This window comes from Ornithodoros turicata, chromosome 5 (assembly GCF_037126465.1).
Source record: "Ornithodoros turicata isolate Travis chromosome 5, ASM3712646v1, whole genome shotgun sequence".
Classification (NCBI taxonomy): domain Eukaryota; kingdom Metazoa; phylum Arthropoda; class Arachnida; order Ixodida; family Argasidae; genus Ornithodoros; species Ornithodoros turicata.
Window position 1 is genome coordinate 49183916 of NC_088205.1, and position 144179 is coordinate 49328094.

Here is a 144179-nt window from a genome sequence, read left to right on the forward strand (position 1 = left end):
AACTCACTCACTGAAAGCCCAGTGCAAAGCCAGTGAAGTATAAAATGAAAAAAAATAGCCGGAGCTCTTTGGCTGCACGTATAGCATATGTCTGTAACTCAAACATCGCCATGCCAGTACTGGACAGCTGTTTCGGCCTTCTTGGACCTCATCAGCAGTACGCAGGCAGGCAACGTTTGAGTGGATGGCGTCAGAAGGTCACGTAACACGTGATTCCTCCCGTCAGGGTGAGATAACTCACTCACTGAAAGCCCAGTGCAAAGCCAGTGAAGTATAAAATAAAAAAAATAGCCGAAGCTCTTTGGCTGCACGTATAGCATATGTCTGTAACTCAAACATCGCCATGCCAGTACTGGACAGCTGTTTCGGCCTTCTTGGACCTCATCAGCAGTACGCAGGCAGGCAACGTTTGAGTGGATGGCGTCAGAAGGTCACGTAACACGTGATTCCTCCCGTCAGGGTGAGATAACTCACTCACTGAAAGCCCAGTGCAAAGCCAGTGAAGTATAAAATGAAAAAAAATAGCCGGAGCTCTTTGGCTGCACGTATAGCATATGTCTGTAACTCAAACATCGCCATGCCAGTACTGGACAGCTGTTTCGGCCTTCTTGGACCTCATCAGCAGTACGCAGGCAGGCAACGTTTGAGTGGATGGCGTCAGAAGGTCACGTAACACGTGATTCCTCCCGTCAGGGTGAGATAACTCACTCACTGAAAGCCCAGTGCAAAGCCAGTGAAGTATAAAATGAAAAAAAATAGCCGGAGCTCTTTGGCTGCACGTATAGCATATGTCTGTAACTCAAACATCGCCATGCCAGTACTGGACAGCTGTTTCGGCCTTCTTGGACCTCATCAGCAGTACGCAGGCAGGCAACGTTTGAGTGGATGGCGTCAGAAGGTCGCGTAACACGTGATTCCTCCCGTCAGGGTGAGATAACTCACTCACTGAAAGCCCAGTGCAAAGCCAGTGAAGTATAAAATGAAAAAAATAGCCGGAGCTCTTTGGCTGCACGTATAGCATATGTCTGTAACTCAAACATCGCCATGCCAGTACTGGACAGCTGTTTCGGCCTTCTTGGACCTCATCAGCAGTACGCAGGCAGGCAACGTTTGAGTGGATGGCGTCAGAAGGTCACGTAACACGTGATTCCTCCCGTCAGGGTGAGATAACTCACTCACTGAAAGCCCAGTGCAAAGCCAGTGAAGTATAAAATGAAAAAAAATAGCCGGAGCTCTTTGGCTGCACGTATAGCATATGTCTGTAACTCAAACATCGCCATGCCAGTACTGGACAGCTGTTTCGGCCTTCTTGGACCTCATCAGCAGTACGCAGGCAGGCAACGTTTGAGTGGATGGCGTCAGAAGGTCACGTAACACGTGATTCCTCCCGTCAGGGTGAGATAACTCACTCACTGAAAGCCCAGTGCAAAGCCAGTGAAGTATAAAATGAAAAAAAATAGCCGGAGCTCTTTGGCTGCACGTATAGCATATGTCTGTAACTCAAACATCGCCATGCCAGTACTGGACAGCTGTTTCGGCCTTCTTGGACCTCATCAGCAGTACGCAGGCAGGCAACGTTTGAGTGGATGGCGTCAGAAGGTCACGTCGGCTATTTTTTTTCATTTTATACTTCACTGGCTTTGCACTGGGCTTTCAGTGAGTGAGTTATCTCACCCTGACGGGAGGAATCACGTGTTACGTGACCTTCTGACGCCATCCACTCAAACGTTGCCTGCCTGCGTACTGCTGATGAGGTCCAAGAAGGCCGAAACAGCTGTCCAGTACTGGCATGGCGATGTTTGAGTTACAGACATATGCTATACGTGCAGCCAAAGAGCTCCGGCTATTTTTTTTCATTTTATACTTCACTGGCTTTGCACTGGGCTTTCAGTGAGTGAGTTATCTCACCCTGACGGGAGGAATCACGTGTTACGTGACCTTCTGACGCCATCCACTCAAACGTTGCCTGCCTGCGTACTGCTGATGAGGTCCAAGAAGGCCGAAACAGCTGTCCAGTACTGGCATGGCGATGTTTGAGTTACAAACAGACATGGTGTATTTTAGGCTGTATGAGTATTTCCTTTGGCCGTGCCCATTTCTTCAACTCGTGAGTCCCGCGAGGCCGTCGTGACGTGTGAGAGGCATCGTACGTCATTGACTCCAGCGGCCTACACCGAGAGGAGACTCGCTGCGAGTGCACTCTCAGCATCTCTAGTGTTGTATCCTTGAATTTTAGAAAGAGAGTCACTGCCACGGGGATGACCTCACGAGAGCCGCGCAGCTGTGTTTTTGCCCAGCAAAAGTCGACTCCAATGACCAGTAAGGCCATGAAGCATGAGTCGGCCACTGAAATCTCAAGGAGCAGCGTCTGCGTGTATACGCCAAAGCCGTTGCGCCATATTTGAATTTTTTTGCGCCGTTGCGCGAAAAGGAGCGCATGGTTTTGTCGCGGAAATGTGCGCAGGGGTGGAGGGGGCGGATCCTCTCATGGTCTAGAGAGGCTCGCATGTTATTGTTATCTACGATGATCCAGCTCCGCTCCAATGTGTCTTTGCAGCAATGGTGATGGAACATAAGAGAGATGCTCTCATGTGGATCGTGGATACAAGGTTCTGCTTCAACCGCGGCCTCGTGGGGAACGTTGAGCACGTCCTCACAGAATATAAGCTCTCCGAAGCGGAGAGGCGGATACTTCTTGCTCAGTTGAACGGTGTCAGAAGGAAACCATTCAGTTGAAGCTGTTATAGACAACCAACCAGGCAAGCAACCTCTCAGCTTACTTTGCATTTAGATAACCCCCCTCCCTCTCTCTGTCCTGCGCAAAAGGTAGCGAGCCTGTTCCAGTATTGGTATCAGAATCATGAATCAATCAGAAAGAGGAGTTCATATCCTGCCACCAGCACTCACTTCCTTTGTTCTAAACTACCCTTCTTTCATGACCTTCATGATGTTTGACAACATCCATATAAAATAAATACAGAAAGAAGTATCGCACGTGGCTCCGACTGTACTCTACCACAATATGTACTTGTCGTGCAATGCAGAAGCTTCACTTCACATAGAGCTTATCCTTAATGTTTTCAAGGTGAGCGCGAGATCGTTCGCGTTCCCACATTCTTGCGTCGCTAAATTCCATTCTTCCTAGTTGTCTGCGAAGGAGTTGCTGTATCACAACGTAATAATCAGAAGGCGAAGTGTGCGGCAGCGATCCACCTTGGCGTCACATTAGAGAGAGGCATGATGTGGTCACGGCACGTAAAAACAATAACCCCCAAGACCAGCGGTTTTGTAAATGCTCTACGTTGCATTGCTGGATCGTCGTGGGGCCCTTCATGCGCTGGCCTCCGTCACGTACACACGGCGTTGGTTCTGGGCACACTGCGGTACGGCCTGCCTCTCCTACACGGCCTCAGCATATCCGGAGAGCGTGAGCTTCTCAATATTCAGGCACGAAGCCTCCGCGTCTGTTTGGGAGTTCCTCGAACGACAGAGACCTACTCTGTCCTGGCAGAGGCACGCGAAACCCCGCCAATGTGGACTCTTCGCAGGCCTCCTATATGTGACCACGTTCCTGGTCTTCTGAAGAAAAACTCTGTACCTCGAGTTGTGGCTCACCAACTTACGCTGGAGCATCTCAACTCAGCGTACTCTCAACGACTCCCTGTGTACACTGATGGATCAGTGTCTCAAGGCGGATCAACAGCAGCCTTTTATATCCCACATGAAAACCTTGAAGTGGCGCACAGGCTCCCCTATGAAACGTCATCTACCGAGTCCGAGCTCTTCGCCACACAGACCGTGTTGAACCACATAGCGGGATCAGCGCCTGGCTCTTGGACTGTGTTCACGGACAGTAAGGCGGCGCTAGAAGTTCTAGTAAACTATTGTTCCAGAACAATCGGCGGCCTAGACACCATGATTGTCGCAACATACAACCGACTTCTATCTTCGGGTCATAGCCTGTGTTTCCAATGGGTACCCAGTCACATCGGCCTGCACGGAAACACCCGCGCAGACGCCTTAGCACGTCGGGCACATGGGGAAGTCACCTTCAATAACTGTCTCCTACCACTTTCCGCCACAGCATGTCGGTTACAGACACAGCGACTCCGTCTTAGCGGCACTCGGCAGTTTCAAGAGGACGCTGTCCGACTCAACGACCACCTCCGGTCTATCGACCGTCGATGGATTTCGTTGCCACACACCACTGCTCACGTCAAGAAGCGTCCACTACACACCGACTAGGACTTAATGCCGCCAGGACACCTCTGCTTCTCTGTAAAACGGGTCTTCTCCAGTCGCCCAAATGCCCCACTTGCGCTGTTGAAGCTGATATTCAACATCTTCTCCTCGACTGTCACAGATTCGACACCCCTCGAGCCACGCTGAGACGGCGCCTACTCGAGCTGCGGTGCACAGACTTTTCTCTGGCCACTCTGCTCGGCCCAGTACGACACCACATACAGCGGTCTGTGACCGAAGCTGTTTTGACTTTCTTGAGCGATTCAGGTCTTATGAACAGCCTGTGAACTCCAGTCGTGCAATCTCACTCTTCAGTGCCTCACTCTCACCCTCAACGCATTAACCTCATGCTTTTCTTTTAAACTCATATTCTGTAATCCATCTCATCATTCTTTCACTGTTTGTTAGTTATCTTTTCTTTTGTCATCTTTGTCTTAAATCTGTTTTATCCTTCTTTCACCGTTTGTTGGTCTATCCTTTATTTCCCAGTTCCTTTCTTTTCTTTTTTTATTTATTTTAATCTTCTTTCTTCATCTCCATTCTTCTTCTTTTCTTCCTTCTTCATTCCTTTATTTTATTTATTGTATTCTTCTTTCTTCATCTTCATCCTTCTTCTTTTCTTTTTTGTTTATTTCATTCTTCTTTCTTCAGCTTCATTAATTTTCTTTTTGTTGCGGAATAGCAAGCCGACGTACCGTTTGGCTGACCTTTCCCCCGTTTTTTCCCCTTTCGTCTAATAAATATATCCCCCCCCACACACACACACATATAGCGAAAGCTCTCGATGCTAATACATCAACTATTTGCGCAAATGCGCAGAAAGAAATCAAACACGCAAAAAGAAGCTTCAAAATTAGACGAAAGTAATGGAAAAGACTGAAAGTACCGATTGAGCTCCACATGAATATGCAGGATATTCACTTTCAGTTACAGGTTTCCCCAAAATTCATTAATTAAATCTTTAAAGGGGCCGTAAACATGTATACACGGTGCGTATTTCTCTGCGATATATTATTGCGACTTAGGCAGTCAAAGCTCCTTGCATTTACTAGCGCTCAAAACGAAAGGACGCTTGCATACGGATGATATTCACTGCACTCTTTCTCTTTTTATCTCCGCCCTGCGCTCTAACTTTACGTCATTTTGACGTTGCGATTTCCTCACCAATTACGATCACGGGTTCCACGTATGATTTTATTTCACTTGCAGAAATGCACTAGGTGAATGTGAGCCATATTCTATTCAAAATCTGAACACTTACAACCCCAAACTGGAAAAGAAATGCGTTCAATTTAGATATCACACGCGCACTACGTTTTCCGCGCAGTCGCACGTAGCACACCGCAAGCGCGAGTGAATATCTGGCGCTACAGTTTCGGAATCTTAGGTAGGTGGGCGGTGGGTTATCTTCGTCATCTTCGAATAGTTGGGACAACTGTATGGTTTGAGCCACGCGTCCTCGCGTCACCAGCTCGCGCGACACTGTGATTAGCGTGTTGGCCATATCAAGTCGTGAATGCGAGGTACCCGAGTTCGAATCGCGTCATATGATAGCAACTCAACTATTGACGATTTCACGTTTTCGCCTGCGGAAGATGTTGGAAATGTCATGACGCTGAATTTAGGAAACACGGAGCGCAAGATGTAGTTCCACACAAACAAACGGAGCACTCCGCCTCACTGCTGATGATGAAGCATGCTTATTCGCTGGTATTTTGAAACGTCATGTTCGGAGCTCGGCCCCCGATTGGACAGCAAAAGGCTACGTAGCCATGTGACGTATGCGTGGTGGAGAGAGAGGCGCTGGTTACTCATCTGTGAAAGCATTTATATGGGTCACTGAGCTGGCACGCGCCAAACGAAATGTATATTTGGGTATTATGACCTGCGTTCTTTCATGGGGTACCATTATTTGTGAAACGTTTAGCGGCCTGTTTACGGCCCCTTTAATTAGGTGATTTCGGGCAAAAGCGAGAAAACAGAATGGGACGCAATCCCGGTTGGAAGCCATTCCATGTTTAAAAAGATCCTGAAAAGCGCGCTTGCTTCGAAATATCCATCGCCAAATTTCGCCATGCAAATGATCCGAACTGAAACTGCGCCTATCAGGAGCGCAGGGGAGAAAAGCGCTCAATTCCCGTCAGAAAGCCACGTGCTTTGGAGCGATGGAGATGATTGAAGTAGCTGCCCATCTGCTGGCCATATCAACCACTTGGCGCTCCTGAGGCGCCCAGGTTTGTTTTCGGCTCAATTGCATAGCGAAATTCGGCGATGGATATTTCGCGACACGTGCTCGTTTCAGGATTTTTAACAGGTAGAATGACTTTAAACGAAGATTGTCTCCACTTTGCCATGTCGCTTTTGCCCGAAATTCCCCAATTAAAAATTAATTAACGAATTTTGGGTAATTAGAGATCTTGTAGTTACATACTCTTTTCGAGAGGATGTCCGCGTAGCCGTAGAACACACTTGGAAAAACGACATTTATGCTGCCCTCGGTTTTTTATTTGAAAAAAAAAAAAAAATGTGCAACTGATAAAAATATGAACACCCTGTATAATAATGGTACACGGAGAATGGATAGGACAGCATCAGGAACCAATGAAAGAAACAAATTGAAAAGTGGTCGTGAACGGGGGCGATCGCGTCGTACAGAGGGAGACACCTTCGTGGAGCAGACGACGTTTACGCACCACGGCGTGTTTTGATGGAGCCGAGAGGAGAGCCTTCGAGCTGAGAGGAGAAACAATTAACCCTCAAATCGGTTCAAGCTAATTTGAATGTGTGCGCTCAGAGCACCTAAATTTTAGCCTGCTGAACGTTGACTGAGCGTAGATTGAAAGTTTCGTAGTTTTGTTTTTCTGACCCAAAAAATTGAATTCAGTGAGATTGCAACATGATTTAAGCCAGGTTAAATACATAAGATAGAACTTCCTCTTACTAAAGTGTGGCATGCGAGAAATTGGTCGTAAAGATTCGGATGTCAAGCTCAGCGTCGAAACTATCATTGGGTTGTAGATAGCCTCGGCATACGAGTTAGATCAGTTCCAGGACATTCCACTGAAAGAACTATCTAAAGAGTCATTCCACCTCAAACGTCCCAGTGGTGTTGCACGACCAACATCGATTTCCGAGAAAAAAAATATATCATGTTGGGACATGCACATGTTTATGGTCCCAAGCATAAGCGGCTTAGATGTTTTTCGTGATGCTTGCGAGGGGTCAGCTGTGTCCTTCTGGCAATTGCACTCTAATGAATAACGTAATAATAATGGTTGGTGCCGTGATGTCGCTGGACAAGCTTGCCACAATCACCACGTACAAAAGGTATCAAGGTGTGAGGAGTTCGTGTGAGGTAGTCGCACATGTGTGGTCTCCCAAACACATCAGTGAGGGATCTCCGCATCTCCTGTCTTATCTTGGGCTCCAAACAAAACAAATCGGCAACATTGTAACGGTTGTAACGGCTTGCGCGGCATTGTGATGGCTTGCTGAGCTCAAGGTCGCGGGATCGATTCCGGCCGAGGACGGTAGCAATGTGGGGGAAGCAAACATTGCTTCCAGCACCGTGTGTCGGAGATTTCTGACGCACGTCAAAAGAACCCCAGGTGGTCGAACTTATCCGCAGTCGTACCCTGCGGCACATGCAGCATGTGGCCACAAAAGTCACACCTTACGTACAACATCACTGCACCATTACCATTATTATTACGTTGTTCATTAGGGTGCAATTACCAGAAGGACATAGCTGACCCCTCGCAAGCATCACGAAAAAGATATAAGCCGCTTATGCTTGGGACCATAAACGGATTCCCTTGGCACAAACCATTGCCTTGCACCATGCAATGCTACAGGACTAGTAATCTGCAAATGTTGCCTGCTACAAGTGAAAGCTTGTGTTTTGTGCTTTCATTCTTTCGACATGAAAAAAAAAAAAAAAAAGGAAAACGCAGTCTGAAAGACCACTTGTGACGCCGCTGCATGTCGCGAAAGCATTGCTACGCGCCATTCATGTTTCTCGTGCTATGGCAACTTTAAAAATTCGTCACGCGCGATAAACAAAAAACGCCCTGGAGATACTTTCAGTATTGGTAGCCAGGATAATGATGAGTACCTCGGTGGTAAATTAGGATCAGTAACTCGCCCACGAATCCCGTTTTTGCACGCCGAATTTGGCGATATTTGCTCAAAAGGCCAATTTCGCAATTTTTTAGAAAATAAACCATATGTCACATGACCTAAAATATTCTTCTGTGCAATTTATTGGTACTTGACTATCGGAGAAAAATATAATCAGCTGATTTTAGCCACCCGTTGCTAAGGGAAAAAATTCCGAACTTGGCACAATGTGCGCTGACTTTGCTTGTCCAGTATGTGTTAATGCGTAGATCGGTCGAGGTACGGAAGCTGTCAGAGATGACACTATCCTTCCTTGAAACGACGTAATTCGAATTTTTTATTTATTTAGAGCCGTATTCCCTCCACAAGCGCCAAAGCGCGCCCTGGTTTTTCGCCCACAGCCGACATTCGTTCTCGCCCTACGGCCGTTCTACACTGCGTTGGGAAAAAAATATTTTTTCTGGTGCACGTTTACGTATGTGCCCACATCATATATTATTTTCTCGGAAATCGGCGTTGGTCGAACAACACTGTTGAGACGTTTGAGCTGAAATGACTTCAAAATGATGGAATGGCATGTAGAGGTTTCTTTTGAAACGGCCACTCTCCTAATAGCTCAGAAGGAAATTTTGGGATTGCCCAAAAACTACATTGCGAGAACAACGTGGTGGCATCTGGTGACAAGTGAATAAGAGCTGTAAAGAGATAAGCATAAGAAAAGGCAGACAATTTCTTGAGTTATTCTAATCCTTCGCTTGAAATTCCGAATGAAAACAAGGAAGTGATGTTTTTTTAGGAACCATACACGGCCATGAATGAGCTCTGGGTTCTGTATTGTGTACTAAATTCCAATTTTCGTTCATGAACTATTGAGTGCAGAAACTTCTTGATGCCTTGCAGAAGAAGGTGTTGAAAAAGAAAAATGAAACAGACAGATACCAGGATAAACTGCCATCTCTAGCCTGCCGTGTAAGGTAGAGCTGGAAGAAGGCTAATTAAGAGCTGGTTCGTGTATGTTTCGCCTCGACGTGAACGCGTACGGCTCATACGAACGCGCTGTATTTGGCTTTTGATTGCCTTGATTTTGCCTGTTTTAAGTCGTTACTTTTTAATTTGTACTTATTAATTTACTTAATTTAGGCAGTTCAATTAGTCATGTTTTCAAAATGCAGTGAGAAAATTGACACTACGCAGCACAGCATTGGTTGTTTTATGCAATCATTCCACCTGAACTGTTCGCGAAGCGGTAGCTGTAGCTTCAGACTATTTTGGCTGAGCAACAAAAACAGCAAGAAATAATGGGTATGACTGGTCTTCGTTTACAAAGCCGATTTGATTTGGTATTACATCTTTTCCCGCAAGTTCTGCTCCTAGACATGTTATTTTACTGTCATCGTGTTGAAAGGTCTATCCTTTGAGAATTTTACGGATCTCGGTGTCTGAGTATACGTTACGCATGTCACTTACTGATCAACTCGAAGGAGCTCAGCAAATCACGCTCGTAGCAGTATATCTCCAATAAGGGCTGCTAGCGAACGTTTTGTGTTTATTCCCGTAGATAAAGTCCCGTAACGTAAATCACTGCTTTGAAGACAAAGGAAAAATACATTCATTCACTTCTCGTCAAGTTAAGGCTTCCCGTGCATGAAGAAAATAGTCAATACGAAATGGTTCCCGCTTGAATCAGGCGAAGTCTCCTTGATGGGGGAAGATCATCCTTATATACAGACAGAGCGCAAAGATTGCAATAATCTTCAAGAATATTTCAAAAAGAACCTCTGTTTACGAATAAAAAGCACAAAAACACAAGTTCAAGTAAAAACACCCGATGAAACACTATTCAAGCCATACGCGCAGGCACCAGCAGACAACAAAGTCTCTCCCCAATCGACCGATGCACCACCACGCGTCATCAGGGCGCCCTACGCGAACTTTTCGCCGGAGTTTCCTGACGAGAAAGAGTATTGAGGGACCGTAGTATAACACACTGGTTCTAAGTGAACGGATGTTTGGAATTTCCCTCACTTCCCCATACTGCATGCAATAAATTAAGGTATAAGCGTCCTGCATTGTGAGTGGTTGATGGGGCGGAACGTCCAGACGACGTGCGGCTATTGTTGGCAAGGCATTTGGGCCGAAGCGTCAGTACGAAAGAGCGCAGTGAACATTTTGGCTGTTTGCAAAGGAATCCACCGTCGGTAACACAGCACGTCGCAGGAAAGGTACCTCGTATCGTTAACTGTGCAACGTGGATTTCGATGGGTTTGTCTGAAGGCATTCGATTCGATTCTGACATTACGATTCTTCTTAGTCGTGACTAGAGCGGGGATTTTCATGCAAATGCGTGTTTTTTTTTTTTTTTTCTGAGCATGGTTTCGTATCTGGACGGTGATGAAAAAAATGTTTTGGGCTTGGTATGGGACCGATCAGAAGGGTTCTATGCAGGGCCTGTGCTAGGGGTGTGCGGGGCCTGAGGCGAAGGCGCATCGCGGGACCTGTTTCACACGATTACGTGCATACTTGATATTTTGAAAAACGTAATCCCTAGTTGAGGGCTTCGTGCGCGGGGCTTAAGGCCGTCGCCTTAGTCCCCCCCCCCCCCCCCCCCCTATCGCCGGCCCTGGTCAGAAATATATGTCATGTTTCGGTGGGGTGAGGAGCGGTGTTCAGCTTGGCTGCTCCATCCCACACTGCGTGTACTCCCCGTGGGCCGCACTTCACCTTCGCCACATTACCGTTTCGAAGACGGGCGGCGTTCGTATTGTGATCTGCATGATACAGTGCAGAACGCAAAGCCATCACGAAACCAGCCTGAGCGTGGGCAACAAGAAAAACACGTACAGCATATGTACCTGTAGACGTACGTGTACGTACATGCACACGTACATACACATACAAGTAAATGTGTGTATGAACATACGTGTATGTTCGTGTTTTTAGGGTTGCCCACAGTCTTGCTTGTTTCGTCATGGGTTTCGCCCACCAGCCAGCCTGCGTTTACGCTATTTTATCAATCACGAACGCAAAGTTTCAGCTGCATGATTTATATCTGTGGCACAAGTATTCTTTGTTGTGTGCTTCAGAACGAAGGCGGCTTTATTTTACCGTGTTATCCTTTTTTTAAATATGCATTTTGTGCATTGCTTTCGTACCAAGAACAATGAAAAACATTCCATATATTGATGATTTTTACTGCATATTTCGAAGATTTTCAGTGTACAGTTGCGTGCATATTTCAGGTACTTTTAGTGCGTATTTATTCGAGCTCTAGTCATGACAGTCTGCGGAAAACTACTCAATAAATTCCAATACAAATACATACGGTTTCTCAAGCTTTCGGTCTTGCAACTAAATCAGAGTGATCTGCACTGATCAGATGTGTGAATAGTAAGAACCACCTCATCAAACATCTAATGGTACAACCATAATAGTGACACAGAATACAGAGCTGTTTGGTACTGCGGGATGGTATGTCAGTTAGAAATGTGGAAGGGAGAACATTTGTTTCTTTACTTTCTTTCCTCCTTCGGTTAAGAGAACAGGAGTAGCCGACCCTCTTCAAGAGCGCCGCACTTGCTATGAGCACGTAAGAACACCAGGCGTACGTAAACGTGGTCAGTGTGTTCAGTCGAGAAAATCAGGCACAAAAAAGAAAACCCGCGTGGCGTCCGTTGCTAAGCAACTGCCGTGGTAACAACGCGTTCCACGGGATAGCGCTGGCTCAGTTGGATCAATTGGAATCTCTTTAAACAAGGCATCTATTTTCGGTCTTCTTTTTCTTCTTCTTTGTTTGTTTAAGAATTACATGTTACACAGACAACGTTCGCTTTTTTATATATATATGTATATATGCCTGACACGAACGCAATTCCCGAGCAAAATGTCAGTACAGCCAAAGACACGTAACGGGAAATACTGTTGTGCAATTCGATTAACAACGACTTACCTTGTCAGTAAACACAATATCTGCATTATTCTGGTTCCTGTAGGCAGCTAGGACATGCGATGTCAAACTGTCGAGGAACACATCCAACGCGCCGCATTTCTCATTTCCGAAGCTTGCGGCTGCGAAGTCGAAATACGTACTGGTGCAGTTCAGTATAAACCGTTTACGAACATCTTCCATTTCCATTGCGCCGAGCTTGAATGCATGTGGAAAGAACAGCAGCAGTGAAACGAGTACGACTGGACATGAGCAAGCGATTCTTCGCTTTGTGGCCACAGCTCGATACTGTCAGGACTGAACGGTCGATATTCGGTGTAATCCGCCCACTTAGGTTCGCCGCCCCGGTACCGACAGATGTTCTGTTTTACTTTATTTCGTTTTTGTACGTAGCCATCCGGAAATATCACTTACACTTCAACGATATTAGTAGCATGTCAGTAAAGTAGTAAATAGTGGGTTTATCATCTGTGTTGCGAATATAGATGTTAATTTTAGTCAGTTTAGTTAATCCTCGAAAACTATGACAAAAAGTATGCATAAGTCACTGCTCTAGCGTCCTTTCCCTATCCAAACATTCCGTCCAAGCATCTCGCTCGCGCCTTAATGTACCTATACAGCTACCACATAAAAGTGACGCAAATATTTTTCCGCTATTATTTCTTTACTTACCCTCGTCGTTCAGGCATCTCGTTTCCCACATATCTCCTATCGTGACTTGCCTCACTTAGCAAACATGCAGCATAAAACTACGCCGGAAAGTCCGCACGAAAACCCAGGGGAAAACTCAGACAGCACAGCCCGTGGTAGGATTCTAACCCACCACATCCCAGTCTTCAGCAAACAAAGTGGGCGATTCTTCATGAGAACATCCGTATATGTGTGCACATGCTGCACATCCATCTGCGACAGGTTGGATCGGTCTTCGCACTAGAAATGAGTTGCAGAATTGCTGTCAATAACAGAAACGCTTAATGCTGCAGAAGACGCGAACCTAACCAACATATCACGAACTCATGGGGGGAATTTCCCGTATCAAACACCACTACGAAAGATGCCGTTTCGCGGGAAAGGCCCGGCTGCAAATAGCACGACTTGAATCCCAGGGCACTGCGGTATCGCTACAGTTGGCGCCTTCCCATAAGGGCATAGCAGGCGACGACCAGGTTAACACTCCGGCTAAAATAGCTGCGAAAACCAGGCCAAAAGTCAAAGCTCCCCCAAGCCATTTCCTGTCATGGTGCTTCGGTATCTTTCTTCAAGCAAGGTTCGAAAACGAGAATTCGCAACAAAATTAGTTTTAATGTGTGTAACGAGAATGGGCGTCGAAAAGGAACCTAGATTAGCAGACTTTAACTCTAGGGCTGGAGAAGGCAACAAGTTGGATTAAAAATGAATGCTCACATACTTTTGTTTGTGCTACTGCTAACGTATCACTGAATCTATCCTCACGAGGTAGTTCGGTGGCAAACACAAAGTGTGGAGTTGCACCATGATACAATATGGAGTGAGAAAAAATATCGTGTGTACCAGTTGTTACGCCGAATTTGAGGTTAGCACACTTCATGCGTGCCTCATTTTGCTGTACGTGTCATCTTTACTTGGCTTCATCGCTTCCCTATTCGGAAATGGGTGTGCTGTCTTACATTAAAGATATTAACAAAACAAAACTAGAAAATCAGATATTTGATCATCTCAATGAAATTATGCAATTCAAGTCTGAATGTTTTAATTCCTGTATTTCATGGCACGGGCAACGAGGTATAGGCCTCCTAACAATTTAGATAGGATAATTAAAAAAAAAAAACAACAACATCATGAGCTTATCCTGATTCGAGCGGGACCTCTAGTTTCAGCACTCGAAGTAGAGACAGAGTCCGACCGAATACAAAGTGTTTGGCGTGTATGAACGAGCCATTGCTTTCGCATGGAGTCGCGAGGGAGCCAATGCAAAACAGGCGACCAACAAACTGTAGCAATCTGTTACACGCACCGATGTATATGTTGCGACGTACTTGCCTGGAATCGACAGCTTGCGGTTTATCCGGCCTGGAATCTCCAGGCGTTGCAAGATTGTTTGTTTGGACTAATAAACACGTACTGGGTAGCATGCCGCACGTGCCCATTAATCGAAACTCGGAAGAAACATTCTTGCAAAACCTGTAGATTTCAGGCAGGATAAACTGCAAGCTGTCGATTCCAGACAAGTATGTCGCGAGCTGTACCTCTCTGTCTGACATTACGGCAATATTCCAATGCCTTATATCACAAGGCATGTCAAAGCGAGTCACACCGATGCCAATCGCCTTGAAGCTGTTCAGAAAAGATCACCTCACATAATCCATTAGTTCTTTATACGTCATATCCCGGCCTTTAAGTTGTATGTCATGCATGTCATGGTCTATTAAGGCATTGTAACTTACTCCCACTGAAAGCAAGACGCAAGACGCAATATTGCTGATGCTTCGTTCATGTAAAAATGCGTACATTCAAATCTTGACTCTTCTTTTCTATTAAGTCGTCTGAGCTTTTGTCCTCCGCCAGCTGCTTTCCGCAGCCCGCCTTCAATTTATGTAAATACATTCTGTCCATATGACCCTATCACACGTTGTCAAATCCTGCTAAACTCTATTTCACACAATGAAAGATGAAAGTCACTGAAAAGGTTAGCCAGCTGTAGGATTCGAACCCACATCTTCTGGATTACCGGTCCAGGGCTTCTCAGCGACTTCCAGCGTGCGTCATCTGAAGGGACAAACCAGTCACTCTCTCTCACTCATCCTCCTTTCACTCTTACATTTTTGCACACTGATACACACATTCATACGACAGGGATCGACGCAAGCGGCAAATGCTGAACATGAGAGAACTGATGTTCTGAGGCTGGAACAACATAGAAGGGACAATCACATACAAGGCCTCAAGTTGCCTAAGAAATACTCATCCTCCTTTCATAGGAGGATGAGTGAGAGATAGTGACTGGTTTGCCCCTTCAGATGACGCACCCTGGAAGTCGCTGACAAGGCGTGTTAGCTTAGCTTAATTGGTAGAGCCCTGGACCGGTAATCCAGAAGATGTGGGTTCAAGTCCTACAGCTGGCTAACCTTTTCAGTGACTTTCATCCTTCATCGTTAATTTCTTAGGCAACTTGAGGCCTTGTATGTGATTGTCCCTTCTATGTTGTTCCAGCCTCAGAACATCAGTTCTCTCTATTTCACACTCCTGTGAGATTTCTTCTTCTTCTTATGTGTCCTTCAAAAATGAAGTAACCATGTGCCTGTCGTAGCAATACTATCTGTCTGGTCCCTTTGTTTTAACATAGTTTGTGTCACGCTTTTTCTTCCTCTGTTACCTTCACATTATATTGCTTTGTTGTGTGCTGTGCAAGGCCCTTGTGACCCTTCTTGGGCACCAATAAAAATTATTATTATTATTACTGTACCTCCTGTATACGGAGTACGTGTGTTTAGCGTTGGTATCCAGGATATCCCGAAATACCGGCTGTTTTAAATGCGATATCATTTCTTTAACGCTCTTTTGAGGTATCGGTGCAGCCGCGTAACGTGACGCTGGTTGGAGACGGTGAGGGGGCCCCCGTCATTTCCGCGATGCGCTCTCTCCCCCTGGTTTGTTAGGGTTCCTGAATACAAGCTCCCTCTGTGCAAAGGAAGCTAGTATTGAGGCACCCTACTGGCTCGTTTCTTTGTCGCCCCACCTCGGCTGAGAAGAAACGTTTCGTCGGACGCCCTGGCTCCGTCGTGCCGACGTTATCTGTGAATGCACGTTGATGATGTGGAAGGGCGAAAACAGCCTGTTGTCCCTCAGGGCGCAAAGCCACCGCCCTCACGACTTCACAGACCGTTGTACCACTGTTTTACTGCCACGATTGAACGCCGAAGAGGGAATTACAAATGATATTGTAGAGGAGGTGGTATTCCTCTACATGAATCCTGACCGACGATGATGGAATGTCCCAGCGGGCAGATGGACGTGGCCTCACGCTAGGACGGTGCCGATAGAAGTGGCTGGCAGGCGCAGTAGCGCGCCGCAGCAGAGGCGCGTCGTCGTCTTCTTCCACGGGCCGCCACATCATCAACACAGACCATTTCCATTGTCAAAATGAAAGGTCCAGAACTACTATGGTACAGCTGTCACCCTGCCGGCAGGCATCTTCTGCAAAGCACGGCCACGCGAGTCGCCCGTCAGTATACCCGCACGGTCCGCATGTACCATGTCCTTCATAAAAAAAATATTTTCTCGTGCATATGGAAAAGTAACCTTTTAGTTTTTTTTATATGTCTTGCTTTGCATTTCATCATCTGCATACCTTTTTACTGTTGCCCGCCGACCGCTTCATTTTCAAAATTGGCATCGAAGTCACCGAACTTTGAGGAAAGTTCGAATTTTGAGATGAAATGTAGCAAACACTAGTGCGAATTTAATCTTCAAAATAAACGAACTTATTGTATTGGAAGTGGATAATATGTTCAATTTTTCTTCGATTTCTCACTCATCTGGAAAGTATCCTTAGCTAGGCCCAAAATAGGACGAAATAGCCCGGCGAATGGGGTCCGTTTGACTGGTCAAATGTGGAACAAGCGAGAATATTTTAACCTTGGCACATGATTTGAACCCTGCTCTCTCGTTCTGCACCACAAATACCTGTCCAGCTGCAATATTCTGCCCACTAGTCTACTTACATCCCGGTACGGTTTACGTAATTCTTACAAACTTTTACCCAGCATAAATTCTGAGCGGGCAAATACTTTCGAGTAAATCTCGGACACATGCCTTTTCCTCTCGTAAGGGATGGGTGGTAATTTTTTGAACCAAAATTATGGAGGGGGGGGGGGGTCGAGCGCACCCATTGGATCATTTCGCCTGGAATGACCCAGCAAGCACCTGTGCGCTGAAAAAAAAAAGAAAAAAAAAGCATGTACACATTACGTTACTGGTTGGTGGGGAGTGAAGCACTTGCAAATTGATATAGGCACAGTACGGGGATGTTCTCCTTCCTTCCTTCCTTCCTTGTTTGCTTACTGTTATCATTCATATGTTCATTCATAAACACACTGACCAATAAAGCAATATTTACAATCTTTGATGTCTGTAGACTGTATTTCACTGTGTAGTGGCTGTCTGGTTACTCCAGAAGGGTATATGGCAGACCTCTATTGTGCATGAAAGGGATGCTGTTGTGATATTGCAGTGTACCTCTGTCAAGATGGCAGGCATTCAATGCTGCCCGCACGCACCTGAACGTAAAATGAGAGCTTCATCTCAGTGAAAGCCAATAGACATACACATGGAGAAACAGCACCTACACTGTTATTCGAAAAGGTGTCCTAAGGGAGTGAAAAAGATAGATTTCCCATTACTACTCTTTTCACGTCAGATTCATACCTCACAAAAGGAGAATAGATGGTCATCTACCCCTTCGTTTGAGAGGAAGGCGTATAAGAGGTGTACAAACCTCGCGGAAAAGAGGTAACGCGTGCATCTTACTCCTTCTTACACCTTCTCTCCTCGACGGCCCCGCCACCGTGCACTTTCATCCGCGCATGTACGAGACAATATTATTATTAAACGTTTAAACACATTAAATCTCAAATATACATTTCCGTGATGATATAAGATAGGTGAACTCTGTCTGTCGTTAGTCGTCAGTCGTCACCAACGCAAGCAAATTATTTGTAGACATGTTTCATTCTGCCGCACTCTTGTAGCATTACGCGAACTTTCACCGCTTCACGTCGATCTGGACAGTCTGGAGTGTTGCGAACGCAGGTTTGTGTTCGGTCGTTCGAAAAGTTTTTGCTGTGGCTCAGATGTTGAAGATCGTATGTGTGAAGCTCCGAGTCATTAAGGAATTGATGAGGGTTGTTAAGTAACTTAGTAAAAGTATCTGAGTGCGTGTACTTAGATACTTTTTGTGTATCTTGAGGAAATATTAGATACATTTTCAAACACGCCCTTCTAACTGTAACTTGATTACTTTTTTCAGTAACTTGTATCTGTCTTTTTGTGTATTTTTTGAGTAAAAATGATGAAACACCGTCGCCGGGCACGAGGTGCCGCGAACGGCGCGCCGACACTACGGATCCTCCATGCGCATGAGAAGCTGCAGCAACCCGTCGAGGCTCCCACCGTAGCCGACACGAGGCACGAGATCCACTCCTCCTCGCCCTTGCTGCACATGCTCACGCCCACGCACTCGCACGTGACATTCCTTGTTCATCGCCACTCTTGGCGGCCTTGGCGGTAGTGTAGAGAATTGCCAAGTTTGAAGGCGTCGACGCCACCTCGGGCGCGGACGCCGTCTGTGAGGCTGTAGCTACGAGCAGCCCGAGCAAAGTTGCCTCCGTTCTGTCAGAGGCCACAATATCGAGAGCACTTTAAATTCATCGGAACGAAGGAGAACGGGAATCTTGAGCTGAAATGTTTCCTCTGTCAGCCGAAGACGAAGTTTCTAGCGTCTCACCTGTCCTTGTCTCGGTTGCCCCCAGTTTAGGGGTTCCTTTCAATGTTTTGCCTGCAATTACGTACGATTACCCAAGAAGGGATGTCTCTGTGGCCCTAGAGTGACACCTATTATGAGCCAAAGGCGAAAGATATGATCTGCGTACAGAATTGCAAAAAGTAACTCCATCCGTACTCGGATACCTTTCCAAGGTATTTGTAACTGTATCACAGTATTTTTTCCTGTCAGTAACTCTAACTGTAACCTAATTACTTTTGAAGCTGAGTATCTGCAACTGTGACTAAGTTACTTTTGAAAACTTTACAACTTTAACAACCCTGGAATTGATACATTTCGGAAGGATTCTTCGAACTGAATGGATTCGGTAGTAGGTCCACCCACGGCCGTGAGAAATGATCTTGAGTACAGTAAGGCTTAACAAAACCGTTTCATACTCATAACATTTGTTCGATATGGAGTCAATTCAGCGAATCCTTTATCATTTTCAGGTTGCATACCGGCTTCAGTGTTAATGAGGCGTGTCACTGTGATTGCAACACAGGTGAGGTCATGTTGCTTTACAGGTCCTTACACTGTGTTTGTGGTGAGTTGCTTACGACGTACGTCTATTTCTTTTGCAGTTTTATCGTGCAAATTAGCCGCTGAACGTTCGATCGCTTAAAAACACCCGCTTTCAACGAAATTGTGCACAGGTGCGTCATGTTATTAATGTGTCAGAACTTGCAGTGCTTCTGTAGGTACTGTGACTTTCCCAATTTGCATTTCTTTTCGTTGTGTGTGGCGGTCGATACAGGACATTTCAATACTAATGGCCAAGCCGGTTTGGATTCGAATTTGGACGTATGTACTATTTCACTCTTTTTACCTGTTTCGTGTCTCTATGGCTAATAAATCTGTGTAACGGTTCACATTCATTCTTCTGTGGTGCCAAACTGACGTGTTGCACGTCTCTCGTTCGGTGTTTCGTATTTCACTCCTCGTTTGGTATATCATGTGGGCTACAGAACTCCATCGAAGGACTGCTACAGCCCGAATGAGTACCGATGCTTACTCCTTCTAGAAGTGGTAGAAAGAGCTCCTCTGGAAGGGTTCGCTATGGGACAAGCTGTTTACTCCTCTTATGGAGTTAATGTCTACCTTTTGGGATAACAGTGTACTGCATCAGATGTCAAAAAGGCAAAACTTTTGCACGCTTCAGAAGAAAAGTTTTCCCTTATGGCATGCACAGCACATGCTTTGAGGACTTTCCTGCAGTGCTTTCCTAATGGTCCCCAGAGCCACCTTGTAAACTGTTTGTAGGCAACGTACTGAAACTTGCTGCATGTACCAAGGGCACCATAAAATTATGATATGCAGCTTTACTGATAATAAACTGAAGGCATACGTGAATCAACTCATTTGTTCACTTCGCTGTTCCTGATAAGGGCGTAGTCGTCGCTTTCTCACACGTAGCAGTAGGACATCTGAGCACCTCGGTGTCCAGCCACAGTATTTCAAAGTACTGATTTCTTGAAACGTAACCGCTGTGCTGCTTCAGTAACGTCTCATTTCGCGGCAACAGAGGCATTCCTCTGCCGTCGGCATCGGCACGCGTTAGCCGCAAGGACACCTGGACTGCAGGAGCAATGCCAAATTTCCGATGTGAAGCTCACAACAATTTTCATTACACGCGAAGACTGTTTTCAACGCGGCCAGGTGACGACGATGACAGCAATTCATCCTCCGTCGACAATTCTGCGGATGGCATCGTGTCATGCTGTGTCTCCGGCGTGCCTCGTAAGAACACAAGTTTTGCTGGCGCGACTGCTGGACTATACGAAGCTCGAGGGCACTCAGGTTTGGTAAATTCGACATCACACGGCGTGTACCTTCAAAACATTTCGGCCATTACGGTTTCGCTACAGACCGAGACGCGGATGAGAAAGGCGAGAGTAGCCGTAGCCGACACGAGCCAACCCAGTGTTGTTGCATTGGGAGTACTTAGCCTCGCGCTCGAATACAATCTTTGAAATTCGATTGTTCAAACAAAAATGGGATTCCACAAGAAATATTTCGTAACTGAGATGTACTCTTCCTAGGCTTTCATAAAATCATAAGGTTACCCTGGGTTGAAATTCACTTTACAGTTCCTTTAATACAAACAGACATACGTCAATAGTTTTGACTCTCGCTTACTCAAGTTCACTCGTTACCCGCTGAGTTCTCGGCTGACTCACTCAGTTTCACTCATCGCCCGCAAGTTCTTAGCTCGCTCACTCATCGCCCGCTCAGCTTGTTCAGCTCTCGGCTCATTTACTCACGCTCACTCATCGCCCGCTCAGCTCTCGGCTCGCTCATCACTGCCCACTAAACTCTCTGCTCGCTCACTCATGCTCAGTTCACTGGCCAAATTGAGCGTGGGTGAGCGTGCTCATGAGTGAATTTTGCCGAGGTCTGATCGCACGACAGTACAGATGAAAAATGGGTGTCGGGACGCTCAGAGCGAACGTTCTGGGGGCACGGCCCCCGGAGCGAAAACTCGGGGGTGGGGGTGACCGCCGCCTGCCGCCACCTTCCGACGCCACTGCGTAGATGTGCCGCGATTGCTACGGGAGATGCAGAAACGATGGCGGGAAATGAGAATGCAAGCTGCGTGTGACCAACAATGCCAGGAAGCGGCGTGCGACGGAAGGTGCCGCCACTACACTCGGCCAGACGAACAGAAATGCGCACCAAAGAGTAATGTGAAGAACAGGAAGTTCTCAAGGCAATACCCGTGTTTCTGCACGAGGCCAGGTCGGGTTTGACGTTGCGCCGCACGCAATTGATCTACAGTCACAGCGCAGGCACCGCCCTTCGTCAGCCGCAATGCTATCGCATTGCGTACGCGTTTGGCAATACGCCGAAGAGCACAGGGATTTTCTTTTTCTTTCGATATCGATCATTGCGCAGTACAATACTGCGCCCTCACGGGCCGTTGAGCTGTACCGAAATAAATAAATATTTCGTTGTGATTCCCGAACAACTCACCAAGTAGATGTCTGATTTCATCCGGGCCCGGGTTGCCGAACCCTCCGGTGTTGGCAGCTCCTACAAAGCTCTGCTGAGCTTTCTGAATGCTGTGTACCATCAAGGGCGGCATGCTGCAGGCAAGCTACAAGAGCATGCAGCGAACAAGAAAATATGTTAACGGGCCTGCGCAGCCCGTTATTTACTGGTTACTTACGGACTCTTACTTCTATCACGCCCTGAACGTGCGAAACTCTCTCTTTGGGTAGTAAAATCTGCGCTTCACGCGTTCTCTTACCTTATCATTACTGGCCTTTCTCCGCTTTATTTTATCGCTCAGGTTGCGAGGATTCAGCTGCTATTTCGTGATTTGTAATGGTGTTATAGCACCAAGCCTCACTAAACCATACAGCCGCGAGTCACAAGGACGTTATTCCTTAATTATGGTTTATAGTTCACGCGGTCACTGGTTGTTTGCAAGCAAAATGTTTGGACTTCTCTCATATCATAGTCCAAGTTGCGTATTGACGCGAAACTGCATGGGGGCACACAGCGCACTGATCATACCAGATGGACATTGTCACGGAAACCTGGTGCATTCCCGGGATGCTACCGCTGGGACCTACTCGCGATCACACCAAGCGAAATACCCTCCGCCCTTAAGTTTCTGCATAAAAGGGGGACGGTTCACCTGCGGAAGTTTTCCGGCCCATACCCAGCGGATACTCAGCAAGACCGCTCGGGACAAATAAATAAGAAAGAGTGGTCGTGCTGCCCTATGTCAATCGGCCCACGTCCCCACGCGCCACACAATGATAATACTCTAACTGTACACAACCCTCCTCCGAGCAAACGGAACCACGTGTCGGCAACCATTTTAACCACTTTGGCTCTGGCCACGTAGGTTCGGCTCCCAAGGTGTCATTAAAGCTTGAAAGAAATGCCGCCGAAAAAGGACAAAAGTGTCCGACTCCGTTACACCACGTCCTCCTTAAGAATATTGGCAATCTCCAATATTCAAGACCCCAAGACGAAGGGGATGTTTTCTCCGGTGCACGGCTCTGATAGCTCAGCTACCACACTACAATATGCAGAAATATGCAGAAAATGATCAGAAGAATGCCCAAAGTGATACACATGTGGTTAAGATACAGGACTATTCAAAGGTGCGCTTCACACCACACAGCTAACCCCAATGGCGTATTTTTTGTTAATTCAGTGTTAGCGCCGCGAAGCAACTGTGGCTATGAGCGACGGACAGACGTGGACAGAGGGATTAGTATGCGTCCTGGGCCGACTTCAGGGGGTACTGTGCCGACATACGTCTTGAAAATCTTCGGAAAACCCAGGGAAAACCTCAGACAGCACAGCCAGTGACAGGATTCGAACCCGGGTCACCCCCCAGTCTCGGCGTGGAAAGCGATCATCCTAACCACTAGACCACGGGAGCTGGTCCCAATGGCGTATGTTACAACGTATTGTACCCACACAGTGACATATCTACATGCAATCGCTACATTGGTTATATAGCAGTGATGGATGTAGTACAACCATCTAACATGTCTGCGACCATTTAGTCGAGTCGGCTCATGTAGTCCGCTCCTACATTTCCCTGGCCCCTGATATGCTCGACCCTGAAGTTATAGTCTTGCAGCGTCAGGGCCCAATGAACATCTCTCATGTTGATGAACTTTGCCTCATTGATGCATTTCAGAGTTTGATGGTCGGTTTGGAGTACAAAGTGAGTTGAGTATAGGAACACATGAAACCTTTTTATCGCCCACACATTGCAAGACATTCCTTTTCAATAGCGGATTTTGCTTCTTCTCGTGGACATAATTTTTGTCTGGCGTACCCTGTCACAGGGAGACAAGCTTATTTTGTGGATTTTTGTTGTTTAACAGTTTTTGGGTAAGTTAATTTAGAAGCACACACTCTGGTTCGGCGGGCCATGGCATCTTCGGGATGCTCAGATTTATGGCATCCAGATGCTTGGTCAGACGCGTAGAGGAACAGACCCCGTTGAGAAACCCGACACTTCGACGCGACTGTTTTTGCGCCCTCTGAGTTGTTCTTGGTACCCCGCGGTGCGATCACTGCTGCTGCTTTCGCGTTGTTCGGACTGTGTACATTAACCAGACGCCACGTGTTGTAGTCTTTAATTTTGTTTGGTTGTTTTGTTTTGTTGAAGCGAGGGACTTGGGAGTCGTCTTCACACTGATGCATCGACAAAATGATTGTTTTTGCGTAAAATGGCAGCTGTGTTTCGTGACATAGGCATGGTGACCTTTCCTAGAAAAAGGGGGGATGCTCCGTGCAGTGACATTTGGAAACCTCGTTTCCCGAGGTAATATAAGGGGTAACTGAGGGAAAGTGGGGCAGTCGTCGCAAGGTGGTCAGTTAAGAGTCCCAGCGAGAGAGTGGTGGGGAAGTTAGAGGAGTGGCGGCAATGTACTGCAGGTGGACGATGATACAAGTTAGACATGTGTGTGAAAGCTGACTGAGTTCGGCAAGTGTTGTGACGCGTGTGAGTGAAGCGACCAGTCAAGGGACCCACCGAGAGCCACCGTCGGAAGTAGGCAGCGATTGACCCCCTCCAAGACATCGCAGAACTGAGCTAAGTGTGACTGTTTGGTTTGAAGTGGTACTGGCTCTGTGTAATCTCAGTTTTTGCAACATTATTGTAGCATGTGTAAATATGTTGTTGATTGTAGCTCTGTGTACGTGTGCAATCGTTCAGCCACTGACTGCAGCCGCTTGAACCGCTGAGTCCGAATCATAATTAGTCACGGAGTTCCAGACATTACTTGGTATCGTCCCCCGAACCCGTGACATACCCAATGGGGTGCAGTCCACTTTCCTCTCCTTGCAAAAGCACAGCACCTTGCCCAACATCGGAGGCGTCTGTTCTAAGTACAAAGGGCTTAGATAAGTCGAAAGCCCTCAGGATAGGGTGTTCGGACAAAGCGCACTTAAATCTCAGCTACACCGATTTTCGAGTGTCACAGAATGGAATGGTACTCACACGATGTGTTCATAGGGAACACTGATTATGTGTGCAAAATAGTTATTCCAAACTCCTCGCGGTTTTTCGAAAAAGTGAATTTTTAGTTTTACTGACATTCCGTCCTGTGGCAGGCAAACCCTGTATCGACGACAGATTCGTGGTCTGGGCGTGATCCGGCTTGGCATGACATTTGGCTTGCTTTCTTCTGCCGAACCGTCTGCTGGGCAGGTTGAGATTGGGGTAGTGATATAACAGTTGGCTATTACGGAGCCAAACTATTTCTGTGACTTCACTGAACCCACGAGGAACGTAAGTTTTGCTTCCTTCGACTGCAAAGCATTTGCTAGGCCAGTATACAGGGTGTTGGCTCCAACGTGTGCAGAAATTTTATTTAAAGCGAGCGATAAAAGAAAAACGAGTGTTAGGGATTGGGCGGAAGCGACGACGAAGAGAGCATGGGGGCACGGGATGGGGGACAACGGGTTACGCTCGGGGCAGTTACTTGGAGATAAGGGCTAGTAAAGACGGTCGCAACCCTGAAGTCCGCTTCTTTTCGTAACACTTTGGTGCCGAATCCCGGGACTGTCGCTCTACCCCCTGCACGACCCACCCGAAGACAGTCTCCACTGCTGTCAGGGTGTCTGAAAGACGCTCCACTCGACCGGTGAGAGCTTTCCAATAGTGGTCGGAACCTATAAGAACTCCTATCTCATTCGTGCAACTCGTGTCCGCTAAGTCCAGCCCATGCTGCCACATAGCTTGAGCGGTTGTCTCATCCAGGGGTGGCGTAAACACCTTGCACACGTCTTCCATGCAGAGAGGCTCGACATCGACGAAGGATAAAACATTTGACAACGCGTGCAGGCGGACCCGGACACGCTCACAGTGGAATGACTTCGGATGATGGCTTGACGCGAAAGAGCAGATGGATATCTCCTCTTCCCCGTCAATCTCGCAACGAAGGTCTCTTAAAAGGTCACGGCGGATGAACGTCCGCTGTCTCCCCGTGTCAAGCAGAGCCCATATCTGCTTTTTCCCTGCAGGTCCCGATGCCCATACAGTTGCCGTCTGCAGGTGGGCGACTCCGGATCTCCGCGGACAGACGTGGTTAAGGTTGACACAACGGTTTTAGGGGAGATGTTGCTGTCAGGCTGCATAGAGGCGTCATCAACGTACTGGGTGGATACTAATGCGCTCCCTGTACTGGAATAGGTTGACGTCTGCGGTTGATTCGTTGCATTCTGACCGTCACACAAGATCGTGAGATGACGACCACGGCATAGGGAGCAACACAGCTGCGCTGCTGAGCCGCATCGTCTGGATATATGGCCGGGCTTGCCACATCTGAAACATCAGCCGGTACGAAAGACGCGGTTCCTCTTCTCCGCCGGTGGGACGCTGGCCGAACAGGACTCCAGGTGATGCTCGGTCGAAAAGCATAACCAGCATGAAACCTGCGATGCTCCGGAGTGGTTTTCTGCGTCTAGTCGTGTGGCGGACAAAGCAGACGCGGTTGCTGGTCGCAGAGGAACGGATCTGCACAGACTGGTAAGTCTGCGAGGAACGTGGGGCGCCTTGTCGTGACTTAGGGCCTCCTCCTCTCGCGTTTCAAATTGCACCTTCAGAAAAGAAAGCAGGTCGTCGATCTCTTCGGTGGTTCCGTCGCCGTCATCACGACGTTGAAGACTGGTTTCTGTCCTCCGTTTTTAGCGAAAAGAGACGCAGAGGTTCTCGGGGAGGCATCGCACCAGCACCCGACACAAGATGACCGCGTACTTCTCCCGACCGATGCCCAATGCGTCAAGAGCAGCAACGCGCATCGTTACTTCATCGTAGAGGTGCCTCAGCTGCTCGACATGCTGCGCGGTCGGAATGGGGCGCAGCTCCAAGAGCCGATCGATGTGTTCAGCATTAAGCAAGTCAGATCTCCCGAATCGTTCCTTGAGTATCTTGATGGCACACGGATAGGTATCGCCGCTGATGCGCAGCCCCTCAATCGCCCGTTTCGCAGCGTCGGTAAGGTAGGTGGCTAGGTACTTAAACTTCTCCACGGGCGACAAGGCCTCGTTCGAATGGATAGTGACATCAAAGTGCTCCCAAAACTGGTGCCATTCTGAGAGCTTCCCGGAAAACGACGGGATGTGAAGCTTCGGAAGCTGGACAGTGCGGAGGTGTCCTGCAGAAGACTGCGAGCGATCGGGCATCACATTCCTGCATGGCGTCACCAACAGCCGTGCACGAGAGATAGCTTCTTCAATGCCCTCTTCATATTCCATGGCGGCGGAGACCTCTGCCTCCATAGCGTCTTCGGGAGTTTCGTCCAAGATGCTCCGGTCCAAGTCGGAGAGCGCTTCACGTTTGCAAATGAGGTAGTCCATTGCGACTTCAACATCAGCGGCGGAGGGCTGAGGTCGAGCCAGAAGCTCGGTCAGGCGAGACTTAGTTCGAGTGAGACCGCTGTGAACTCCGGCACGAGCGCGACGTAGGCGGTCCATACTGACGTGTAGAGACGACGTACGGGTGTAGACGGGCTTCAACGGGGTCCGGCTCCAACTTTGGAAGTTCCTGATGAGGCGGGGTGCTTCCCGGGTTTCGGCACCAAAGTGTTACGAAAAGAAGCGGACTTCAGGGTTGCGACCGTCTTTACTAGCCCGTAACTGCCTCCAAGTAACTGCCCCGAGCGTAACCCGTTCTCCCTCGTCCCGTGCCCCCACGCTCTCTTCGTCGTCGCTTCCGCTCAATCCCTAACACCATCCCCGGCTGGGGTCGGCTGGACTTCCAGCCGGGAAAGACGCTGGACGGGGCGTGCCACGGATGGTCCATTCGGTTGGCGCACGAAGCATGCGCGTACGACACCGTCTAGGCCGACCTTCGACACTCGGCCGACCTTCCAAAAAGGCGGACGGACCCTATCCTCTTGAACTAAAACCACGTCTCCTTCGCTGAAGAGGGTTTCTTCCGCCGTAGCTCCGTGGTGTGCGCAGCGTAGAAATGGCAAGTACTCTCACTTCCACTGTGCCTAGAACTTCCGCTTGGCCTTTCGGACTCTTTCGAGGCTCCCCTTACGAAAAAGTCAGATCTGATTTTTATCTGACCTGATCACAACTTCCAGATCTGTTTTTGATCAGGAATTGGGACATTTCCAGATCTGGCTTTCTCGTCAGGCCAGATCTGGAAATGTCCCCATTCCTGATCTGTCTGGTATCTGGCCTGATTAATATGACAGATCAGTTATGTGTCAGGCCAGATCTGGAAATGTCCCAATTCCTGATCTGTATGGTATCTGGCCTGATTAATATGCCAGATCTGGAAATGTCCCAATTCCTCATCTGTCTGGTATCTAGCCTGACTAGATCTGATTGTATATCAGGCCAGATCTTACTGCAAACAGTGTCCCACAGAAAATATTCACAAAGATGTAAGATACAACAAGATACAAGACAACACAAGATACAGCACCTTACAATGTACCCTTCAACGCACATGAACTTCAGAGAGCCCTACAGGCAAGAAAGAACACTGCACCTGGCCCTGACGGCATACACTATGACATGTTGCGGCATTTAACACCCCAGTCGCAACAAATCTTACTCCACTTTTTTAACCGTGTGTGGAGAGAAGGAACTCTTCCGTTGTCCTGGAAGCTAGCCGAAGTGGTTCCGGTTCTCAAGCCAGGGAAAGACCCGTCTGCTGCTATTAGTTATCGCCCCATCGCATTAACCAGCTGCCTTGGGAAGACTTTCGAGCGCATGGTAAATGCAAGGCTCGTATATGTTTTGGAAGAGGCAGGCATCTTTGACAAACACCAAAGCGGTTTTCGTTCCGGCCGGAGCACCCAGGACAACCTACTCCACCTAGAATCACAAATCAGAGAGGCTTTTGTTCGAGGGCAGTTCTGCGTATCCGTGTTTTTTGATCTCGAAAAGGCGTACGATACCACATGGCGCTTCGGGATTCTGCAAGATCTACACGCATGTGGTATCACAGGGTGCATGTACAGGTGCATCGATAATTTCCTCAGAGATAGAAAGTTTCGTGTCAGTCTGGGCTCAACTTTATCTAACGTCTTTGTACAAGAGAACGGGGTTCCACAGGGGTCTGTGCTGAGCGTTACGCTATTCGTTGTGAAAATGAACTCGATAGCCAGAGCCATCCCACCTGGCGTCCAGTACTCCCTGTACGTAGACGATGTCCAGGTTTCCTACTCGGCATCAAATCTTTCAACAGCTGAGAGGCAGGTGCAGCTCACGATCAACCGTCTATCTAAGTGGGCTGATGAAAACGGCTTCAGGTTTTCCGCGCAAAAGACAGCGTGTGTTGTCTTTACTAGGAAGCGAGGCACATTTGCTGAGCCCTCGCTGCTCCTCGGTGGCAACACACTACCAGTTTCTGATGAGCAAAAATTTCTGGGGGTGGTGTTTGACAAGAAGCTGTCTTTTGTGCCACACATAAACTATATAAAACAGAAGTGCCTGAAATCCTCCAACATACTCAAAGTTTTATCCCATCGATCGTGGGGAGCCGACAAAGTCACACTGTTGCGGGTCTATGACTCGGTTGTGCGATCAGTAATTGAGTACGGGAGTGTCGTGTATGGCTCGGCGCGGCCTTCGGCATTGAAGGTGCTGGACCCCATCCACCACGAAGGCATCCGACTCGCCACCGGTGCCTTCCGGACGTCCCCTGTGAAGAGTTTGTATGTTGAGGGCAATGAATGGTCGCTCGAGAGACGGAGACAATTTGAACATGTGAAGGCTGCGCTAAGGTACAGATGCCAGGGCGATGACCCAGTTGTACAATCTAGTGTGAACCCCGCTCTGGAGCGACTCTTCCTTGCAAAGCCCTCTGTTGTACCCTCGTTCCCGCTTCGTGTGGAGGCGGCGAGTTCCCGTGTGGGATTCAGCCCCTCTGGCGTTCCCTTGCAGCAGGCAGTCCTCGATGCTGCGCCTTGGCAGAGACATCTAATACAATCCAATTTAAAACTGACACAGTTTGACAAACAATCCACTGCACACACTGTCATTCTCCAGGAATTCCTGGAGATTCACCATAACTTCGGGAACCACCATGCAATCTACACTGATGGGACTAAAGTAAGCAATGGTGTGGCGGCCGTTGCCCTTGAAGGTGATTCTATTATGACGGCACGCCTGAACACGAACGCCACAGTTTTCACCGCAGAGCTTTACGCGATTCTCCTGGCTCTGCGGCACATTCAACAAAACGACCTTCAAAATTCAGTGATTTATTCCGATTCGCTAAGCTCTGTGCGTGCGCTGCTTTCATGCTATGACAGCAAGAATCACCTCGTCAAGCGAGTACGAGCGCTTGCGACCCAACTTTGTTCCCGAGGCCTTTCAATCTGTCTCTGCTGGGTCCCCAGCCACACTGGGATCCCGGGGAATGAACGAGCCGACCGTGAGGCTCGGCGAGCGTTGGCACAAGAGGAGTCAGCTCTAGGACTACCCTACCAAGACATCCTGCCAGTGTTAAAGAGAGCTGTCTGCACACAGTGGCAGCAGGAGTGGGACATGGAAGAAAATAACAAGCTACACCTCACACAGCCACACGTTTCTCCCCCGCATCGGACTGAACACATCAACAGATCATCCGAAGTTCTTTACGCGAGATTGAGGATTGGACACACATGGCTCACGCATCACCACCTACTCAGAGGTCAGGATCCGCCAGCTTGTGCGCACTGCGGTGACAGCTTGACTGTCTTGCACGTACTGGCATCCTGCCCTCACTTCGAACACCAACGCCAACAGTATTTCACCGCATTCTACAGATACCATGTCCCACTCCACCCAGCCCTTCTACTGGGTGACACCCCTCTTGTGCCGTTTGATAACGTAATCAAATTTTTGACCACGTGTGGGTTTCTTAGTCAGATGTAGATGATAAGCATTGCTCCGCTTTTATCCATTATCACCGAACTCCTCATGTAAATATCTCATTGTCACAGCTTTTAACTGCCATGCTCGCTTGCTATCGTCATCCCCCTCTCTCTTATCCTGGTCAATCAATCATCGCTCATCGCTCATACAACCACACACCACACACACTCCACACTACCACACTCTCTCTCACATCATCTTTCCCATAATCGTCTCCGACACACTCAGCATAGTTTTGGCGCTCTATGGCCTTTGTTGCCTCTGTGCCACTAAACACACAATCAATCAATCAATCAACAAAGATGTAAAGAAGGTGGATATCACACCACAAAGGTAGAAAACAGCATATATATGTTGTTTTCTACTTTTGCAGTGTGGTACCACTTTTTTAAACCATTGTGCATTTCAGTAGGATACACTGTGTGCGGCCAGATCTGGCCTTATATAGTTATTGCAGGTGTGTGGTATATGTCGCAGTACTTTTCTCTTATACCTCATTATTTAATTTGGAAAGACATACCAGCTAACACATGAACTTGTGCATTAAGGGCCAGAGTTGCAGAGAAATTACTCATGGGGATGTTTGCGATATACACTTGGTGTGGATGTATTTCCCTGTCGAAAAGGAAGGCTTGCAAACTTAGCGGCATATATGTAAAGCACTTTTGTTTGTCAGTGCACCGTAAAAGCTGAGCCCTGAAGCTCAATATGAACGAACAAAGTCAGTAGTTGGACTCCTCACCTTAAGATGCAGGAATGGTGTACACGTATACTGAAGAGTTTTGCAAATGCAGGACAAATGTTACATAATGCTAGACCGAGATAGGGGAAACAATATATCAGGCATTATACCTTGTTACAAACACCTGTGTTACGTCTTTCTTGTTTATGCTCCACAAACCTCCATTTCCACCATGAAAACAATATTCATATAAGCTGCTAACACTGCTAGTAACTTAGGCACAATAAAAAAAGCGCTGTGAACTGGCTAACAGCAAGGTTGTCAACAGCTGTTTTCACCCATGCAGGTTACTTCGCCATAGTGCATTTTTGCTGACATAAACCATAAAGCAAATTTGTAGGTGTACCGAGTATCCATTTCTTGAAAGTCATATCGGGAGATCTTCATTAGTCCACTGTATTCTCGAGAGCTTGCAGGGTGCACACCGTGCAAAGGGTGTAACCAAGTCATCAGGAGTCGTGCTGCACGGTAAACCGTGTAAGTTGAGTGAGCTACGTATCGTGTCGCACGTACTAGCAATCTCAAGAAATATGGAAGTCTATACAATGGCTACCATTAACTCTGTAGTTGTTACTTCTGAAATGTACGGAAGACAAGAACGGCGAAACAACTACACGGTTACCTACACTGTGAATGGTGCGGCACACTACAGTTCCGTGCAGTTCCTTGTTAGTCGCTCAAACTCTGTCTATATTGCTGTTAAACGACTAATGCCAGTAGCGGAAGCGGTATTTACACATGGAGACACAGGTTTTAAGGTTATCCATGTTATTCCAGTTAGTGTAGAAGGGTCCACATTGGAAATAATTGCTTTAGCGCAGGATCTAAAGAAATGTGTGAGGGTCCTTGACTGTGTCTGCTTATCGCCCAACTTTACAGAACTGAATTTGTAGTGAACTCCACTTTTACTGGTTAGCATGTAAAATAAACGTGAACAGTCGTACACTGATATTTGTCGTTGCTGTTTGACGATCGGGACTGAGAGACCTTAACTAGTTCCTTTCCTGTCTCTCTTCTCCATTATTCTTTCTAGATGCCTCACTAGTCGTTCGCACCGGACATTAATTGCGACGGTTAATTATCACGAAAGATTCGTCCAACGTGAATTGCATCTAGCACACAGGACATACTCGTAAACGGCACGATCATTCCGATGATTTCCGGATCCGGCCTGTCCGGACCTTATATGGTCGTCAATCCGGATCGGACCTTGTCTGGTCGGATCTGGTTCCAGCTGATCTGGACAGGTGTCCGGATAATACTGATGAATCCGGACTAACACGGACTGGTTTCCGGATCTGCGTCCGGCACCTTCCGGTGAAAACCAGATAAAACCGGATATACCATGCTCGCTTTCAGATCTGACCCGATCTGGCCTGAATCAGGGCTCGTGTCCGGCCGATCTGGAATTTTCGTACGGGTCTGGTACAGCTCGTCACGGCCGCACGAGGATGGGACAGCTTCCCAGGCTTGATCGTTGGGAAGGGAAGTGTACGTTTACCCAGCAAAAAGTGTGAGGGCGTGAGAGGCTCCGGGTCCCCGTCGTCGGTGCCCACGTGTGTAAGTGGGGGGAATTAACGACGGCTTCCACTCCGCACAAGGTTGTGGTCAGCTCTCCAAAGGTTAAACTGCCTCGCCCCAGACATCGCCTCAGAGCCTCCTTCACCGTTCTTATCAGGCGCTCCCACCATCCGCCCCACCAAGGAGCACGCTCGATGATGAAGCGCCACTCTATCCGACGTTGGGCGGCGAAGTCCTGAAAGTCGCCGGCAGCGACCAACGAGAGAACGGCGGAGCATTTGTGGAAGGTCCGTGCGTTGTCGGAGTAGACGGACGAGGACATGCCTCGTCGAGCAATGAACCGCCGAAAGGCGAGTAGAAAGTCGGGCACGTTCATGAACGAGGAGAGCTCTAAATGAACAGCTCTGGTCACGCCACACGAAAAAAGTACGATGTAGGCCTTAGAGCTTGAAGACGAGCCTCTCAGGTACAGGGGTCCCGCGTAGCCCACGCCAACAACAGCGAACGACTCCGACTCCGTTGCTCTCTCGCGTGGTAGCGGAGCGGTGGGGGCGGTCCCAAGTTGTGGATGATGTTCGCAGCAGGTGAGGCAGGTGTGAAGCACACGTCGTGTTGTTTGACGGCCGCGCAGCATCCAAAACTTGCTCCTGACTTGGCTTAGCGTGTCCTGTACGCCAGCGTGAAGAACGCGATGGTGGGCGTCCACTACGACGAGGTCCGTAAAACGATGCTTCGCTGGTAGCAGGACAGGGTGCTTCACTTGTTCGCAGTCGGGGAATTGATGGAAACGTCCGCCGACGCGTATGGTGCCGAAATTATCGAGGAAGCGCCTGAGATCTCGTACGCATGAGGTAGGGGATAGCGTCTTGTCACTGCTAAGGCAAGGAATTTCGCTCGGGAAGGCTTCCTGCTGTGTGCGATGCAACCAGACCCGCTCGACACGAGTAATTTCTGCACCCGTTAGTGGCCCCGACGTGGACGCCAGGGAGCGCATTAGCCTCAACCCAGTACGTTGATGACGCCTCTATGCAGCCCGACAGCCACATCTCCCTTAAAACCGTTGTGTGAACCTTAACCACGAACGTCTGTCCGGAGCCGCCCACCTGCAGACGGCAACTGTATGGGCATCGGGACCTGCAGGGAAAAAGCAGATACGGGCTCTGCTTGACACGAGGAGCCAGCGGACGTTCATCCGCCGTGACCTTTTAAGAGACCTTCGTTGCGAGATCGACGGGGAAGAGGAGATGTCCATCTGCTCTTTCGCGTCAAGCCATCATCCGAAGTCATTCCGCTGTGAGCGTGTCCGGGTTCGCCTGCACGCGTTGTCAAATGTTTTATCCTTCGTCGACGTCGAGGCTCTCGGCATGGAAGACATGTGCAAGGTTACGCCACCCCTGGATGAGACAACCACTCAAGCTATGTGGCAGCATGGGCTGGACTTAGCGGACACGAGTTGCACGAATGAGATTGGAGTTCTTATAGGTTCCGACCACTATTGGAAAGCTGTCACCGGTCGAGTGGAGCGTCTTTCAGACACCCTGACAGCAGTGGAGACTGTCTTCGGGTGAGTCGTGCAGGGGGTAGAGCGGCAGTCCCAAGACGCAACCGCCTGCACGATGTCCGTGGGCTCCGTATCCTGTGACTGCGACCACTTCGATCTTCTGGATCCATGGGAGATGTGGAGGTTAGACTCTTTAGGAATTGCGGACCCCGATACGGACCCAAAGGCCGACATTGCCCTGGCCCTTTTTTCCGCCCTTCTTGACAAGTCTGGTGGACGCTGCGTTGTTCCTTTGATGGTGAACGGCGAAGCACTGCCCCCAGAGGCCAACAATCGCGAGACTGCGAAGCAGCGGCTCCTTTCTCAACTTCGGCGTTTTCGTTCTGCCCCGCATCTATTACGAGAATACGATACCGTCATCCGAGAGTACTTTTCCGAACATCATGCAGAGAGGGTGGAGCAAGGGAGCGACCAGGAGAAGAATTTCTATTATATGCCTCGCCATGCGGTCATCCGTCAAGACGCCGTCACCACCAAGCTGCGTGTCGTTTTTGATGCGTCGTCGCACTGTGCCGGTCAACCATCCCTCAATAGCATCTTAATGAAAGGACCCAAGATTAACGCCGATTTGCATCACCTTCTTCTCACTTTTCGATGCAGCCCCGTCGTGTTAACCGCTGACATTCGCAAGGCGTACTTACAGATCCTGATCCGCCCGCAGGATAGGGATCTGTAGGTACGCGGTAGATCCGCGGTTTCTGTGGGTGAGCGCCACGCCTGCGGTCAGTGAAGAACCGCGCATAGAGGAATGGCGAATGACACGGGTTCTGTTCAGGGAGACCTCCAGCCCCTTTCTCCTGGCCGCAACGTTGCAGCACCACTTCGACTCCCTCAGCGCTGTGTACCGGTCAACAGTCCCCCGACTCAAGACTGGCTTCTACGTGGATGACATGGTGGTGGGATGCATGTCCGAAAGTGATGCTATGAAGGTCTACGATGACGCCTGCCAAATACTCAAGGAGGCCGGTATGGAAATTCGCAAGTGGACGTCAAACTCCGAAGCACTTCGCGAAGCTTTCCTTGAGGACGGTATTTCTTATGACGATGCGTCGAGCGGCGACGCGGTGGTCAAGGTTTTGGGCATCCTTTGGAATAGAAGCACTGACCACATCCAGTTCAACGTTGAGCACGCTCGAAACTTTGCGGGCTCGAGGTGCCCCACTAAGCGCGTATTGCTGAATACGTTTTCCATGATCTACGACCAGCTAGGTTACCTCTCGCCCTTTGTCGTCACAGCGAGGTTGTTATTCCAAGACCTATGGCGCAAGGACTGCCCTTGGGACGCCCCTCTCGGCGAGGATGAGGCCCGCGCATGGGAAGCCTGGGAGACCGATTTGCCCCACATAACTCAACTGCATCTTCGACGTTGTGTCCTTCAATCTGACCAAGAAGACCACCGTTTGGGGGTACATTGCTTCGCCGACGCTAGTCCGAGAGCGTACTGCACAGCCGTGTACGTGCGCATTAGTCCCAGGAACGGGCATCCCTAAGCTCACCTTCTTCTAGCCAGGGCTCGTCTTGCACCACTGAAGCAAGTGACGCTGCCTCGCCTTGAATTGCTTGCCTGTTTGTTGGCAACACGCCTTTACCAGCATATCTCGTCAGTGAATGTTCTCGCGATGGCACCAGCGTATTTCTGGACGGATTCGTGCGTCGCTCTTCAGTGGATCCGCGGCGACGCCGATCGGTGGCCAACTTTCGTCCGATCCAGGGTAGTCGAGATCACTTCTAGCACACGTGCAGAGCAATGGCTGCATTGCAGTGGAAAGGATAATACGGCGGATCTTCTGACGCGAGGAATATCAGTCACTGCCCTGGAAAACAGTTCCCTGTGGTGGGCAGGGCCAGAACGCCTGTCATCGTCAGATTTCGACGCCAGCGAGGCCTGCCGTGACGCTAAACTTCTCGAGGCCGGCAATACTCAGACAGCTGAATCTGATACGGCCGCACAGCCTTCGTCAGCCCATCCAGTGGTAGGCACAACAGAATGGATGAGCCTCTACAGCTACAGCACTCTCTCCACGCTGCTGCGTGTGACGGCTTGGATCATTCGATTTTGGGATAATTGCCGCCGCTTCCTGGCGTCCACGTCGGGGCCCTTAACGGGTGCAGAAATCACTCGTGCCGAGCGGGTCTGGTTGCATCGCACACAGCAGGAAGCCTTCCCGAGCGAAATTTCTTGCCTTAGCAGTGGCAAGACGATATCCCTTACCTCATGCGTACGGGATCTCAGGCCCTTCCTCGATGATTTCGGCACCATACGCGTCGGCGGACGTCTCCATCAACTCCCCGACTGCGAACAAGTGAAGCACCCTGTCCTGCTACCAGCGAAGCATCGTTTTACGGACCTCGTCGTAGTGGACGCCCACCATCGCGTTCTTCACGCTGGCGTGCAGCACACGCTAAGCCAGGTCAGGAGCAAGTTTTGGATACTGCGCGGCCGTCAAACAACACGACGCGTGCTTCACACCTGCCTCACCTGCCGCAAACATCATCCACAACTTGGGACCGTTCCCACCGCTCTATTACCACGCGAGAGAGCCACGGAGTCGGAGTCGTTCGCTGTTGTTGGCGTGGACTTCGCGGGACCCCTGTACCTGAGAGGCTCGTCTTCAAGCTCTAAGGCCTACATCGTACTTTTTTCGTGTGGCGTGACCAGAGCTATTGATTTGGAGCTCTCCTCGTCCATGAACGTGCCCGACTTTCTACTCGCCTATCGGCGTTTCATTGCTCGACGAGGCATGCCCTCGTGCGTCTACTCCGACAACGCACGGACCTTCCACAAATGCTCCACCGTTCACTCGTTAGTCGCTGCCGGCGACGTTCAGGACTTCGCCGCCCAACGTCGGATAGAGAGGTGATTCATCATCGAGCGTGCTCCTTGGTGGGGCGGATGGTGGGAGCGCCTGATAAGAACGATGAAGGAGGCTGTGAGGCGATGCCTGGGGCGAGGCAGCTTAACCATTGAAGAGCTGACCACAACCTTGTGCGGAGTGGAAGCCGTCGTTAATTCCCCCCCATTTACGCACGTGGGCACCGACGCCGGGGACCCGGAGCCTCTCACGTCCTCACACTTTTTGCTGGGTAAACGTGCCACTTCCCTTCCCAACGATCAAGCCTGGGAAGCTGTCCCATCCTCGTGCGGCCGTCACGAGCTGTACCATTGCCTCGAAAGAGTCCGCAAAGGCCAAGCGGAAGTTCTGGGCACAGTGGAAGCGAGAGTACTTGCTACTTCTACGCTCAGCACACCACGGAGCTACGGCGGAAAAAACCCTCTTCAGCAAAGGAGACGTGGTTTTAGTTCAAGAGAATAGGGTCCGTCCGCCTTTTTGGAAGGTCGGCCGAGTGTCGAAGGTCGGCCGAGGCGGTGTCGTACGCGCATGCTTCGTGCGCCTACCGAATGGACCATACGTGGCACGCCCCGTCCAGCGTCTTTCCCGGCTGAAAGTCGGCGTCCAGCCGACCCCCGCCGGGGATGGTGTTAGGGATTGAGCGGAAGCGACGACGAAAAGAGCATGGGGGCACGGGACGAGGGAGAACGGGTTACGCTCGAGGCAGTTCCTTGGAGATACGGGCTAGTAAAGACGGTCGCAACCCTGATGTCCGCTTCTTTTCGTAACAACGAGCGCTACTTTTCAGCTACTTACGAAACAGGTGCTACTAGTGAAGCAGTACCTGCTTCTTACTTAAGTAGCAGAAAAGTACCACTTGCTTTTCTTTTATCACTCGCTTTAAATATAATTTCTGGACACGTTAGAGCAAACACCCTGTAGGCTTTCTGGCGCGTTGTGTATTGTGTTGTGTGCTGCGTGCCGAGAATGCGTGAGTGTTTTCCTCCCGTCTGAAAGAATACTTCAGCATGCAGTTCCAATGTTTCAAACCACAACTTTCCGAAACACGAAAGAAAAAGCTATCGACTGCAGCAATCGGTTACAACTCGGGCTGAGCGCCACCTTCGAAAGTAGCAATTTGATCCGTTCATTTCGCCCATATGAATGTTACGCAAGCAATGCGCGACTTGTTGTTTCACACCAAGCCGAAGATATCTCGACCGGGATGCTGAGGTAAGTCGCGTAATGTTAGAGACGTCAGTCATGCGGTGCAAATGCCATCACATATAGAAAGAAAAGAAAAATACGCTATGTGTCAGTTACTGCTTTCATCTTTAGAGATTAGACCCCAACGGGTGTATTTTTATGTTTTATTTTCAGTACTGATTTGGAATTGCCTTATTTGTTAAAGGAACTGCAAAGTGAATTCCAACCGAGGGAAACCTTATGATCTTTTGAAAGTTTAGGAACAGTTTTAGGAGACGGTTAGGAAACCAAAAATCATATACACTGAGTTTAGATTACACACCTTGCGCGCATAACTTTTGGAGCGTATGCCTTGATTTGAGAGCAAATTTCAGAAGCAAGGAGTGGAAGGATTCAAGGCCTGACGTTCGCCCCACTGTAGAGAGCTGTTCAATATCCTTCAGTAGCCTTTTGTCTAACAGTATCTTGCACAGTTTTCTGTAAACAACAGTGCCTGCATGTTTGACATATAAAGTGAGAACACCATGCACACATTAGTCGATATGGGCTAGGAAGCAAATGTACTCTCACGCCCTCCAGTTACCAGGCTGCAGCCAGGGTCTCCGGTCGCTAAGGTCACCGTAGAGGCAACGGTTGTATGGTCCGTGATGGCTGTCGTGGATGTTGATAACATGCTGGGTCAAACCTAGATGCATTACCTCTTAGTTAGTATACACTGCCTCCTGAATGACGATACAGTTCATTTGAGTACGTAAGCTCGTACTTGCTAAGCAGAAGCTCTGTATTCCCCTCAGAGTTGCCACTACACCAGTAAAGGTGGTTACAAATATGCTGCACCCATGGTTTTAGGGCAGCACATGCACGGGAATTGGCTGCAGCTTCAAGCTTTTCCTTTCACCCTGCATTACAAGATCTTCTTGTGAGCTACATGGCCCATAAGCATTTGGAAGCATGGCAATTGTATAACGCAACTGGTTATCATAAGCAATTATAATCTAGTTCTTGTTACCTTTTACAACATGCCAGGTGTCAAATCGATGGACAATGGTTGGCTCATTCTCACGCATGTGCTTTCGGACGGCAAGATGGCGATCAGTAGTGATAGATGCAACTGTAATACCCCTGCACTTCACTTCGTCCAGGCATCTTATGAACCCGGCCTTTTCCATGTGGCGGCTGGATCCGATATCTTCTGACTGGTGCAGATGATATATGTTCAGGAATATTGCAATAAAATTACATTTAGCGAGCTGACAGAACTCACCTCCCCAACCTCAATTTGCACAGAGTTGATGATCTTCTGTGATGCTGCATCCGTAAACTTCCATACTTGTTAAGGAGTGCTTCTCTGCATCAGTTGTTGAACATGACCACGGATGGGAGATGGTTTGGGTTGCTGTAAAGAGTCACACTTGTTCGATTTTGGTGGGAGGATTCTATAGTGCCCTCGAGCAAGTACAGATGTACTTCATGAATTGTCCCACTTTCTCGACACGAAATCTAAGGAATTTCCATCTGTGGTTTTGGCTGGCGACTTCAACCTCCCCCTAATAGACTGGAAAAACATGTTGCCTGCAGCTGAATGTGAACACTCTCGGCTCTTAACTGATATCGCTTTTGATAACAACTTATCGCATGTGGTAGATGCTCCCACGCGTAGGACCAATGATTGACCTCGTTTTCTTATCTGACGCTGCAGCAAATACGCTAATTGATGTGTCGATCGCAGACGGAATATCTGACCACGATGCAGTTGTTTGCACATTGAACATGTCAATTAACTGGGGGACAAATATTGAGACCAACAAATATCGTGATTTCAGCAGGGCAAGTGATACTGATGTTGTATGCTGGATACATGCTGGAAGAATCTTTTGTTGTGCTTTGTGAGGATACCGCAGTCTCTGTTGACAAAAGGTGGATTTTCTTTAAGAATTTGGCCCTGGAGTGCATCGAAAAGTTTGTGCCTTTGCGCACAGTGAAGCGGAAGGAAGCGTAATCCTTGGGTAACGCGTAAGATTTTACAGTTGAAACGTAAAATAAATAGGATAGAAAGGTTCCATCCAGGGCACAAAGGCTCACTCTCGGTACTGCGTCAAAAATTGCGTTCACTAGTACGCCGTTCTCGTTTCCACTTCTTTAATGTTACTATGCACAACTTTCTTAAACGCAATCCAAGACGGTTCTGGCGTCATCTGGTTAAAAAGGACAATAAGGTTAAAGAGATTAAACTCAATGGGGTGGCAGTTGTCGACGGCGCGAGAATCGCGGATGAATTCAACGGGTGGTTTGCCTCTGTGTACACCAACGACGACTGTACGGAACCACCTTTCTCTTCTACCTGCTTTGGTCTCTGCGATGTCGAAGTGTTCACAGAAGGTGTCTTAGATAGGCTCCTCGGCTGGACACAAAGAAGGCGTGTGGTCCAGACGGGATACCCAATGCTTTTTTACAGCGGTATGCAGAGCGGTGTTCAAAGTTTCTTTGCGTCATTTACCAATCCAGCTTAAGATCGGGTGAAATCCCGTCTAAAAAGCGGTGATAAATCTCATTATAACTACAGGCCGGTACCACTGCTAAGTACTAGTAGCAAAGTTCTGGAACATATTGTCTTCAAACACATAATTAGTGCTTTGGAAGAAAGAACAGCACGGCTTTAGGCGAGGTTACTCGACAGTTACGCCACTTGTACACATAGTTCATGACTTTGCCTCTGTTGTAGACAAAGGTGGGCAAACGGGCGTTGTGTTTTTAGATCTGTTAAAGGCATTCGATAGAGTTTCGCACATTCAGCTGTTGTATAAATTGAAAAACATAATAAGTAATGATCGTATACTGCAATGGTTTCACTCCTATTTTTGTAATCGTAAGCAGTTCGTGAGTGTTGGTGCAGCCCATTCGCATTCCTTCGCAGTTCTCTCTGGAGAACCACAGGGGTCCGTGCTTGGACCGCTGCTGTTTCTAATTTTTATAAATGACCTTTGCATCGACATTCCGGGAATACAGTGTCGTCTCTTTGCTGATGATTGCATTTTGTATTCTAGTATAAACATTACTAATGACCAAGTCAAATTAAGCAACTGTCTTCAATCTATTGTTACGTGGTGCGAAATGTGGCAGATGGAGCTCAATGTGAAAGTGCGTGTTCATGTGTGTTACAATGAAGAAAACTTCGTTGTCCTTTCCGTATAGCATTAACACTACTGTGTTGAGTAAAGTGGAGAACCAAAAATACCTTGGTGTATCAATAGCATCAAACCTAAGCTGGGCCGAGCATGTTGAACAAGTTGCTACCAAAGCATCCCGTAAACTTTGATCACTGAGGAGGACGATGCGCCACTGTACGTCTGCAACGAAGCTGACGGCTTACACTACGTTAGTGCGGCCAATTTTAGAGTAGCGGATATTCTTTGGGATCCCTACGTACAGACGCATACTAACATGCTAGAATCTGTTCAGAAAAAAGCCCTTCGATTTATATATAATGCATATGGTCAGCACACATCTTCGACTTCACTCTATGCTAAATCTGGTTTGCCAACCTTGGCTCAACGAAGGAAAATTGGGCGTCGCAAGTTTTTGCACGATATAGTTAGCGGTACTAATGGGCTCAAGTTCTGCGATTACTTAATTTACAATTCGAGCCGATCCACAAGACTGAAACATAGTAAATTAATCCGTGAGTTTCGTTGCAATAAAAATGTGTTGAAATTTTATTTTTTTCCTCGTACTGTACAAGAATGAAACAAATTGCCCTCTTGTCTTACGCAAATTCCATCACCAACCCGTTTGTTACAAGGTCTTGTAGGCTAACGTTCTTTCTAGATTTCAGATGTTTAACACTTGACATTTTGCACTGTGTAATTCCATATAGCTCAGTGTGCCGTGTGTTGTATGTAGTGTACTCACCTCATCTGCCATGGCCATCAAGAGATGGCCGGCAGTATCTTTCAAATACATAAATAAAGCTGTATGTGAGGTACTTAGCAGAGCGCCCAGGGGAGTCACATCTGCCATCACCCAAAAGGTCCACGTTCCTGTCTTGAAGTGAGGAGAGCAGGCATTCTCCTTCTGTAGTCGAGACCTGCCACAGTGGATCAAAGGAAGCGATGACATGAATAAGAATGAAATCACTGCATTGGTTATTCTGTTGTCAATGTGGCTGTAAGATTATTGTAACATTGTAACAGGAAATTCAAGTATGTATGATTTCTAATACCAGTCTATGCTTCGCAATATGGCCGTGAATTCTGATAGTCCTACCTGTGTCACGGAAGGGAGTAGGCACCCTGTCTGGTAGGTGTCATATCCTACCTTCGAGATCACCTGAACATTAATTGACTCGAATAACCGGAGAATCTGCTCAAAAGCAACTGGGTAGTTTCATTTTAAATCGAACAACGTGTGAAAGTCGTATTTTTTAATTCGCCCAGAAAAAATATATGTTAGAGGACAGCTCAAACGACGCAAATCGCGCCGCGTGTAGTAGTTTCCGCGTAGGAGAGGGGGAAAGTCTGAGGCTGCTTGAGCACGCTTTCTTCTGGACCGACTTTGACGGGATCTAGCACCGCTGACTTTATGTCTAGGAACTGGAGGTTTTTTGTGATTATAGGCTGCACCATAGACACTGTCGTCAGTCACCCACAGAACTCTAAGAGCCACAGATTTTCTGTTAAAAAATGCCAAACTTGGCGTAAACGTTCAAAAAGGCCAAATTTTGTTACCAATTTGCTTCATGACGGAACCTCTGAGAACATCGAGCTTAGTGCCATTCCATAGGACGTTGAAAGAGCTTTCGTGCTGTATAGAATTCATTTTTCTCAGCCCAGTTATTTCTGTGTTATTAGCTTGAGAATCACACATAGTAGGCGAAAATTGCCAATGTTGCATCTCAATTTTCTCAAAAATGCCATCTTCGATTTCCTTGATTATTTTTCAAATGGTGGCGTCATGTCTCTACTTTAGACGCCAAGTGACACAATATTTTATTTTTGCCTGAGAGACGCGCAGCGATTTTTTTTTTTTTTGTCATGCAGGGTGCGCGAGGCTGCGGCCTTGCGCGCCCCACCCACGAGCACGCGACTTTCAACCTCTTCTTTGCTACAGGTGTCCCGCTGACGGAAAAATCAATGACCACACTGCGTGAGCTTGTTGTAGTGTCCCCAGAGCATCATTTTACGTTTACCCAATGGCCTTCCAGTACCGTCAGGCTTATTCAAACCGTGGGAGAGTACATGAGTTGCCTGTGCGCCCTTGACGAGAAGCCCCAGTTCGTCGAACATACCGACAAAGCAGTGAGAAGAAACGAAGCGCTTCGTAGAGATCTTTATCCACTGGTAACATCTTAGCTTTTGTTTCAGGTTGCCACCAGTACCCCAGGAAGTGTGAAAGTCACATCCTTTTCATTGGTAAAAGAACGAAGAACGGAAGTTTCGAACAACGTAAAATGTGCCCATTGCGAGATCCCTGCAGGTGGTGGCTGCCACCATTGGATTAGCATCATCCGATAGCTTTAGACATGTCCTTTCACATGATATAAAGTGAATGGGTTCAAGCGCATGGATGCCAGAAGGATTACTGAAGACCACAACGAGCGTTTAAGGTACCTACGGCTATCGGAAACGAGGGATTTTAGTTGTGCGTTGTTCTGTCGGAAATTTTGATTCCCATGGTGACGCTGACACATCTCGGTGAGGGCGAACGTGTTATTCTTGAGAGCAGCAACTGTCATAACAGCGGTCTTTCGGGTTTTGTACCACTCGTCGTGGTTCCGAAATAACGCTACGGAGCATAAAACTAATTAAAGAGAGCATGCACACCTTCGGAACTATCACTTATTGCGCCCAAGTTAAGAGGCGACTGCAACCACGCGACCACAAATTTGTATTCTCAGGTGTTGTAACTTTCTGTCCCCTGTGGCCGTAGTTCTGCCTTCTTAATATTAACTCGCACGACAGCCTCATAGCGCGCGTATGTGCATTGCCTCAAGCACATGTGCGGGAGAATAGTGAATATGCGCACGTGCGTATACGCACACGTCGTGCGTGCGACTCCCATGAAAGTGCGTAATAGCAAGTTCAAGTCGCCCGCGAAAGTACTGCCCTGCGTCTCCAAAGGAGAAAATAAACATACGTACCATAAGTGCAAAATAAGTACATAACGCAACACCTGGCATTAAATTACAAAGCAAAGACTACGAAGCAAAACGCGCTCGTAAACATACGAAGAGCGCCTTTGTGTGGAAAAATAGCTCCGCGGAAAGGTAGCCCTACGTCTCAATCAAAAAGAGGAAAGGTACTTTACCAGCACCGCAAAGTACCGGCATAATTCTGCACCTGTGGAATAAATCGTGAAAAACATTCCGGCTCTTTAGAAATAATTAAGATCGAACATGCAAAATTTTCGCGTACCACTCGTGGTTTTGCGATACTAGGCGGACAAAGAATGCGCTTGAACCCAGTCACTTTATATCATGTGAAAGGTCATGTCTAAAGCTATCGGATGATGCTAATCCAATGGTGGCAGCCACCACTTGCAGGGGTCTCGCAATGGGCACATTTTACGTTTTTCGAAACTTTCGGTTTTCGTTCTTCTACCAATGAAAAGGATGTGCCTTTCACACTGCCTGAGGGACTGGCGGCAACCTGAAACAAAAGCTAAGATGTTACCAGTGAATAAAGATCTCTACGAAGCGCTTCGTTTCTTCTCACTGCTTTGTCGGTATGTTCGTCGAACTGGGGCTTCTCGTCAAGGGCGCACAGGCAACTCATGTACTCTCCCATGGTTTGAATCAGCCTGACGGAACTGAGAGACCATTGGGTAAACGTAAAGTGATGCTCCGGGGACACTACAACAAGCTCACGCAGTGTGGTCATTGATTTCTCCGTCAACGGGACACATGTAGCAAAGAAGAGGTTGAAGGTCGCGTGCTCGTGGGTGAGGCGCGCAAGGCCGCAGCCTCGTGCACCCTGCCTGACAAAAAAAAAAAATCGCTGCGCATCTCCAAGGCAAAAATAAAAGATTGTCTCACTTGACGTCTAAAGTAGAGACATGACGCCACCTTTTGAAAAATAATCAAGGAAATCGAAGATGGCATTTTTGAGAAAATTGAGATGCAACATTGGCAATTTTCGCCTACCATGTGTGATTCCCAAGTTAATAACACAGAAAAAACTGGGCTGAGAAAAATGAATTCTATACAGCACGAAAGCTCTTTCAACGTCCTATGGAATGGCACTAAGCTCGATGTTCTCAGAGGTTCCGTCATGAAGCAAATTGGTAACAAAATTTGGCCTTTTTGAACGATTATGCCAAGTTTGGCATTTTTTAACAGAAAATCTGTGGCTCTCAGAGTTCTCTGAGTGGCTGTCGACAGTGTCTATGGTGCAGCCTATAATCACAAAACTCCTCCAGTTCCTAGACATAAGGTCAGCGGTGCTAGATCCCGTCAAAGTCGGCCCAGAAGAAAGTGCGCCCAAGCAGCCTCCGACTTTCCCCCTCTCTTACGCGGAAACTACTCCACGCACGAGCATCGTACGTGGCGCGATTTGCGTCGTTTGAACTGTCCTCTAACATATATTTTTTCTGGGCGAATTAAAAAATACGACTTTCACACGTTGTTCGATTTAAAATGAAACTACCCAACTACAAGGTGTCATTTGAGTGTGTGCTAACATAACAGCCTATGAGTACTTACCTTGGTTGCACTAGCCCCATTGAAAACTATTGCGCCAGACAGCAAGATGTTTCCTGCAGCCATCCTGTTCACCTCTGGCTGGCTTTTCCAAGATAAAGTGTGCTCACTTGGGCACTCAGCTGCCCCTCAGTGTCCCTCGAACCTCAGTACTTACCTTGGTTGCACTAGCCCCATTGAAAACTATTGCGCCAGACAGCAAGATGTTTCCTGCAGCCATCCTGTTCACCTCTGGCTGGCTTTTCCAAGATAAAGTGTGCTCACTTGGGCACTCAGCTGCCCCTCAATGTCCCTCGAACCTCTGTGCCCACTTTGCACGCCGCACCGCAAGCCCTGCATTTCTCGAACAGTTCTAACAATGGAGCTTCAAATACGATGTACTACTTCTGATGAATTGGTGAAGCAGAGGGCACACCACTGCAAAGTGGAAGGGCGTGTAGTATCTGCAAACTTGTATGAACAGGCTATGTACCATTCAAAACTGTCGTCTACAGATATGCGGAATGACTCATCAGCTGGCTGCATCACTGGTGAAGACATAGTCATATCATGCACCTGTAAGGAATGCGGAATTTCAAAATTTCTATGTTGTCACCTCTGTGTAGTGTCAGAGACCACTCCTGCTCGGACTCCAACGGAGTCTGCAGTATTTCATAAATAAAATAAAAATAAATTTTAAACAAATCAAATGCATGCCCTACCTCTGGGCATGATGGTGTACGGACAATAGGTGTTGAAACCATCACCGGAGACATGTTGACAGGTGTTGACGGTGAATGATCTGTTTGCGTGCTTTCACTTCTGACTTCCACTTTCTCGTCCGTTATGATGGAAACCTGTGTCGCTGGTATAAATGAATTATACAGTCAGTGTTTACCACACAATTTATTTCATACTTAAAGTCTGAAAACATTGTAGGTCTACAATATGTGTGATCGCACTCTGGGAGACTAGCTTCATTTGCGGTAACCCGCTGTAAAAATTGAGATACTTCCCTTTGTTCTTCACAAACCACGGTTCTCTATTCACAGACACCTACGTTAGAATTGCTACCCGCCGATGTAGTAGCCAATGTGCAGTCATCTGCGGTGGGTACTGCTACAATCATGCACAGATTGCTAAAATCACTGCTATCAGCCTGCAATAATAGGAACACAGCAGCGTCAAATTTTCACTGGTCATTCAAGAGTCAAAGCTCCAGCTCTACAGCAAAACCTACCAGAAACCACTCCTGCGACGGGTCAGGGCCACTGCTCGTCTGTTCAAGGAAAAAATTTCTGAATACAACTGTAGTCAATGATTCCGTTTAGTACATGACGCAGTGTACACATCACAAAAGTCAATTTCAATTTAGTCAACCAACTATTCCTATGTGTCAGTAAATACATACCTCGTGTGCACTGATGTTCGCGTCCGCGCAAGGAGAAACACTAGTGTTGGGACTGTGGTCGGTTTGAGACGTCTTCGACCGTCCGCTGTTACCACTTCGTACGACTCGTCAGAAAAATGCGTTGAATAGATACGGCCTGAATCACGAATGTCCTGACCAAGCGCTTCGAACCAGTTTCGTTTTCTCACATTATCCCTTGGAATCTTGTGATACACAACGTCCCTTGTCGAAAGAGCACGGTTGGTACATCCCCGAACATTACAGTAGATACCTGGCATTGCTGTCAGGTGAAGTTCTGCTCAATTTCGGCTGGAAAAGAACCCTTTTCACGCACGAACTTCGCCAGACACAATTCACGCTGCGCGATATGGTTGGGAGGAGAGCAAATAGGGGGCGCCGACAGTATTTTTGGATACTGTTTCTTCGATATTTTGAAGAATTGTCCCGGTAATTCTTGTGATTCTCAAAGTAGTGCTTACAAGTAATTATTAACCAGTCATAAGTTCATCGTATAATAATTAAGTATCACGTGACTGGAGTACTCATCATGACTTTTTCAGCTGTTGTGGTGCGCGACATATCGTCCGATTTAACTTTTCTAACTTATCTTGTGTAATAATTAACGCGCTTTGAACGCTTAGGCTCTGTGTGCTCTGTGTGATGGGCAAACTCTACCTGGTCGCACACAGAAACAGGGGGGGGGGGTGAAATTTCACTTTACAGTTCCTTAAATGAATTCGCAGATATTCTGGCACCACCGAATAGTTTGCACTCCACATCCCAACTATATGGCGATGTAATTTATAGAAGCACATGAAGACCACAAATCATGGGTTGTTCACAGTGATTCACAGACCGGATTGCGAGCGTTACAAGCGCCGGGCGGATCAGCACGTCTTGCTTCAGTCGTACACGACGCCATTAAGACTTACAACGCGTGTGTAGCACATGGACACGACATCATACTTCAGTGGGTCCCTGGCCATTCCTGCATACCTGGGAATGACGCGGCGGATGGAGCAACTTCCCGGGCACATCAGTCCGGCCCGGTTTGTAAGGTGTATTTTACTCCCTTTGACACCCGCTTAATGCAGTCTACTTTGACGAAGAAACTAAGTAGGGACCCGTGGCGCCGTGATTCTGGAAGGCCGCCACTGATCAGCATAGATCCAGGCTTTTCGTTCATGGACCCAGCCTCGCTTCCTCGGTCCATGGAGACCCTAATCCACCGGTTTTGTCTGAAGGTCCCATACAGCAATAGCCCTCTACACCCATGATCGGAAAAGCAGCCTCCCCAAACTGCTCCATGTGCGGTGTTGTGGAAGATGTAGAGCACATTTTGATGTCCTGCGTACGATACACTGAAGCTCGTCGCCTTCTACAGTCGGAGCTGGCAGCAGTGGACGGCCGTCCGCTCAGCATTTCAAGAGTACTTGGGCCCTGGAATCACAGTGTCAGACACCGGGCGTTCTCCGCCATAGTGAAATTTTTCCGGGACATTGATGGCAGACAACAAGTTTTGAGTGCGTTTTGTGGGTTTTGCTGTTTGACTGTTTGCGTGTTGCGTGTTTGCGCGTTCTGTGACATCTCAGTGTGTGTGCACTTCTTTTCTGTTGAAATCACCAGCACCACTAATCGTCATCATCAGCATCATTATCGCCATCATCCTGCTCACCTTCATTGGCATCATCATTCGAGGAGTTTTCCACCAAAGTAACTGGTGCAAGTGATGTGGAGTTGCGGGCCTCACATTAGTGAAGCCAAAATCTCCATTTATTTTTTCTTAAAACCAAACCAACCTGATAAAGTAGATATGTAGATAAAGTAGATAGATAAAGTAGATGTGTTTTTTCATTCAGAAGTTCTCTAGACAAGATAGCATCTTATGCGCTTGGACCCATAATCTGATGACATTCGCATGGTATGACATGTATTGCGTACGTCCCTTATGGGTTACGAACTGTGTTATTGTAATCATTTAAGATTCCAAGCGTTACACGTTGTTTGTTTCCACATCTGTTCGATTAACCGCTGAACGCACGCGGTTTTTCTTGCCTTGTAGCCTGTTACAGCATGAGCGAAATTAATATGCACGAGATAATAGAGAGCGCAACAAATTCTTTTTACGGGGAATGCCGTAAACAGCAAAAATGCGTTGAAGAAAGAGTCTGAAGTTTGAAGAAAGAGTTGACCTGGCAGACGGCACTGCACCGCCCTTTCGGAGTGCAATATGTTTATTTTTACCCGTTTCCACTTTGTAGCTCATTTTGCGACATCCACGCAGTCTGGCAGCATTCTACAGATAAAACCGAAAAAAATACCGGTTCAACTGTTTGGTTACCGGTAACGGCAAATATTAGAACAGTGAATCTCGTAACCGAACCGATATTCGTTTCGGTTTCAGTCCCTGCCTGTTAGCTCTTCGCTGCTCAACAAATCTTTACTCACGATCATCGTACTGCAGCTGGTGTCTCTGAGAACTTGGACAGTTCTTTCGCCGATTTTGTCTTCCGAGACTGGGAACTTGTTTACTCCATATGGGCCCACAGTCCACTGACACGCCACACGCGGCGGGAAAAGGTTACAAGCCGTCGGGTGACCTCATTTTTGATAAGATAGCTCTGATTCCCGCACTCACTTCGCGTGTTTTTTCCGTGGGTAAGGCTTGTAACCCTTTCCCACTTCGTGTGGCGTGTCAATGTAACCTCCTTTCTTCGCAGCTTTGCGCTCAAACCACAAGCCGCCAAAAAAGAGGCTGAGCCAAGCGCTCATTTCCACGGATTTTCGGCGAATTTATTTCGGCAATTGCCATTGCATTACGAGTGGGATTATGTGTTGTACTGAGTAAAATGACCATGGGGAACCTATGTCCACAAAGAAAACGTTAGGTTGCCTTGGGAAATTTCGGAGTTTAGTTCAAGAAATTAACTTTAAGTCAATTGAAATGAAATAAAAACAAATAAAATGTTACCAATATGTGGCAAAAGTTATTGGCAGAAAAAAATCCCTTGACCGCATGTCTCTCCGGGGCCTACGTTTTTTACTATGACTTTCTATTATGGTTGGTGGACCACCCTGTATATTTGAGACAGCAGAAATCATCGGGCTTTCCACAACGGCGTCGAAAAGTATCGCGGTCAGTTCACGTTACAAGGCATTCATACGAAGAACTCTTCCCATCAATACCACTACATACCAAGACATACCAAGAAAGTCGGAAAAACAAAGCCCTACGTTATCCCCACTTGTCCCCACAAATTTCGATAGTGATTCACCACGACGCATGTGGCGCGTCCTCAATAACGTCAGAAAGGAGAGGCAGAAGCACAACTCAAGGCCTTTTGTTTTAATCACGAACTTCTTTTATTCGTTTGAAGAAACAGGTACAAAGCAGGAAGGTTTGGCAACCTTTCTAATGATGCTCCGAAGTCATCAGCGTAGCATGGAGACTCCGGTCATTTCAAGGTCACTTGGTAACACGAAAGCAGGACCCAAGAAACTACGCGTTGTCAAACATGTCAAATCATCATTGTAAATAGAAGTGAAATCTGTGATTGGAATTGATCGATTCAAACCTTCTGAACCAGAAAAGCAATGTGTGTGTCACATTTCCGAATGCCTTTTCCTAATTACTAAACCTGCTGAGGTATACTGCATAGCTGCAGTCGTCAGCCATGTGGGTGCACGATTCTGTTGTGCACCAACATGGGAACAAAATGAAAACATTGCATCAACGTCCAACAACAACAACAACAAGACGCATAAATGAGAAAGCTACGTGTGAAACGAACGCTTTCGGAAATGATGTATTCCATAATATTGAACATGAAGCTGACAATAATAAATGTACTCTGCAAACATTCGCATGAGTGTGGAATGGTATGCCGCAAGACATCAAATTGAGAGCAGTTAGGTGAAAAGGAGCAGCCCTCACCTCCACACATGCACAGGACTATACTCTCGTACAAAGCGAAAGGTATAAAAATATGCACATTTCTATTGCTCTTCCCCACTTCTTTGGGCTCGCAGCTATTTAGGAAGGCAAATATTGAGGTGGCTGCCAAACAGAGGTCGCTTGACCTCGTGGCAAATTATAGGTACGAATAACGTGTGAGTGACGCATGAACTATGACAGAAGGAGGCATCGTGATGGGGCTTGTCGTTTCAGACTTTTCCCTGGCCAGGAGTATAGTAGTTGGGCATTGGACCTCCAGGGGGGGCATAGGCCACGGTCTGATGAGGATCCCGTTCTTCGGATTCCAATTGCTTGTAGAAAGACAGAATGACGAAGTAGAAATAAACCTGCGAAGAAACGAGGGACGAGGTTCATCACTGTCGGACTCGATAACGTCACTCTATTTTGGCCCACTAACTGAGTAGACATATGAACACGACTCCTGCTTGTTTAGCATGCGTACACTGCAAATATAAGAGCTATATGAGAAAATCAGTTTATATCATGAAGAATTCTCGAGTAGAGACATTGAAAAGAAAGGAATTTACAAGCAACGCTTGCGGGGCGAACACAACGTTTAAAGAACCCCATATACAAGTATATAGGAATGAGATACATATCAGTGAATGTCAGAACTGGTCAGTCTAAACAGTCACTGATTAGATCGAGTTACGACCGAGAAAGTACAACTCCGAGGGACGCACTTTTTGGCGGTACTCAGCATTCGATGAGCACCCTTCCTAGTAATATCTGACAAAACGACGAATCATATGAAGGGAGCAATGTTCCACTTGGGCCTAAAAGGGCCTCAGGTAAGCCTCGACCTGAGTTCGCCATGGAGATCCTCAAGAGCCACAGAGGAAATGACTTTGCCATACTTGGTGGGCACATGCACAGCCTGCAACACCACAGTACCCATGAATCTTTAACACGTCATCCCTAACCCTTTATATACCATGCAAGTGATGAGGGCGGTGTCCGGAATAACATTCCCTGTCCGAAATATCGGTGGCTCTCGTCCCGAGGCACTTCCCTCAACATTTCCTTACCAGTTCCCTGGATATTCTACGTTGACACTGCAATTCTATGTAACATGCTTCAAACCAGTATTTTAAAATGCTGTTGATGTGACTCGTTTTGCATTCATGAAATGTACATCCACTCCCTCTGTAATGCCCTTTAGGCCCTCGTTGTAGAGAAATAAATACTGCAAGCGAGAATTGCAGCACGGCCACTATGCACCGCCTGTCTGGAGCTGTTTCTCTAGTCAAGAGTTTACACATGCTGGAGGTAAGAGAAATAGATTATGCGGGCGAAGTTAGAAGCAACCTCATTTCACTCGACCGGATTTTCGATTTTATCGCAGAGTATTTCTGCAGGGCTGAAAGGGACTTACCTGCAAGCACACTCCAATAATTCCCGCGACGATATTGAGAGCGATGTTGCTGGCTGCCACCTGTTGAAAAAGAAATGAGCAATGGTTAATATGCAAAAGGCAGCTCACGAAAAAGTCCAGCGTGCAGAACCAGTGAAAGGCGTCTCCCACATGAAGCAGAAAATAGATAGCCTTAGTGGAACAACATTTCATCATTCACGGGTAGAATTTTACAATGAATGGCGTAGAACTGGCCATCCCACTGTGGGGTTTGGACTGTTGTACCCCTGGGATAGAAATGGCCAGGGTTGAACTGCTTCTACCTCACTTTCTACTCCAAAGGGGTTAAAAATTTGGAACAGCACACTTGTACCCAAAAAGACAGAAAGAACAATTCTTAGAGTATACAGACACGCCACTGACCAAGGAGGTTCACTCTGAGAGAAAAAAAAAAGAGCATACCCAACTCTTAATAGTGTAAAAATATTGTCACTGAGATCACCCTTTTAAAAAGTAATGGTAACACTTCGTATCTCGAGTATGAAAGTTGTCCTGTTACAGGGTGCAATTCGTGAAGCTCCGACAGGACTACGTTCTTCGAGTTATTCTCCATTTACTCGTTTTCACCTAATGGTAAACTCGTTCTGAAGAGATAGTCAAGCTCGGAAGAGTAACCCTGCACGTGAAGCGTACCAAGAGGGTAAAAACTCTTCCAAGAGAGTATAAAAGGAGTAAAACCTCCAGTTACTCTCCATTTACTCTTTTTTCTTCTTCTTAGGGTGTTGATCGTGTGCTGTGCAATGCATGCACGACCTGTCTCCGTTCACGCTGCTGCTACAGTCAAAACCGTCGGATGTGCTGTCGTTTTATCTCTTCTTGTGAAACTGTTAGACTTAATGGTTGTTGAATTTTAGAGAGCATCAGGACGTTTCCCAAGTAGCCAGTGAAATGTTTTGAAGTCCAACGGTACCGATATTTTCACCGTCTCTCCTTTGGAAATGTGAGTACCCAAATATGGGGGAAAGCTGTGTTTTAGACCGATGTGACCGAATGCTGTGTTTAGATGTGACCGAATCTTCGTCTTTTTCGACCCACACTTCTTCCGTACCGCTAGATCAAAAGATTATGTTCACCAAGCGGGATAATTTGTCCCGCGTGTGGTCTTCAGGATAGATGTTTGGACACATAGCGCGAGACTGTAGCGAGATTTGTACGTTCGCTAGTGTACAGGGTTCGCCAAGATAAAGTTCGGAGTTTTTAATGAAGATACGATGAATAAAAAGTAAGTTTGGGAGCCGAGCTATACGATGAAACACGTATTAGGTGCTAAACTATTATACGATAATTACAACTTGGTTCAATTCCTTGTGACAAAACTGAACATTAAAAAACCGCTGCTCTTAACATTTCCAATGGCCTATACAGCCTGCTAATCCTCGTGTGTATGCGCACTTGCGTAGTTTCGTAGCAGCCTAAACTTTGTTACGACATTTAATTTCCAGTTTTTTTTTTTTTTTTTTTTTTTTCAAGTTACAAGCATATGCAGTTCTGTTGTACCACTTGTAGGAAATATGCTTTCCAGAGTTAACTGCAAAGCCCTGAGGATTCCAGTCAGCTCAAGATGATGGTGGAATGGGGTATTGACAATGTATGGGAACGAAACTGCTTTTAATTTCCCGTAATTTACTGTAACAAATCTGCAGACTGAAAATATTCGACCTATCAATATTTATTATTAAAACTGACTTGTTAAATATTTCGAGATATTTTACTGAAATATTTGAATCTTAGCACTCCAGACGTCATTGATGATCATCGGTATTCTTTACAAAAGCGAATGAAACACGGTACTTCACCTTGGCTAACCCTCTACATCAAGGTACACCTGAAATGCATTGTCACGAGTGTCGTTTTGCCTTCTCTTACACCGACACTCACTGCACCACTTACATTGGTCCTGGAGTACATAACGCTGCTGTAGATTATGTTGATGGCATGGTAGACCAGGATGATCACTTCAAAGACGAGGAATGGGAAGATAAAATTACGCTTGGACTGCATGGAATAAAATTGATCGTATTAGAAACGCGTTAAATATATGGTGAGTATCTAATCCCGTATAAAAGCCGGGAAGAAATCACATGGTGTAAAAAAAGGAATAGCATGGCACAAAGAAACACCTCAAATGCTACAGAAAGACAACATTATTGCTTTCTTTTCGTTTACTCGGACAGCTTTGAGGCAATCAAAAGATATCAACAGACCTAAATCACTCGTTTCCGGTTTTGTACAGGAAAGAATATAGACGCATTATTTAGTCTATCTTCGAGCGATATGCCAGCCTAGTTCTCGTTGAAGTGGATAAAACAGGGTATAAACACACACAAACGCATATATGTTGTAAGCACCTCTCGCGAAGCACTCTTTCTCTCTTTTTTTTTTTTTTTCAGTCAATACCGACTGTTGGTGGAACGTAGAATCAGTGGCGTAGCCAGACCTCCAAGGTAGGAGGTAGGGGGGGGGGGGGGGGCTCGATACGAAAACTAGCCCCACTTCCCCACACATACTTATGGACACTGCAAAGTGCGGACGCAAAAAAAAAAAAAGAAGAACGAAGATTTGCAATGTTATTTCAACGTTGATTCTACATTTCGTGGTTGACTGGGTTGCTATTCGCTTCAAAATTAGAAGCAGTTCAAAAAAGAGCCGTGAGATTCGTGACATCTAGTTATTTCAATGTTGCAAGTGTGACAGCAATGAAGCAAGATGTTGGTATTCCGTACCGTGAACTGCGCAGACAAATAGCTTGATAATGCATGTTTCAAAAATTATACTCTTCACACATTCCTTTTAACTGTTTCGTTCGTCTCGTCCACTTATCCGCACATAACAACATCCTTGCCACGTCGCTTGTCTTAGAGTGCGAATTTAAAAAAAAATCGTTTATGTCTTTGACAATGTCAGTACGGAACAGCATACCGCCTTTTGTTGTTATTATATCCCATTCTGTCCAATTGAGAGGTGCTATATGTGATATTTTGTCATTGCGTGTATGTTACTATTGTCATCCTTCTTGTTTGCCCCCTTTCTCCCGTTATATAATTGCCCCCGGTACCTTAAGGTACAAATAAATACAAAAGTAAATATATAAACAAAAACACAAGCGGGGCTCTCACCCACTATGTATTCCTTTAGAAACCCGCAAAAGTCTGAACAGAATAAAACGAGAGAATATAATTCCGCAGCAGTCGGCCTGCACGAGTTCCGCCAGGAAAGGAAATACATCCCATGACGAAGGCAAAAGGCCGAGCTGGTATACATGAGTATAGGAACGATGGAACCCGAGACACGACACGCTACGTGACACACTGAATCTTTGACAAAAACCAGGTGTCCAACAGGTGGTAAGGGGTAACAGAGATCGTGTCGCGTTGCTGTTTTTTTTTAGTTAATAGTTCCTAGCTCCAAAGAGCAAACCCTTATCTATTAGCAGAGAAAGAAAGGACACCATATAATTGCTCCCGCATGACATATTTTAGATGGAAAAGAATTGGCCGTGCATTGGAAATAGCCGGCGGGGGAAACCGACTAGAGCAAGGTAAGTTTCGTTTGGTGTATTCCAGAGTAAGTAAAGATACAGTAAAGTAAATAAAATTATACTTAAAAAGTAAAAATGAAAAGAAAGTAGCAGTCGTGTGTCTCATATGTCACATGGTTGTCATAGTGAACTCAGTCAGGGTACGTTATCGAAAACGGTAGTGGAAACGGTAATTACCCAAATACCGCAGGAAACAAAAGTACAAACAGAAACAAAATTATTTTCTGTTTCATTACCAGAAACCGAAACGGAAACGAAATTCAAGAGAGGTAACGATAACGGAAACCGAATTCACAGAACGTAATCCACCTTGTCCATCTTTTAAAATTTAATATTAATTTAATATATATATATTATTATTCTCCCATTCATAGCTCATCACCTTAACTTTATGACGAAATACATACCGCCTGTGCGAGTGACACGTGCAGAGAGATCCACGCGATGCGCAAAAGGACGCTCTTCCACTCCCTTATCCACCAATGAATTACGTCCTTTTGCCGAGACAAAAATATGAAAACCGAAACCAATTGATTACTGCAACAAATGACCCGCTTCGGTGGCAGATTTTTCTCCAAAAGGTGTCCACTAAAGACCCCAAAAGGGGTAGTACCCATTTCAATGCCGACAGCACCCTGCTTTAGAAGTTATCTTTTTCACTAAACTCGTTTGAATTTTATTTAAATAATGAGCTCCTCCCACTCATTCACACGGTGCGCAGCTTGTAGGTGATATCGGACAGATACTTGTAAAAAAGGAAGTTCTTGGATTCTTGCACCGTTCGCGAATTATTTAGCCCGGGGATTTAACTGAAACACCCTTCATTGATGAGCGAGACGTGGTGCCTTGCTCATAAGGAAGCTTGGTTCGTGCGAATGGCGAAAAAACCTCCGCTCTACGGCCTGGAAATATGCTACGCCGATATTTAATCTGCAGTAACTGCAGTTTTCACCACAATCAGATTTTAAATGTGATAGCATTTCTTCAAAGGTAAGCCGCATCCGGAAACCCATCTATGAAACCGATATCATTATGTTTGGCATCGGCCGACAATCTATTTGGCTAATTTTTTTGTTCAAAAAGTGCGTTGATATTAAATAGACGAACCTTAAAGACCAGGGCTCCTTCCGCAGCTGCAGAGGCTCCAGCGGCAACGACATCGGCGTGACGTCACTCCCTAACAAGAGTGAGAGAGCAGCGCTCGCAGGAGAAAGGCGCCGTCACGACGCCTGCGCGGCCGCGGCATCCCTTTTCTCACGGCCGTGCTCAGATTGGTGGTGTAGGAAATGACGTTTTCGCCTTTTTTCAGAGACGGAATTCCGGCATGCTCGCAACATCCGGCGTCTGCTCTTGTAATGTATTCCATCGAATAGCAGTCAAAAAGCGCCACTGTTTCACGTGGCATTTGCGATACCGTGGGCAGTGGTCAACATGGAAATCATAAGGAGAGAGGCTAGAAGAAAAGCTGGGAGAGAGAGTAATGGGGGGTTGCCACTGTAGAGGAAGTCCTCTCTCATTACCACACCACCTTTTCCGTCTGCAAATACTGAACACCGGGAAGGGGGGGGGGGTGATTGTCGCTGCTGGTGATAAAAATCGATGCCCTCAACTCGTCTGATGCTCTCCAACAAAATAGTGACCAAAGTTGACCAAGTATAAATATACAAATAAATAACAAATATATATCACAAAGAGCTTTAACCAAATGTTGCTTTAGTTATTTCAGTCTACACATAACTGGGCATCAGGCGGAGAACCAGTAGAAGTCTGTGGTAGCCAGGTCACGTCGAAAGGCGAGACAAGCAGTAAGACCCCTGATTGGCCGGCTTGAATGCATAACTTCGCATTTTTATTGGTTCAGTCAATTCATTTGCATTGTGCCCCGTGCAGTATGAAGTACATCAAAATGTGGGTTCTATAGGTTCTATGGTTACTGCTCGGCCCAGCCACGCCTCCCTCTATGTTTTTGCCCTCTCTCTGATTGGATCAAGTGGATTCTGAGGGACGGTATCAAATTCTTGAGACTTGAAAGCTGAGCGCTGCGTACGGAGGGTTCTAATAATATATTACAGTTTGTCTACAGTACCTTCATGCGGCTCAACGTTGCTTTGATTGCTCATTATAGCTATCGCTCAATCCTTGGCGACGAGGACGCAAACGAAAAACTCAAGCCGTGAGGTTTTTACTCTGAATTTCCGAACATTTTATGTCCGGATTACACCTTCACCCGAACAACGAACGCAAGCCTTGAATTTCCGAACTGTTCGGGTTAAATACGGATAAGTGGTAACCCTGAGAGCAAAGGGGTCGTACAGAGGCGGGACGTCCTCCCAGCGTCGAAGTCCGGGAGGCTCCATGGTCGATATTGTGAATTCAGCCCACAACCTACTAGATTATAGCGACCATGTCATAATCGGCAACCCCTATGAGGAGCCCGTCCGCACGATCCGCTACGGGGCGCTACTCATCGGCCCGCAAGATGTCCATCAGGATTGGACAATGGAAATTTGAATTTTGAACACGCAGAAGCGAATGTATGACTACCGTAGCAGACGACACCAACAGCTTCTATGAAAACGCGTAGAATGATGATGATTATAAACTTTAGAAAGAAGCATCTCTCGTGGGACATCCACCACTTGTACAAAAGTACTAAGCTAAGCTATAGTACACAGTACTGTATAAATTGAGGAAGCAATAACCCGGCCCATGACTAGCGCCACCGCTAGCCTCCAAATGCGGCGCTAGAAGGGGGTCCATATGACATGGTCGCAATGATCTAGTAGGTCGTGATTCTACGCGTGAAGGCCAGGCGCATTCGGCGCCCCTGGTATCCAATCCAATCCAAGTCGTGCCTTCTTCCGCTGGGCTCCGTGTGTCATGCAATGTGCGAAGTGTTTGTCTTGTCTGCTCTCATTGTGTGTCCTTGTGTGATGTTCCTAGGAAGCGAGGTTCCCAGAATCACTAAATGGGCTCCCCAGGTGTGCCCATCGAGCAGGCCAGTCGTATACTTCTACGAGCATCTTCTTTGGGTGTGTATGAGCACCACTGGAGTGACAGCGGCCGTTTAAAAGAATGGACAGCACGACATTGTTTGAACGCCCCCACCCAGAGCTAAGTCAACTGTTGACGAACCAACATCTAGCACGAAGATATAGTGCGGAGAAAGCTCTCTTTTTAGCAATTTCCCTGTTTTCCCGACTCTTCCCAAAGCAGGGAATAGCCGTGGCCTGCGGAGGCCAGCAGTGCACGTAAACTGAAGCGACAGATGGGAAGAGGGAAGGCGATCACGACTTCACACGAAACCGCCGATTCCAGGAAGCCGTTTCATTAGGGGAGCAGCTCCATAACCAGGCAGAAAGAGAAGTGAGGGCGGACGACCAAGACTCGGCATAGAGCCGCCTGCAGCAAGAAGTCATCGCTCGGACGGGGAACCCGGAACAAGAGCTGTGGAGATATACAGCCAGGTAGAGCTGTGGAGTTAAATGACCTAAGTGGGGTCCGGGAACCTTGAGTTACACAGGTACTCGTCGTCGATAGCGTGTCACTGGTAAACTCCAAAATTTTGACACGTCAGAAACGTGTGACACACTCCCATCAGGTGTGGCATGGCCGGATCACTTTGCGGCGCTCGAATTGTGTGAACGTATCTCTCAAACCGAGCAAGTGACAACAGATGTAAATATGCCGGTCCCGTCGCCCAGAATCACAGAATGTAGATATCCCCTCCGAAGTCGGGGTATACAAGTTGTAAATATTTAACGAATCCAAAATAGTTTTAAAAATTTACATAGTTTCCCTGGTATCTAAGACTGTGATGACCATGCCAGGTATCAGAAAGGGGCATGTAGTTGTCAACATCTGTGTACAGCTGTTGGGCACTCTTGTGAAAGACAGACTTTCAAACTACAAGACGCCAAGTGTGATGTAAAGAAAACAGACTGTATCGTTTGTCTTCAAAAAAAGAAGAAGAAGAAGGGGCGAACGTGATGTTCCTAGGAAACGAGGTTCCTAGAATCACTAAATGGGCTCCCCAGATGAGCCCATCGAGCAGGCCAGTCGTATACTTCTACGAGCATCTTCTTTGGGTGTGTATGAGCACCCCTGGAGTGACAGCGGCCGTTTAAAAGAATGGACAGCACATTGTTTGAACGCCCCCACCTAGAGCTAAGTCAACTGTTGACGAACCAAAGTCTAGCACGGAGATATAGTGCGGATAAAGCTCTCTTTTTAGCAATTTCCCTGTTTTCCCGACTCTTCCCAAAGCAGGGAATAGCCGTGGCCTGCGGAGGCTAGCAAGGCACGTAAACTGAAACGACAGATGGGAAGAGGGAAGGCGATCACGACTTCACACGAAACCCCGATTCCAGGAAGCCGTTTCATTACTTTGCCGGCTTTTCCCTAAGCGAGAGATGTGAGTGTGAATGGCGACTGGAGAGTCCATAAAAGGGGAGCAGCTCCATAACCAGGCAGAAAGAGAAGTGACGGCGGATGACCAAGACTCGTCACAGAACCGCCTGCGGCGAGAAGTCATCGCTTGGACGGGGAACACGGAACAACTGGTGTCGCAAGGCCCGAAACGGACTTCAGACTGTGCAACCTCTCAACAAGCAGCTCGACAGCGTACATCAACACTGTGCCGTCACAGATTGTGCCCCAAGGACAACGTCCAATTGTGGTGAGCCGGCAGCCTGTGCACAGATCTCTTGTGTTAGATTAAATTGTGTGCCCATTATTTACTGGTGTTGGCCACGTTCCTTCCACAAACTACCCCAAAGTTACCCCTATCTCGTGTGCTGTTGCTCCTACCGGGAGCGGTCATCACGCTTGGAATGAGTCTTATTCCGTAAGGAACGAGTATCGTACTCTTTAAACCTTGTGCTGCGACGTGCGGGAACGGTGCACGGGTAGGAGTCACGTTCGGAACACGCTAGGCCTACCGTATCTATCATGGCGGCTCACTTGTTGAGATGTCCCTCTTCGCTGGCTTGTTTTCTAGTTATTATGAGAATTTTATGGTGGTCAACAAGGAATAAAATGACACCATACTCTTCAACCCGACTGGAAAGGATGGCGCCGTTCCTTTGACGCACTTTTGAAGCTTCGGTGACACCGCTTTGCTTCAGTACGAGGGAGAGGGGCATTGGAAGGGGGGCCCTACCACTCTCGCGACTCAAGTTCTCCCCATCGTACATCGCTGCGGAGCATTTGCGCTAGTATAAAGTTTGCCGATGTGCCGCCATTGCTGCGGGAGATAGAGACGCGGTTGCCGAAAATGAGGGACGTGAGGGCGTTTGGCAGTGCGCCGAAAGGTACAGTGAATTTTTTTGTTACATCAGGTTAGCGTGCTTAGCATATCACCTTGAAGGCGCCGTGGACCAATAGGCTTGTGATGATGACACCGATGGCGAAGAATACTGCCGTTGTAATATAGATGCCCCGCATGCCTGGAAGAAAGAAAAATGCGCTAGCTCACGCATATTACTACTTCAATGTATAGCAACTTGCTGTTGCATAGTTTCACATTCAGTGACGTGTTTGTTGAAGGTTCTTGATGGAAGCAAGCAGTGTAACGTTCTGTTTTGAAAATCAATCAGTTATAGAAAAGTTTACGCCGGTTACTGTGGTATATATTGCACCCATCACGGAGGTAGTACCTAGCTTGAATGCTCCGACATTCACACTCATTTCACCTCACTACAACTACAACTGCCCGCAGGTGGCCACCTCAGGTCTATCAGAGTAGCACCCTGGCTTACGCTGGCTAAAGACACAATTTGATGAAGCGACCCTGCTGCTTGCACTGCCAAGCACAAAGTCGTTTTGCAGCTTCTGTCGTTGATGCAGACTTGTACGCAACTTCAATACTATACTCAAGTTACTCTATCTTAAATACTTTTGGGAGTAACTTGGTACCTCACAATTACTTTTAAAACTCGGTCTCTAGTATCTTTAATTAAGATACTAGAGCTAAGATACTCCCTTTAATTTTTGTTCTGAGGACAGGTAGGTCGAGAAAAAGATTAAGTCAAGAAACTTAAGTAAAGAAACTGCTTAACTTCTGGTTCGGCGCAATACCACTTACATATGCATACATTTCATCTGAGATATTCTGGCGTACCCTGTCGTTCTACGGCGTAGCCCGCAAAAGCAGCCCTTAGGTGTAGTGTATACGCGGGACAATGTGCTGGCCTGAAGGGCTTGTTGGCGAATGCTCGAGGTCTGTCATAACTAGTGAAGACGAATGGAGTTTCATGGAGTGATAGCGAGCAAGCACGGCTCTAAATCTTAATGCTTGAAGTGAACAGTTGATTATAACAACAGGTGTAGTTCAAGTTCTTTATCACATCACATCAAGGAGACTTGCTGGCATAAACTCGTTTTATGTTGCTCTTCCTCCTCCTCTGAGCACAGCATGGGGTATATCAGCGAAAGCGACATTATCGGATGAGATGCCTGCAAGGGGGGCATGTAGCAAGAAGATATCGTGGGAAAACGAGAGGATCTGTAAGACATCCTTTTTTTGTCTTCGCTTTTTTTGTGTTTGATCGCGAATTTCACAAATTGTATCTTGAAAATGACGAGCCACTTTTTTTTTTGCTCAAGTACTTTTCGAGGTTCAGTATTTAGTACTCAGCGTAATTACATTTTTACCTGGTACTCTAACCTAAATAATTTGTTGTATCTTGTACAAGCCTGCATTGATGTACCGCCTGCAGTCTGTTGCGTGACATTATCAAAGCAGACGGCGCAAGATTTCAGGCGATAAAAAATGTCATTCCAACCGTGATATTTGAGAAAATAAGGATTGTTCTATAACACGCCTTACATGAGTTCTCTACCGACGGAGCCATTGTTATACGCTCCGCAAGTAGGTCTCAGCGCAGCAGAAGAGGGCGAGGGTGTAAAATGACGTGCGCGGGGGCGTGCCGCGCTCCCATTCGCCAAGGCCTCTACCGACTACACGTGTGAACCAGAGAAAGGTAAACAGTACTGAACCCGCCATACGTTTCGTGTTTTTCCGTTTTGCTAAGTGGTACGATGATAAGTGATACCTGCTGTATTTATGACTGTACTACGTCGCATTTGGGTGTAGTGTCACTTTTTTATTTCCAAAGCGCACACGGCGGTGCCGACGCTGGGAGAACGCAATTAACTGTTGCTGCTGCTGGCGGGTTCAAATGACATGCGACGGCTGGGGAAGTGTTTGTGTGTTGTGCTGTGTACAGAAACAGTTCAAACACGGTGCGCTACCAAGGAGAAACGAAGAGCACCACGGCAGGTCACAGTTTGTGCTGTTTTGAGTGGCCCCATAAAAGTTCTAACGTCTAATAACAGTGGATTCTCACACTTTACCAGGAACGAGCCTTATCATTGTACGTTCGGGTGCCACTGCCGCAATATCAGGTTCCAACTGCCTCACATTAAAAGATGCAAGTTCGTACGCGTGCTGAGGCACGGTTGTCTTCGTCCTGTCGTTCACGGTAGTTTAGACCATTGTAGCTGCCATGTGACTAAATTTACCATTTCTACGACGACACTCGCAGTTCGCCCTAGATAGTTGTCTACTCCGCGACACCATAATTTGAACAAAATGGGAAAAAATGTGTGCAGGATGCTTGCACGAGAGAAGTTATACGAGAGCCGAATAGTTCAAAGTTCAGCAAACATATTGCGTTAAACTTCCGTTCGTCTTCCGTCGATAAACCAAGATCGCACCAAAACGAAAAGTGGGACATCTAATACAGAAATCAGAGCTGTTTTAGCCCTTCCGAGGGCACTTTGTGCATCGAGTGTTCCTTTGTTTACCTTTTTGAAGCGCGCACATGGTTCCTCCCGCCAGTCAGGAGCGTACTAGGAACGTCATCGCGACGTCATGCGCGTTGACCTCACGGACTTGCGGAGCATATTCGTGATATTAGACTGCACTTCAACCTGCAAATATTCTGTAGAATGATGGAGTATCGCCTGTGTCAACTTTTGAATAAGTTTCACAAAGCATAATCACAATGGGGAGTAGATTTACACAACGTGAGCCCGCCTACAATTGTGCGGCTACAAAACCATACTTTCATCCCCACTAGACATCACGCACGTCAGGGAGAAGCCTCCAGTGTTGTACGTTACCTCCATTGTGCTAACTACTACTTTTTTCGTCAAGTATACGCCCCAAAACCCACCTTCGATCGGGGGCTTATGTCGAGTTGAAATAGGCGGAGAGGTTGATCGCACGGTATTTTGACAGAAATGTGGGCTCGACATTGCACAGAAACAAAATCGAGAAACGCATCTTTGCTTCGTGATTGAGAATTTTCTCTTACCCAAGGAAGGAACACCAAGTTGAAATCATACATTTTCTAATACACCAAGCACATCAAAGGCTCTCAACGCCTCAACCATAACGTTCTCGCATAGTGGTAATCACTACCGAGCTGTTACCTTTTGAATCACTCTCTAAGCTTGTTAAACGCGGCATTGCTGCGCTGTGGTTGGATAATGCCCTTAAGAAAAGCTGCCTTCACTCTATCCAGAAAAGCTTAGGTCTGCAAATTGAATGGTTGGGTTTCCCGTTGCGGTCTTGAAGGCAGCTGCGGAAACTAAGTTGCGCAGGTTGTACAAGGAGGAAGAAGTGGCAAAGCTACTAGCCGGGAGAAGGTGGAACGGAAAAGGGTGGAAATCATCCCGTATATGCACAAGGTCTCCCACAACTTGAAAAAGATAGCCGGTAGGCATGGCGTTCAGGTCGTATTCTCTGCTCGGTGTAAGCTCTCTGGACTGTGTCCATCGCTAACGAAAGAATCAGAAGTGAATGTATTGTCGGGCATTCCACAATGTTTACAAACTATGCTACAAATGTTATCTACCGTATACTCTCGTCTTGTGGCAAGGTTTATATCGGCCAGACGGGTAGATGCGTCAACGTACCGACAAATGATCATTAATCGACACTGAAGTATGGAGGGGGGGGGGGGGAATCTACCGGCACACTGTCGTGGGTGCGGATGTGTTCCTTTCTTTGACCAAGTGGGGATTATTGGTAGAGGCCGCACGAAATGAAAGAGATAATTGAGGCGTACCAAATGTGTAAACATGGAAAGAGTCATTGTGTAAGTGTTCCCTCTTTATCTTTATCCCAGAAAGAATTCTCTTTCCTGCATAGGTCACCGCCAGCTCCCTGACACGTGTGTTTACCTTCTGTACTCGACCTTCACCTTCTTAGTAGGTTCTTGTGAAAATTTTGGCAGCTGCACGGCGCAGGTGTGTTGTTCTGCCGAGGTACACTTTGTGTCATTAAACTGTTGCTAGTCCATCGTGTTGTTTGTTCCTCTCCTCTCTCTTGTCTCCGTTTCATCCGCTGGTTTTCAGCTTTTAACATGTACCAACAGGCCCAGCATCAGACTCTTCTTCAGTGCAAAGCTCGCTAAACAAAGGATCCTGAAATCTAGCTGTCGCCACATCTAAGAATTTCGATGGCACTTGAGTATCCTACTCATGAAGATGGCGCTAAAACTGTGCACTCTGGAGTTTAGTAGACCAGGGAGCAGAGAGTCGAACCGAACCCGAACCGGAAACCGTTATTTTTGGCCGAACCGGAACTGAACCGAACCGAAAGAGTCGCCGCCATCTTGGAGCTGAACCGGAAGAAAACCGGTAAAAAAATACCGGTTTCCGGTTCAAATAACGGTTCACACGGAATTAAGTGCGGAACTTTGGATGTTGTGCATGAACACAAAAACTATTTTTCGTAGTTTTTCTTCATTTATTAGCTTCGTAGACATCGTCTTTGTTGCCGAAAAAATCGTGCCCTGCAACAATGATTTGGATCTTCTTGAGTCACGAAATAGCAACAGATAGTAACTGAAAACTGCCAGGACCACAAACGTCTAAGACATACAGATAAATATTTATAAGAATTAAAGGTGAACGGGACATTAGGGACCATTTTGGGTAGTAGTCATTAAGTGACATATTATAATAATATACCAGTCAGAGTCGGCTATACACACACATACACACAGGGTGTCCTGGCGCTGCCTTTCAAGATCAGTCCGTTTGCAACAAAAACCTGTTAGTTTTTCTTTGACAGCGCTATGTCTTCGAGATCATATCTACCGTTATCGCAGGCATCCTGTATACAAATACCAATACGCGGACCAACCGACGTATATGTCGTCGGCTGTGCGACCTTCGGTCTTTCAAATATTCTCCCCTTCGTTTTTTCTTTTTCTTCTTCCGTTCTCTTGCATGTAATGCATTGCGAAAGCAAACTACCTGGGCTCAGCTCTAGCACGTATTCGTGTATACAACGCTGCAGCATAATTCCCAACGTGTGCGCGTGTGAACTTACATAAGCCCCTTATACTCTAGCCACACTTAATGAAACGTAATGGCGATAAGTTCACCTCCTCACCAACTATAATCTTGTGTGGCGTCGTTCTCTCCTGGCTTGTTGAAAGCAGGGGCGTGTTGAAAAAACGCAGTCATTCGGGACGATGGTTGCTCAGGAGGTGAAGTTACTGTCATTCCGTTTAAAGCATTAAGTTTGCCGCGTGCCTAGGGCACTAGAAAGTAAAGCACCGGCCACACTCATGCTGGTCAGAATGGAAAGAACATGCCAAGTTGGCTTTCTTTGTGGATTTAAAATAAAAGAAGCAAAAACGACCATACTGACACAGTATCTAAAACTCGCCAGTAGGTCTAAAATGAGTCGAACTCTCTGTTTGCACTTGCTTTGTCTTTGTTCCACAGACACTTCAACGCTAACGCTGAGCACGGCGGCGGTCAGTGCTGACACAATAACGTGCCCTTTACACATAAAGTCCCCGAGCTCACGATCGCACCATTCCAATCCAACTACATACCATGAAGCGTCGTTATTTGATTAACGTGTATTCGCGATCCTGAGTGGTAACGAATAATTTCAATTGCTTAAATGACTTAGGCCAAGGTAGCAGGCTTGGTTGACAGATATTCCTGGTGAGATTCCGCTAACAACCCCGCGACCTGAGCTACGTGCGGGGAAAGTCAACCCAAACCAGAAATTAATGGGTATGCTCTTCTTGTAACCGCTACTAATCTTGTCTTTCATGTCGCACAAACTCTTTCAAAATCCTGAACGACCACTGCGCCTTCCTGCCCACTTCAAACACTCCCAAGCAGCAAAATGTACTGAAAGTCGAGTGCAATAGGGGTGGAGGGGTAGGTGGAAGGCGCTGAACAGACTGATGAAACTAAAGAACATTGACAAGACACATACCGTCCACCCCTATTGCACTCGACTTTCAGTACATTGTGCTGCTTGGGCTGTAACACACACACACGGAAGCTTCTTTTAACCTGCCTGTTGTGCTTCATTCGCACCCGTCGTTCCTGAACCGGTTCGGGAACCGAACCGTTTGGAAAGAACCGGGTTGAACCATTATAATTGCCTTCTGGACCTGAACCGGATCCGAACCCTTATCGCCGAACCTAAACCCGAACCGGACCGTTAAACGTTTCGGTTCGACTCTCTGCCAGGGCGTGTACGTTGCCGTGCACGGGACGTGCATGCTGCTTCACAGAGTAGTTTGAGTTTCAGTTTGATTGCGAAAAAGAAAGGGGGGAATTGAATTAGCCACCTGACGAATTCTGCTACTCCCATAAAGAACCCCTAAATGGACGAACCCCACAGAAAGGAAAAAGAAAAACAAAAAGATGAAGAGAAAAACATGATCGCTGCCTGATTTTGCCTGTTACCTTCTTATTACCTCGGTATTAGCGAAAGTTTCCGCTACTGGCTAGTTCCATCTCAAATCGAACAATCCGGTACATTTGATGTCTCCAATGAACGGGAAAAGAATATATGTTGAAGCCATCGGTGAGTTACGAGAAATAAACGCTGTCGGAATTCTCTGCGCTGCGCGGTTCGGGAAATAGGTGAGGAGGAAAAAACTGCCTCTCAGAAGACGATGTCGTCGCGTGCAGGTTTGAGCGTTCCCTACAAGGCTATTTATTGTCGCATTGTAATAATTTCTTGATGATTGCTTTAGACCACCTAGGGCACAATAGGCTCCTGGATTGGCAGTGCTGTGTCAGTTTTTGTTTGTCTGCAAAAAAATATCAAACTTGACTCAAAGCGCCGAAAAGCACCATATTCACTGCTACTTTGCGGGCGATGTAAAAAAAACGGATAAGATTGAGCTTGATGCCGTTTGATTTGTCATTCACGGGACTATCGAATTATATATAATGTATCACTCTACTCTGTCAGGAACGTGAGCGATACCTCTTTAAGTAGCACCATACCACCGAAAAATGACGAATTTCGGAAACCTTTATTTAAAAAAAAACACAAAAAACTTTCCTTTAAAATTTTATATGTTGTAGGTAGTCCCTTAGACCATGCACAGAAGAAAAATTAAAAGTCGCACTTGATCGGTAGGCGCACTGTGAAGTTTTTGCCACCCCTATACGCGGAGCGCTGTCAAGCGGTGGCACTGTGTCCCGCGTGTTGCAAAATCGAATCTTCCAAAGGGACTTTCAACTTTTGTCTTCACATGAAAGTAATTGCTACAGTTTGAAGCCATTCTGAGCGTTTATGTTCATCGCTGAATGTAGATTGTGGAGCAACCAGATGTGCTCGCATTTTTTGCAGGGTGTCACACATGCATTGCAAGTGCTGGGAGCTCGTGAAGAACACACAGAATAAAACACAGAATAAAAACAACTTGACAGCGAAGAAGACAAGGTAAGAAGGTAACGTAAGTTATGGAGAGCATCCCGGGTGGATGAGAGTGCTCGTGTCATGAACTGCTTTAGGCTGTTGGAGGAGCCACTTTCCTTAATGGGCAGGTTCTTGTCAGATTTCCTTGGTAGGCTCTTCTCACGTTACATGCTAACTCGCTGCAATCCTGGCAGTTACTCCTGAATGTTCCTGGCAAGGCAACACCGAAAGCGGTCTCCGTGCAGTTTACGGCCTGCCTTTCTGCCCATTTCTTCACGTATTTGGGAGTGTTTGCGCTGTGCATATGCCTCCATCGACTTCCTTCTTTACTTCAGCGGTGTGACGTTAATGGCTTCAGGCGATATATACTCAATGATTTCTTCGACCACGTCGGGCTGGTGCACAAACGGCTCACCCCGTGAGCTTCCTTCAAATGTGGGCGACATTGCTGCTCGCTGTGATTCAGCCACCTTTGCTGTGAAGTACTTGAAGCAGCTTCTGCACAGCTAGTCCATTTCCTCCTCTCCTATTTCCCGAACCGCGCAGCGCAGATAATTCCGAAAGCGTTTATTTCTCCTAACTCACTGATGGCTTCGACATATATTCCCCGAGTGAATATATATATATTTCCATATATTATATATGCATATACATATATTTCCCCTTCATTCGAGACATCAAGTGTACCGGATGGATCCATTTGAGATGGAACTAGCCTAGTATAGATGCGCCCCTACGCGTCAGAGGCAAGTCGGAGCTTCCCTCGCACTGCGTTGATTGCACAAAGAAATGCGGGAATGGGCAGTTCCCGCGATATGTTTGCTTTTATAACTGGATGCGTTGGAGGGGTGACGTACCCTTGACGTTTTGCGTCGATTCGGAGGAAGGAAAGTGGCACCTTTATTCATGTTTTAATTACAAAACGGCGCAACGGGTGAATCTAGTTCCTTCTGGATTATTCTCATGATGACGGAATCTTTCATATCGCGAAGAGATATTTTTGTCCCTTTAAGAGTAGTGTATGACTATGTACGATGCAGCTTACCATCGCCGAAGACGTCAACGCTGCTGTCAACGATGATCCCATGTTCTGCCACAGCCCTGTCGATGGCATCCTTCAAAGTATTAAATGAGGCAGCGAGAGCTGCAAATGCAATGAGTCCGATCGCATAGCAGATCTGCAATAAAAAACATGGTAGTATGGTAAGAGACAGAAGACATTATAGATTACATTACAGATACATATATTACATTAGATACATACATTATAAGAAACTATAGGCGTATGTAACAAGCGCACCTCTTGCGGTGTTCAAGATGAGTGACAAGTTACATGCTGACAACAACACATAAATGAAGTTACGATGAATAAGTAAATTTGCCGTTTAATTTGTGGCTCACTACCCCAGGGTGTAACATGAAATGATTAGTTGTGATGGGTGAGTAATGACTCCAGCCCTTAGTTACATACGTCGCGTGACATCCATAACACTATCCCAGCAGTCACCTGCCAGAACCTGCCAGAACCTGCCATTGCACAGGGCATAAAAGTCACGATATGAGCTAAAGTGTGTAGGGGGATCAGTGTCCCTTGGAAGCCCAGTAATGAAAACAGTGCTTGACGTCAAAGAAACCAAACAACCCAGGAAAAAGGTGCTGACGCCAGGATTCGAACCTAGACGCACCTGATTTCCGGTCAGGGATGCTGCCGTTACATCACGACAACAGGACTTCCTCCTCAGTTTTTTTTTTCCGCACAGCTTTTTATTGAGCCATGTAGACAAAAACAAAACACAATTCAATACAGAATACAGATATAGAAATGATTCTTGATGGCGTCCATTTTACAGATGAACATGAATTACATCCTCAGTTAGAGTGCCTCAAGTACAGGGAGACTGACAACCAATCACGCTCTTCCCATTCTCTCTTACATTCTCATTCTTACAAGTGGCATGGTTGTATGTCCCCTATCACATAAGAGAAAGTCCATGAGAAGGTCTGTGTCCGAACCCTTGCGTCAGCACCTTTTTCCTGAGTTCTTGGATTTCATTAATTTGGGCGTTGAAGGCATATGCGTGTTTGTGTCGTCCATGTTTGTAGCCGGCCTCGTCTAATTCTCCTTGTTTAGTGCTTGACCGTACTGCACGTCCAGGGACTGATGCGAACGTGAATGGTGCCCCATTAACGTTGCTCACCCACTGAGGAATACTGAACAAGGCATGGCCACTAATAAGAAGGTCAGCAGGTCGCTAGACTGAGAAGCAGTTCGTTCGAGGAGCCACCAGTTACACCATGCTCGGGACCGCATCCCCAACACTCAGGAGGCCTCACTGCATGGTAATCGAAAGGAAGCGGTAAGCTGAAAAGGTGGGTGTGCAAATAACAGTGTATTCGATTCGAAACCAGAGTCGAAGGAATGTCTCTTTCAAACAGAATCAAATACTTCCGCAGATACACGCGAACGCAGGGAAACGCCGCAAAGAAAAATTCAAAACGAAGTCGATGCTGCTTCATATAAAGATCCGCATGGGCATATTACATAGTACAACATATTACAACTTAGCTTCGGCCACCCTATGTAGAGGCGCTTAAGAGAAACAAAGGGAAAGAGTGTTTGGACTATCCCACTCGGGTTATAGGTGTGAACTTCGTTAGCGCTTAGCCAGACGCTACGAATGCGAGGGAATGGCTTTGCCATCAGCTGTGGTTAGCAACGCTGCGTTCGTGGCAATTATGCAAGCTGCACTCTAGCTGATATCGCAGGGAAGCGATGGCATTGCCCCGGTGGCACCCATCTGAGGACTATAGTGAGTTTTAGTATATTGTGCGCAATCGGCATTGCGTACGTAAGGGATAGCGTTGGTGGTTCTGCGCACGCGCAGTACATAAACAGAGCTTTGCGCATTACGCGGAGCCACCATGCTGTCCCATACGAACGCAAAGGCGAGAGCGTACGATATACTAAAACTGACTATTCTTGTGCGCCTGAACTGATCATCGTCGCGTTGTGTAACAGAATTAAAAGGAATCAGCGTTCTCCTCTGAATGAATTGGTGCAGAGCAGAATACGTCGAAGGGCTAGCTTGGTTCACCCTAATGAACTGAATACAGCGCAAACACGAACGGACAATGCGAAGAGGCGTGAAGAGGAATGCGCCTGTCCCGTTTTCGGCTCTCTGTACTTTCGTTCGTGCTCGTGCCGCATTGAGTTCCATGAATTGTTGCAGTGGTTAAGCTTACATGTCGGTATTACGCGAGATGTATGTCAGTCCGTATTCAAATAGTTTATCGCACAGAAAGTTCTGTTAAGCTTCGGAAAACCTCAGGAAACGCAACGTGAGATACGGCACAACAACAGAAGACGTGTTTTATTTTCGACACCCAGTAGGTCAGATTATCGACTACAATTGCTTATGACTAGCTCGCTTGCTTCTTGTTTATTTTGAATTGAATAAATGTGCCATGCATTTATGTTTACGCTAATTCGTTTACATTCAGTTATACGACGCTACCGATGTACCCTGTGATTCAGGCGCACAAGATTACCCTCAGCTATATCAGCTATCACGCAGCTTGCATAATCGTCACAAACTGCGCTGAAGGCAACAACATTCCCCCGCTTTCATTGCGCCTGGCTAACGAAGGATGCCCCTGTTACACGAGTGTGATAGTAAAAACACTCTTTCTCTTGATTTCTCTTAGCGCCGCTGCGGTGGCTCTCTCCCCGCTCCGCAAGGCGAAGCTCCGTTTAACTCAACAGCAAGCAGCACGTGTTTATGCTGTACATGTATTCAGTTCGGTTTCATAACTATTTGAATTTGCTGCGATTGTATTTTTATTCGCTTCGGTCACATTTCTATTCCAGACAGAGATGGGAGAAAGGAAATCGTTTTTAGCGTCCTATCCTAACACCAAGTTAGCTCCGTCCTCTAGCTTAGCACAGTTAGCAGGCAAACGCATGCAGTATTCGCATCCCTCCTCTAAGGCTAGCGCCAGACAGCAACGTTCAGCATTAAGTACTCCAGTGTTTCCCAAACTTCGCCGCCTCGCGGCCCAAAAAAAATAGGGACGACCGTGTCGCGATCCCCCCAGCCCCTGTTGCCCTCGTCGCGATACCGGATGTCTTCCGATCTCAGCGCATGAACGTTAGCCAAAAGGATACACTGACATTTTATTGGAGCTACATTCAGAGCGAGTTCTCTGGGGAAAAAAAAAGAAAGAAAAGAAATTCAGTGGCGATTTAGCGGTAAACGCGAGAGAAACGCGTTAGCAATAAGCAAACAAAAGCATTACACAAATTTCTTCATGAGGTCGCAGGACAGACGTCTTGTCTCTCCGAAGAGCGCAGTGTAACTGAACTGACGGAGGTCCGGAGCAGACTGAGTCTCTTTTCCCTCTCCCGAGCTACCATTTGCAGCTGCGCAGCGCTATCTCCCTCGCTCCCCGTTCCGATTGGCTTCTTTTCCTCGGTGAGGCTTCATCATCTCTCTCTCTCTCTCTTACACACACACACACACAGCTTTCTACACATTGACACTCCTAATGATGACGCATTAAAAGTCTTGCACAATGGCAAGAGCGCTTGTGCTTTCGTCAACATAACTGGTGGCCCACACGAAACGTCAAAATGACGTCGCTCCTATTGTTGTGAGAACGTGGAGGGCGGAGCAAGTTCAAGAAATAGCGCGCAACGCATCTTGCAATTACTGCGTTACTATGTCGTTGTCGACCTTCATAATTCAAGGAAAGATTTTTCAGAGTTATATGAACATATTCCAATTGATACATCATTGCTCTTATATCGGTGTAGTGCCCCTTTAAGCCCGTTCCAGGCTATTGCGTTCCGATGCGTGCGCGTGCGGGTTGCCGTGGTAACCAACCTATGCGTCACCCCGCGCAACAGAACGCGAGGAGATGCAATCGTGTGTCGCGCTCCAGGTAGAAGAAGAAGAATGTTTGCTGCCCTTCTCTGTTGTCAACATGGCTGACGTGGAAAGTACAGAAAGAGAGATTGACACATAATGGACCTTTTTCACATACGCGTCGTATCCTAGCGGCTCTCCAGCGAACCACGCTCGGCGCGCGACAAAGCAAATCCACGTGTGCAGCGCAAAGGATCAAAAATGGTTCGTGCGGTCTCCCCACTGGTCCCCACTTCTGCCGTCCCCATACTGCGCCATCTAGTGAAGACGGGGATAACCCTCTCCGGCGCCTCAAGGTCATGCGCATAGACCGTGGTGAAAAGGTTCATTAGAATGGATAAAACCCTCGGTGCTGGGACAAAGGACGTACACAAACTTTATGAAGTCTCAGGAATTTTGCCATTATTGGACTCTGAGAAAGACAGACCTCGAGAACATATGGACAGCTACTCTACCTGCCTAACGTCTGGTGCTACGTCACGTGCTTAAGAAGAAAGTAAGTAGGAAGGATTGCGACAACGGTCTGTTCATGGACAATGGTCACGTTTCCAACAATAGTTTGCAGATCCTCAACAAGGGACCGAACCATAGCGTGCCCACGTCATCTTCTAAGTTGGATTTACTCCATATGGTGCATGAAGCCAGCAAGTCAGTTGAAAATGGATAAAAAGGACAGTTTTGGATAGCGCCATTGATGTCGTTACAGGATGTCAAAAAAAGTATCAAGCAGGAAAGCTAACCAAGAATGTGGTATAGAGTAGATAAGTCGACAAATGTTATTCACAACAACCTTCTCGTGGCGGGCCAATCGGTTAGATTCGTCATAATTGGGGACGAGACTTATGCGGAAAAAGAAAGACAAGCAACTGAGAAAAACTTTAAATCTGTGAAGATCAGGCCGAGTACGGGGGGGGGATACGATTACTGAAAAAGAAAGGGAGGAAAGGTTAGTCAGGCGGAGGCCAGCTTGCTATTCCTTTAAAAATAGAAAAAAACACGCGCACGCACACGCACACACAAGGGTGCCTTAGAGGCTGGTCGAGAGGCCGGAGGCATGAAGAAAGTTCAAGAGTGTAGTCGTAACCGGCCCTGGTTGTGCAGGACTGCCCCCAGTAGGGGTCTAAAGCGAAGCGCTCGGAAATTGTTGCAGGAAGTAGGTATAGAAAAATATGTAAATTTGTTTAAAAAAGACTCGGGGACAATATTTAAATGCTTTGTTTTCTGTTAAGTTACATAAGAGCGGGTCCACGTTTCGCACGATTGTGCTGGAAGACGATTCGTGGCAATGGATTGTTAGTAAATTTCTTCAATAAAAATTAGGTTTGTTAGATGTCTAAGAGTTTGTTTTGAGGTGAAGAACCCGGGTGGTGTTATTCAAATTATTAAGGGACTTCACCACAAAATTGAAATTATTTTCACTTGATGTAACTGATTTGTACTATAATCTGCCTACAGAAAAATCGACCCTTTGTGTGAGGGTGGCGATTGAGGCTGTTGGGGTGTTAAAGTTTCGGAGTTCTGCAGGATGATCTGTACAATAGTTGCTTGACGTCCTTAAACTTTATTTGGAGTCAACAACAACAGAAGGCGGCAGATTAGTACGCGGATTTGGAGGGATTTGCATATCTATTGAAATCAAGTGAGAAGTATATATACACACACACAACGTGGTTTGTATAGATTTGTAACGGGCCATGGACAACGAGGAAGATGACCACGCGCCTGGAGCACCGGCCTCAGTTCCACTGGCGCGGCCATGGCGACAGACCACCGTCATCGCCTTCCCGTGGCATACCATCATCGCCGGTCGGGACTCATGTAGAGCGACACCACTTCCTCTACAGATTTTAAAATCGCACTTATTTTGAGCCTGTTATTTTTAGCTGAAGTCCATCGCAATGTCAAATTGGATATTGATAAAACTTGATTGCGGGTAATGGGAATTTTCAGATATGTATACGATTTTTTAATTTGAACTAACGATGAAGTTCGGGTACCTAATGTAAGCAAAATGTTTGAGATTCATGGTAATGGGTTGGATTGGAGTTCACTGGTGAAGCAAGGATGAAAAGCCGTTGTTACCGTTTGAGTCCTATGTTTCAAAGCCTGAAAAATGTTGTTGCTCTAAATGTGATCACCTTGCCATAAATAGGTCTTCTTGTCGCAAGATGATGGAAAGCGGATTTGTTGATTGGAACCTTTCCCAGAACGGTTATCTATGACGTTGTCAGTCGGGTGTTAAAATAGGTTAAAGAACCCCAAACAGAGGGATAAGAGAGCAGACAGTAAGCAACGAGTGGGGTTATTCAATATGTACATAAAGATTCGCACTGTTTAAACATTACGGAGTGGAATACTATTCAAAAAGAGTTTCCGGTTGGATTCTTAATCATGGGAGCAGATTTGAAGATTGCCATATTGGTGTAGTTTATTGTATACCACTGAAGTGTGGTAAGGTTTATATCGGTCAGTCGTCAAGGATAATTAATACTCGGCTAAAAGAACATTCGGCTAGCACTTCGAATAGGTATAGCACGTTGGGGGACCATTTGTTGACATGTATAGGATGTCTGGCAAAGTTTAATCAAACAAAGGTATTGTTCAGGTATAGGAAACAGGGCAGTATTCTTTTTCCCGGAGGCGTACAAGATCAAAAATGCAGGTGATATAGCTGTATCAGTAATTCCCCTATTTATCTTTTCCCCAAAATACACTCTTAAACCCGTACCTTTTATTGTAACTTTTAGAAACATGTAACGTCTATATAGACGTAGATTTCGAGATTTATTATAGGTTACACCACTGTAACGTATATTTAGAGGTTAAAAGCGACCGAAATCATGTCTTTACAACAGAAGTTACATCTCGGAAAAAACAAAAACAGCTTGTTGTAACCTATAAACGTACCCTTTACTCCGACACTGTAACTTCTAAGCAAAATTTCCAACGACTATTTCTTTGTTAGGTTCTTGTCGTTTGTTTTTCTTCTGTTTTTCAGCATAATGCCGTGTATCAGCCTACCATTTGAGACGACAGTTGCGAATCTACGTGCACGCTTTTATTTTGTATCCGTTTCAGCGTCATCTGCGTCGACTACATATTATCACTGCTGTATCAACACGGATTGTAAGTTTGGAGTCTGGCATACTCTTAGCATGTTTCTTTCTACAGGGTGGAAAACCATTCCAATGCCGCAACCACCAAGATTTCCGCATTTCCGACAGTTTCTATTTCGCTGCGTAGCCGAGCCAGGCCCCCATAGCTCCCCCTCTTCGCGGCTCTAAAAAAATGTTTGTACGTCGTAAACATGTGGTATTACTCCGTCAGGCATCATAGTTGATACCCATTGGCAGAAGGACGTTGCGCGCTCAGCTATTGGTTGGCAAAGTTTCAAAAGAGCATTCTTTCGCGGGCTGCCTGTCTGGCGGGCAGTTACGATAAGAGAAGGGAGAGAAGTGGCAGCGGCGTCTCGACGATGTCAGTTGACACCACCGCCCAAGCAGCACAATGTACTGAAAGTCGAGTGCAATAGGGGTGGCCGGTATGTGTCTTATCAATTTTCTCTAGATTAACAAGTCTGTTCAAGGCCGTCCACCTACCCGTCCTCCCCTATTGCACTCGACTTTTAGTACATTGTGCTGCTTGGGCGTATGATGACATTGTTCAATGAGAAGTCCCAGATTTGTTAGTGTGTCAGAGTGATTCCGCTCGTGTTATGATGTTTCCCGACACAAATATCTTACGTACGAACAGTCTCTCGAGTTCAGAACTGGAATGCAGTGGTGAGCTGACGCCTGAGGAACACTTGTGAGCGCCGTCGCATTTTCAAATGCAGTCACAACGGAGACAGGATTCGGTGTCCGTGCGACAAGCATTGCCCGCTTCGTTGAAACCTTCGCACTGCAACCAACGAAAGGAGATGCCCACCGTGAAATCGCATGCGCTCGTGTCAGCGTCGCTCACTTCTGGGAGTAGAGTGTGCTTTTCGAGTTCGAACTTGGTCAACGAACGCAACGATTTGGACTCTGTACGCACGGTGAATATTTGTGTCAGACTATTGAATCAGTACGATGTTTCAAATAAATGTGTATTTTGTCAAAAATTTGCCTAGTTGTTCTGGAATACGGAATAACGAGCGTCGGGCATGAAAACCAGTAAAGGTAAAAGCCGATGGTAGCCAGTACCGGGCCGAAAGGCGAGCCAAACTGAGAGACTCCTGATTGGCCGAATGGTAGGCATCATAGCTCATTTTCATTCGTTGCATGTCCAGTGTTGCCTGAATTATCTCAAACTATGGGCTCTATGGGGAGCTGTGGGAGCCTGGCCGAGCCTGGTCTAGCCACACTGAGAGCGGTTTCCTTGAAACCCCGAACGCTCAACATGCGTCCGTTGACAGGTGCATGCAATCACGTTTTCATCGGTGATTTTGCTCGTCAATGTTCCTCGCGTTGATCATAGCGCCGTCAGGAACAACGGGAATGCGAGATGTCGCTACCAAACAAGGATATTTTCGGTGTTCTGAGGGGAAGGTGTAGCGAGTGCGAACATCATCCACAGCAGCTCTGGCTCATACAGCTTCCTACACTGGGTAAGTGTACATTTTATGCTATGTACGTGCATTATTTTGATAGCAAGGGCTGTTACGCGCATGTTTGTTGTGATTATCGCAACCGTTCTGCGGTCCTGCATATGAACGCCACTTACGCTTGCTACTTTTCGGCTCTTGGTCGCCAAGTCAATACACCGGCGTGCGTTTTGCGAGCTGCGGATATATTCATCGATATCTATAATTCGCAGCTTCCAACTTGTTGTATTCTTACGACGTTCTAAGACTCAGTCGCGGAACGAACGCCTTCCCGTATTCATGATGTTCTCTCAGCGTACCTTGTGGTTTCTACGGATGTAATTCAGCAGAACATTCTTTCGTCCACGTTGCTGCTAAATGCGGATGGAAGCTCTGCATTGTTCCATATAGAGGTACACAACGCAACAAGTTTTACCATATTGATGATGATAATTAGGGGTTTCATGGCGCAGCTACAACGACTTTTATCTTATTGCTGGCCTCCGATTTCATGTATGTAACGGTCAGATCACATTTCGTACGTACTTGCTGCTAGGTATAATGCTAGGTATCGTGTTTGCAGATGGAGCAGAATTAGATGCTGCAAAAAAAGGCCGCGTCTTGAGGTTCATGCGCCACACGACACATGGATAGACGAAAGTATGTGATCTTTATTTATTGTTTTCCTTTTGGCATTTGTGGTGGCGCTTCACTGCTTGAAAGGTGTTCCATAAAACTCTAAGTATAGTGCTAGACGTTATTTATTGGCTACCTGCTTATTGTCTTCATCCCACGAAGTTCTTCGGGCAGAGGCTGGGGAGAGCTCATCAGAAAGCAGTATATGAACAAATAACATATTGAATGGTTCCGTAAATGTTGCTCTCGATGCCCAAACTTTTGTTCCCAGGATCCCACATGCACGTTCACACGCCGTCACCAGCGCAATGGAGTACTTCACAAACTGGTCCCCGAGCGCCTCCCACGCTGCTGTGTCTCCTGCGTTACTCAACACTCATGTTTCCCAAGGTTGTGTGCGTTTTATGTAATACTGTATCGCCTTTTGCAACGCGAAGGTAGAATAAACATTTTTTGCTCCGTTTCGTTGTGTATGTTCAGCTTAGCAAAAATAGTTCAATTGTTCTCACTCGCTGGCTTCCTCGCACTTTTATGCATTGCTTCTCACTTAGACGATAGTTTTTCTTTCCACATATTTTTGGTAAAGCGACCATGGCTTCTCCTCACATCAGAATCGCTCTCGTGCACAGTGTGTCAGCATGTGGTCTTTCAAGTGTTCGTAACATCAGGCGTGACACAAGAACTCTAAATAGACTTCTGTTTTTGTAATATACATATGTGCAAGATCTCCTTTTCTGTTGGTGCATTTTGGTACCTTGGTGTGTTCTGTAAATGTCTGTCGATGTCCGCACAATGTACAGGGTGTTTGTTTATATTCGCATCAGAACAGCGCTCATTTGGCACGTGGGTTATGTTAATTTTCGCAAATTAGCCCATCCGTTAGTACAAACATTTCCTGACGCATGCGTTTGTAACTACAGACCGATGAATTAGCAAAAATTCACATAACCCACTGGCCAAATGTGCGCTACTCTGTTGCGAATAAAAATGAACATCCTGTATAAAAAGCCGCACGTTGGCGTAACCTTTACGAGCAGGTGCTGGATAGAAGGCCGTAACCTCTAATTAGTGGGTTTCCTTGTAACTTTTACAAAAGGTACTGCTCAGAGGGTACTTGGTAACTCCTAAAATAGAGGGTAAAATATCGCGATTTTTTACCCTTTACTAAAGGGTCTAGAGTTAAGAGTGCATGTCGGCAACTCAAAGATAACAGAAGAATGTGATAGCCGTATAATGGGGAAGTCCGACAGGAGGAGGAGCTGGGAGAGGGAACTTTCAAGTGTATTTCACATCCCGTTTGCAGAGAATAAAATTCTTTGGTTGGCAGTTGAGTTATGGTGAACTCACTGGTTGTAAATAGGGTTGTATAGTAGTTCAAGGTTTAAAAGATAGAGGGACCACCCTGCCTAACATAGAGGGCGCTAGGATGTGTGTTGGGTATAAAAAGAACTGCCGGAGTGAATAAAAGGCTTTTCGTCGGCGGAGCCTGGCTCTGAATCATTACGAGACATCACATTCTGGCGACGAGGATGGGATTCTAACCCACACGGGCAGCGCCCATTGGATTAGCACCAAGAGATTCAAGATTCGCTACTACCGTAGTGGACTATTTTAGTAAATGGCCGGAAGTTCAGTTTCTGCCGACGGTGACATCGCAGACAGTCACATCTTTTCTACTAGAACTTTTTGCCCGAGAGGGATATCCGTATTGCATTGTCACTGATAATGGCAAACAATTTACATCAGCATTCTTCGAACAGTTTCTACAAGAAAGGGGCATAAAGCATCTTAAGTCTTCGTTGTATTACCCGCAGGCCAATGGCCAAATTGAGAGATTCAATCGAGTGCTGAAGCAGTTTGTGCAAGTTTCACTTTTGAAAAGGAGACCGGTGTAGTGGGCAATTCGGGATTATCTGGGAATATACAGGGTGACTCCTCACGCCACAACAGGAGTATATCTCCAGCTTTCCTACTACATGGACGTCGTTCACGAACAAGATTGGACATCGTGGGATTGTCCCGGAAGAAATTCTTTGAGGATCCGGCTCGGAAGTGAAGAGCCTGAGGGATCGTGTACAGCGGTGCCAGCACCAGATGAAGTCTTACACAAATACGAAGAGAAGTGCTAGGGACTCAAAAGTGGAAGTGGGTGATTACGTAAAGGTGACGATGGCTGCAGCAGCTAAGGGGTTTCCAAAGTATTCAGCACCGAAGAAGGTCATAAAACAATGGAGTAGGAATACTTTCGAGTTGGAAGATGGAAGAAGATGGAACGCTTCTAAGTTAACGAAGGTTGGTCAAGAGAGACGAGCGGACCGGAAGATGTGGCCGAGAGGCAAATGATGGCGCGATGGAGTGACGTCCCAAGGGCATTGCCAACAGTGAGCATTGAGGAGACAGTTGCAGTCCAACCCCCGAAGGAGCAGGTAGGGGTACCGGTTGGTGTCAGAGATGTGCCCCTAACATGTCAGGACAGAGATCCATTGGGTAACGAGCCATCAGTGAGTGGGGGTCTTAGTGCGTCGTCGGAGAAAAGTAGTCGAACTGTTGCGAGTGCTGAAGGGGGAGTGAATGAGAGTAGAGGTAGCGTAGCACAAACGCGAGGAAGAAGAGGCTGCCCCAACGATTTACCGATTATGAAATGTAAACTGATGTGTCGTGTTGTTCTTAGAATGGACTGTTACTTTAATTGCAATGTGAATGTTTTGTACGGGGGCCCTCGAACTTTATTGGTAATGTTGAATATTGATACATGAATACTGGAGTGTTACTGTTTATTGTATATTCGTATGTATTGAACTTGTTGCTGTGATTGACTAATATTTGCTAACTTTGCTAACGTTCCGATTTTTTGCGGGGGGAGAAAATGTTGTAAATAGGGTTGTATAGTAGTTCAAGGTTTACAAGATTGAGGGACCACGCTGCCTAAGATAGAGGGCGCTAGGATGTGTGTTGGGTGTCAAAAGAACTGCCGGAGTGAATAAAAGGCTTTTCGTCGGCGGAGCCTGGCTCTGAATCATTACGAGACACCACACTCACCATGGTTGACTGCTGTGTCGGCGTCGTCTTTGTGTACGTCATTTGTCTCTGTCCCCAAGCTGAGGGTTTTATCGATTCTAATTACGAGTTACAAACCCGCCCTAGTTTTAACCCTTTTTCATTTGACACAACACCGCAAAATCAGCAGCCAATATGTATAGTGACTGTGAAACCCCTGTGGTTTTACGACAACTATCGCGGAGACTATCAAGACGCTAAGGGCTTGCGATGCCTGTATAATACAAGGTGTTTAACCTAACGTGAAAAAAAAAAAGAAAGAAAGAAAGAAAGAAAAGAACATATTCAAAAATCTACTTTTCTGACCTCTATGGGATCAACGCTGTTTATCACGTGGGAGATTTTGCCATTACTTCTGAGCACTTTTATCAAATTTAACTCGCGGAAAATTGAATTTTCCCAGTTGAACTCCGAAATTTGCCAAGTCAACGTCACGTTTTTTGACGGAAACAGAAACCGCATGCAGGACCGGTTGCGAAGTAAGCTCACGAACACGTAATTCATTGGTGGATATGGGAGTGGAAGAGCGTCCTTTTTCGCTTCACCGCGACCAGCCGCGACAAAAATATGTAAACCGAAACCAATTAATTACTGCAACAAATGACCCGCTTCGGTAGCAAATTTTTCTGTAAATGGTGTCCACTGAAGGTCCCAAAAGGCGCAGTACCCATTTTAATGCCGACCGCGCCCTGCTTTAGAAGTTGTTTTTCAAGCAATTCATTTGAATTTTTATCTAAATAATAAGCGCCTCCCACTCATTCACGCGGTTCGCAGCTTGTAGGTGGTATCGGACAGATACTTGTAAAAAAGAAAGTTCTTCGATTGGTGCACCCGTTCGCGAATTATTTAGCCCGGGGATTTAACTGAGACACCCTGTATATACACACAAGGAGAAAATAGCCGAGGCTCTGTGGCTGCACGTTGAGCATATCCTCGGCTGGGAGTGCACGATCAAATTGTAAACACACACACACACACATATATATATATATATATATATATATATATCACTTTTTACGAGATGAAATCAATTGCAATATAGCATATGCTGAAGGGCACTCCTTTGGAGGGCACCAGCAAACTCCTAAGGATATTCACGGTAGGGGACCGAGGGACATGGAACAAGAAGGGCGGACGACAAGTTCTTTCTGTGCCTCTGAAGATGCGCAATGAAGATGCGCGTCTCTGAAGATGCTCAAATGAACAAAATAAAGGGAAAAAATTGTGTTCCTTCACGAATTTTTTGCGGACGACCTATAGAACGGATTTTTCTTCTGAAGACGGCAAATGTATAAGGGTATCGAAGGGACCGGATGTTCTCATTGGGACAACTTCGTAGCTTTTATAATTAAAAAGTTAATTGTTGAAAGTTGACATCCCGTGCCCATAGCGAAGGTATTCAGTTGATCCTTTTACGTGGTCGCAATTGTCGGGGACGGTTGTACCACGGGACCCGGGCGGTGCCCTTTTTTATCAGGGAACGTTGCTTCGTATAGAGGCAACGTCACACCCCGGGGAACGTCACTTCCATGTCTCTTTCCGCAGTATGATACATGAGTAACAACTGTGAAATGTTTTCTCCACGACACGGTTCCTCTTACATCTACTGTGGGGTTCAACGCGATTCTTTTACTATTTTTGTAGAAGGAATGTCTTCTATTCTCAAACTTGTTATATGTCTGCTATAAATATGCATATATAATGTGTGCCTTTAATTATGACAGAGCTGCATACATGGATAAGGCAATGCGAGACGGGTCGACAGCGGAGTCCTTTACAGGTTCCACATGGTGGCGCTCAGCAACTATTTTAGATTTCCGTCAGATGTCGTCTCTAGAGGCTGAGACCTTCGCTAAATTTGCTGCTTTGAGATACATATCTACTTTGTCGCCCAGAGCTTGAACGATACTCACGAACAATAACGGAGCACAGAGAGGATGATATTATATTCTGCCAAAGTCGTCAGCGATATACGTTCCATGATTATTGGCATGCACGGTCACCTCACGCCCTCGGAACACAGTGTGGTTTGAATTGGTCTCGAGTCATGTAAGTCTACGTGGAAATAGGCGACTCACGAGAGAGCTCACGATACCGAGCCTGATACTGTCGTCCACCTTATACGACCTCAACTTGCAAACTGCTCCTGTATCAGTATTACAAGGTTTTTTTCCGGATGATGCTGTCAGGGACAACACTTTCTTGAGATCCACTGACACGACGATGGACTACTCGGTTGCGCGGCATCGATTGCGCCTTAATGCTGCACTGTTTGAAATGTGCCAGGTGCACGCTTCGATTGATTCCATTTGCCATATATAAGCTGACACGCTAGGCTTTCTTACCTGTAGCCAGTGGTACGTACGAGTACCACCATGACACAATCCGGCACTGCCTAGCTCTTCTCTTTGCTTTTTTCCTACCCATCTTACTTGACCCTATACAACACAGTTGAGTGACCTCAGCGCTACTGAACCTCCTCGCTCAAACAGAACTCAGCAAACTATGAAGATTCATATCAGCAGTGCAAAACTGAAGGAACGATTGCCAATGATCTAGAATGATTACCCATACACTAACGTATTTATTGGTTTCCGGTATTTCCTTTCATTCGTTTTTTTTATTTAATATATTTTATTTATTTATTTACTTTCTACGAAATAGCGAGCCGAGCTTAGACTTATTAATATTTCCTCCCTCATAGGAAACATACACCCTCCTCCAGTTTAATAATGACCTAATGCCCATAATATAGAAAGTACAAGAACAACGCGAAATATAGCAAGCGCGTTGCTCAAAAAGCGTTACGGTGTATTTTATGCTGCATCGTATAGCTGTGTCAGGGAAGATAAAATTTTGCACAGACTCTATGGATATATTTTACGACGAACCGACTGAATGACGAGGGTAGCGGAAAAAGTACTTCCGTTACCTTTATTTGGCAGCGGTAACAGTATCGTGCTACTTTTTGAAAGTAGCGGGTACTCCCTAATCATCATCATCATCATCATCAAATAAAGTTGTTAGCATTCCGTTACTTAATTGTGGTAGCGAGCACAACACTGCTTCAGCAGTATTTCACTCATAAGAGTGCGCACAGGAAGCACACTTGAAAGTGCTGTTGCTCTGTCATCTCATTTGGAGCGCAACGCATCATTCAAGGTCTACTCTTCGGTATAGTAAAACTCTGCTGCACTTGTTCGCCTTGAATGCCAATTAGACTTGAAACGATGAAAAGAAAACGCAAGCATGTGTCTGCTCTGCGGCTTCATGAGCTTTCATTGCTCTTTTACGACTACCCTCGTCTGCCTATTGAGTCACATCGTCCCACAAGCATGCTTCACAAGGTTCCCTGTTTGTTACCCTAATTAACGAAATAAGCCCAATAGTCTTTGAAAAATACAGGAGAAGTACGGGGACCGACCCGTAGACACAAAGAGCGAGACGAAAAAGAGAAATTGTAGGTTTGTAATGCGAATCGTTCATTTTCGCCCGTGCTATATCAACAGAACCATGTCTCCTACAAGCGTGAAATTTTCAAAGGTTGAACTTCGGGCTGTCCTAATTAAGTTCCTGTTCACGCAGAAGAAAACTCAGCTGTACTATAGGAATGGGACTTACTGCGTTTAAAAATTGTTGAGTGTGTTTAAAGGTGAAAAAATGCGTGGAAGTGAAAGGCCATATACCCAATCTAAAGATATCAGGATTATAAAATTGTGTGGTCTAGAAGCTTTTTTATATGTATTTCAATAACACTATCTGAAGCACGTCAACAGCAACGGACGTGCTAAGCCTAACGTATTCGGATGTTGTCATCACGACCTACTACTATGCTAGCCGGTGCTAGGGGTGTGCGGGGCCTGTTTCACACTAGCAGCAATGAAAAGATAAGGAATGATAAGATTTTCGCAGTACGGGAAATGGCAGCAGGAGAGAAGGATGCAAAATCCTCGGTATAGCTTGCCAGGGTTGGCGAGAGAAATTATCTTCCACGTCTCCGTAACATAATGTCATAGGTCGGTGCAGCGTCTCTGCTTGCAAACGCGATCAACCCGACTCAAAGTTGCCAACGCGAACAGGGCCGTGTCTCCTTTTTGAACCTCGAGGGACAAATGCGAAATTCGCGTCATCCGTGTGTCCATTGTTGTTGCAATATGTGGTTTCTCGATTGCTATAACCTCAACCTCCCGTTGCACCGATGACGCTCAACAGAGAATGGAGTTCACAGAGCTCGTGGTTCCGGTTTGCGAGCGTTGCGTTCAACACTCACACAGCCCTAAAACTCGGCTCACACCTCCACTCGGCGGAACCGTTCTTGTAGGCAGGCTCACAGGGCGTAGAGCAGGCATCATGCTGTCAGCTGTTTGGTCGGCTATTTATTGAAATAAGTCGTGCGGAGCCCACATCGAATGGTTTATAGTCGTAAGAGGAAGAATGGGGTGGGCAGTTCTTCTGCGGATTTTTCTTAAAAGTGGGACTTTTTCTCATCACATGACGGAATGGCACATAACACATTCTTCTCTCATTTCTGGTTTAGTCGAAGATCGCGCGTGCGATTAAGTGCATAGTTAATATTTTTTTTAAAAAGTAGTCCCTGGTTGAGGGCTTTGTGCGCGGGGCCTATGCAAGCGCGGGGCCTAAGGCGGTCGCCTTACTCGCCCACCCCCCACCCCCCTATCGCCGGCCCTGTATACTAGTGCATATAGGGTAGGGCGTGGTTGTCATCTTGTGAAGGGTACATGCGTTGGGTAGGTTAGGTTAACGTTTTGTAGTTTGGTTAGGTCATGCCAGGATACACATATTGGGGGGCAGGTCTGGGGTGAGGGGGGCAGCCAAAGCATATTTCGGACAGCAAACGTCGGATTTTTTTTTTTTTTTTTTTTGCAAGGGTCATAGGAGCTTCCGGAACGACGTGCCAAGAGCTTTGAACTTCGAAGTGAATATGTCGGATTGTAGCAAAGGTTTATGTAGGCTTTGTAGTAGGTTTGTAGTAAAGGTTTATGTTAAAGGTGCCATCGCGTCTCGCGTGGCGTGCTCTGTTCCTACGCCATTGAAGGCTTCTGGAGACGTTGCCAGCCGTCTCTGCGTTCCTCGTATTGCTACTACTGCGGTTACTGCGTAATAGGTTATGGGTTAGTGTAGGTGTAGTAAAGGTTTATCACCCTAGTCTGCGTTCTTCCTTGTGGGACCGAGAACTTTTCAGCCCCCCCCCCCCCCGCACATTGCGGAGTCTATTATCACAGCACGAATTTCTCCGTATCCCTTGTACGGTATCCATCGTGTTCACAACGCCCTTTTCTCTCTTGCACATGAGTCCTCGACGTGCACATGAGGCCAGCCGAAAGGCTTGATTTTGGAAGACTAGCACACCCCATACATTTCAACGGCCATGGTTATGCCATACCAAGCCTGCTAAACTGACTGACAACCTCTTTCTTCACTTGTAATATATTCGCATTCCCAGACGTGTTATCTCTTTCTACAATACCACGTGCCGTGCTCACCACGAGTTACCGTGCATGGACCATTTTATTACAAATAAGACAATATATTATAAGAATAAATAATATTATTATTTATAAAAAGAACACGGGCGCTGGATGACGCGCTAATCTAATACAATCACCACCGTTCCACACAGCGCTTGGTGCAAACACGCACATATTCCACTCATATTTTACCTGCAACCTGCCAGCGACGTTAAACTTCTACCCTGAATTGGCAAACCTGATCTGCCTGGGTACCAGCAACTACGATCACCTCGACCTCGTCCCCCCTCACTGCTCAGGTGATGGCATATCATCTACCGGTCCAGCATGGCATTATCGAGACCTCGGAGAAGACGCTCCAGAACGTCCTGGCAAGAAGTCTCAAAGTCGGCCTAGGTGTACCCGTTGCTTCTTCCAACACAGTGTCTACAGTGGAGACCAGAGAACCACCGGTGGATATATTGAGGACGCAAGAGACTCTGCGGCACTACATCCGACTGCGCACGCAACACGACAGACATCCTCCGGTACATAAAGCGCACCGTAGAAACTCTTCTGTCTCCGAGGCCGTTTCCCCATACCGCAAGACTCTGCCTAAGGGGCCTTCTCCGTGCACGATCTTACATCCTCCATATTCGCTTGGCTGTCCTCGCATATACACCACGGTGCCAAGTGTCCATCATCAAAAGTCAAATCTGCCGCCTTCGGCCCTGAAACAATACTGCCTGTCCATGTTGGAGAACAACCAAACAAGAATTGCTATGTTCACCGATGGCTCCACGACGAAATCCGGATCTGCAGCGGCATACGTGGTACCGCAGCACTCCAAGGAGGGCATAGTGCGGTTATCACATAGGACCTTTTCCACGACAGCGGAACTGGTAGCTATACACCTTGCCGTGAGATACATAGCCACGCACGCGCGACCTGCGCACTGGATTGTCTACAGCGACTCAAAAGCTGGTCTGGAGGCATTGTTAGCTTTCTTGGGGAACAGTTGGACAGCTTCAACGGTGAAGGAGATCCTAACGGAATACAAGAGATCTACGGAGCTGGGACGTGACGTTATCTTCCAATAGATCCCGGGGCACATTGGCATCCGCGGTAACGAAACTGCAGACGAGCTAGCTGGAATTGCACACCTGGCTTCCACCAAACACGTCGTGATGTATACAGGGTCGGACATCAAACTTCTGCTAAGGTCCATGACAGACGACATGTGCAAACGCAAATGGCTACAAGGTGATGGTGGGTCATCTCTTCTCAGAAGAATAGGCCCGGAACTAAAATTCAGCATCCCTCCCTCGACTTCCAGAAGTATCGAAACATTCTACATCGTGCACGCCTAAACGTCCGTATGGCCGGCATTCCCAGCATATGGTGGGCAAGGCGGATTCCCCGGATTGCCCAGTGTGTGGGATGGAAGAAAATACTGAACATATTTTTATGGAGTGCAGAAGACATCAGTCCCAACGCAAGACATTGCGGGCCGCACTGACTCGTCTGGACAACAGAGCTTTCTCCATAGAGAAGGTCTTGGAGACGTGGGACGCCAACCAGAGAGACGCCGCATTCAAGGCTCTCGTAGGCTTCATCTCAAGTTGCTCTCATGATGCTCAGTACTAATTCATCTGTAAGTGACGCCCTGGGTCCTGTGTGCCGCGATCCTCTGACGGTCATGTGCCCGTGAACAGTGCGCCGTACAGCCTAGCCTAGCCATCTCTCTTTCCTTGTCGTTGCTTTTCGTAGCTTTTTCTCGGAGTAGTAGAACTTGTCAGGTGACAAGTTCAACCTCTCCGTATTATTTTTAGTCGCCCAACTCCAACTACGATCACGAAAAGTGGTTTCGTTCTCCCCTGTCGCTCTGTGAGGATCGTGCGTCCTCTGTTGGAGAGAGACCCAGACAATCACAGACAGGATAGCTGATGCCCAGATTCGAACCCGCGTCACATCTTATACCCCTATCAGAGGGTATTCTAAATGACGGTTAACATAAAGGGCCTTTCGCGTTTGATATGATTATCTTTCACTTCAGCATTGTCAGTAGGTGTGGTCGGATGCTGTTGTCGAGAGTACTTCGTTTTGTACCGTGAATGCCGTTGGGGAGCTCTGTTGGGTGTAAAGAGCAATTTTTATAAAGTTCCTTTACGTTGCCGACTGACAGGGTTGTCGAAGGTAATTTTTTGAAACAGCCAATTGCCCAAGGGCCCTTGGGCTAGCAAAGAAAGGTGGCTGCTACACATGACCACGGCAGCTGCTGCACATCTCGGGGGGAATCGCTTGTGCGATTTGCGCCTGCATTAGTGCAAACGGAAGTCACCTGGAGTGTAACCACAGCTAAAGTTAAGTGAAGAGACGCAAAAGCTTCCTTTCTTCCGCTATACAACGTAAGTGCTATATTTCGCTGTACTATCTACTGATTCGTGTGGAGCCGCGTTCAAGGAATACGTCGTGTTGCACAATGGAGTCCTTTTGTATCGGAGCATTGAAAGTCTTTGATGCGGCATTGGGAGCCGAGCGGGTGCACAGGGTATTTTCATAAGGTTGTCACGTTTATTATAGTAGGGGGAATACAAGAATATAGGGCGAGCCACTCTGACTGAGGTGAAACCGATTCCTTGCCAAATAGAAAGTCTATATTTTTTTTACGTCAGAGCAAACCCCAAACGCGACCCCAACAAAAGTGGGGTCGCGAAATTCACGAAAATTATGTCATGCAAACACCCATTTACCGCCCATTTGCCGAGACTCAGGCTTTTACACTACGGACGTTGAGACTCTCAACATACAATCTGCTCCTATAGGGACAAACGTCAAAGCTTCAGTCATGATAACTTGTAGTGCACTGCCACCAGAACCACAAGTAGGAAATGACAGTGTGCTACTGTGCACTATCTAGTCATTTCTTATTAGCGTTGAGAGACGAGTAGCCTGAGGAGACGTCGAAGTGGCACAATTAAAGTTCGTTTCAAAGTTGACGCCGTATAGTTCACTGCATGTTTGCATGCAGATTTCGTGGACTTTTAGTGCACATAAATCCGCGATCTATCCCACGCTTAAGGCCCGTTCCGACATACAGCGCTTTGCTACAGAGCACTGGAAAACAGCGCTGTTTTTCCCTCCTCTCCCAGCTGCGACTCGATGGAAAACAGCGCTTGGCGAAGTTGAGCTTCGGTGAACTTTCCCATCGTTGTCTCCCAGCGATAGGCTCCCTGAACCAATGAGAATGCGGGGCCGCGTTCACGCGACGGGGCTGCCTTTTTTTTCGATCACGTGAGATCACCAAGCACAGCGCTGGGACAAGCGCTGCAAGTGCGAACCCCACAGTGGAAATACAGCGCTGTTTTGCAGTGCTGTGGTGCAGCGCTGTGGAGCAAAGCGCTGTATGTCGGAACGGGCCTGAACATGTGTGCGTGCTAAACACCGTTAAAATATAGACCGGTTGGTTACGGGTACCAAAATCGATAAAAACCCCAGTGCGAGGTACGTTGAAGGACGAACACAGACAAAGCACTGGACGAAGCAAAGCGCAGTGCTTTGTCTGTGTTCGTCCTTCAACGTACCTCACACTGGGGTGTTTATCAATTTTAGTAGTTAGTATGTATGTGTTGAATTTTGAAACCCTGGTGGTGGTGGTGGTGGTGGTGGTGGTGATAGGGTGATAGGGCTTGCCGTTGTCGGCCTCACGTATGTTTGAAACCCTGCATATGGCTATGGCGGCACACTGCAATGACCAATGAGGAATAACTGAGTGCATGGGAGGAACTACACTCTAAACCCAGTGACTGATAGGTGCCATCTGATCAACAGGCACATTCTTTAAAAAATGTGCCAGATGACTTCAAGGGGCACGCGGTGCCTGCGAAAGCTGCAGGTGCCCCCTGAAACAACTGGTACGATATCCCTGCTGACGCCAGGAGCCACAGTGTACCGGACGTATTGAAGGGTTACTTGTACCCACTAATACGCGAAACACATTGCGCCTGTCGAGTTCCCTAACAGAAAAATTACCTCCACGCTTCGCAAAAAAAAAAAAGAAAAAGCAAGGAAGAAAATGCTCCAAGCACATCGAACATGAAACACAAAATTTTATTCGCTTGCACATACCTTTAAATTGCATCCAGTACATCATCGTTTGCCGAACGGAAAGCATACACGGTTCACTAATCCCAACACACACACATATGGAGCACACGTTGCACGGACACACAACCCGTCCGATGATCCGATGCACCAGGCAGTCCTCCAGACGCCGAACACACAATCCTCGAAACTTCGAACAGGCTGGCACTGAAAGTTCAATGAAGAACCTTAGTGACGAACCCGACGGTTCCTCAAACGAAATGGCCGAGGAACAATTGTCCAACAAGTGGCAACAGACACCAATTCCATGTGAGAAGCAGTTGCAATCTTGCACGCGTATGTGTGACCGTTGAGACAGGAAACAACCTGTAAAGAAACCGAAGTGAATATCATGCTGGTGTTCTTCCAACGTTAATGCTGGAATAGTACTCCATTTTGTAACTCACCTCCTCGCAATCGATACAGTCCCACGGTCATCTACAACGAAAGAATACAATTAACCTCGCTTGTAATATACATCGTCGCTTCACCGATGCAGCCGATCCTCTCCTGCCGCCATTTGCAATACGTCCACCGTCTGCAACAGAATGTACTTCGATTGTTAAACACGAGTAAAACGCAGGCGTCATACGATGCATCACAGCTAGGTTGGCTTACCTTAAGCAAACATTAGACCTGTACAGCAAGGTGTCATCCTTCTCAAAGGCGAGGTGGCAACGCAGACAGCGGCAAGAAAGCGAGAAGCGGGAAGGAACGTACTGCGGGGAGAATACGTTGTGCCATGTCACTCCTCACCGGCGGAGCGCGGAACAACGTAGTGCGCTCCAACGAAGGCACGCATATTCAGCCGGCACACGTATTATTCAACAAGCACACGAGTACAAGGTTCAGGGGGCACACATATTATTCAGGGGGCACACATATTATTCAGCGAGCACACAGCCGTTTCATACCAACGTGACGGCTTTGTACCTGCTGAATATTTGGCAATGAGGATGGCTATGCTTTCTATTTGATAACCGTCACGGCTGCTTCCAGACGGTTACGGCTGTGTACCGGCTGCACTTTCTGAGGGAACTTTTTTAACTGGCACATGTCCGTCACAGGATTTAGAGTGTAGTATAGGTTCCGACATTTCCAATTGTACAGTGCTGGACAAAAGTTTGCGGAACGCGCGAGCGGTGTATTTTCACGCGGCGAGGGAGAGGAGAGCGCTGGTAGCCACACCAACGCAAACCATTTCGCGAGCACATTCAAGCGATACCGAAACTGCAGCGGTATGTCGCAACCAGCGCACTCGCCCATCCCTCTGAACGAGTGAACTCGCCCGCTTCCGCGGGCCACTAGGGTGTCGCACCGAGGAGAAAATACACCACTCGCGCGTTCCGTAATTTTTGTCCAGCACTGTACAACGCGTTTTTTTAAACAATATACGCATTTATACAGTTCTAAGCTATGCTAAAGCATCCGGAGGAACATTATCGGCATCGCATTACTTCTGCATATTTCGTGCATATTTAGACGTTTCGTGCCGCATATTTCCGATTATTTTTGTGCAGGAAATCACGGGCCCTGGTGATACCACACAAACCATTACGTCTTATTTCTTCATACTTTTGGCATAAATGAATTTCAAAGGTTGATGGCTCCCTAATCGCAGCGTCCACAGACGTCCGCCACGGAACGCAATGAAAGACCTCCCATAGATTGCCTGAGAGGTGCCACCTGGTAGTGATGTACCACGTACGTAACACATTTCTGAAAGGTTATGAATTGCTGTTAAATCTGTTTCTAAGGATGGCCGCAACTCTCCAGCAGTTCGGTTTAAACAGTAGTACCCTGCAGGAACATCAGCGCCATCTTTGTCCTCTCTCTTTTCGAGCAAACAACATATTCAAAATTGGACACACTCAAATCCAACCCAGGAGGAAAGAAAAATAAGGAAAGAGAGTGACGTCATTTTGTGCGATTCCGGAAGCATGGGTGAAGGGAAACAACCGGGAGAAACAATTCTCCTTTCCCAGCTCGCCGCAGCTCGCAGGGGAGCTTAATTGTGTAGCTTAATTAAAGCGCAATTGTTTCGCCTAAAACTGCACAGCGTGCAGCGACACTGCTACAAAACTGATCGCATCACTTATCCGTTGCTACACTCTTAGAAAAAAGGTTGGAAACCAAGTAGGAACAGTTACCGTTACTACAACTCTATTGTAGTTACTTCCTCCTGCTTGCTATTACTACCAGTTTCCATACTAGTAACTGCTCACTGGTTGTAACAGGCACGGTTACTACAGGCGGATTTCTTTACAACCCCACAGGTAGTAACTACATAGGAAGGGCTAATTTTATTTTATTTTTATCTGAAATACTGCCAGCCACCTCTTGGTGGCCAAAGCAGGTGTAATTGATACAAGTGTTGCAATAGAAGACGAGTTTCACTATAGCAATCTTTTGTTATCATTATGCCTGGTTTTGGCACTAAAAGAGAGTCAAAGTACAAGTCAAGCGAATCTTTCGAAGGTAAAGTTGTGGGAACAACAAGACTTTCCCTGACTGTTCCACTTACTGTGTAGGCCCAGAGGTGCCGGTTAAAAGCAACTGTCTCAAGCTCCCTTACCACTATGAACAGTGAACCACTCCACACTAACAGCATTGAAATTTGACCAAAACGTGGCGGATCACCTTTTGCCAACACAATAATATCCTTTGTCCTGTATTTCCAATGGTCTATCTTTGCTGATTCAATTTCCCAAATTGGCACCCCACCTGCAAGTCTGTCTCTGGCGCACTCGGGCAGATGTCTGTCGTGTACGAGTTTCGACTCTGTGGTCTCTAAGACTGTATCATAAGCAATAACATACTTTGAATCCCAATAAAAGTTTGTACAAGGTGTGTCTCTCTCATGTACTCGTCCGACACACTGAATCATAGGCGCCGAATGCGGGGGGGGGGGGGGGGGGGGGCTTGAGGGCCTGAGCCCCCTCGGAACTTTCCTGGGGGGGGGGGCAGGCCCCCTCCTGGGAGTCTGCCCAGCTGACACTCGAGATGAAAGTTTCGAGGGATATCATAAGAATCGCGTGTTTCATGCGAGGGCCCCTTAAAGATCCTGTAACAATTTGCCTCACAACGTTCCAACACGGAATTCCAGACACCCTGCCCGACCTCTGTGCATGAAAGGGGGGGGGGGGACGTTGTGCCCCTGCCCCCTCCGACAGATCGAAAACTCTCCGCCTATGCACTGAATACACTGCATTTTTTTTTTCAATTCTATAAACTCAGGAGAGGTGATACGAAAGGTCGTAACAGTTACTACCGTGTCCACCGAAGGTGTAGTAACAGCACAAGCGCTAACAGTTACTTCCCTCGCTGTTACTACCTGCGGTTACTAGCAAGTTAGTAAAAACTGCGACAAGCCGTTCCTACCAAAGGTCCTAACAGTTACGACCGTATCCACCGAAGGCGTAGTAACGGCACAAGTAGTAACAGTTACTTCCCTCGCTGTTACTACCTACGGTTACTAGCAAGTTAGTAAAAACTGCGACAAGCCATTCCTACCTTAGAGGTTGTAATTTCTACAACCTTTTTTCTAAGAGTGTAGTATCTAGTATCAACGCCGGCCAACGTCATCTAGCTGGCAACTGAATTCTTTGTCCCAGTTGTGGCGACGTCTCACCGCAGATTGGCCGGCTACGATCATCTGATCTATATGATGTGCACATGACGCGCACTGTACGTCGTCACTTCCCCTACACTTTCGTGTTTCGGAAACAAACGTCGGTGCTCCCGCCTTTGTTTTCCTTTCTCCTTGAACCGAACACTAGGAACGAAGCTATTATAAAATAAATACAAAATTAAAAACGGAAGTCGCGTACAAGGCTGTAGTGAATCATTGTTTTTTTACCGTGAGGCAAGCTGCACGAGCCTACACAAACATCACTATAACGAGTGATGCAATACTGCCTCAAGCGCGACTTCGGGTTTCTCGAATAGCCTCGTTCCCACTGTTGGATTTGGCCTGTCCAATGTTGAATATGTGTATCCCTCTCTTTTTGCCGTCGTCTCTTCCCTGCTAACACCCATTGTTCCGAGGTGACTAAAGTGACCTCAAATTGAAAGCAGCGAAAGTCACTTTTCTGGCGCTTCTGCGATTCCCGCGGATGCCTTGTTTACGTTGTAGTGCCTCCAGATGCACCAACCGTACACATTCGATGACCGCCGTTTGTTCGGTTTCACCACACTGCGGGCTGAATATTGTTGTTGCTGGCTAACATAGCTGTGTGCGTTCTCAAAACATCGCGTACGGGTCACCTCAGTGTTGCTCGGCGTCGCTAGATCAGAGAATCCGCTGATTTTGCTTTACGCAGTAATCTTTGAAATTCGTTTGTTAAGCAAATGTTCAATATAGAGCAGATCTCTTGCAGTGTTTCTGCAGCAACGTATCTGAAGCATCGACGTCAGAAACTTTCAGAAGAACATATCGATAGGGTTACCATTCACTTTACAGTCCGTTTAGCAATGAACATAATGTCATTAGCCGCAGTTGGAGCAGGGCCACCCTACCGGCGTTGGAGAAACATACTGGGAGAGCGCGTTCGGCCACTACCTCCTCTCCGGTTAGATGGGAATGTGTCACGCAACATACATGTACGGTTTCGGAATGCGCAAACGGGTATTGCGTTTACTTGGTGGTATCAACAGAGCAGTTCTCGGTGTTTGTGGTGATACAAGATGTAGGAAAGCTGATATCGTAGACAAGCGACGTCATCGCAGTATGACGTGACACCCGTACGAGAATACGGCTACGCACATACACACACGTCGATAACCGGTGGCGTTGTAAGCGCAATGGAGATTGAGTGAAGGAGAAGCTGGCGGGGGTAGCTTATGGAAAACAGAAGCGGTTGCATGTATGGGCACAATCCCAGGCGCGCGATTTGCGAGAATGAAATGGATTATGTTTTATTCAACGAGAAGTAGAGGCGAGAACAGATTATCGCTGTCGCTCTCAGAAATCGCGTGCTTCGGCTCTCTTTATATTTCTAATGTGCCTCTAGGGTTCCTCTTCTCCAGCCGCGGCTGACGAAGCTGCGTTATCGTTAGATATGCGCCTTTGACCGATAATGCCAAAGGCCACGGCTAACAAATGTAGATTTTGCAATCTTGATTTCCGGTTCATCTATTTGGCTGCAGCATAATACTCCGCCCATACGTGATAGACATTGGTAGACGTAGCGTATAATGAGTAAACGCGAGATTGCAAGCCAGTGATTAGCGCTACCGAAAGTTTAGGCACAAATTTGTTGCGGAAGTACGAGAGCCCATCCTAATAGTCGCCCAGTTTTCCTCCACTGTTTGAATCCACATTTTTCAGGAAGTGTCACAGGTCTTCATTTATGACAGGCAACTACAGACATGTACAAGATACTAAAAAATGTATTTAAGATAAGATAAAATAAATACTAACGTTAGAATGTAATTAAGATAGAGTATAAATACATGAAAATTAAAGTAATTAAGATAGAGTACAAAATACTTTAAGAAGTATTTAAAATACAATTAAGTTACTATTTATCCTTGAACGCAAAAAGTCACCGGTCACTGCGGCAGGTCGCCGTTATGTCACATAAATCACCTAAATCCCGTGTACTACGCTAGCCGCCGCTGTGTGATAGGGGTCATCTAAACACAAGTCCCAAAAGGATGACAAAGAGATACCACATAACTCCACTAAGTATATGTGACCCAGAACAAAGCAAACTTCTAGCAGGTCCCTGCTCGGCAAGGTCAGAATTCGGCGTCACCGCGTCAGGGCATACATAGTAGAACCCTCACTGGCCAAGGATTAGTACACAGGGGGCAAGATCTCTAAATGGAGACTTCCAAGACGGGCCAATGTCCGGGTTTGGAGTCACTATCCGGGTCAAGGCCGAGGGACTCAGGAATTTCCACTGAACAAGTAAGATAATATAAAGACGAGACACAGAAAGTTTGAGTGGGAGATCTATAATATGTAATTAGAGTATTGAGTAGAAAATACCATAAAATGTATTCTAAATAGAGTACAAATACACAAAACAAAAAGTATTGAGTAAAGTTCAAAAATACCGCAAATTGTATTTAAATTACAGTATTTTAAATACAATTTGCGGTATTTTCGGTATTAAAATACAGTGTTTTAAATACAATACTCCAAATACATACAAGTATGCAGGCAAGTCAGCCAGCTCATAATTAAAAATCTACTTTCGTGCGGGGCGCGTTTAAATTACAGATACATAGTACCTTTAATGAGAGTCGTAGCATGGTCAGAAACTGACTCTAAACCGGAAGTTGTTGACTTGACTGTGCATGTGTCGTAAAAAGTTGGTGACAGATTAGTTACGTGCAGGACGCCAAGGACTGCGTGTGACTTGGCGTGAGGGCAAGATGGTGACATCTAAAAACAGAGAAATATACCCTCACTTACTCTCACCAGAGCTGGGGAGTAATGAATTACCGGTAATGCATTAATGAGTAATGCATTACATTTTGACTGAGTAACGCAGGGCGGAATTACTCATTACTTTTGTCGAATGTTCATTGCGCCACCTGAAGGTTGGGAACATCCATGTTTCCCAACCCGTCTTTAACAATCAGGACATTGTAACAGAGACCGAGAAGAGCCCAGCCTGGGGAATTCTGCGACAGGTCAACAGTCGGCGCTATCTGTCATCAGTGTCCACATGGTGATATCACCTTCTTTCTCCTGCACGCATTTTGGATAAAGGGGAAACACCGAAACAGGAACACAGCCTCTATACAGGTAACAACTGACAAGTCCACTAGTGATCGGCTGTTATGGTCCTGTAAAGTATTACTTTCTCTTCAGCTCTCACAGGTCATTTTATTATTATTTTTTTTTTTCAGGACATAATTTTAGAGGTGGGCGTAGCGAAAAGGCATGATGAAGCATTGTCCCTTCCGTGGGCTGAATTGAGTGCGTATTTCGAAGCAGATAGTTGCGATGGGAGAAATTTTACGGTTAGATGGAAATTATGCGCCCCGTCAAAGAAGACGAGCTCGACTAGTGTCAGAACATCTGCCAACCTTAGAAATAATCTTGATGTAAGCATGCATTTGAAATCTGGTAGGCTAATCGGGAAGCGTATTACCGCCTGTGGTCTGCAGTCTAAAGCCCGTTCGCTGCGAAAGTCGTGTAACAATCCAAGTATTCAACCCACTCGCAAGGGGAAAATCTGTATCTACCTTTGTATTTACCTTGCGTCCGGTGTGGGCTCTCCTGATGATGTTGTTGTCCTTTTTCCTTTTTGTTAAGTGAAGAGGCAGCATGTAACCCCGCTGATGAGCTGGAGCGGTAGAGGTTAGAGCAGGATCGCTAGATGCATTACCGACAATCAAGAGGGTGTTCGTGTAGTACAACACGGGAACTCCGTCTTTCGCTGGACGAGTGTTCAGTATGGCTATAGTATGGCAAAACACGTCCTGTCGCCGAAACAGGCAAGGCTAGCGGATGACAACTTTGAGCATCAACTGCTACTACGCTGCAACAAATCTCACCTATAGCTTTCGCCTATCAGTCTCGTTTCTGCAGGGATTTAGTGGCACCGATTTTGGGGATACTCAGATGGCTATTGCCATATAAGAAAGAAAGCGAGGAAGAAAACTCATGCGCGGCGTGTTTGACACCTATGCCCTAAACACGGAAATGTAATACCAGAGTAATCCCATTGCTTGATGAAGACGCCAGGCGCCAGGTGGAGACGGAATCTCCTATCGAGCCATCCGAAACCTTAGCGACGGCTGTGTTTCCTGTGTGATCCATGTCTTCAATACATCATGGAGAAGCGGTGAAGTGCCGAGGTCTTGGAAAGATGCCGTAGTAGTCCCGCTGTTAAAGCCTGGAAAGCACCCATCTGACCTGTCATCCTTTCGTCCAGTTAGCCTGACGAGTTGTCTTGGTAAAGTCTTGGAGCGAATGGTCTTGCATAGACTGGAGTGGTGGCTTGAGGGTCATCGTACCTTCCCCGAAGAGATGGCAGGCTTCCGTCGGAATCGTAGCTCCATAGACTCTGTTCTCGACCTCGTCACCACCGTCGAGCAAGCGAGGAGCCAGAAGAAAATAGTCATGGCAGTGTTCCTGGACGTCAAAAGAGCCTACGACACCGTCAGTCATGCCAACGTTCTGCATCTTTAGTTGCAAGCAGGCGTTCCCGAGAGAATGTTCTTGTGGCTGGCTGATTTTTTGCGCCATAGAACACTCTCTGTTCGCACAAAAGAAGGAGTCACTTCGAAAGTTGTCTTGACTCAGGGCGTACCACAAGGCAGCGTTTTAAGTCCTATCCTTTTCAACCTTGTAATGGCAGGCCTAAAGTCCTGTATCACCCCTAAAGTCAATATATCTATCTATGCTGATGACGTCTGCATTTGGACTGTTGGGAAATCGAGGCCTGCAATCCTACGCCGTCTTCAGCATTCCCTGGATAACATCTTGCGGTACCTAACGGAGGCAGGCATGGATATATCAACTGAGAAAACAGCAGTCATGGCTTTTACTCGGAAGCATATGCATCGGTATCAGCTCTTCCTTGGCGATACGCCTCTTAGGCTGGTAGCACACCATAGATTCCTGGGTGTCATCCTAGACTCCAACTTGTTCTGGAAGAAACACATCGATCACCTGGACACAAAGGCACACCGGTGGATTTCCGTCATTCGCCACTTTGCTGGGCCGAAGTGGAGAATGAATGAGAAGTCTCTTCTGGCCATCCACAAAGCCCTAGTCCGAGGGACTCTGCTATATAGCCTACCAGTCTTGCACGGAATTTCACAGACGCAAGAACAACGACTGCGGTGTATTCTAGCACGGAGCTTAAGGGTATGTCTTGGCGTCCCGAGAGCCGCGAAAACGCGGAAGGTGATAGCAGAAGCCCGCGAAATACCCATTGAAGTCTTACGGCAGAGGGAGACCATTCGCCATTACTTGCGCCTCAGAGCACACCACCGCCGCCATCCACTAATAGCAAAAGTTTGTCGCCGGAAGCAATGTAACGCATGCAACTGTTTCATGGAAGTGAAACCTAAGGTTCCCCCGTTTTCTGCAAGATCAGTGGTGCCCACGACGCCTCCGTGGTCGCTTCCAGTACCATCGACCGCATTGTCAATTCCTGGTCTTAATGTCAAACGAAACCAAGTGCCTACATCAGTTCTGAAACAGCTTGCAGCGGATATGATGCACAATCGCTATTCTGACCACACTGCAGTTTTCACTGACGGATCCTCCAGTCATGAATGTTCATCGTCTGCATTTGTTATTCCAACTGACGGTGTGTCACATGGATACCGTCTCTCACACCGCACATCATCAACGTCGGCTGAGTTATATGCTATCCTGTTGTTTCTACGTAAGACGCCCTGTGACGATCCGCGGGCCTGGGTCATCTACTCAGATTCAAAGGCTGCTCTTCAATGTATAGCCAACATGGGAATACGTGGATCGCTCGCCCCAGTTGTCACTGATATCCTCCATCAGGTTCAGCTTCTAAGCGATCACGGTCATCATATATCCCTGCAGTGGGTCCCGGGTCACTGTGGTTTGAGCGGAAACGAAGAAGCCGACAGAGCGGCAACGGCTGCCCAACAGTCTCGGACTGTTGTACCAACGGTGTTATCAAGAGGAGACAGGAGATCACTTCTGAATGAGCTCATTCAGCCACTAGCTCGCCAGCAGTGGAGTCGGGACATCACTGACAGGTCTCTCATGTATTCGGTGGATCCCACTATGTCCTTCTCAGTTCCTGACCGTTTACCACGCTATTTTACGTCCCTCCTGCACAGGCTTCGTCTCAACGTTGCCTTCACTCCCCAATTCAAGTGCCGAATCGGATACTGTGACAGCTGCCTATGCTCCAAATGTGTCGTTGGAGCGAACATTGAGCACGTCCTAATAGAATGTAAGCTCTACGAAACGGAGAGGCGGCAACTCTGTGCTCAGCTGAGTGGTGCTAGCCGACAGACGTTCTACCTGGCTGCAACTCTTGGCCCATGTCAGAGCCATGTCCAACACCGTCGAGGACTTCTGATGTTCTTGGAGTTCCTCTTGGCTACCGGCTTGCTCCAGACGCTGTAGGGTCCACCCCATAGGGACCATTGGCGCTTCTTTCATGTGCTTCTTCCTTTTGTGCGACGTATAGCGTTGCTCAACCAGACGACGGGACTTCATTTTCATATTTCACATCTCATGCTTCTCGTGTAATGGGGTAGGGTACTGCTCAAAAGCGGTGAATCACCCCAGGCCATAGTCATGATTTAGTTGTTGTTGTTGTTGCTTGATGAAAGTAATGGCATTACTATTGCATTACTAACCTCGAAAAAGTAATGGGTAATGCAATTCATTACTCTATGTAGAAGCAAAGAGTAATGGTAATGCATTAGAAAATAAAAGTAAATTCCCCACCTCAGACGCTCACCAACGTCATATCAAAAACAATAGTCGTAACTGTGAGCTGCCCTATTTCTACAACACTGTAAGAAGTGCTGACGAGTCTATCTTCACCGTAAGAAGTAAAAATTGTGTGACCTGAATGGATGCATTCACTGTCCGGCATCCTTTTTGTGTTTGTGTGTGTGTGTCTGCTAAAGATGGCTTCGCTTTACAGTCTAAAAACAGGTGGTGGTGGTGGTGGTAAACCGGCTTGCCGTTGTTGGCCTCACGGATGTGGGCTGCGTCATGACTGTAGACACGATGAGATGATGCGATAACAGATGAAGGAATGAAGACGGCCGGAAGTTACGATCTAAGGCAGACACTGCCTTATGACACTGCCAGAGTTGATGAGAAGTCCGAGCAGTGCTCATAGCCTTTGAGCGAGGCCCGATTCCTGGAGAAAGCAGACGAGGCTACGAATTTTGGAGTATCTTTCCGTGAAAGCGCCTCTGGGATGTAGGATATCATCCACCGTACAATTCCTGCAATGCCCAAGGTATTTTTCCCGCACCGCAGCATATGCACCGCAATGCAGTAGTATATGTTCGATAGTTTCAATTTGCTGACAATGTATGCAGTTTGCGTTGTCTAGACAGCCAATCTTGAGTAACTGTGATTTAGTGAAAGCGCTTCTTGTTCGCAACCTGAAGAGCAAGGTCTGTGCACTGCGGGAAAGACCTTTCAGTGGGAGATCAAGTCGACGATTTTCCAGGATGTCCCGAATCCCAGGGTGCTGCATAAGGACGATCTCATTTATGACCAATTTTCTGTCGCTGTCTCCCGGTGTTGGCAAACTAGGGCTAGAACTATGGTGTGCAGCAGAAGCAAGTTGGTCCGCTTTTTCGTTGCCACTAATGCCGACGGGGGAGGGGATCCATTGCAGGGAGATGTCTCCACCAATTGTCCTGTGTTGGGCACATGACGTTCTGATACACCTTGCTAGAATGCTATTGCATGTGGGGTTCATCACCATTTGGAGAGCGCTGCGAGAGTCCGTGAGAATGGCAGCCTTGGTGATTCCCCTGACCTGTACCGCAGCTGCTGCATGTAATATTGCCAGAAGCTCAGCCGTCGAAGAGCATATTGGGTATCAATCTGATTTTCCTTGCCATGCCACATTTAATGATGGTATATAATAGGAGGAAGTAGCACTCCTACACTCTGCGTCAACGGAGCCGTCAGTGAACACCAGAGTGTGAGCGTGAAAAGTGTCACTAATTAAAACCTCAGCAGCCGCCTTGACCAGGCTGCCACAGCTCCCCATAGAGCCCATAGTTTGAGATAATTCATGCAACACTGGACATGCAACGAATGAAAATGAGCTATGATGCCTACCATTCGGCCAATCAGGAGTCTCTCAGTTTGGCTCGCCTTTCGGCCCGGTGCTGGCTACCATCGGCTTTTACCTTTACTGGTTTTCATGCCCGACGCTCGTTATTCCGTATTCCAGAACAACTAGGCAAATTTTTGACAAAATACACATTTATTTGAAACATCGTACTGATTCAATAGTCTGACACAAATATTCACCGTGCGTACAGAGTCCAAATCGTTGCGTTCGTTGACCAAGTTCGAACTCGAAAGACACACACACACTCTACTCCCAGAAGTGAGCGACGCTGACACGAGCGCATGCGATTTCACGGTGGGCATCTCCTTTCGTTGGTTGCAGTGCGAAGGTTTCAACGAAGCGGGCAATGCTTGTCGCACGGACACCGAATCATGTCTCCGTTGTGACTGCATTTGAAAATGCGACGGCGCTCACAAGTGCTCCTCAGGCGTCAGCTCACCACTGCATTCCAGTTCTGAACTCGAGAGACTGTTCGTACGTAAGATATTTGTGTCGGGAAACATCACAACACGCGCGGAATCACTCTGACACACTAACAAATCTGGGACTTCTCTTTGAACAATGTCATCATACGCCCAAGCAGCACAATGTACTAAAAGTCGAGTGCAATAGGGGAGGACGGGTAGGTGGACGGCCTTGAACAGACTTGTTAATCTAGAGAAAATTGATAAGACACATACCGGCCACTCCTATTGCACTCGACTTTCAGTACATTGTGCTGCTTGGGCGGTGGTGCCAACTGACATCGTCGAGACGCCGCTGCCACTTCTCCCCCTTCTCTTATCGTAACTGCCCGCCAGACAGGCAGCCCGCGAAAGAATGCTCTTTTGAAACTTTGCCAACCAATAGCGGAGCGCGCAACGTCCTTCTGCCAATGGGTATCAACTATGATGCCTGACGGAGTAATACCACGTGTTTACGACGTACAAACATTTTTTTAGAGCCGCGAAGAGGGGGAGGTATGGGGGCCTGCCTTGACTTCCAGTGAGCTGGATTCGCCTTTTTTCTTAGCCCTGGGATGTGCAACGAGATATTGGGCATTTCCTCACGCCATGGAATAGCAGGTCGTGGGATACATTCGTCGTACGGTAGGGGGCAATTGGCGTGCGACCTAGCCAAGCGGCCTAGGGACGTGGTGAGGTTGCCTTGAAGACCGGTGAGGAGTTGTTTCTTGCCCAGAAGCGTTGCGTTGTCCATGAACTGGAGCGCTCTGAGTTTTGAATGGATGCTGACAGGCTTTTCCTTTGACTCCAGATAGGTATAGGTAATGCTGGAGAAGTGGGTAGACCAAGCGCTGTTCGTATACCGGCCCGATGGAGGCGCTCGAGGTTTAGCCATTGTGTTGGCGACAGGTCAACGTACGGTGTCACGAACAGGATCCGAGATAGAATGAGAGCTCTGTGCAGAGTGAGCATAGATCGTGCATTACAGCCCCATGCTTTGCCACTGATTCGTCTGAGTAGATTTAACGATTTCTTCCCTTTAGCAAAGCAATTAAAGAAATAAGTAAATTACGCTAGACGTGTCTGAAATTCAAACATACAGATTAAGATGGCTTCTATGGCTGCACGTAGAGAAACAGATACTCACAGAACGATGCGACAGCACCAGACGACACGTGTTTCGCCGTGTTTGCGGCTCGTCAGCAACAGGTGTATATCGCTCGCTGAGTGACCCCTGGTTTGCCAATCCCGAACGATGCGCAGCTACCCAGGGCTGACGAGCCGCAAACACGGCGAAACACGTGTCCTCTGGTGCTGTCGCATCGTTCCATGAGTATCTGTTTCTCTACGTGCAGCCATCTTAATCTGTAAGTTTGAATTTCAAACACGTCTAGCGTCATTTACTTATTTCTTTAATTGCTTTTTTCCCCTCCTTATAATTCACTGGCTTGCACTGTGGTATTGAGGAGTGCTCAGTCACCCTCCCAGGTGTATATCGCTCGCTGAGTGACCCCTGGTTTGCCAATCCCGAACGATGCGCAACTACCCAGGGATGACGAGCCGCAAACACGGCGAAACACGTGTCCTCTGGTCCTGTCGCATCGTTCCATGAGTATCTGTTTCTCTACGTGCAGCCATAGAAGCCATCTTAATCTGTAAGTTTGAATTTCAAACACGTCTAGCGTCATTTACCTATTTCTTTAATTGCTTTTTGCCCCTTCTTATAATTCACTGGCTTGCATTGTAGCATTGAGGAGTGCTCAGTCACCCTCCCAGGTGTATATCGCTCGCTGAGTGACCCCTGGTTTGCCAATCCCGAACGATCTGCAGCTACCCAGGGCTGACGAGCCGCAAACACGGCGAAACACGTGTCCTCTGGTGCTGTCGCATCGTTCCATGAGTATCTATATACAGGGTGTCCACGCTAAGTGTGAACAGATTTTTAAAAAATATATATAACACTTTTTCCAAGATGAAATCAATTGCAATATAGCATATGCTGAAAGGCACTCTCTTGCAGGGCATTAGCAAAGTCCAAAGGCAATGTCTTAATTAACTTTCATTAATTAACTTTTTAATTATAAAAGCTACAAAGTTGTCCCAATGAGAACATCTGTTCCTTTCGGTCACCTGATATCGTAGCCGTTTTCAGAACAAAAATCCGTTCGATAGATCGCCCGCAAAAAATTCGTGAAGGAACGCCATTTTTTCTTTATTTTGTTCATTGCGCTTCTTAGAAGACGCGTATTTCCTTCGTCCCCAACGGGAGAGAGGGAAGGAGCACAGTGCCGCCTCATGCGTCGAAGATGAGCTTTGACTTGCGGAAACAAAACAAAAACAAATGTATCGGGTGACTATCGGAACTGGCCTTATCTTGGGTTGCACTTTCTGTTTCCTTTTAATCTTTTTCCAGGACGCGAGAAGCGATAGTGTGCTCTTTCTCCCTCTCACATTGGGGGTGAAAGAAAGACGCGTCCTCTAAGAAGCGGAATGAACAAAAAGAAAAAAAAATGGCGTTCCTTCACGAATTTTTTGCGGCCGATCAATCGAACGGATCTCCCGAAAGGGACTATTTTTGTGGCAATGCATTTAGTCCCCAAAAGGAGTAAAAGTACTCCTTTTTTCTTAGAGTGTACTCCTATCAGCTCCATCGCTTCAAACCACGTGGCCCTCGGACATCGGATGGGCGTTGCTCTTCCTGCGCTCTTGATGAGATTGTTTTCGATTCCGGCTAATTTGCATAGCAAAATTTGGTGCTGGATATATCTCAAGGTACGTGCTCATACGAGAATTTTTTTTTCTTAAAAAGAGGGTAGCTTTAAATAATGGCTGGCTCCAATTCTACTATCTCACATTTCATCGAAACCGCCTCTCCGCCATTTCACCGAAACATCCGTCTGTTGTATGACCCACTGGCAAAACAGCGACTCTGATGCACTCGTAGCTTTTTCTTTATGGAAAGTCTGAGTACAGATCTTCAACTTGTCCGTACTACTTTGTTGTCGATATTCTGTAACGCGTGCAAGACGACCTTCGGTCAGGCTGACCTTTCCGAAATAAACGCATATCCCCCCCTCTGTAACGCGCGTTAAACGCATCATCTCGTCCAGGATTCCCCCAAGAGCTCACGTGCGAAGGCCAATCAAAAGTTTTATTTGAAATCCCAACCAACCGAAACACAAAGACAAACGTAGGAACAGTTCCCTGTGAAGTCAGCCCAGGACGCACGATCTCTCCCGAGCAACATGCCGCCACGCCGGCAGGTAGACCGCCCAGAAATAGCACACCACCACTACCAAAACACTTTCACGTGCCGTCACTTTGACGCTTGTAGCGCGCCAAGTTCAAAGAAAACGACAGCGCCTGTTATGTGATAGCCCAATGGGGGTCGTGAATAAAAAAATAAAATAAACATAAAAAGCACTGTATGTTCCAACTAAAAGCGCTAAAACCACAAGCAGAACGAGATAACACAAGTGTCTAGTCGTTCTGGTGGTTATAGCGCTTTTAGCTGCAATGCCTTTCCAAGATGTTCAGTTGGACTTTTTAGGTATTGTATATTCAAATTGCTACAACAAGACGTATGCCTCCTATTTTCAAAGAAATCAGAAAAGAAAGCAAAAACAAAAAAACAAAAGAACGGGCGTTGAACTTTTCGGGGTCGATAGTCCCACAGTCAAAGCCCTTGCACGTGTACACTATATGGCAAAGCGGCTGCGCCGCGGACACACAATCATGAGTCATGTTCCGAGTGCAATGACGCATTGAAGGTCTATAAAACCCCTCTTTGGGCATTGGTAGTCATAATGATAACCACAGAAATTCACACAGCACGCAATTGGAAACACACACATAGCGGACGCTCGATGTGTGTTTGTTGTTTGTGTTGTCTGAATTTTAGCGCTTGTATCATTATGACGCATTGAGCTGCGCGCACTGAGGGCTGGCGCAGGGAACTTGCACATGCCGGCCAGCAGCGTGACACGCATGTGCTTAAATGAGGTCATGACGCGCGCGATTGCAACGTCACTCCCGGCGGTTAGACGGGGACAGTGCTTCCGGCGCTCCTTTTTGCTGCCAGTTTCGCAGTCGCTGCCGTGGAAGGCGAGATATTAACGACGAATACCTCAAGGCCAGTCGCTATTTGGGAAATTGTTTAAATTCAGTTTGCCCCCCAAGGCAGCTATCTTTAAATTTGCAATTGCAACATGGGTCGTAAATCAAGTCAATAAAAGTTAATCAACGAATTTTAGTTCATTACAGAACAGACTTCGACAGCTACTCGCCCCTGTAATGTCCGCCGAGCTGAAGACACATATGGCGAAAAAGCTGCTTTGTAGTAGTGAGCCCGTTCCTTATATAAAATCCTCTTCGGATTAACAAAGACCACGCTGTGCACCCCCCCCCCCCCCCATTCAAACTACTGCACCAGGTGAGTGATCCGCGGAGTCCACAATGTCGCATCGAAATTTTACATCCGAACTTCGCAGTCATTAGTACGCTATCCAGCAGACGCAAATAATTTTGAAAAATGCACTATCGTGGTACGTATAATACACAATTAAGTAAGAAGTTAATGATAAATTTCGAGTGAACTATTGTTTATGAACGATTACTATTATATTACTATAGTGAACTAACCGTTATTTGCACAGCACAGAAAAAATTGCGGATCAGCTGCAAAGCAAATATCTCTGCCACACAGCAGATGCTACTTAAACGTTGTGTACCGCTCACCAGAGCGCGCACACAGGCAACCTTATTGCTTTTTAGTGTCGGGGTTGCTTTCTATGTGCGCTACTCAGTCAAGCACCATTTTCCTCCGTTTATTACTACTTTCAACAGATGGCTTTGCGTCTGAAGTCGCTTTTAGGCACGACCGCGATCAAGAATACTCAGCATGCAGGGATCTGTCAACGAAGCCGTCGAAACCATTAGACAGCTGTTCTGGAGCCAAAACAGGTACGCGTTCCTTATGACTCTCCCTTTCCTGCTCTGACGTCATTGCCATCTGCTTCCCCGCTTGCAGAAGCGCGCTACCGGTTTACACGCCCATTGCACGCTTGGTGTTTACGTGCAGTTTTCTGTTCTCGTATCAGCAAAACACACAGCGTGCACTTTGTCCAACCTCCCTCGATGCTTTTGTCTCCCAGCGGAAGTGACTATGATGTGTCTACTATCAGCTAGGATTCTCTCTCTATTTTCAGTTTTCCGCGACACTGATTAACTTCGAAGGAACAACATTTCGCAAGTCACTGAAATGCACCTCGCCCCCCCCCTAACACACCCTGGCATCGTTACCCTTTGCAGGCCTCAGGCAGCGCAACAGTTATACTAAGGAACTGTGCCCCGCATGCATCGTATGGCATCACAGTAGCATGGATTCAGTTCGCATTGTCTCATCGCTGTCTACCACTGAAAATGACGCCAAAAGAAAAATCTTATATTCGCTGTTATGATTCCACTATCACCAATTTGTCATCCCGGGCAACGTGGACGGACATATTGGGCTCGGCCAAAACATTACTTTCTCACAGAGAAGGGAAAGAAAGTCTTATTACTCGAATCCGTCAAGACCAACTCGATTCCCACTGCGCGATGACTATACAAGCAGCCACTTGAGCCCGCTTTTTAGTCTCTCTGTCCTGGTCCACAGTATGAAATAGAACAGTCCTCTCCCTTCTCAACCTGCCTCCGTCTGGTTCCTTCCACCTGCAGCTCGAAAAACCGCCAGCTGCGATCTCCGGCGGCTCGCAACATCGCCTGCCAACTGTTAGAGGAAGCTTCAAGCCGCGCGCTACGCTTTCACCGCAACAACTACTCCAACGGAGCTGCAAAAGCGTTACATACAGTACAGGGCACACTGCGTTACTTGCAGGAGAGTGCCACAACCGCTAGCGGGATTACGCTCCGATGTAGGTCCTGAGCCCTTGTCCTGACCCTCATCGCGTACACCGTTCACTTGACGCTTCCAACACCTTGTACTATATGTATAATATCCCCAGTAATTTTCGCGTTCTAGACGTTCATAGTCTCCTGAATAGGATATTCCAGCGAATAAGAACTAAGCTTTGCTGGACATATGTCATGGCGGCGGTCTCGCCTTTTTGAAGCACCAGCCAGTGCGCTCCCCAGGAATGACGTCGGTGAATAAGCACTATAACTTCCTCCATGAAACGAAAGGCAGTGGTCTACAACAGGTAATTTGCACTCACCAGGTGGAGAATGGACAGTATCTTAGTTCCTTTCCGAACGTCGCAGCAACCACAACAGCAGTTGGTCATGTACCGCATGTTGAACGTTGGTTTTCGTGGCGACTAACGAATGTGAAGGTAGCACGGAAGAGCACGAAGATTACTCAAACACGTGTTTTCGTTTGACGCCGAATGGTCCTTTCCAAGGACAGAACGCCGCCGGAGGAGGGCGCTACTGCGGCTGTTCACACACGCACAGACACGAACTGCTTGCTGGAGTGGGCGCAACGCTAAGCGAGTTCCGAAGCAGTCGGCCTTGGTGCAGCTCTTTCGCAATGGAGATGAAAAGCGGGCGTAGCATTTCCTCTTCGTAATATATATCTTTTTTTACTTTTTTATATTTGTGTGTCAGACGAAGGCCGGCGTTTTTATTGCTTGCATTTGTGTACGGTCTGCTGCATGCACATTGCGTAACTGTGAACGGAGGGATGTGTTGTAGAATGGATGGCATAACGGTGTCTTTGAAAAGGAGATTAAATTGCGGAAGGGCGACTACGTCACGGCATGTGCCATGGTAAAGACAATCACAGAAATTCGACGGTTTCTTTTGCAGGTTTAGCAAGGCGGACAGATCATAATGGAACTCCGGGAGAGTTACATGATTACTTACCTGCACGGTTGTATTCTGAGATTACTCTTTCGACCTGTGGTTGAAATGTACTTGTTCCCTGTTTTCACTTCAAACGATAATAAATGACTAGAGCGCGCACAAACATGAAGTAGATCTCCCGAAATATGCATGTAACTATGCACTAAAAGTATTTATTTATTTTATTGCCCTCATGGCGGAAGCATTACAGAGGGAGCAGGACATTTCAAAAGAGCATAAATACAACCAATAACACAAATTATATACGAGTAACAGTTATTCGGCAACACAAAAATGTTCGAACACTGCTTGTTTATAGTGTTGGATGTCGGTGATTGAAGTGATGGAAGTGGTAAGCTGGTTTCATTCAATGGATGTTCGTGGCACAAATAATAATAATAATAATTGGGGGTTTACGTCGCGAGACAACTGAGATCATGAGCGACGCCACAGCGGTCGGTCTGTGGATTGCTTTTGCCCACCTGAGGGTTCTTTAACGTGCGATGAAAGCTCATCACACGGCACCCCGTATTTAACGTCCCTCGCGGAAGACGGCGTGTCTAAGCAACTTGTACCCTGCCACCAAGTTGCTGGCGTCCTCGGCCGGGTTCGAACCCGCGATCTCGGGATCAGCAGGCGAACACGCTACCGACTGAGCCACCGAGGCCGGTCCGTGGCACAAATGATTCCGCAAATGTGTATTTTAAGTAACGATGGATCCCGACTTTCTCTTTGTTGTCTAATCTTGGTCATATGTAACTCGGACTAAGGATGAGTGACCGTTTCAACGCAGGGTTATAATAATAAAACTTGCGAAATAGACGGAGACGACTTATTTTACGGCGCAGTGACAGTGGTGGCAGATGAAGGTTAGTTTTCATTAAGGTGACGCTGGCGGTGCGATTATAATTACCGAAGATGAATCGTGCTGATCTATTTTGGACACCTTCTAGTATACGAGTGAGCGTCTCTTGGTGAGAATCCCAAATTGCGGCTGCGTATTCTAGCTTAGATGGGATAAGTGTTTTATATAATGTTACCTTCACGTTAATTGGGGCAAGAGAGAAATTACGTTTAATGTACCATCCTAAACTCTGGTTTGCTTCTTTGAAATGTATGTAATATGTTTGTGCCAAGACAGATCGTGTGAAATATGAACGCCTAGGTACTTGTAGGATGTTACCCGTTCCAATGGAGAGTTATTCAAGTGGTACTGAGGGGAGTCAGGAATTTTCTGGGCGCCAAGTAAGTGCTTGCATTTAGTGATGTTAAGTTCCATACGCCAGGTTTGGCACCAGTTAAGTATGGCGTTTAGGTCGGATTGAAGGAGGTTGGCGTCGGATTCACTAGTAATTTCGCTGTATAGAACACAGTCGTCCGCAAACAGGCGTAAACTGGAACGAATATTAATAGGAAGGTCATTAATATATATGAGAAAAAGCAGGGGACCCAAAACCGACCCTTGGGGGACGCCAGAGCGAACAGCAGTGTGGCCAGAGCTGTATTTGTTAGTAGTTACGAACTGACGACGGCGAAGCAAGAACGAATGGAGCCAATTTGTTACGTTAGGGTGTATATTAAGTACAGATAGCTTATATAGTAATAAATGAGAAACTTTATCAAACGCTTTTGAAAAGTCCAAAAAATGCAGTCTGCAATGGAGCTCCGATCTAGTATGTCGTGAAGATCATACGTGAATGAGACTACTTGTGATTCGCAAGAATATGATTTCCTGAAGCCGTGTGGGTGATGATAAAAGAAAGAGTTAGATTCAAGGTGCTGCATCAGATGGGAGTATATGATATGCTCAAGTATCTTGCAACAGACTGAAGATAGGAATATTGGACGATAGTTTTGCGGACAATGCTTATCTCCGGACTTGTGTATGGGAATAACTTTCCCTATTTTCCAGTCGTCAGGAAGCCACCCTTCACTCAACGACTGTTCAAAATTTTGGTTAGGTAAATGGAGGAGTACGTGGCTGTGTTTTTAAGAAACTTAGAGTTAATCATGTCACTACTTGCGCTTGATGATAATGGGAGTGATTGGATGAGACTGGCAATCCCAACGGTATCGATTACAATCATATCCATAGGTGTATAGTTGTACTGAATTAGGTCGGGGTGCTCGTCGTCGGAATCTGAAGAGAACGTACCTGAGAACACAGTGTTCAGTACATCAGCACCTTGTTCCTTACTGAAGACGATACCCGTTTCATCACACAACGAGATTTCAGAATGGTCATTTTTGTTTATAATGCTCCAAAATTTCTTGGGATTTTCTGACAGCATTGCGGGCAATTTATTACCGTAAAATTGGGCTTTGGCCTCGTTAAGAGCCGCTTTGTATTCGTTAACGCAAGTAGAGTATTTGTCCCATCTGGAGGCAGAGGAGGCGGATTCGGTACAACCGCTTCTTTTTATTTCTTAGTCTTACTAAATTACGGTTGAACCACGGTGACTCCTTTTCGCACACGAAAGCAACTAACGGGTATGTACTGGTCAATTAAATCCACCACCTTCCGTTTAAAGAGCGACCAGTTCGATTCGACGGATCGTTCCTCAAGCCCATCCAGAAAAGTGTCCAGAAAACCACACAGCTCATTGTTGATAGCGTTGAAATTGCCACTTGCATACTTCAGAATAGTTTTTTGGGAATACGCTGTACAGAGAATGTGATATAGAAATGCAATAAAGAGTGATTACTTAATCCATCAAGATATGATATCGCTGATAAGGGCTCAGGTGCATTTGTGAGGACTAGGTCGAGAATGTTTCAGCATGAGGCTGATATTCTAGTAGGATGAGAAACAATCTGATGAAAGCCAAAGTCGCCACACAGGCTAAGAAATTCACTGGAAATACTAGATGCGAGTACAACCTGCGGGGAGCCGTAAGCCCATGAAATGAATGGAAAGTTGAAGTCACCAAGCAGGAGCACAGGTGATGATGGAAAGCGCGTAACAATAATGTTTAAACGTCATATAGATCGCTGACAAATATACCAGTTGATGAAGGTGGTAGCAAACACCAACAATCATTTTTTTAGAATAAGTTCAACGGCTACCGATATCATTTCTAGCGTACATGAGATGTCAAGAACAAACGAAGGTATACGTTCGGATCACTGATCTCTATAGCATATGGCAGGATCGCGGTGCACCAGAGCGTGGTCACCGGCTGCCATATTGGTGAACAACGCATCCTGCCGTCTGCATTTAGTTCAAGCGGGGCTGCCCGCGTTCTTTTTAATTTCCTTTAAATTAGAGGCCATGCCATGCCAGCTTGTTGCAGTTTTGGGTGCACTTCTCGCACGGACAGAGAAAGGGGGATAACTTTTCACAGGTAAGGTCTTCATCTTGAGGAAAAATCGTGTTTATTCGTATCGCATGCATCTGATAACTCGGACTTGCTTGCACTGCTACTTCGCTGGTGCCATTAAGTACTAAGAAATTATGTTTGGCTGCTTTTATAAAAATCAAAAACATGCATTTTCTATAAACAATGTGCTTGTGCTATACAGGCTCCCTCACAGTCGCCCAGCTGTGCCGAAGAAGCGGGTGCAGAACCTGGGTCGCGAAAATTGGGGCCTAAATAAGGCTAAATCTTCGGTGCTCTGCAGCAGACACTTTGAGGAGACCTGTTTCGAACGTACAGGGCAAATTATGAGACTCTAGAGTGCGGCTGTGCCTACAAAGTTTGACTTTTCGCAGCACCTCCTAAAAGAAAACACAATAGTAACACATTGGAATTTGCTGGGGTACCTGCGGAAATGTCCGGTAGTTCTAAATGTGGTAGTTCTAAATGTGGTATTGTGTAGGACTAGACTACGTGTCATCTTTTGTAAGGCTCATGACAATGAAAGAAACAGCTTCCTAACAAAATTTTGTTATATTGAGGTTCCACAATTTCTCAATTTTAGTTGGAGATTACAACAGCTCTGAAGTTGTGCATCCTGTAAAATGAAGTTTGAATAGGCTGGGCGCAAAGTCACGGAGAATTATACAATTTTTTTTTAGGAGCTCGATCACATTGCACTTGCTGGACCGAACTGACACACCACTGCTTTTTGCTTTTATGGTTCCTCACAATGTAATTTTACATTCACTGCCTAAGCCTTCAAAGTGAGGTCCACGATTTGATTATTCAAGATAGTCGAAGTCTCAGGTCAGGGACCTGTGGCGTAATATTCGGACATGTAGACAATAGATACTACGTCGTTAGGTGTTTCTCATGCACTGCAAAAAGGTAATAATAATGATGAATGAATGAATGAATGAAAAATATTAATTTCTAGGTTTTCATTGCTGTGCCCACTGACATCCATGATGACCTCCACGAGCACCTGTTCGAGAGCCCTCCTGAAGAAAACCACGTCATTCACCTCATGAAGGTTATAGCTAACTGCTATGGCAAGATTAGACTTCACCATCTTGCAAAGGAGCACACAGAGAACGTGAATGACAGACCACGACTACGAAAGAAGCTCTCATGAATCATAGTATTCAAAAATCAATGACGGTGACTCATGGACGTAGAAGTCGTGTGTTTCAATATTAATTGTTAATTTCTACATGTCATGTTTACAGTGAAGTTACTGTGCCGTTTTATCCAATTTTATCTCTGTATCACTTGCAGCAATGAGAAGCTAAATATGCCAGTTTGCTCCGCTTTTCTTGTAATATGTGAGGTAGGGTGGAAGTAAATAAACTGCTGTGTTAACCTCGTAAGTGCAGTCGCTCCTACAGCATGTGTAGTAAGTCATGCATGTGCATGCTCTTCGTGCACAGCGCTTCGAATTTCTGTTATGAACTGCGCTGACAGCTGAACGACTGCAACACACTCGTAACAACAACGTTATATTAAGATGAGGAATGGGGAGTTTCACTGCCAGGGGCGATACTCCACCCCATTGCTGGTGGTGATGCGGTGAATGAAATAATGAGCCCCTTCACAATAAGGAACGAGGTCTTATTGTAGAACACACACACACACACTCGTAGACCATAATACGATAATGGAAAAAGCCAACCGAGAACCATACAATATCAAACCACACAATAACGAACGAAAACCGCGGAGCACCACAGGAAAACCAAAGACCACACGAAAACCGAACAACAAACGAAAACCACACAAGAAAACGGAACTACCTTACAATAACAAACAGTGTGAACCCTTTCTCAGCAAAAATAATTTTATAGGTTGACATTCACCGAATTTCTTCATGCGTATGCTCCCCGTGCACGACACTTACGACCCCATATTCGGAGTACAGGCAGCGGAGAAGAAAAAGAAGGCAATTATCATTAAAAACCACAGGAACACCGCTGAAACACGTTTGGAATACATCAGCACACTGATTCCTAAGAAAGATGCGTGCTAATCAGCAATGAGGAGCGCTGCGTTTAAAGCGCAACAAATGCTCCAAATCAAATCGCTTCCCGTTGTTTCCTATGGGAGCAGCCTGCGCCATTGGGCCCTCCAACATGGCGGCCGGGTGCCGCACTGCTCTCCCACGAGCCCCTCTCCTATGCGCGATCCAACCTTTATACATAGAGATCAGTGGTTCGGATACTGCTAAGAGTACACCACCAATTCTTTGGCCTCTGTCGCCACGATACACAGAGAATATCCTTTCACAATTGAATAATTCGTGATTTGATATAGTTGCAGAGAGCCAAGTTTCAGTGAAGACAACTATGTCCGCATCAACAGTATCAATTAACGAACACAAGTCGTCCCGTTTCTTAATCAAACTTCTGATATTCGTGTACAGAACGGAAATGGCATTTTTATGAACCGTTAGGGTGCACCTGTGCGTGTCCTATACAGTAGAGTTTGCGTCGGATAATGTTGTGAGGTATCTGGCATTCGAGCTCAGCCGTTGACTCATCTTCACACAGAGTCTTCGCACCGGCCAGTTCAAGGCTTTCGCGTCTCATATTCCCACCCTTGTTTATCTTTCCTGGCGGGCTTTGTCGAAGGGCAGTCCGCACTTGGTACTCGTACAATAAACAGCTATCTTATAGCGGCAGCTCGACTTGGGTTTTTGTTCCCCTACGGAGTCTAACGCACAACAAATGTGGAAGGCAAAGATAATATTATCTGGTGTGGAGGCAGCTCAAGTTTGCGTCGCAGGAAGCACAGAAGTTGCTAGCGTTACGTCGCGAGGCTTGTGGGGAGCAGTACACCCATGTTTTGCAGACGAAAGCTCGCGAACAGAACAAATGTGGATATCATAGTAATAGCACTTGTCATTCACGTACAACCTCTTATAGCGGAGTCTGAAGGGTGTGATGTGATAGAAAAAGTAGGAAAGTCTGGAGGATATGCGACATGATTTCCCGTGCTCAATCAACTTTTTCCTTGCAAGCCTTGTGCTATCAGAAAAATCTTCAGACACTGCAACATTTTGAATTTTCAGTTTGTGCCTTCCTTGGTGTACAGTATCAGGTGTTTTGAAGGATGCAAATTTTGCAATAATAGGCCTTACTCCGCCTTCAGTAAATGTACCAATTCTATGCGATCGTTCGATTGTATTGTTTGCTATGTTCAAACCAAGACAATCATAGATAAGAGAAATCAGCTTTACTTCAATTTGAGCCCACGTTTCAGAAATGTCATCATCGATGCCATGAAAAACAAGGTTATCATGTCTTAAGCGATCCTCTAATTCTGGTAGACGTGTCTTCAAGAACTTGTTTTCAGTTTCTAACGTGGTAATGTCACATCCTATACCTGCTCAAACATCCCGACCTTAGTTTCTACTGCCGACAGTCTGCTAGAGATATCGTTAATCTTCCCGGATATTTCTTTTTGTGAACGCTCTACCTCGGCAACGGCAAACATGAGCTCAGACTGTCCCCTTTGAAACGCAGATGAGCGTTTATTCAAGTCTTGTAGCAACTGCAACACAGTGTCTAGCTGTTTTGATTGGGGTCCGGGGTTGGCCTCGATATTGCCGCACTGGATCAGGAATTGGGAAATGACAGCACTAAAATCGAGAATAATTGACAAAATCATGTCTGGGCACGGTAGCTCTACAAGGAATCTATTACTCTTACAGAACAGAGAATTGTGGTTTCTTACCTGCATAAAAAGCAGAAAAGGCATTTTCTGCTTTTTTCGATCCGCCACATAGTAGAGTCACCGTGCCCACTGCCGATGCAGTCGAAGTTGGCGCCTTTAAAAGCACAGCGCGATGATGTCACTGATAATGTTCCTGTACCGACGGAACCACCAAACGCTGATCCAGTTTTCATTATCGCATCATGAATGTTCCAATGCAGGTCGGGCGATAATGAAACAGGAGAAGTTGTGTTGCCTCGGGCTGGTTCAGTGGAGGGCTTAACGTTGCTGAAGTTACAGCATAGCTGCATAAAAAACAGAAAAGGGTTAGCGATCCACCACATAGTCGAGTCACCGTGCCCACAAGTCTTCGAAGTATGCAGCGGAAACCCTAGATGTAGGCAATCTTTTTCATTGTTTGCGGTACGAAAGCAATGTAACGAATCCATATTTGACATAATTCGAGCATTTTGTGCTCCTCAAGGAAGGCAGCCTTATTTTACTGTAATCCCTGTCACGGTAAAATAAGGGGTATGGCAACGGAAAAGAACAAAATAAAAGTAATTGGAGTAGATTTACAGGTAAGGTAACGGTAAAGAAAGTGGCGGTGGTGGAACTGCTTGCCGTAGTCGGCCACGATCAGGCGGGCAACGTCACGGCTATCGCAAGGGAAGAAAGTGGCGAAGCCGGAGCGCGACCCATCGCAGACATTGTACCCATCAGCAAACGCACTCTAAGGCAAGCAGAAGGCGCGAGCCTTGCGCGCAGCTGAACGAAAAGATGTCGAGTATTTGTGGGTAGTATTTCACGCAGTGTGGAGCCGCCATAGTGGTTGCTGAACATCACGTACCGCTGAAACATCGATAATATTCGGTTCCGACGGGAATTTTCGCGAAATAGAACCCAAAGCCCTTCCCGAATCCAGCAAAACCTTCCAAAAAGAACATGAAAGTTCTCACACCTTCCCGAAAATATGGCAAAATATGCATGATGTATGCATCTTCATGCTAAAAATAACATAATGTGCAAAACATTCATTTACATGCACCATAGAACGTTTGTAGTCTGTTCTAAACCAAGACCAAAACCGTTTTTTCATAGCCCAGACACGAAAGCGTATCGAGAGAAAAACATGCATTTGCATGAAAATCTGCGCTCTAATAATGTCAATTCGCCGTCCGTACTGTTTTAAGAGGTGATATGAGTGAAGCGGTATCTCCGACTCGCGATTTTTTTTTGCGTATAGATGGCGCCACACGAACATCCGGGTTTCAGCACAGGAAACGCCGTAATCTGTACCCATGTTTCGAGTGACTCACTTCTCCACGGGATCGTATAGTCCATTTGACAATTGACGATTATTTATTTCGCCAAAACAATGAATATACATACGTGAATATAAACATAGAGGAACCAGAGGGAGTACTCCTGGTCAAAGGTTCCTCATCAATAACTAAATGAAGATATTTTAACATAGCACAATGATAATGTAATCGAAGTCATACGAAGCAAGCGGAACGAAAATGAATAATGCATAAAAACGAAGATGGTTACAAACGAGATGCATTACGAAATAACACATGCTTTAGTTGATTTCTAAATAGCGGATAAGACGAAATGCATGCTACGTCACGTGTTAGTTGGTTCCACTCGCAAGCTGCACGGAACAAAAACGACAGCCTCCCATAGTTTGCATTAGCCGTAGGTAGATTCAACAGACCACCTGCTCCTGCACTAGTACGCCGGGTGAAGTAAGGTGAAGAAAATTAATTTTTTTGTCAAAGTGAGGTTAAGTTGTAATATACGGTAGGTCAAGTTTAGTATACTGCCACGAATCATCATCGCGAAACTTCCAAGGCAGGCACGAAACGGTACATCTCATCCCGGCGCATGCTGAAGAAGAAGCAAGAAGCTTCCAGACACATCGCCTGCTCTCTGGCAAACGCACGTGCTGTTTCTAGACTTTTCGGCGCGACGCTTAAATGCTTGTGCGCTCCAAGCTGGAGCATTCTTTCTTTGGACTCAGTTGTGTTCAGAGAGCTATCACTATTGTGCTTTTGCTATCAAGTAGTTTAATAAACCGTTTGCTGTTTATTCGACGACTCGCCGGCCCATTTCGCTTCGTGACATTTCTGGTGGAGGTGCGGGGCATTCCTTGTCCAACGGCCTGGAAGACCAACTGCGGCAAAGCAGAAGACAGCTTGGTCTGCCTGCAGAATTCGGTCCATTGGAACCCCCTAAACGCAAGAAGAAGATGACTGCGGAGACCAGTACCCAAGTGGCGCAACCTGTTGCCACGCCCATAGCCCCTGCACGGTCGCCGAAGACATTCAGCGGGGAGTATTACGACGACGTGGAGGATTGGGTCGACCACTATGAGCGGATCGCCAAGTTCAACAACTGGAGTGACGACCAGAAGCTCGTCAACGTCTATTTCTCCCTGGAAGGCACCGCGAAGACATGGTTCGAGAACCGGGAGACTTCGCTCACGTCCTGGGACGTGTTCAAAAGCAAACTCCGCGAGGCGTTCGCTTTTCAACAACGAGCTGAACGCGCTGAACATCTGCTCCAGAGACGGATCCAGCTGCCAAACGAAAGCGTTACAGGCTTCGTCGAAGATGTGTTGCGGCTCTTCCGGCGAGCTGACCCCAAAGCGTCCGAGGAGAAGAAGGTTCAGAGACTCATGAGGGGCGTAAAAGAAGAAATTTTTCGCGCCCTGTCCCGGGATCCACCCGCCACGACCGATGCTTTTCTGGACGAAGCCGTCCGCATTGAGAGGAGCATGCTCTCTCGCGCTACCGTCAACGAACGACACCAGGGCTACGAGGCTTTCTCCACTACCGCTGGCCTCGACGTCGGATCGCTCAGACAGCTGATTCGAGAGGTGGTACGCGAAGAAGTACGAGCTCTCCTCTGTCCTGAGAAGGCTCAAGACCCTTTGTCTTCGATCGGTGCGATCATCAAGGACGAGGTTCAGCAGGCAATCCAGACATCGCCAACCGCCAACCCCGACGCCGAAGTACCGAGACCAACCTACGCCGCCGCTGTGAGACAGGTGCCACCTACTCGTCCGTCGTACTACGGAAACCGTTGGACGCCTCCTCGGCCTGTCCAACCTACTCCGAGAGTCCCGCCACACTCTCAGCCGTTTCGCAAAACGGACGTTTGGCGGACTCCCGACTTCAGACCGCTCTGCTACCACTGCGGAGAGGCCAACCACGTCTATCGCCGATGTCCCTACCGACGACTTGGCCTTTCCGGTTTTTCACCCGACGCCCCCCGCCCCCAGCGCGGTAGTCACCCCGCCGCAATTGAAGACTATCTACGCAGCAGAATGCTTCTGCTGGCTCGCGACGCGACCTGTCCCCGAGCGTCCCCCACCGCAGCAGGTCGCCAGGAAGAGCACGTTCACCGTCACCGGCAAGACGACCTGTGTGGCGCAGCCCTAACCGGGAAAACTGAAGACTGCAGCTCCGGGAGGTGAAGCTGCGGACCGACGACAACTTACAATTCCTCCAACTCGACGAACAGCAACGCAGCACCAACACGACTCTCGAAAAATTACCAATAACCTGAAAATACTCATCGACGGCCATGAGACGATTGCGTTAATCGATACCGGAGCCGACGACTCTGTTATAAGTGGTAGGTTGGCTAAGAAGCTTCGCAAGGTGCAAACGAAGTGGGATGAGCCTAACATCGGCACTGCTGGTGGACACGTCGTAACACCGACTGGCCGATGCACGGCAGTCATACAAGTGCGTGACATTCAGTACGTCGTCAGCTTTGCCGTCTTGCCGAACTGCCCACGGGATGTAATACTCGGAATGGACTTTCTAGTCGAAAATGAAGCAATCATCGACTTCACAAATGGAGTTATTTCTTTTAAAACGCCGGAAACAGCAGAAGACAAGTGGTGGGCACGAATAACCCCGGAGAAACGCGCAAACACGGACGTAACCGCCGTGACGACTCAGCACGTCAACCTGCCTCCGTTGTCGTCAGTCCTTGTGACCGCTACGTGCGAGAAAGCACCGAGTGGCTGTTTGTTGGCTGAAGGCAACACGCAACTTCTCCTCGAACGAGTAATTGGGATAGCAAGAGGAATTGTGCCCGTAAGAAACGGAATATTCGAAATCCTGGTCACAAATTTTCGCCCGGAGCCACAACACCTGGCGAACAGCACGAAGATAGCCGTCATCGTAGACCAGTACTCCTCCACGGATGTTTGCCTGATGGACACTGCTCGCATCGCGGTCACCACGGAACACGAGGCCGAACATTTCGACGTAAGCCCTCAACTCAATACAACTCAAAAGCAAACCCTTCTCCAGATGCTCAACGATTTCAGTGACTGCTTCGCTGCATCGTCGAAAGTAAGACAAACGCGCCATTGCGAAGCACCGCATCATCGTCGACGAAAAGGCCCGTCGCATGCCGTACCGGGTCTCCTGCAAAGAGCGAGAAACGGTCCGAACGCAAGTAGAAGAGATGCTAAGAGATGACATTATCCAGCCGTCGACCAGTCCGTGGGCATCGCCGGTTGTACTAGTGAAGAAGAAGGACGGAACACTCAGGTTCTGCGTCGACTACCGGAAACTCAATGAGATAACGAAGAAGGACGTCTACCCGTTACCGCGCATCGACGACACGCTCGATCGCCTTCAAAACGCAAAATTTTTCTCTTCCATGGACCTCAAGATGGGGTACTGGCAAATTGAAGTCGACGAACGGGACCGTGAGAAGACTGCCTTCGTCACTCCGGATGGACTTTACGAATTCCAGGTTATGCCTTTCGGCCTTTGCACAGCACCAGCGACGTTCCAGCGTGTTATGGATACAGTTCTCGCCGGGTTGAAGTGGCAAACCTGCCTGGTGTACCTCGACGATGTTGTCGTCTTCGCAAGAACATTCGAAGAACATGTTGAACGGCTAAAGCAAGTCCTCGAGGCTATCAGAACTGCAGGGCTGACGTTGAAGCCTGAGAAGTGTCGATTCGGCTACGAGGAACTCAGATTTCTCGGCCATCTCGTGAGCAGCGACGGCGTACGCCCCGACCCCGAGAAGACGGCGGCCATCGCAAATTACCGTGTTCCTTCTAACGTGAAAGACGTTCGAAGCTTTCTTGGCCTTTGCGCCTACTACCGACGGTTCATTCCGAACTTTTCAAGAATTGCATCACCCCTGAATGCCCTCACGAAGGACGGATCCACGTTTATCTGGAGTGAAGCCCAGCAACAGGCGTTTGACGAATTGAAGACGCGTCTACAGACCGCACCCGTGCTCGCCCACTTCGATCCAAACGCCGAAACAGAAATACACACCGACGCAAGCAACGATGGTCTAGGAGCCGTGCTTGTTCAACTTCACGACGGCGTCGAACGCGTCATCGCTTACGCAAGCAGAACGCTAACCAAGGCAGAGAAGAACTATTCGACGACTGAAAAAGAGTGCCTTGCACTCATATGGGCTATCACAAAGTTGCGCCCCTACCTGTACGGACGGCCGTTCAAGGTGGTAACAGACCACCATTCTCTGTGCTGGCTGGCTGGTTTAAGGGACCCCTCAGGACGCCTAGCGAGATGGAGCCTCCGATTACAGGAGTATGACGTAACCGTCACTTACAAGTCAGGAAGAAAACACAACGACGCCGACTGCCTGTCCCGAGCACCACTCTGCGACAGGACAACAGCCTCGAGGACGACGACGCCTTCCTCGGTCTAATGAGCGCGACTACCATGTCTACCAAGCAGTATAATGCCCCCGAATTGAAGACACTCATCGACACTCTGCAGGGGCGCGCCGACAATGTTCCTCCCATCTTCAGAAGATCACTCCCCAGTTTTTCCCTACGTAATGGTGTCCTCTACAAAGAAAACCACGCACCACAAGGCGCTACGTGGCTTCTCGTTGTGCCTGGGGACATGCGCATCGAGATTCTTGAATCCTGCCACGACGAATCGTCATCAGGTCATTTGGGATACAGCCGGACGCTGGCCCGTATAAGGGAAAAGTACTACTGGCCAAAACTGGCCAAGACCGTACACCACTACGTAAGGACGTGCCGGGAATGCCAACGACGAAAAACGCCGCCGGTACGACTTTCTGGGTACCTTCAGCCAATCGCACCGCCATCGGCGCCGTTCGAGCAGATTGGGATGGATCTACTCGGGCCCTTCCCACGTTCGTCTTCAGGAAATCGTTGGATAATCGTCGCCACCGACTACCTGACACGCTATGCTGAGACTAAGGCACTTCCACAGGGCACAGCAACAGAAGTGGCGAAGTTCTTCATCGAGAACATCGTACTACGGCACGGAGCTCCGACCGCCTTAATCACCGATAGGGGAACGGCATTTACAAGCAGGCTAACACAAGAAATCCTTCGACTCAGCCACACCGCTCACCGGAGGACAAGGGCGTACCATCCGCAGACGAACGGGCTCACCGAACGCCTAAACAAAACCCTTGCCGACATGATTTCGATGTACGTCGACGTCGAGCACAAGACATGGGACGAAATACTGCCTTACGTCACGTTCGCCTATAATACGGCTGTCCAGGAAACAACGGGATTCACACCGTTCCGCTTTGCACACGGCCATGACGCATCGACTATGCTGGACGCGAAGCTGCCCCACGAACCCAGTGATGTGGAAAACGACGCTCTAGACTTCACACAGCGAGCAGAAGAAGCCCGCCAGCTGGCCAGACTACGGATTGGTGAACAACAACGCGTCGATGAAAGAAGATACAATTTGCGCCGACGAGACGTACGCTTCAGTCCAGGCGACTTGGTATGGGTTTGGACGCCGATTCGACGACGAGGCCTGAGCGAGAAGCTACTGAAGCGGTACTTCGGTCCCTACAAAGTACTTCTACGCATTGGAGACCTGGACTACGAAGTGGTACCTGAGGGCAGCGTTCCCTCTCGACGACCCCCGAGGACTGAAATAGTTCACGTCGTTCGACTCAAGCCGTACTACAGCAGGTAGCGTTGAAGACTGGCTGGAAGGAAATAACATGAAAAAAAAAAAAGAAGGAGAAGAAACGGCATCGAGACGATGCCCCGTCTACGGAGGGGGCAATGCCACGAATCATCATCGCGAAACTTCCAGGGCAGGCACGAAACGGTACATCTCATCCCGGCGCATGCTGAAGAAGAAGCAAGAAGCTTCCAGACACATCGCCTGCTCTCTGGCAAACGCACGTGCTGTTTCTAGACTTTTCGGCGCGACGCCTAAATGCTTGTGCGCTCCAAGCTGGAGCATTCTTTCTTTGGACTCAGTCGTGTTCAGAGAGCTATCACTATTGTGCTTTTGCTATCAAGTAGTTTAATAAACCGTTTGCTGTTTATTCGACGACTCGCCGGCCCATTTCGCTTCGTGACAATACTATATGAGGGGGGGGGGGTATGTTTATTAAGAAAAAGAAAGGAAAGGAAACTATATGAGATTATGTCATGAACTGTAAGAATACGAATTTCGCGATATGGGACATGAGAGAGAAACGGCAACCCAAATGAGATTCTGATAGCTCGGTATTGAGTTACCTGAAGAACACGAAGATGAGTTTTGTGAGTTAAACCCCAAACACGAGCACAGTACGTTAGATGAGAGTGTATGAAAGCATAGTATAAGTTAAGAAGAATAGATGGCGGGAAATAACGTCGGGTTTTTACGAGTGCACTGATACCGTATGAACACCTGCGAGTGATATCATTAATATGGGACGTAAAGCGAAGATTACTCCCGAATACGACTCCTTAAAATTTAGTTTCTTGTCGAAATTGTAACGGACTTCCCAAGATGGATAAACATGTGGGCGCATTAACAGTACGTTTATGCGAGTGGAAAATCATGGTCACTGTTGTGCTCGCGTTCAAATGTAATCTATTAGTACGACACCAGTGAACTAGATTATTGATGTCTTCCTCTAATTTCAATGAAAAATTATTAATATCATTGCCAGTTAACAATAAAGTCGTGTCGTGCATATAAAAATGCTTCCGAAAATTCTAAGTGCTCAGGAAGATCATTTATATAAAGTAAGAAAAGGAGTGGACCTAATATAGACCCATGTGGCTCGCCAATGTTAGACAGTGAAGGTTGAGAGAGAGCTTTCTGGCACCTAACAATATGAGACCGACCCTGAGAGTTAAGATTTGATTAAGTTAAGTGCAGGTCCGGTGATCCCATATCTAGCTAGTTTGCAAAGAAGAATTTTATGGTTGACGCAATTAAAAGCCTTAGAAAAGTCAACGAAAAGAGAAAGAGCTATACCCCCCTGATCAATTGATTGTTTGATGCGTACCGTAAATGTTAAGCGGATGTACATCGAAATACATCGATCAATATTCACCTTGCAGAATAAACTGCTGAAAATAGACTGTTTGTGATCCCCGATTCAAAATTAGCTGCTCAAAGTACAGAGTCGCGTTATTCACGCGTTCTGATTGGACGGCCAGCCGATGTGATGTCACCGTGGAATTTCCCTGGAGTGTTGGGACTGGGAGGGTTCATATCTGCGGCAGAATATAGTTCATGTGGCCGTCAGACGAAGCGACGCTACTCAGGGTTTCACTGGAGTGACGAGGCCGGAGATATCTATATGCGCGGTAAAATGTAGTACATAACGTATGACAAGCAGCAGGGAAGACACGGACAAGAGTGGGTAAGACACAGACAGGGCACATCCGTCCTGTCTGTGTTTTACCAACTCTTGCTCGTGTCTTCCCTGCTGCTTGTCATACGTTATGGATTGGCACCAACTACCCCGCATTGTTCTCGTAGTGAAGTAAAATGTAGTACCTCAGCGTCAGTCACCCAGTCGGGTGGCAATCATAAGGCCGAAACTCAAAAGGCCGAAAAATCAAAACATCGAACAATCATAAGGCCGAAAGATCAAAACACCGAACACTCAGAAGGCCGAATTCAGGAACCAGAAGCCAGAAAACCGAATTAACGAAAGGTCGAAAAATAATGAACTTCAAGGAAAACTGTAATTGCAACTGCGATAAAAATTTAGCTCTGCAAATTAAGTAGGATAGACTAGTTGGGAATTAATAGAGCGAATAAATCATTTCACCCAAATTCCGGTTAAATAACGTACTTTCAAGGCGGACAACAAAAAGGAAAAGCAGACATATGAACCACTGTGTTATTGTATCTGTTTATTGTACACGGTGGCAATCATGTTCGGGTCACCAAATGTATAGAGCAACAGCATCTCATCTACAATTCATTCAGTGGGTGATGCAAGCAATTCACTGGCATTCACCCACCAGGCACTTTCTTTTTGTAGTAAATATGTTATACATTATTGCTTTTCTCTCTCTCTCTCTCTCTCTACCCAGTTTATTTCCGAGCACCAAATGCTATGCATTCCAATTATTTGATTTCTAATAAAGGAGCCGCAAAACTTTTTCATGTTCTTATGAAAAGAACAATCCCCTTCAGTAGTGGGGTACTCACCCTATAGGTCTTCTGTCTGTTTGGCCTTTTTATTTTGGGCCTTTTGATTGTTCGGTGTTTTTCGGCCTTTCGGTCTTCTGATTGCTCGGCCTTATGATTTTTCGGCCTTCTGACAGTTTGGCGCTATGATTTTTCGGCCAGAAAATATGGCGGTTCCGTTGAGGTAATTTTGAAAATTTTAAATGCAGTAATTCTACTCTTTTCAGCAGTTTTGTAGTGTTATATGTGTGCAGTGCATAACATGCTGGCTACCTCCTCTCTAAACAACAAAGAAAGAGAAGGATATTTCATGATAAATAAGGAGACGTAAGCCACGTGTACACGTGAGTATGAATAAACGTGAAAATTCATGATAATGGCCATATAATACTGTTTGTACTTGACATTATTGTGTGCGCAGCACTTAGTAGCCATTGCGTGGCTGCAAAGTAGGAATTTTCACACGTATTAAGCAATCAAATGATTTATCTATTTTGCGACCCGGAAAATTGAGACCGGGGATTTCGCAAACAGGAATATCGAGGTCTTCCCATAGGCCTGTTCCACTAAAGTTTCGCTCGGCGACCGCAGCGCCGATCAGGCCCCTGTTCTACAGCTGCAGTACTAGTGGATCGTATGTGTCGTATTTCGCGTCGTTCCGCTGTACTGAGATGGCACCTCTACCAAAGAAAAGAAAGCCGGGTACTCAATACTCTTGTATTGTAAACTGTTCTAACAGCTTGAAGGACACGAGGGGTCGGATTCCTGCAATAACAACAACAACAAATACACTGATGATGATGAATGGGGAAATTCGCCACATGGGATGTGGCCCACTACCCCAATGCCGACGGGACTGCATGAGATGTAAAATGACAATGAGGCGACGAGGGGAGAGAGACGGTTGCAAGGCCGCACATCAGGATTAAAGAACGTAAAGGAGACCGGTGTCTTGCAGAAAATCCAGGAAAATCTGCAGGGCACGACGGTGTTCCTGCAATAAAGTTGTACCGTTTCCCCGGCAAACCATACGAGAAAGGCAGGCGAGAAGCGCGGATGATAGCAGCATATCCCGCTTGGGTTTTCCGGTTGGTTTTTTTTTCATTGCTGTGGTTTGCTGGTGCACGAACTGTTGTCACTTTTGTTCACGTAGCAGGCAACAACAACAACAACAACAACAATAAATAAATCGCGCCTATGACCTGAGGTGATTCACCACTGGAGAGTAGTACACTACCCCATTACAGGCGAAACATTAGATGTGAGACATGAGAATGAAGTTAAAGTTATGTGGAAGTACAACAATTGAGCTGTCCTCCGTAGCAGCAAACAACTGCAGCATGCTTGCATTTTTCAGTTCTGCCAGATTTAGAGGTGCAACTGGCGGACCGCACTGTACGAGGGGCTTGTGGAACCTATAACAAATGTTAAGTCATTACGTCGTACGGAACAGACACGTAGTCCAACACGTTATTTGTGCTGCTGTAAGGTAGCGATTCGGGAATTATGGGCATGACACAACTGTGACAATGCGGGGTAGTTGAGATTATGGGTATGAATCTAGAAATCGGAACGCTACGTTGTTGTGTGATTCATTCACTCACGCTGCCACTTATCTGTATGCTGTCGCAGGAACTTGCTAAATTTAGCTTGTGCTGTGACGCTTGACGCTATGGGCCACGGGCGTACCGAGAACGGGGCAATGGGGGTGTCCCTCCCCGGAACTCCAAGGTCACTTGTGAAAATTGTGGCTCTTTAGACATTGGTCGTCATGATTATTCTCTGATGTCATAATATGAACCTCTGAACCCCCGCACAGTCCACAGCGCCCATTACCAGGAAAAGAGGGGGCTCACGCTTTGCCCCCCTTGGAAAAAACCCTGGGAACGCCAATGCTGTGGGCTGAGTCGAAAGTCACACGTGCCTAAAGGGCAACCTCGATGGAACGAATGTACAGCGAAAAAGCTGCGAACTTCGCTCAGCGTCGGACGCCCTGCGCGAGGCGTCAAAAATGTGAGCGTCCGCCGCCGATCTGCCCATGCCAGATATTTTCGCCCAGCGTCTGCGATTCCGGAAGCGTCAACTGCAGATGAACCAATCAAAGTGCTCTTCCGCTACGAATCTACGCCAGATCGCCTGCACGTGGTCGTCTGATCTCGTGAATCATCGTCATCGTCCTCTTCTTGCAACTGGATGCTGTCGTCTGCTCGCTGTTTCGCCAACTGCATCGTTAGAACGTGAGGCATTCTCAGCCAAGAAACATGTTTTCCTTTCGCAGTAGTGAATATGCTTTTCGGTACGTTACTGGGCGCATATTTTCAGACAGATGTTGGATTTAGTTGCAAAATTTGTGACATTAAATGCACTTTTTCGAGCAATGGATGCCACTAAGCTTTCACCTTATACCCTGGCAACAGTGACATCACAGCATGACTTTCCGACGCCGTCCGCTGGTTTTTCGCTCCATGGAGCTGGTGCCGGCGAACAACTGGCGGCGGAACGCGCGTGGCAGTCTGCCGCGCGAACTTCGTTGCAAAAATTCGCTCCATGGAGGTTGCCCTTAAAGGGCAACCTCCATGGAGCGAATGTACAGCGAAAAAGCTGCGAACTTCGCTCAGCGTCGGACGCCCTGCGCGAGGCGTCAAAAATGTGAGCGTCCGCCGCCGATCTGCCCATGCCAGATATTTTCGCCCAGCGTCCGCGATTCCGGAAGCGTCAACTGCAGATGAACCAATCAAAGTGCTCTTCCGCTACGAATCTACGCCAGATCGCCTGCACGTGGTCGTCTGCTCTCGTGAATTATCGTCATCGTCCTCTTCTTGCAACTGGATGCTGTCGTCTGCTCGCTGTTTCGCCAACTGCATCGTTAGAACGTGAGGCATTCTCTGCCAAGAAACATGTTTTTGAGTTTGATTATAGAAAAAAAAAAAACGGAATGAATTCGTTGAATTCGTCACAGACGAATTCTGCTACTCCCTCAAAGGAAATGAAATGAATGAAAGGAGAAAGAAAACTGCAAAGATGAAAAGGTAAAAATAGAAAGACATCACCCCTCCCAGTCACCGAACTGTACGTGCATATGTACGTGTGTACATGTTTTCTTTTCGCAGTAGTGAATATGCTTTTCGGTACGTTACTGGGCGCATCTTTTCAGACAGTTGTTGGATTTAGTTGCAAAATTTGTGACATTAAATGCACTTTTTCGAGCAACTGATTTCACTAAGCTTTCACCTTATGCCCTGGCAACAGTGACATCACAGCGTGACTTCCCGACGCCGTCCGCTGGTTTTTCGCTCCATGGAGATGGTGCCGGCGAACAACTGGCGGCGAAACGCTCGTGGCAGTCTGCCGCGCGAACTTCGTTGCAAAAATTCGCTCCATGGAGGTTGCCCTTAATGCGTTTGCATGTGCGCGTGAATGCACGTGCAGTACGTAGAGAGGTGCGCTACACTCTAACGGAATACGGATTTACGACTTACGAAAGGGTTTTTTACCGATCACGCCCGCTTTTATGTAAATGATTTGAAGAAATGGTACTCACGTTCAAAGAAACGTTGTAGTTGACGCTGTCTTTCATTTGCGAGATGCATTTTCCCTTGATTAGCGTCACGTCGCTGTCAATTTCGTCTTCTAATCCGTAGATGTGCTTAATTAGCGCCTCTCCTTTCCGTAAGTTCGGGTCCCTAAAGATTTACTCCGGGATTTTATTTCCGCAGTACAGACGCAACATGATTCCGAAACTGATCGGTTTGCGCGGGACCCGACTGAGTTGCGCGCTTTCGGCCATACGTGGCGCTCAGTACATGGTTCGGAGCGCCCCCAAACGTCGGGCAATAGGCCTATAAGCTCGTGTAACCTCCTTAGCGGTTGAGATGTGGGGACCTGTGGTTCATTCGGGTTGCCAATGCCAACTCAGCTAAATTATAAAAGGGGTCATTGAGAGGGCGCTTTCTTCCCCATTGTTCCTTTATGGGCTGCATCTGCTGAACTTGTCTGGGTTGTGTTGCCTTAGCTTTAAAGGGACGGTCTCGTACAGATCAAGCGATTCCGAAACTTAGCTGAAAGTATATTCATTAGTGCTACAGAAACGCAGTCGCGAAAGTTTCATCCAAAACAACGAAGTGGTTTTCGAGAAATCTACAGAAATATGACGTACTAGCAAACGACAGAAGTTGCAGCTGGGATTCACTCTCTCTCATGCAACGTCATGTGTGACATGGTTATGGGTTTTATCACGTGGTTTTATGGTGGAAGGTCTGCCATTGGGTGATCGAAGAACGAAACAGTTGTTTGCGGTTGGAAAGTCTCATGCGAGACGTCGTAATGTCTGACAGCGAATTTAGCGTCGTAATGACGGGTCCCTGTCACTGAGCGGTGAAGATGAGTTCATCGGCTCCGACCGATTGAATTACGGGTACGTCGATGATCCTTACGCTGCTGACCCTTTGCCACAACAACGGTGGCAAGCCAGTGGAAGTTAGTGGATGGATTCAGAGCTGATCAACTTTGGGTAAGACTCATCAATAAATGCGTACTGTTTTGCGTATATATGTTCCTCCTGATCGTGACACCGCTTCTAAATTGTACAAACGATGCAGTTGTGTGTACCCTCTGCTCGCCGCAGGAGGCTCGAGTACATATGCAGCTCATACCTGTAGACAGGGTAGCGGCTGTTGTTGACGACACCCGTGTATACGCTGCATCAAGCAACATGTGCCGTTCTCTGATTTTTGCACACGTCGGGAACGTGTAATCGTCAACGGCGCTCCGTATCGGTGATACAGCGGCCACTCGATCCGAACGATAACAGGTATGTTGCGATTCTGAAGTTGGAAAAGTCATCACCTATTTTTAGTCAGTATGTCCTCCAGGCCACATACCAAACACGGCACGATGTGTGAGTGTTAATCCTGATGCACCCAGGATTCACAGCTGCGATTCAGACAGGGTTCCTCTCCTAGGCGCTCGACGGACTAAGTCCCAGTATTATCGTTATACGCATGCGCTGAGACTGTACGGCCGGACAGAAGGAGTTCGGTCATTTTTTCCGGAACTCCAAAGGGTTGACAGAATGGACAACTTTGCGTTGAATCAGTAATACATATACAAATGATACCGTTTTGTATTTTATGTACATTAAACTATACAACTTGATAAAGTCGTCCATTTCGAGTGCCGTTTTCGAAGCGATTTTGTCAAACGCGACTTCCCAGGGTGCAACAGTGGAACAAGGTAGGGGTTCAAGTCCTATGATCTTACTTTTACATATACATATTACAAAATCAGATTAGGACATTTTTAATATTATTGTCATATCACAGTATATTAAGTCCCAAAGTTGATGCAATTGGCCATTTGACCATTTCGAGTGCGTTTTGAAGGCGATTTTGTCACACGCGACCTCTCAGGGTGCAACAGGGGAACAAGGTACGGGGTTCAATCCCCGTTATCTTACTTTCAGATATACGTATTACAAAATCAGCTTAGGACACCTTTATTTTTATTGTTATATCACATTATATTAAGCCCCAAAGTTGTTGAAATTGGCCATTTCGTGTGCCGTTTTGGAAGCGATTTTGTCAAACGCGACCTCTCATGGTGCAACAGGGGAACAACGTACGGGGTTCAAACCCCGTGATCTTACTTTTACATATACATATTACAAAATCAGATTAGGAGATATTTAATATTATTGTTATACCAAATGATATTAAGCCCCGAAGTTGATGAAATTGGCCATTTGGCCATTTCGAGTGCCGTTTTGGAGGCGATTTTGTCAAACGCGACCTCCCAGGGTGCAACAGTGGAACAAGGTACAAGGTTCAAACCCCGTGATCTTACTTTTACATATACATATTACAAAATCACATTAGGACATCTTTAATATTATTGTTATATCAAATAATATTAAGCCCCGAAGTTGATGAAATTGGCCATTTGGCCATTTCGAGGGCTGTTTTGCAGGCGATTTTGTGAAACGCGACTTCCCAGGGTTCAACAGGGGAACAAGGTACGGGGTTCAAACCCCGTGATCTTACTTTCACATATACATATTACAAAATCACATTAGGACATCTTTAATATTATTGTTATATCAAATAATATTAAGCCCCGAAGTTGATGAAATTGGCCATTTGGCCATTTCGAGGGCTGTTTTGCAGGCGATTTTGTGAAACGCGACTTCCCAGGGTTCAACAGGGGAACAAGGTACGGGGTTCAAACCCCGTGATCTTACTTTCACATATACATATTACAAAATCAGATTAGGTCATCTTTAATATTATTGTTATATCAAATAATATAAAGCCCCGAAGTTGATGAAATTGGCCATTTGGCCATTTCGAGGGCTGTTTTTGAGGCGATTTTGTGAAACGCGACTTCCCAGGGTTCAACAGGGGAACAAGGTACGGGGTTCAAACCCCGTACCTTGTTCTTTAACATATACATATTACAAAATCAGATTAGGTCATCTTTAATATTATTGTTATATCAAATTATATTAAGCCCCAAAGTTGATGAAATTGGCCATTTGACCATTTCGAGTGCCGTTTTGGAGGCTATTTTGTCAAACGCGACCTCTCAGGGTGCAACAGGGGAACAAGGTACGGGGTTCAAACCCCGTGATTTTCCTTTTACATATATACAGGGTGTGCACGCTAAGTGTGAACAGATTTTTTCAAAATATATCAATCACCTTTTCCGAGATGAAATCAATTGCAATATAGCATATGATGAAGGGCACTCACTAGGGGGGCATTAACAGACTCCTAAGGCAATGTGTTAATTAACTTTCAATAATTAACTTTTTAATTATAAAAGCTACGAAGTTGCTCCAATGAGAACATCTGATCTCTTCGGTCACCAGATACCAAAGCCGTTTCCAGAACAAAATCCGTTCGATATGTCTACCGATCGGACGAATCCACCGAACGGATTTTTGTTCTGAAAACGGTTTTGGTATCTGGGGACCGAAGAGATCAGATGTTCTCATTGGAGCAACTTCGCAGCTTTTATAATTAAAAAGTTAATTATTGAAAGTTAATTAAGACATTGCCTTAGGAGTCTGTTAATGCCCCCCCCCTAGGGAGTGCCCTTCAGCATACGCTATATATTGCAATTGATTTCATCTCGGAAAAAGTGATTGATATATTTTTAAAAAATCTGTTCACACTTAGCGTCGACACCCTGTATATTACAAAGTCAGCTTAGGAGATATTTAATATTATTGTTATATCAAATGATATTAAGCCCCGAAGTTGATGGAATTGGCCATTTCGCCATTTCGAGTGCCGTTTTGGAGGCGATTTTGTCAAACGCGACCTCCTAGGGTGCAACAGGGGAACAAGGTACCAGGTTCAAACCCCGTGATCTTACTTTTACATATACATATTACAAAATCACATTAGGACATCTTTAATATTATTGATATATCAAATGATATTAAGCCCCAAAAGTTGATGAAATTGGCCATTTGGAGTGCCGTTTTGGAAGCGACTTTGTCAAACGCGACCTCTCATGGTGCAACAGGGGAACAAGGTACGGGGTTCAAACCCCGTGATCTTACTTTTACATATACATATTACAAAATCAGCTTAGGAGATATTTAATATTATTGTTATATCAAATGATATAAAGCCCCGAAGTTGATGAAATTGGCCATTTGGCCATTTCAAGTACCGTTTTGGAGGCGATTTTGTCAAACGCGACCTCCTAGGGTGCAACAGGGGAACAAGGTACCAGGTTCAAACCCCGTGATCTTACTTTTACATATACATATTACAAAATCAGATTAGGACATCTTTAATATTATTGATATATCAAATGATATTAAGCCCCAAAAGTTGATGAAATTGGCCATTTGGAGTGCCGTTTTGGAAGCGACTTTGTCAAACGCGACCTCTCATGGTGCAACAGGGGAACAAGGTACGGGGTTCAAACCCCGTGATCTTACTTTTACATATACATATTACAAAATCAGCTTAGGAGATATTTAATATTATTGTTATATCAAATGATATAAAGCCCCGAAGTTGATGAAATTGGCCATTTGGCCATTTCAAGTACCGTTTTGGAGGCGATTTTGTCAAACGCGACCTCCTAGGGTGCAACAGGGGAACAAGGTACCAGGTTCAAACCCCGTGATCTTACTTTTACATATACATATTACAAAATCACATTAGGACATCTTTAATATTATTGATATATCAAATGATATTAAGCCCCAAAAGTTGATGAAATTGGCCATTTGGAGTGCCGTTTTGGAAGCGACTTTGTCAAACGCGACCTCTCATGGTGCAACAGGGGAACAAGGTACGGGGTTCAAACCCCGTGATCTTACTTTTACATATACATATTACAAAATCAGCTTAGGAGATATTTAATATTATTGTTATATCAAATGATATAAAGCCCCGAAGTTGATGAAATTGGCCATTTGGCCATTTCAAGTACCGTTTTGGAGGCGATTTTGTCAAACGCGACCTCCTAGGGTGCAACAGGGGAACAAGGTACCAGGTTCAAACCCCGTGATCTTACTTTTACATATACATATTACAAAATCACATTAGGACATCTTTAATATTATTGATATATCAAATGATATTAAGCCCCAAAAGTTGATGAAATTGGCCATTTGGAGTGCCGTTTTGGAAGCGATTTTGTCAAACGCGACCTCTTAGGGTTCAACAGCGGAACAAGGTACGGGGTTCAAACCCCGTGATCTGACTTTCACATATACATATTACAAAATCAGATTAGGACATCTTTAATATTATTGTCATATCAAATAATATTAAGCCCCGAAGTTGATGAAATTGGCCATTTGGCCATTTCGAGGGCTGTTTTGGAGGCAATTTTGTGAAACGCGACTTCCCAGGGTTCAACAGGGGAACAAGGTACAGGGTTCAAACCCCGTGATCTTACTTTCACATATACATATTACAAAATCAGATTAGGTTATCTTTAATATTATTGTTATATCCAATGATATTAAGCCCCGAAGTTGATGAAATTGCCCATTTGGCCATTTCGAGTGCCATTTGGAAGCGATTTTGTCAAATACGACTTCTCAGGGTGCAAAAGGGAAAAATGGTACCGGGCTCAAACTCCGAAATCTGGATTTCACGTATCCATTCTGTACAACCAGCTTAAGACATTTGTGATATATTATTTTATATCAGATCATATTAAACCCCCAATTCTTTTTTTTTTTTTTTGCCTTCGCGAGTGTCGTTTTGGAAGCAGTTTCCTCAGACGCGACCTGTCCATGTACAGGGGAAATAGGTCCGCCCCGGCACTACGATTAAAGGGGCTTCGCACGTTTTAAAGGGCTCGATCTGCTGCCGAGCGTTGCGGTAGCCTATGTTACAATCCCAGTACAAGCCGTTCATAGTATCTTTTTGGCACCATGATACAAGTAATTTGAGTCATTGTAAAGGGCCCTGCTGCCGCCTTTTACAAATTTTGCGGTATTCTCCCATACAATCATAGGAGAGTGGCATAACATAAGCCGTCGCGTCTTTGTATGTGGGTAATATGTCCTCGCCACCATAATTAAAGGGGTTTTTGCACGTTTTAAAGGGCTCTGCTGCAGCCTTTTATGGAGTTTGCAGTCGCGTCCGTTATAATTCCAGTAGAGGGGCAATGGCATAAGCCGTTGCGAATACGTATAGAACAACGATACAAGAGGCATAGACCGTTTTAAAGGGCTCTGCTGCCGCATTTTCCGTATTTTGCAGTAGCCTCTGTTACAATCCCAGTAGGAAGGCATAGCACAGGCCACTGATGACATGTCTAAGCCCAAGCAGCACAATGCACCGAAAGTCGAGTGCAATAGGGGTGGACGGTATGTGTCTTATCAATGTTCTTTAGTTTCAGAAGTCAATTCTAGGCCTTCCACATACCCGTCCACCCCTATTGCACTCGACTTTCGGTACATTGTGCTGCTTGGGAGGCAGCATGATACAAGGGGTCTCGCCCGTTTTGAAGGGCTATGCTGCATTCTTTTCCGATATTTCCGGTCGCCTGTGTTATTATCTCGGTAGAATGGCATAGTATAGGTTGTCGATAATAAGTCTTTGGCAGCATGACACAAGGGGTTCTGCTCGTTTAAGAGGACTGTGGTGCCACGTTTTCCGAATTTGGCGATCGCCTGTGTTATGACCCCAGCAGAATAGCATTGCACAAGCCACTCATGACTTTCTTTCGCTTCATGATACAGGGAGTGTCACCCTTTTAAAAGGGCTTGCTGCCGCCGTATCAGAATTTTGCGGCCCCCTTTTGTGGAACCTCAGTAGAAAGGCTTAGCATAAGCTGTCATGAATATGCCTTTGTTACCATGATACAAGTGGTTTCGTACGTTTTAAAGGACTCTGCTGCTGCCTTTTCCAAATTTCGTGGTCGCTTCTGTTGCAACCCCATTAGAAGAGCATCATAAGCCGTTGATAATAACTGTTTGGAACCATGATTACAGAGGTTTCGCCCATTCCAAAGGGCTCTGCTTGAGTCTTTTACTGACTTTGCGGTCGCCTCCGTTACAATCCCAGTGGGAAGGGCAATAGCATAAGCCGTCACGAATATGCCTTTGGCATCATGATACAAAGGGTTTCACCCGTTTTAAAGGGCTCTGCTGGCGCTCTTTCTCAAATTTTGCGGTCACCACTGTTAAAATCGCAGTACAAGGGCCTATAGTATATGTCGTTGATAATAACTTCGCTATGCAGAATACATCAGTGACTCTTTGTGGTGTACTCCTTGGATGCCGCTCCCGTCATCGGGGTTGCAGAAAGGTTGCTTTTTTTTCTTTTCTTTTTTTTACTTTTCGCAAAGAAGTTGGCAAGTGATCCAATGTTTCAGAAGAAGACTGTAGGTCATTTCTTGCAGGTAGACGTGTAAGCGAAGCATGGACTTCTCTATGCGTGCTGCACTTCGAGAAAAATTAGTTGATTACCATGAACAGTGAAATTCAAAAGGCTCCGTAAAGGATATGTGTTTTCATGTATGATGTCTTTTCCTCAGACTTTAGCACCAGTGCTTGTAGGCGTCTGCTGCCGTGTAAGTGTTCGGACTGCCAGCGATTTGCCGTGCAAGTTCACTTTTGTGCCTCGTATCTTGGCAAGTTTCTTCCTTGCCATACCGTCGCGGCCCTCTCATGCTGAATTCAAACGGCAGGTATCAGCCTTTAGTCCGTTGCGCAACTCGTACCAGCAGCGAAGAGCAGCGACGATTTCGTCTTTGTCATTGTTGTTGCGGCTGCACTATCATCTATGCGCATAGAAGCCAAGATGCGGGACCCGACGTGATAAGATGTCTGCGTGATTTCGAGTGGAACGAACCATAGGGGGATATACAGTGTGGTCCACCAACCATGATAGAAATTCATAGTAAAAAACGTAGGCCCCGGAGAGACATGCGACCAAGGGATTTTTTTGTGCCAATAACTTTTGCCACATATCGGTAACATTTTTATTTCATTTCAATTGACGAAAAGTTCATTTCTTGAATTGAGCTCCGAAATTTCCCAGGAAAACCTAACGTTTTCTTCGCGGGAATGGGTTCCCCGTGTTCATTTTTACTCAGTATAGCAATCCCTTGACTGCATGTCTCTCCGGGGCCTACGTTTTTTTACTATGGGTTTCTATCATGGTTGGTGGACCACGCTGTAAGTTTATGGATACATATCTATGGGTATATGCATTGGTGGCCAAGCTGTATTATGCAATCTCAGGAGTTTCACAGGGAAGGGGGACTGGAAAAATTCAGGGGGGTGTACACCTCTCTGGGGGGGGGGGTAATGAAACTCCTGGAAATGACCGCAATTATAGCAAAGTACCTTAGCGTAAAAAATATAGAAAAGAAACAGCTGAGCCGCATAGTTATTAGGCATTCGCCATATACAATTCATCAATGAAAAACTTCGCTTGACACACCAACAGAAACGAAGGAGCTGCCTTTCCAAATGAGACACAGAAAATTTGAAAGTCCTTCGTACATAGTTCTTCACGAACGATTATCCCAACGTTTAGGAGCACTGAAATTGTCGGTTTACACAATGTATTGTGGATTTTGCTTACATTTGCAACGTGAAAAAGAAAAAATAAGAGAAAGAAAAATTTTGGTACAATGACCCTCGTACATAACTGCTGCATTTCTTTTTTTTTTTTCTTTTTTTTCTGCGCCTCTCTGTGCTCCGTATAGTTTTTCACGCATGATGTCCGGAGAGACTGCCGCTATGCTGCAAGCCCATACACTTAGTGTAATAATTAAGATGACGCCATTCTCTGGACTTGGACTTGCACTACTTCTTAATTATCATATTACTTTCAGTGTAGTTTATCAAAGTGCACGTTCAGACCAGGGGGCTTAATCGCAAGTCCACCTCACGAGCTAACGAGAGCAACGGCGATCGCTAAAACTAGCGCGAGACGGGTTTCACGGGGCATATTTCGTGCTCGCTTCGTCAACGGGACAGTGGCATAATCTCGGACCACAACTTCGACCGAAGATACTCGGCTGCATACCGAAATGGGGGAAGGTACAGAACCCGAGCGATGCGCGCGGCCCTTCTCATCCTCTGCCTCACGGCAAGTGAATCAAGAGGCTACTGAATAGAACAAACGTAAGCGGATATCCCCTTGGCACAATCGCGTTTCTTCGTCAACCGATGTCGTTAAGCTGTCGGTGTCGTTACGGCCGTGCACGTGATATTAACTGACTACGCCTGGGGCGCGAGCGCGTCAACGTCATTTCCGTCACTTCACTTCACTTCAGGTTTTCGACTATTCTCTGGAAGGCAGCAAACATACCGCCGTCGCGTGGTTCTCGCAATGCTCGAACAACTGCCCAGCAATACGAGGTTATGGCCCGATGCATGAAACCAACGGTATTTTAGGGTGTAGCTCCGTATCAGGACCACTCGTTTTTAAAAATTAGTGAAGGAGTTAGGAAGGTAAATATTGCAGAGAAATGGAAGAAGGTCATGTACTGAATCTAAAAATGTAAGAATTATAAAATTCTGTGGACTAGAACTTTTTTATATGTATTTCAACAACCCCATCTGATTCACTTTTAGCGCAGGGGAAACACTGGGCTACTAAGCCTAACGGAGTCGGAACTTGTGGTGGGGGCAGGGTCAGCTTTATTGTATTTAGTGGTCAAGAGCCCTCGGGGCACAGAACAGCTGACTGCAAGGAATGCACATGAGGCTCCTAGTGTGTGCATCCCCTAGTTACCCTGATCTTCATCGAGAAATAAATAATGTACTCGAGGGCGCGTGGCACTTGTTTATCGTTATTTCCACATCTACTCAAGAACAACTTTAATTTTGACGCTGGGTGTCCAATCGCCACCGGCGGTATTCTGCCCTGTTCCAGTCTCTACTACCCTATACTCAATCCGATGCCAGTCTTCATACCTTGGATCCATACAAATGGTTATTGGAAATCTACAATAAACATTGGAAATCAATTTGTTATAGGCCGGAATTGAAGGAAGGGGTCGCACAATCAAACCGCGTTATTGTTGTTTCGTTTGAAGATTATCTAAACTCGCTGATTGCTTTGCAATAGACCATTTGCAAAAGTTCCAGGTAGCAGCGCGCGCCCTGCGAGGGCATGCCGGGATATGATGTGCAAAACGACAGCGACGGTGCATAGGCGACCTGCACTTCGCCAGGGGCGCCACTGAGTATCCTAGTCCAGCGCCCCTTGCGGCAAACGCGAGCGTACTTTCCCTGTTTGTCAAGTTTTTATGTGCCTGTTGTTTTCGCAAGTTATGTGATGTGTTTGGTGGCACAGGATAACAGAAAAATGTTTGTCGCAGGAGAACATACTTCGTTGTGGCTGGGGGATGTCTGGTTGGGAACATAAAATTTCTGTGTCATGTTTTCAACTACGCGCATAATGGTAGCTATATATGCATATATGTGCACAAGCATAGAAGCATGGTAGGACTCACGTGGTAGTTAGTTATGTCGGTACAGAGGAGCTTGAGTGTAATAATCGAGAGCATTTATTGGGCTCTCATTTATTTAAAAAATCTTTCAAACAAGTGCGAAAGCGTATAAAAATAATGATTATCAATGCTGCTTTTACGAAATGCTGTGAACGTAATATCGGGCTTAGTTCCAAGTAAGCTAATCCAGCCGCAGGTTTTAAACCTGACGTCGCGAAATGCAGTGGGAGCACATATAAGCTCTGTGGTCGCTTCATGAAAATATGGGGCCGAGAAATTCGTTTTTTTTATATGCATCAATACCTAGTTGTATATCGTGATACGCTGGGAAGGTTATCCGTGTATTATATCGCATGACTCCGCAGCGTAATCCCTCAAGGAATGTAAATTCCCTGGGTAGGTAACCTCAGAAAGTTTTTTTTGTACTTCATATCTCAGGGAGCGGTGCTGCTTTTTGTATGTGATGTGGTGTTCCTCCTTCTAGTATTTCTTGTACAGATATCGAGCACTGGAAGGTTTCCCCACCTACTTCCTCTTTTCTTGGAAAGTCAGTACCACACAAATGCCGACTAAAAATTTTAGTTTCAATACATCCAAACAACAAAGAAAAGAGAGTTGTAACTACTGCTATAAATGACCATCTGTCATATCTTGACTGACATCTGTCATATCTTGCGTTATGCAGGTCATTAAAGGGACGGTCTCGTACAGCCGGGGCGATTCCGAAACTTAGCCAAAACTAGTTTCACGAGTACTGTACACATACAACCGTCAAAGTTTCATTCGGAATAACGAAGTCGTTTTCGAGGAATTTGTCGAAACGTGCCGTAAGAGCAGACGACGAAAGCTGCGCTTCTCTCATGCATACGTCACGTATGACGTCGGCCTGCGGGTGCGTCCTCGTTATCATGGTAATTGTAACTTGCAGAAGCACCTTGGGTTGAGTAATCCCCTTTGCTCTCGAAATGGGGACACTCAGGCATATACCTCCGCGAGCGGAGAATGTAGTCCGAGCATTGACTGTGGGGTCTTCCATAATGTGGCGCACAATCGGGTACGTGGAAGCTAAGTCACGTGTTTTCTTTCCGCGAGTATTTAATGCAGTTTTTAAATAAACACGTCCTTCTTCTCCAAGTACGTCGTCAGCGACACTTCATTTCGAAGCATGATCAGTGTACAACGGGGAGTGTATTGGAAGCGCGCGTAATATATTTTTGGTCGGAGCTGTAATGCGACCGCGCGCGCCGATGGCCAGCGACTTCAGATTTGTGATTGTGGATGGGGTTGTTCTGCGACTTTTAACTTGTCTCTGAGGATTAACATAGTTGTTCTGAACCACCATGCTTGCCACCACTTAGAACGCGCGTTTTTCACCTGAGAACTGAAAGAAAATGTACGAGAGTTGCCGCGGTGCCCAGTAACTTCTGAAAGTCGTCTGCTCACGCCGATGCACTAGCGCGCGCAAAAGCAGACGATTTCTGTATCCTATCACGGACTTACCCGCCGTGCGACGTGGCCTTTCTTATTGTTGCCAACACAGATCGCGGCATGCTCTGCAATCTTTATCAATTGAATTCGGTTATTTAATAACTGTGGCGTGTTTTGTCGGGTAAATTAGCAGTATTCCGTTTTCAACAAAGGGCAATCGAATGGTACACTTTATGAAAGGGGCAGGGGGTATAAGACCGTCCCTTTAAGTCCACCGAGGGAAGACTGAAGCTGCTTTTCAGCAGCTGTCGGACGATGCATTCGTTTTCGCTAAAAGGTTCGAAAACTAAAACAGTAGTTTCAAAAATACAACTCTTATTATCATTCACTATTTCACACAGTGGAAGCAATGAAAACAAATTATGAAACTGTCACTGGGCTGGCTCATGGAGAAAGAGAACAGGGTGAGCAAATGTCGGTGAGTAATTTGTCTCCTCCTTCTTTCTTCTTTGTCCGGTGAGCAATTGTCCGCTCCTCGCTGTGGATATGGCCAAGCACGGCAGAATAACCCGTCCTAACAGCGAAGCAAGCAACAGCGCGGGACAGGGAACATATGCGCCCTCCTGCCGCAACGTGTCGCCGGTGGCGCTCCAAAGCTGAAGTGCAGCTCGCCTATACACCAGTACGATGACGACGACGATCGGATATGATAGCAAATCGCTGTCGTTTTGCACAGCATTTCTCGGCACGCCCTGCTAGTGCGCGCGCTACTCACTGCAACCTTTTCTTATGGCCTATTTAGCTTTAGGAGCACCTTATATTTTCCACGGATAACTATACTACTGAATACAACAGACATCTGTCCACGTCTGTACGCCGCTCATAGCCACAGTTACGTCGCGGCGCTAACACGCAATAAAAAAACTGAAGACAACAAGCTTCGCACGATGTATCCGATGCACTCTACATTTGTAGCTGTAAGGGACGAATGTTGCCTCTGTAGAAATACTTTCACCCGCGGGATCACGTAACGGAAATGTTTCCTTTCCAGGCGGGGGGCGGCAGACGTGCCGTGTCATTCAGAGATAGCGATAACACACCACCGAACGCGTTTCAAAATGGACTCCCACAAAAAGCCTCATTTTCATGTCCT

General features: G+C 46.7%; 7 protein-coding genes and 2 long non-coding RNA genes across 9 annotated transcripts; 4 read left to right on the plus strand and 5 right to left on the minus strand.

The window, feature by feature from the left end:
- The first annotated feature begins 3240 nt into the window (after positions 1-3240).
- On the plus strand, positions 3241-4245 carry LOC135395825 (uncharacterized). Its single transcript, XM_064626914.1, has one exon. The coding sequence runs from the start codon at positions 3241-3243 to the stop codon at positions 4243-4245; it is 1005 nt and encodes a 334-aa protein (XP_064482984.1).
- Positions 4246-26486: 22241 nt separating this feature from the next.
- On the minus strand, positions 26487-27275 carry LOC135395826 (uncharacterized). The gene has a single exon (XM_064626915.1). It carries the CDS (start codon positions 27273-27275, stop codon positions 26487-26489), a length of 789 nt encoding a protein of 262 aa, XP_064482985.1.
- A 5582-nt stretch (positions 27276-32857) lies between these two features.
- Positions 32858-33937, minus strand: LOC135395827 (uncharacterized). Its single transcript, XM_064626916.1, has one exon. It carries the CDS (start codon positions 33935-33937, stop codon positions 32858-32860), a length of 1080 nt encoding a protein of 359 aa, XP_064482986.1.
- Positions 33938-34559: 622 nt separating this feature from the next.
- LOC135395828 (uncharacterized) lies at positions 34560-35180 on the plus strand. Its single transcript, XM_064626917.1, has one exon. It carries the CDS (start codon positions 34560-34562, stop codon positions 35178-35180), a length of 621 nt encoding a protein of 206 aa, XP_064482987.1.
- Positions 35181-35259: 79 nt separating this feature from the next.
- Positions 35260-35994, plus strand: LOC135395830 (uncharacterized). The gene has a single exon (XM_064626918.1). The coding sequence runs from the start codon at positions 35260-35262 to the stop codon at positions 35992-35994; it is 735 nt and encodes a 244-aa protein (XP_064482988.1).
- Positions 35995-36123: 129 nt separating this feature from the next.
- LOC135395831 (uncharacterized) lies at positions 36124-37365 on the plus strand. Its single transcript, XM_064626919.1, has one exon. The coding sequence runs from the start codon at positions 36124-36126 to the stop codon at positions 37363-37365; it is 1242 nt and encodes a 413-aa protein (XP_064482989.1).
- Positions 37366-39066: 1701 nt separating this feature from the next.
- On the minus strand, positions 39067-41034 carry LOC135396006 (uncharacterized). Its single transcript, XR_010423242.1, has 4 exons — positions 39806-41034; positions 39551-39737; positions 39305-39440; positions 39067-39226 (listed from the first exon to the last, which is right to left on the minus strand). It is a non-coding gene; the product is annotated as an uncharacterized LOC135396006 (long non-coding RNA).
- Positions 41035-50955: 9921 nt separating this feature from the next.
- On the minus strand, positions 50956-110761 carry LOC135394448 (lysosomal-associated transmembrane protein 4B-like). Its single transcript, XM_064625184.1, has 6 exons — positions 110499-110761; positions 70301-70433; positions 61914-61999; positions 54905-55009; positions 52976-53035; positions 50956-51926 (listed from the first exon to the last, which is right to left on the minus strand). The coding sequence occupies exons 1-6, from the start codon at positions 110574-110576 to the stop codon at positions 51789-51791; spliced, it is 600 nt and encodes a 199-aa protein (XP_064481254.1). The 5' UTR covers positions 110577-110761; the 3' UTR covers positions 50956-51788.
- A 6940-nt stretch (positions 110762-117701) lies between these two features.
- On the minus strand, positions 117702-118494 carry LOC135396007 (uncharacterized). Its single transcript, XR_010423243.1, has 2 exons — positions 118218-118494; positions 117702-118122 (listed from the first exon to the last, which is right to left on the minus strand). It is a non-coding gene; the product is annotated as an uncharacterized LOC135396007 (long non-coding RNA).
- Between the last annotated feature and the right edge of the window lie 25685 nt (positions 118495-144179).

Excerpts from the sequence above, each read along its gene's own strand:
- LOC135395825 (XM_064626914.1), top strand. The coding sequence starts at position 3,241 with ATGTGGTCACGGCACGTAAAAACAATAACCCCCAAGACCAGCGGTTTT.
- LOC135395826 (XM_064626915.1), bottom strand. The coding sequence starts at position 27,275 with ATGGACCGCCTACGTCGCGCTCGTGCCGGAGTTCACAGCGGTCTCACT.
- LOC135395827 (XM_064626916.1), bottom strand. The coding sequence starts at position 33,937 with ATGCGCTCCCTGGCGTCCACGTCGGGGCCACTAACGGGTGCAGAAATT.
- LOC135395828 (XM_064626917.1), top strand. The coding sequence starts at position 34,560 with ATGTCCGTGGGCTCCGTATCCTGTGACTGCGACCACTTCGATCTTCTG.
- LOC135395830 (XM_064626918.1), top strand. The coding sequence starts at position 35,260 with ATGACACGGGTTCTGTTCAGGGAGACCTCCAGCCCCTTTCTCCTGGCC.
- LOC135395831 (XM_064626919.1), top strand. The coding sequence starts at position 36,124 with ATGGCACCAGCGTATTTCTGGACGGATTCGTGCGTCGCTCTTCAGTGG.
- LOC135394448 (XM_064625184.1), bottom strand. The coding sequence starts at position 110,576 with ATGCGGTACATGACCAACTGCTGTTGTGGTTGCTGCGACGTTCGGAAA. Across the intron at positions 55,010-61,913 it reads TGGTCCACGGCGCCTTCAAG|TCCAAGCGTAATTTTATCTT; the intron begins GTGATATGCTAA and ends TATTCCATGCAG. Across the intron at positions 53,036-54,904 it reads TTATGTACTCCAGGACCAAT|GTGGCAGCCAGCAACATCGC; the intron begins GTAAGTGGTGCA and ends CTTTTTCAACAG.